This window comes from Mercenaria mercenaria, chromosome 1 (genome assembly GCF_021730395.1).
Source record: "Mercenaria mercenaria strain notata chromosome 1, MADL_Memer_1, whole genome shotgun sequence".
Classification (NCBI taxonomy): Eukaryota; Metazoa; Mollusca; class Bivalvia; order Venerida; family Veneridae; genus Mercenaria; species Mercenaria mercenaria.
The window spans coordinates 71,026,427-71,170,605 of record NC_069361.1 but is presented as its reverse complement, the minus strand read 5'-3'; the positions used below and the strand labels follow the sequence as shown (position 1 = coordinate 71,170,605).

General features: G+C 34.5%; 1 protein-coding gene and 1 long non-coding RNA gene across 5 annotated transcripts; both read left to right on the top strand.

Moving 5' to 3' along the window:
• Nucleotides 1-4,376: 4,376 nt before the first annotated feature.
• On the top strand, nucleotides 4,377-5,284 carry LOC128555265 (uncharacterized). Its single transcript, XR_008369929.1, has 2 exons — nucleotides 4,377-4,672; nucleotides 5,075-5,284. It is a non-coding gene; the product is annotated as an uncharacterized LOC128555265 (long non-coding RNA).
• A 56,886-nt stretch (nucleotides 5,285-62,170) lies between these two features.
• LOC128559231 (ephrin type-A receptor 2-like) lies at nucleotides 62,171-138,723 on the top strand. 4 transcript variants are annotated; one of them, XM_053550468.1, is made up of 19 exons: nucleotides 62,171-62,285; nucleotides 64,744-65,166; nucleotides 72,356-72,412; nucleotides 81,113-81,187; nucleotides 83,403-83,457; nucleotides 85,219-85,439; nucleotides 97,125-97,266; nucleotides 98,660-98,928; nucleotides 100,642-100,885; nucleotides 102,280-102,339; nucleotides 102,719-102,948; nucleotides 104,233-104,356; nucleotides 105,082-105,255; nucleotides 116,407-116,565; nucleotides 118,477-118,645; nucleotides 121,584-121,734; nucleotides 130,738-130,993; nucleotides 131,219-131,315; nucleotides 131,889-138,723. In XM_053550468.1, exons 2-19 carry the CDS (start codon nucleotides 65,023-65,025, stop codon nucleotides 132,217-132,219), a joined length of 2,958 nt encoding a protein of 985 aa, XP_053406443.1. In that variant the 5' UTR covers nucleotides 62,171-62,285; nucleotides 64,744-65,022; the 3' UTR covers nucleotides 132,220-138,723. The 4 variants fall into 4 exon arrangements, with proteins under 4 accessions (XP_053406443.1, XP_053406432.1, XP_053406436.1 ...); XM_053550457.1 differs by having other exon boundaries at nucleotides 62,174-62,384; XM_053550461.1 differs by having other exon boundaries at nucleotides 62,174-62,494.
• Nucleotides 138,724-144,179: the final 5,456 nt, after the last annotated feature.

Sequence of the window (144,179 nt, the reverse complement as noted above, 5' to 3'; positions counted from 1 at the left end):
AGAGATACATGTATGTAATTATATAAAGAGATAAACTAGTTAAAGATTGATTTGAAGCACCGAACACAACCAGAAAAAATAATAGGAGATTGGATTGGTGCAATAACCCACAAGCCCCTAGCACCAGCTAAAACAAAACTGTATGATACAGATGTATGTGGTGATCCCTATGACCTCCACTCCCTCCAAAAGAAAAGAAAACAAAAACAAAAATAAAAAAACAAAACAAGAGAGAAAACAAAATAATACTAAAACCAAATAACAAGAGACAACAAAACATAATGTCATTCTGAAACATAAAACCTAGTCAAGAAAACCATTTACAGACTCTGTTTGACTGAGTTTATTCACTGTAAAAGAAGGAAAGTGTAACTTTTCTCAGGCGCTTACACCGGCATCGACTTCGGCAGATTCATTAAATGGACTTACAAGTAAATAAAAAGCACTGAGTCCAAATATTAAGTAACATTTTACAATTGTCACACTACACTTTAAGACATCTGTAACGTATGTAAGAAGGCCCTTCAAAAGCATAGAACACAACCAAGCAAAGAATAGCCGCCTTGGTTCAGTGAGAAGTGCATTACCTCTCACACCTGGCTTCTGCTTATGCATAACTTCTTCATACAGGCCAGCTGAATGTTTTTTTGACCTCGAAAAGACCAACAACTAGTCCAAGAACGGGAACTGGTTTTATATGGTAGCTACACTGCACTGAAAGACTGCTGTTACGAAAGTTAGTAAAGGAAATTCTTTCGAAGCAAAGAACGCAAACAAGCAAAAAGCACGAAGTGTATACGTAAAAAGCGCTAGACGATTGCGTGATGTTACCATGGACCATCCCGTTCTTTTAGAGCAGAAAATAGCTTGACGATATTGAACGTAAAACGTAGTAACAATAATATTAACATGGGTTTGAATTCCAGGCTCCCAATTATTTCCCCGTTATATGCAAAGAAAGGGTTTTAGAATATCGCCTACTTGCCATAAATAATGACATGCATGCATAATAGAATATGTGAAATCAAGTAATATGTCGCGGCTTTCTCGAGGTGATATTAGTTCGTGAATTTTGACATTTGAACATGACATGAATGGGACTCTTACTGCTTTGTTGGGCTTTAACTTAATTTGATTCGTGAATTCACTTAACCATATGCATGAGATCTATAAGAAGAAGTCCCAATAAACAAAATGATTATTTCACAGTATAGGAAAATAAGAGGAGTATCTCATGAATTGCCGGCGGACAGTTGTTATCTATAATTATGCAAGGTCATTAGTATGGTAATAAGTCAATATTCCCTAAATAACCTATCGTACCAATAAGGTTTATTGTCCTTGTTCTTGGATGGCATCTAACAACTTATCGTTTAACCCTTCCATGACCTCAGTATTACCCAGGAAATCTTTTTTTAACACTTATATGACATTCTAACAGTTAGTCCTGGATTCGTATTTATCAATATTTAAATCTGAATATTAGTTTGCTCTGTCGGTATTAAATAAGTACGGATTGTAAATAAAGTTTGCATGAATGTGCAGCTACAAGTATCTTTGTAAATTTCAGGTGTATAAAGTTTTAACGAATATTTTGACCCTGTTAAGTCTAAGCCTATTAGATTACCATCAACACTGGAACCTTATTTCTATGTTTGCGTTTTGGCACAGTAATACTGCTGAATCAAGGAACAGCATGGGGCAGGACATAAACTGTGTATAGAAGATATGTTCTATAAATATGAGTTTATTACATTTCACGATAAATATGAATTTACTGAGATGGTTGATGTACGTCAATATGTCATCGAGTGTATTTATCTTGTTTTTTTTTTTTTTTTAAGAATTAATATGTTTGTACGGATTATGGTTTAATAAAACTGAGGAAATAAATTGCTGAAATCGAGAAAATATCAGTTTTAAGATAATTTGATTTTACCATGAAATTCTTGGCATTAGAAAGAAACTTGATTATGATATATTTTGATACCTTCTATTATGACATTATTTTGCATCCGGGTAACCTTGGTTATCCATATTAATCATTATATTTTTATTTCAGGAATAGGAAACTAGATAATAATTACAGTCATTAAGGTCGTTTTTGTGATGGCCTATATTTTTGACGAAAATGAATCACCCACTCGCTATATTAAAGAAAAACAAACGAGCCGCACCATGAGAAAACCAACATAGTGCATTTGCGACCAGGATGGATCCAGACCAGCCTTCGCATTCGCGCAGTCTGGTCAGGATCCATGCTGTTCGCTTTCAAAGTCTATTGCAATTACAGAAACGGATGCACAGGCTGGTCCGGATCCATGCTGGTCGCAAATGCACTATGTTGGTTTTCGCATGGTGCGGCTCATTAACGAAGTTTGAATACACATTAAAACATGAACTTTGTTATAAAGTACATCAACAATCAATTATGAATGCGCTAAACAAAACTTGCATCGTGCTATGTGATATGTGATAATGTTAATATAAAGTTGACCCGGGGTCTAGAGGTATCACGTTGGACTGTCAATCCAGAGGTCAGGGGTTCGAATCCCGGTCCAGGCACTGGAAATGTCTGAGATGCTCTTGAGTGTCTCCCACCTAACTAAGAGGGTTCTTCCCAGGAAAGACGGCTTCGCGTGTATACACCGGGCACGTAAAAGAACCAGACTGTCTATTCGCAAAGAGCTAGGATAAGTTAGCCGGACAGGCCTGTATCTTCAAGGATTTCTCTCTCTCTCTGTTGTAGAGGCTTTATCTGGTCAGTACTAGTAGAGAACGAATTTCGCGCCGTGTTGCAGCGTTTGTGCTAAGTATGTAAAGCGTCTTTGAACGTGTTAGTCATGGAAAGGGCGCTATATAAATCTGGTACAATATAATAATACATGTATATATGTTAAAAACGAAGATTTTAAATGGTGTATAAAGTTCGTTGTTTATCCTGTGTTGGGGCACATTTGATTCAATTTTCCATACCAGGCGTGTCCGTAGCGGAGTTGTTAATGTCGCTGACTTCTCACCGATGTGGGTTCAAAACTCAGCTTCAGATATACAATTGCTTCGTATGGGGAAGGCTTCCATATAGCTTACGGAAGACTGGTAGTTCTATCCAGCTGTCCGTTCGTGCCTGCACTAATGCCCAAAGGGCAAAGTATCCTCCACCACCAAAAGCTGGAATATTGCCAAATGATCTGTAGTTGTGTGGTCTTTTAGTTCGAGTGTTTCTGACCATTGACGATTCACCTCAAGTACTTTTATATTCATCATCAATGCACTGTTTGACTTAATGAAATATGTCAGAATGATCTATCATTTTGCTTACGTAAAACAATAATACATTTATTTACTAAAACAACTTTAAACTGAATCTGGATAATTTCTTCTATATATCCTGTAATTGAAGCTTAGTCGAATGACTGGGTGTAGACAGTTTATCACGAATATTTAATAATCTGTCTTGTCAAGGGTTTGTCTGAAGGCAGGTATAATACGGTATCAATCAGTGCATGGGACAGAGGAGCCCGGACTTTCACGCAAAAAAATCTTCAGTTATTTGTTTTTAGATTAATAAATTTTATCTTTTCTTCAGTCTCATATTTTCAGATGGTCGAGCACGAGTTTCATACTAATATTCGCAACAGTTAAATATATTTTCGTAGGAGTGGCGTTACATAAACCTATGTATTCCAGACTAATTACTGAGTAAAATATTTACTGATTTTAGTTAAGCACTAAGTGTAATTTTAAATGCTCGTTGCTCCCATTTTGAAATAGTTTATCGAAGATGAATGAGTACAATTTATCTGTGCAGGAGCTAAAATGATTGATATCATTTGCCTGATCTACTGCAGAATGTTTTATCTGTTTAAATCATGGCTATTAAGCCTGTTGTATCAGCAATAAATGAAAACAAGCTTATCAAGTAGTGGTTACAGAAATAGTTTATTATTCTGTACGTTGAGAATTTTATCCAAAAAAAAACATTTCTTTTTAATAAGAAAACGGTAAATAAAATGGTAATGTTGTTATGGCAAAGATGGGTTTAAATCTCTGTCACTTCACTTAAAAAATCATTTTTTGAATTTCATGACATCTTTATGTGTGATTTTGTAACAGATTTTGTACATACAAACTCAGTTGAGTCAGATGCACATAATAACTGTAATGAAAACGAAAGGAATATCCTTTATATAAGATCAGAGACATTACCTGCAGCGCTATCTAGCGGTCAGTAGATGTTGACGTACAGTATGTTGAGGTTAAAAGTTTCAGAATAATATATATATCAATGGCCCCATGAAAAATCTTCCTTTTCTATGGCTTCCCTCTACTCGGTGGCTTATCTCATCATACAGTTAAAAATAAGTGATTTGTAAAAGTTTTCAGAAAGTGCTATTATAGAAGATTTTAGCGGGGATATTTACTTTTAGATGACTCTAACACACTGAGGTCAGTCTAGAGAAGTTCCGTACCAATGTTTTACGTCATATCATATCATCCTACGTAATATTCCCAGTTCATACAGGAAACAATGATTTCAAACAAAACATACACAGCGTCATTTCATCAGATATCATATCAGGAAGACTTTGAATTTGAGGAAATTGGAATATAATTTTGTGATGCTTTATCGGCTATTACAACAAATATTCATTTACTACAGAACCGAAAGGTAGATATGCCAATCCTTTACATATGTTACAGGGTGTTGTTTGTTTTACTCAGTGATGTTATGTTGGTGTAAATATTTGGAACACTATTTTACAGTATGAAGATATTTATATATGATACGTAATGAAAGGAGTGTTTTCTTCGCTTTTCACTCTAATAATATCAATATTTATAAAGTTGAGCCTGGTTGTTTTATAGCTTTGAAAATATCCGGATAAAAAAGATAAATGATATTTAAATGTGTACTGGCATCCAGATGTTAAGTAAGCTTTGTCACAAGGACACATTGCGATATTCCGACTTGTATGGTTTTCAAAGTTGATCATGACTGTATACAAAAGATATTTGTAAAAACATCTTTTATATTTCATCTTTACTGATATGATTTATATTAATTTTGTAGGATTTACCATCAAACGGACACAGCTCTTGTCATATGGCGCTATTCCAGCGTGGAGGAAGACCCAAGATCTTCCTACGGGTGTTATTTCTGACCCGACCAAACTTCCGTAAGCAAACTGTCTGGAAGGTCAATACTCAACTAGGTATTGTGATACCGTTATCTATGTAAACTTACATGTAATATTGTGATACGGCTTCTACATAAAAATGGCAGGACAAAAATTAAAGCTTTGGCAATAGCGCTGATCACATTGACTTACTGGGTAACAGCGGTGTTGAGTAAATTCGGACACAAAAACCAATTACCAACCCAATGTCACTAACCGTTACTAAAATATTGCTGTGAAATTCGGAAGGAGAGACAGATGGCCGTGCAGACAATGCCAAAACTATAGCCATACGCTTTTCGCGGGGGAAACAAGTTTTAGATCGGCACCGCCATCATAATCTACAACATAGCTCAAAACAGACAGAATCGGGATACAAAATAAAACCTTTAAGCAAGAGACTACTATAGTGTCAGTATTACGATTACAGTGCAACCTCGTAAGCAACCATGGAGATACAATATGCTGTATTAGAGATTGTGTTCTGGAGGGAATTGATAGTAATTTCAGCTAGGAATCTGATGAGTTGTTATAGAGAGGTTTGCTTAAAGAGGGCCGCTCTGAGAGTATGTACTGTATATAGTACTTCTGAAAAAAAAAAATATGTGTTAGACAAAGTAACTGTTTTTGTTCTGTTTTAGTCAATCAATGTCCACAGGGACTGCTTAATATCTTTCCTATTTGCTAGTTTCATATTATTGTATTTATTATACATGTCATCAATCAGAGTAACAGACAACGATAAACAGGCATACACTTCAACTGGTTATTTCACAACTCACCTGTCAGATCAAAGACTGACAAAGGCTGAACCAAAATACCACATGACCGTTCATTTATTTACAAAAGCCTCTAAGCATTGTTCTTCTCATTATCACCTTTCGGAATACTCTTTTCTGGCAGAGCACAAACTGTGACTGTTGTCAGAACGGGGATACAATAGGTGCCGTTCATTTGGACACGGCGGAAACATATAAATGGTTTTCACATCAGGAATATTATCGTGGTTGTAAGGATATGAAAAACACACACAACTACATACTGCGAACAAATGGTCTGCGAATTGTGCATATCCGAATGAAATGAAATAAGGGCAAGATATCATAAAAACGACAAAGTCTTTGAGTATAAAGGAATGTACACGCCAAATATAACTCTAAACTCTAAGCACTGCAAAAATTAAAAAAAAAAAACAAGATAAAGATAAAGTACGTTAGATACTGTCTACAATATCCGCACTGTTAACATTTGATTTGATTTCTTTATATTACATGAAACAAATGGTTGTTTAATTCTTCGTCGTTTATATCTAGGTGATGACACAAAGAATATTCCGTATAATGCAAAACTTTTTAAGACTGATTAGCAAAATTAAGAAATAAAATCAACAAAGACGCACTTACTTTCTTTTTTCCGGGTTGATGGTTAAATATAGTAAACATGATCATTGTTCATTCCAATTTTGTCCGTCATTTCCGAAATAAATAGAGCTGCGCCATGAGACAACCAACATAGTGCGTTTGCGACAAGATCCATGTTCTTCGCTAATGATTTCTCTAATTGCAATAGGCTTTGAAAGCGAACAGCATGGATCCTGATGAGCAGGCTGGTCTGGATCTATGCTGGTCGCAAATGCACTATGTTGATTTTCTCATAGAGCGGCTTATTAATTTAATACACTTTTCCCCTTTATGAACAGGCGTTTGACTTCAAATATTTATCTAAGAGACTTTAAAGTTACCCTTTGTATTATTTTTGCTGAATTGTTTCACATAGGACTACCAGGAAATATATATTTCATTAAAAAAACTACATAATGAAACATTTAGTAATTCGGAGTTAGTCTTTTAACCAAGAAAAAAAAAGAAAGCTGAAAAATCTTTATACCTATATATAATAATTCAATTGTTTGATAAATGTGTTGGCTTTTACTTCCTAAGTTTTACATTGCCTCTATGATTTGTGGAGACAAAAATAATACTTTGAACTATCATAAGAACAACAAAATTACAAAGTTAAAATATAAATGATCATTATGAGGAAACCACATTATGAAAACGACCAAAACATCTTTACGCCAACACGAATGTCATACATTAACGATTTGTCTGGCATTATTGCCATTGATACACTATACGAGCCGCACCATGAGAAAAGCAACATAGTGCGTTTGCGCGCAGTCTGGTCAGGATCCATGCTGTTCGCTTTCAAAGCCTATTGCAATTAGAGAAACTGTTAGCGAACAGCATGGATCCTGACCATACTGCGCGGATGCGCAGGCTTGTCTGGATCTATGCTGATCGCATATGCACTATGTTGGTTTTCTCATGGTGCGACTCGTATTATTTTACATAAAGCAAAGTTGGTACTTCTTGTTAAAATATGCATAGCAGTTGTAAGATAAATAGCAAAGAATATTAAAAAGAAAGAAACCTTTTTGTTCGTACAGTTGGGCAAAAAGAAGATGGAGGAAATTCAATCGTTAATCAAAATGAAAGCGGGTAGCACTATGGATCCGTTGTACGGCGCGTGTTTGAAATCACGTTGAAAGCTTGTATCGCATGACGACTTTCTAGATGAATGAAATGAACCGTTAAACGAACTGCTGGGTAACACAAAAACTGTGAAACCCAGTCAAGGGTAAGGAAAGAGTAATGAATTCATTCCTTGTAATCTGCTTGCATTATGAAACCCGTGTCAATGCATTTTTTTTCGGGATGGAGGGGGGAGTTGATGATGTTTTATTGATTTTTAATAACGTTTTCATGTGGTTTAGTTCAACGCTTCGAGGAATACGTATTTCATTTTTAATTAGACAATTTCTAGACAAAATAGATTTCGTATCACAAACATGATGCCATTTTTGTACGAACAAAGTATAATTGTAACGGATTTAAAAATCTCATTATATTTTATCATATTCTTTCCAGATTTCAAGCAACAATTTCACACAAGATTAAGTGTATCATATTACGAACGAGAAAAGTTTAATTTTCTATGCTACTGTTCTTCGTTGATCTGTTTCGTTAACCTATATTTTTCACTTGAAATAACAGCTAGTCCACAAAGTTTTTTTGTAAACATGCCTATACTTTGACATAATGTTTATCGTTATGAAGAGATGCAAAACTGTTAAAAATAGTAACAATAAAAATATAAGATTCGCATAAGTTATGTCCAAAAGCATTGCTCCAATTGCAAATAGACTTTGTATTATTCAAACAAGTTCTAACTGACAAATCTGTGGTCTTTTGATGTTCTGTTCCATATACTGTACTGAGCCACTTTTATATGCTTTCGGACCTACTTCTAGAATTTCAAGTATGTTCATCTAAAGTCACGATGCTTAACCTCACTCATCTTCTAGAAAAGTAAATTAATCAGAATCATCTCATTTATGTAATTTAATATTAATGTAGGCAAATGAATACTCATCGAATGCAAAGTGTGCAGAAAATGATTCTCAAATACACACTATAAAAGACGTGTACTAAATTTTGTTTCATTGTTAACGTTTCTAGGAATTTCTAATCTTTCATAATAATGCATTATCTTGCTCTTGTATTATCTTTTTGGATCATTTGGCTGACTCAGTATCAAGAAATAATACAAATTCGCACAGAAAAAAATTATTAGTAATTATATTTGTTCAGTTGTTATCATACTTTTTTCTGTTCTGTCTAAACAGTATCGTTGACTTTACACGAGCATGTTATTCGACTTGAATAACATGCGCAGTATTACTCCTTCAAAGAAAGAATCTCGATTCAAATTGATTTCAACGTGAGCATTTCTTCAAGTACTCCTGATTAAGATTTTTAAACATTTGGACGTTAATAAACATACATGCAATGTAAAACTTACTCGTCAATATTTACCATTATTGGCGTTTAAGGTGGAATGCGCCTAATTTGAAGTTCTTGGATTCCGTTTCGAAATTTTGTTTAATGTAAAATTCAGCATATTCCTCATATAATGCGTATTTTACATTTTTGATATTTCTGTAACTTTTTTCTCTACAAACCTTCAAGCACGACCATTGACGTCCATTTTTGACGAATCATGATTTCACGTCCGTCAGACTGTTTTCTTAAATCGTTCTGTTCAGTCAACAACTGCATTAGGCTTTGATTTTATCTGGGGTAGGAGTAGAGTAATGTAATTCAGCGCAAAGGGTAACGGGGTGATGATTTTGTCGCATTCTCATATATCAAATATAATCTAAACATTAAAATCTGAGTTCTACACAGAAATTATTTGGCTGATGTAACAGAGTTTTAAAGGCTATTTTGATTTATTTTTACTAGGAAAAATGAAATAGTAGAGTTTATCCTAAAAGGAGGAGATACATGAAAAAATACTCAATTGCGCTATATTGTGATTTGGGGGTAGGGTTAGCGTTACGTAATTTTACGCGAAAACGAATTGAGTGACCCCATAATTTGTTTCCTTCAATCGACAGAAAATAAAGTTTTCATGATCAAGTTAGTTTTTCATCCAAGTCTATCGTTTGGGTTTTACATGAGACAAGATTAACGCAAACTTTTTATTCAAAACTAAACGTCATATTTGTCGCTCTGACGTCACTTTAACGTAAATATCGGCTTCAACGTTAAAATGTTCTCCACAAATTATACACAATTTCAAAGACATTTTTAAATGAAAATATGATGAGAAACAAGCAAATCGATACCTGTTGACTGAACCGAACGATTTAAGAAAACAGTCTGACGGACGTGAAATAATGGTTCATCAAAAATGGACGTCAGTAGTCGTGTTTGAAGGTTTTGTAGAGAAAAAAGTTACAGAAATATCAAAAAAGTAAAATCGCATTCTATGAGGAATTTGCTGAATTTTATATTAAACAAAATTTCGAAACGGAACCCAACAACTTCAAATTAGGCGCATTCCACCTTAATGTTACAATGTTTCATAACGGATATTTAATTTGAATTTTCCTAAAAAATAGAATTTTTCAGAACGATACAGCCGCAATATAATATAACAACTGACTTTATTATCTATCTTATTGTTTCTGTTCAAGAAAAGGATATAAGCGATATGCGGAAGGCGTTTATAGAAGTTGAAATACATTTTTCTAAAAAAGAAATAACTTTTGGGCGTTAGACTTTATTATTTTGTATGAAATATAAATTACAAGATTTACTACGTTTGCATAACTAAAGTACCGATATATTAAACTTAGGGATACAAGCATGTAAAAGAGTTTTATGCTCTTTACATTTTACCGTTTATTATTCAGATTTAATGTATATGAGCCGTACCATGTGAAAATCAACATAGTGGCTTTGCGACCAGCATGGATCCAGACCAGCCTGCGCATCCGCGCAGTCTGGTCAGGATCCATGCTGTTCGATTTCAAAGCCTATTGCAATTAGAGAAACTGTTAGCGAACAGCATGGATCCTGACCATACTGCGTGGATGCGCAGGCTGGTCAGGATCCATACTGGTCGCAAAGCCACTATGTTGGTTTTCTAATGGCACGGCTCATATATAAAATGATTATCCAACAGTACAAAGGAAGCGGACCAGACTACTCGAAGACTTTAATATTCTATATTTCCTTTTTTATTTCAGACAGAATGTGTACAAAAACAATACCAATGATCTTAATATTCTAGTGATGTCTAGAACTCTTGTAATTGTCACTGATGAATTTCACACCCTGCAACTATCTTGTGCTAGATCTTAGAATAAGTCCACCGCCTAAATTTCACTTAACTTAATTTTATTTATTATTTTCATTTGTTACGAGGGTCATGCAAAAAGTTCTGTCATTGGGTTCGGATTTCTTAAGTGCTACGTTTTATCAAAATTATTTTTATTATAAACCTTCAAAGTATCCCCCCGCCTTCTTCCCCTTACCGAAACACATTTTTGTAACCTTTTTACCCAATCGCGAAAAGCAGATAAATAGTCTTTTTGGTATCTGTTTGAGATACTGATAAATGGCGCTGCAAGAGAACTTCTAGACTTATATTTCTTTCCAGAAAGCATTTGCTTAAGCCTTGGAAATAAAAAAAGTCACAGAGACTCAGGTCAGGTGAATAAGGCTGATGGTTTACAACTTCCACCTTTTCAGTAGCCAAAAAAAGACTTAACAACCTCGCACTTCTGAGAAGAGGCGTTGTCATGTGTAAGATGGACTCCTGACCATCCTTTGCTTAGACGTTTCTTACTGTAAAACTTTGTCACTTTCTTCAGTACATAGTTCTTGTAGAATCGTCTAGTGACTGTATGACCAGATTGACATGGCACTTGAACGACTGGCCCACTAGAATTTAAGAAAATTGCGTACAACATCTTTTTCGAACTTCTTGTTCTCTTGGCAATACAGGGGCGTTTTTTATTCTTTTCGCTTCCATTGCTTATTATCAGTCCCCCTTGTCTGTGGCTCAAACATGTGCACCCAGGTTTCGCCACCTGTTAGCAAGTTAGAAATAACCCGTCTATCACAGCATTTGTATGTTTTCAAAAGTTCCCGGGCACATTTAAGGCGTTCTTTCGTTTGCTCCTCAGTGAACAAATGAAGTACCTGCCTAGCGCAAACCTTTTTCAGTTCCAAACACTTTTTCAGAATTGTTTTCACACGGCCTTCTGATATGACAGTACAACAGGCTATATCGCGCATCCGGTTCGACCACAGCTTTAACAGCAGCGATGTTTGCCTTGGTAACAGAGGTTTTAGGCCTACCAGAACGCGTATCATCTTCGACAGATAAAGTTTAAACCGCCTACAAACTGTGCGCATTGAAATGGCCTGAGGTCCATATACACCACACAATTCACCAAATATCCGCTACGACTCTATATCAAACCTAATGAGGCATTTCATATAGCTATGGATTTCAGTATTTTCGTCCATTTTACAATGTGACAAATAGATTGGTCAGTGTATATGACTGCGTGTATTTCTATTTGAAATAACTCGGTCATTTGAAAAGCAATTTGCACGAAATAAACGGATATCGTTAGCTATTGGACACACCATTCAAGTGCAATAAAGCATTTTAAAAAATACCTGTGATAAAACTACGGAAGCCCATTAGTGACAACTTTTTGCTGGACCCTCGTAGCAAAATGTATTTCCTTTTAAATTGAACAGTGTTAACAATATCAATTCATTCAACCAAATCAGATACAAAACGAAAATTGTAAAAGAGCTCTTTCGATGCATATATGCTTTTGTGATCCATTTCTAAACTAGGCGTGTTATAACACTTAAAACGTTTTTGTAATTTGTTCTGCAAGAGTATTTTGTATTAGTATTATGCTTGTACATAAGATGTCTCTTATCAAATTATATAAATGTGACATTTTGTCTTCGTAATGTTTCCCCTTTGTAGCTACACTATTCCGAAATATTATTGAGTGTATAACGTAATGCAATTCTTGCAGAAAAGATGTAATTCTTGACTTTATCGTGACATGATATTGCACTGTTAATGTTTCCATTGGTATATGTGTAGGAGCTTATGTCAGTTTAACGAAGCAAAATAAATCTACAAAAACATTTTTCATCAAACGTTTCAGGGGATTGCTTTCCATTTTACAGCTTAATTTGAAATCACATATCTATTGAGATTTCTATGATAAAATCGTTGATGTTACTACATTTAAGAGCAATTTCTGTAACTAGATGAATCCCGATAATTGGTACAGAAACTAAGACATGTTTTGAGTAACAGGAAAACTTAATTATATTCTGTCAAATTAACCTTTGTACCTGTCCAAAAAAAAGGCAGCAGGCATATTAAGCAAATTAGTAGTATGAGGTGAAAAAAAAAACGTTCTGAAGCAAGTACAGCTTAATTCTCTTGTAGCCTTAGGATTGTTTTTAATTGCTTGAATCAGGGAAAAGATATTAAGGCGGTGACTAATTTTATTAAGTGTGAAGTAGAGATTTTATATTGAATCTGAAACGTAACTGACAAACATTCCTGTACTAACATAACCTTAAGTTTTTATCCTACTCTGATCTGTTTTGGTATTTAAAATTTAAATCACTAGTATTATTAAACGGCATCTGCCTTCAAAAATCATGAAAAGGCACACTGCACAGATTTCAACCAATGGTTTCCAGACCTTCCTCGCAGATCCTTCGTACTAGTACCTCAAAACTCAAATGTTATTATTGTGAAGCTAGCAGTCTAGCAGCCTAGCAGCGTGAAGTAAGCAGTCTAGCGGCCTAGCAGCGTGAAGTTAGCAGTCTAGCGTCCTAGCAGCGTGAAGTTAGCAGTCTAGCGTCCTAGCAGCGTGAAGTTAGCAGTCTAGCGTCCTAGCAGCGTGAAGTTAGCAGTCTAGCGTCCTAGCTGCGTGAAGATAGCAGTCTAGCGGCCTAGCAGCGTGAAGTTAGCAGTCTAGCGTCCTAGCAGCGTGAAGTTAGCAGTCTAGCGGCCTAGCAGCGTGAAGCTAGCAGTCTAGCGGCCTAGCAGCGTGAAGTTAGCAGTCTAGCGTCCTAGCAGCGTGAAGTTAGCAGTCTAGCGGCCTAGCAGCGTGAAGTTAGCAGTCTAGCGGCCTAGCAGCGTGAAGTTAGCAGTCTAGCGTCCTAGCAGCGTGAAGTTAGCAGTCTAGCGGCCTAGCAGCGTGAAGTTAGCAGTCTAGCGTCCTAGCAGCGTGAAGTTAGCAGCATAGCGACATAGAAGCCTATACATTTTCTTGTCCACTTATGAAGTATAAGATAACTTGCCAGTTGAGTGAAGCAATAAATGATCATTTTATCTACTGACACATCATTTTCTGTACGGGTGCCATGTTTATCCGATCCATAGCAAATATCAAATAATAACCGTGCTATTTTGACCTGATCAACTGGCAAGTTATCCTAAATTATTGCTATTATTTTTACGGTGTATTGGCTAGGTTAACCCGTACCCTGCTAAATTTCTATAATGAACTTATCCATCGTCCACTTTGGACAGTACCATTAACTTTAAAAAGGGGTGCATACCAAAAAGATACTTACTGAATGGCGAACAGTGCAGGTCATGATCGGCTGCACGGATGTGTAGGCTGATCATGATCTGCACTGGTCGCAAAGGCAGAATCAATCGTGTCCAGCATGATAAGGATTAGGCATGACTTTATACTGCATATTGAAGTTTTTATTAGGGGCATAAAACTACCTTTGGAAGTTTGCAGTAAGGTTGATGAGGTTTGTGTTGTCGACATGATGTGTTCTGAAACAGTACGGAAATTTCTGGGGCAGTTTAGGTATCAGTCTGTATAACATGAGTGGTTTCTGTAAATATATTTTGCCGCCCAGCGAATCGTAATGGTAACTTTTTCTGTTATCAAGGTTTAGCAGTGTTGTAAAAGACCCAACACAGAATTTTTGTATTCTATTGTGTTTCAAAGACGGCAATTATACATGATTTGTATAAAACTTTGAGACGTCAAGTGTCTAGTTACAAACTGACAATGGCATATATCAGATCAAGACAATGTGTTTAATGTCTTAAACTTTTGTTGGTATGATGTAGCGGTATGCACAGTACTTGTTGTATTTAGTTACGATAATACCACACATTGTTTCTGCAATGTAAGACAGTTATTTATCTATCATGTTTCTAAAACTATAATGAAAAGGGATTGACTGAATAAGTTTGCAGAAGAAGTTATGGAAACACATTTATTCAGATAAAGCCCTAATTTTCCGTCATTTTGTAGCAAACCTATATTATAATTGCATTAGTTTATGTGCGAGGAAGAATTGTGGTGGATCTTTAAGTCATGTGTTGTCAACCATGTTCGTTGATATCTTTTTGTAGAACGCTTTATTCCAGATGATAATACAACATCTTACATTTTATATTACAAAATTACAAAAGAGCTGAAACTAATTGTTTGCTATTACTTACTAATAGTGATCACCCAATACTTTGAGACCTACCATTATCACATTTCATTTACTCGCTAAAGAGCTAGGGAGGAAACGATTCATATCAAATAGTACAGTCCATGTTTAGAAAAATTACAATGCACAATTAATTAAACATAAATACACAGTGTATACTTTGGCTATACGCTCCGTAACTTTACGGGGGGTTGGAGGGGTGTGTGTGTGGGGGGGGGGGGGGGGTAGGGGGGGGGGGTAGGGGGGGTGTAATATTCCTGATGAGAAAAACACTTCCAGTTTCCCGCAGTGCGCTACAGAAAGGCAACGACCACACCTTAATTGGTGTTGACAACATAATACAGGTGCTCACTCTGCCTGCACAAAGTATACGGAACGGTGATAATGATAAGAACAATACATAAAAAGCTTTTGCTAGTTAAGTAGTGAACAGCCTTAACTTGAAAGTCACTTGTGTGTATATAATTACTTCTTTCAAGGTATGTACTACACTTAGAAACAGGCTTTCTTCAAGAACTAATAGATTAACTTAAATAGAATCAAAATTTTTGCTCACATTGGTAATGGGCGAAGGATTGCAAACTTTATTGATCAGCTGATGCATTTGTTGATACAAATGAAAGATTTTCAAAATTTTGATCAATCAACTAATGCCAAAAAGAAAAAAGTAAGCCGAACTCTTAGTTCACTGCCTTTATAAGTAAACGAAACACTGTATTTGATATTTCTCGTATATTGTTGATGGTTTTAATGTGATTTAAGTCCACTAACAGATGTCAATATGTCACGAAGTTGCAGTGGATGCTGTTTAACCACATTGTTCTTTAAAATTATTCTTAGAATATCAGAGTAACAATGTTCCAGAAATGACGTTTAGTGTTCATTTTACTAACCACTGTCGACAACGTTTGCTTTTAGGAAAGTCTTTAAACTTTTTGATAAATGCATGGCATACCTCTAGTACTGTAAATTCATCTTCAATGCACCCATTGACTACAATGAAATCACGTCATTCTGCCTACACTTAACTAATAGAACTTTGAACTTGTTTAGATTAATTCCTTTTCTTTTCTGTATAATTAAGGCTTAGACGAGTCGCTGTATATTTGGATTTTACTATTAAGACGAGACAATTTATAAACTCAGGGTAAGCCTCAATTAAGATGTTATCAGATCATCTTAGTGCATAGCAAGCTTGCAAAATTGATTGATTGGAAAGTGCTTGAAAAGGGGTGTAATGGTATATATTTGAAATCCTTCTTGTATATCGAAATTGTGTTTATACGCAATGGTACGTATATTTTTTATCTGACACAAGACATTTCATATACCGTTTTGCTGTTACTTTTGTATATATTTTTTTTGATAAAATGTCAAAATACAGCTTGAATCAAATTTTTTTCCTGTGGGGAAAAAAACATTACATTTTATTTATAAGATTTCTAAAAGTTTCTACTCGAGACCTTCATTTTTTTTCAGTTTCAGCGAAAGATATCAAATGTCAAGGTACACTTTAATTGAACCAACTGCGTTAAGACTTATGAAATCATATCAACCTATTTGCAGAAAAGAATAGATTTGAATTTCTCTGCTAAAATATGGCCTTTTCACTGTATCTTGTTCGTAATGTCTAGCTGAAATACGTATGTCCTTACGGTTACTAATTCTGTGACATTGAATTTTATTCTCTCGATCAATTTGTTCTGTAATTATTACAATATTATTGTCGATATAACACTTTCCAGACACATTCATTTGTTAATTTACTACTTTTAAATTCTTAATCACCACAGGTAATTGAATAGTTTGTACACCAATATTTTTAATAAGATGAGAAAGAAGATGAATGGATTTAGGAAAAAAATGACAGACATGATTTACAAATTGTCTGTGCAGTAGCCAACTAACAGCAATAAAACCTGATTGATTCGTTGGCCTGGTGTAATGTAGTAGTTCTGTTCATTGTAAGACACATTGCTTTGAAAGTTGGTTAATCAGATTTTGATTAAGTAATGGATTTGATCAAAAGATTTTAAAAAAAGATCTCTTACGCATATCTGTGTTCACTGAATACTTAATACATGTTCTATTTTCACTGGAAGTATTTTTTAAAATTTGATTTTCCTATCCTAGTTACGGATCTAACTCTATGTAATGGGTATTTTTGTTCATTAAGAAAATTTCTTAACAAACTACACTAAAATTGTTATAAACTGTTGCTTAAATGTGATTGACTGCATTTAAATACAATAGACGATGATAAAGCAAGACTTATATCAAAATTACTAGTATACTTTTTGGTCAGATATTTTACGCATATCTGTGTTCACTGAATACTTAATACATGTTCTATTTTCACTGGAAGTATTTTAAAATTTGATTTTCCAATCCTAGTTACGGATCTAACTCTGTGTAATGGGTAATGACTATTTTTGTTCATTAAGAACATCTTTCAACAAAATACACTAAAAATTAAAAATGTTATAATCTGTTGCTTAAGTGTGATTGACAACCTTTAAATACAACAGACGGCATGACATAGCAAGACTTATATCAAAATTGTACCTTTTGGTCAGATTTTTACTTAATGCACCAAACGTAAAATTTGTAGAATCTGTTAACTTGTGTGTTATATAAAATCCCCTACTCTCCTACTCTATGACCTGTACATCGATGTAAATCAAAGAGCACAGGACTCTATTGTTTTTATTCTGTTTTGTCAACAACATCTTTATTGGCAAGGACTATACTAGTAATCAAGGTTTACACCATGCAACAGGAAAAAAGTATGTGTATCATAAATCTGTTTTTTACTTCACTATTTTGGAACTTTTTACTATATAGTTTTATAACAAGTGTATTGCAGATGCTGTTATGACAAAATTCTCTTTGATGAATAGTACCTTAATTTCTGCTGTTTAGAGTAACATCGACACGATTAAGGTCATATGGCAACTATTCCAGCTTTTGATAATGGAGGAATACCCCAGGTGCCACTCTGGATGGCTTCCTCACATGAAGAATTCTAATAAACCAAAAACGAGGTTTCGAACCCACAGTGGTGAGTGGCAAGTGACTGGAATTCGGTTGCCTTATCCATTCGGCAACAGAAGCCTCTTTCAATTTGTGCCATACGATAGAAATTTAACGAAGTTTGCTATGTATTTCTAATTAATTTTTAGCAAGGATATCCTACTCTTATTTTTACTTGTCACACTGGACTGCAAAATAGGACAATAAACACCATTTCTACGTAATTTAATAGACACTGACAAAACTCATTCAATTATTTTGTTTCCTTCCTAGAATTCACCTTCGTAATTTTGAAACGATGACACATATAGAAAGGCGTAACCCTTGTACAGTTTCTTTCCTTACACAAAATAGTGTTTTTAGAATACAGCATACATCCTCGTGTATGTAAACACTCCGAAAAAATATAAAGCTATTTCCTCACGCAACGCCGCCAACAGCGTTAATATGTTTGGTACATTGAATAGGTCATGATATAGAACCATGCCTTACACTCCAATAGTGGCCCTTAATTGTAGGAAATGATAAATTCATTTTGATTTGTTATTGTCATGAAAACTAGCAGTAAAACCTAAGATTTGTCGAAACAAATCATTACCCTGTAAACTCAGAAACACACCTCTTCATAATCAAGAAGATTCAAAACTATTCAGATGATAAAATACCACTTTATTCAAAGAATGATTTTGTTGAAAATGCGTAGAATTCTTTGGCAAATATAAATTACTTTAAAATCGACACTTTATCAGTCAAAGTAATTTATTTTCTGTCTGCCAGCTGCTAATTGTTTAAAACATTTTCTATCCTGACAATATTCATGATATTTGTAAAACGTACGTGATAAAAACACAATTTTACATTTTCACGTATATCAGCCATTATTCCAGGAATTGTAGACTTTGAATTCGTTCTTATGAAACGCAGTAACACATGATTATTGAATAAACACCTTTATAATAGTTGAGTCTTGTCCCATACTGGTCCTTGATAGCGATATCAATGTGCCAGTCATCTTTGCTAACTTAAAGACAATACCGTGATGTGTAATTTTCTTTCTTGTTTTTGTTACAATAGCTTTTGGTCACAGGTCAGAGGAGTTATTTCTTATTTGGGATAGTTGAATGGACAGGGGACTACATATACTATATGACACAACAACATGTCTAGAATTCTTCATATGTTTAAAAAAATTAAAACTGCTTGCGAAATGGTAGTGGTTCTGCTGCGTCTTAAATCTTGCCAGAAGAAGCATTTTATGTCTTGCATTAATGTCAGAAAAGGAAATCGCCAATTGACCTAAATTGTATATACGGACAAAACAAAACAAAAGACAAAACGCTGGGTAGTATTAAGTTATTAGAATTTTTGTTTTCAAAGTTTCATTTGGAAAAACAAAGGTTTGTCTGACTGAATTTTCCTGGCTTCCGATATATCTTAATTTATGTAATCGATCACCTTTCACATTTTGCACACAGCACAATTGATAGTTTCTGTTAAAAATTAATGATAATCAAATAAGAGTACCTGTGATAAAACTACGGAAGCCCATTAGTGATAGAACTTTTTGCAGGACCCTCGTAGCAAAATTTATTTCCTTTTAAATTGAACAGTGTTAACAATATCAATTCTTTCAACCAAACAATTTTTGAGACCAGATACAAAACGAAAATTGTAAAAGAGCTCCTTCAATGCATATATGCTTTTGTGATCCATTTCTAAACTAGGCGTGTTATAACACTTAAAACATTTATGTAATTTGTTCTGCAAGAGTATTTTGTGTTAGTATTATGCTTGTACATAAGATGTCTCTTATCAAATTATATAAATGTGACATTTTATCTTCGTAATGTTTCCCCTTTGTAGCTACACTATCCCGAAATATTATTGAGTGTATAACGTAATGCAATTCTTACAGAAAAGATGTAATTCTTGACTTTATACTGTTAATGTTCCCATTGGTATAGATTCTATGCTATTTGTACGAGCTATTGTCAGTTTAATGAAGCAAAAACACCTACAAAAAACAATTTTTCATCAAACGTTTCAGAGGATTGCTTTCCGTTTTACAGCTTAATTTGAAATCACATATCTATTGGGATCGTTGATGTTACTACATTTAAGAGCAATTTCTGTAACTAGATGAATCCCGGTAATTGGTACAGAAACTAAGACATGTTTTGAGTAACGGGAAAACTTAATTATGTTCTGTCAAATTAACCTTTGTACCTTTCTGAAAAACAAAGTGTCAGCAGGCAAATTAAGCAAATTATCAATATGAGGTGAAAGAAACTTTCGGAAGCAAGTACAGCTTAATTCTATTGTAGCCTTAGGATTTTTTAATTGCTTGGATCAGGGAAAAGATATTTAGGCGATGACTAATTTTATCGATCTGATCAACTGGCAAGTTATCCTAAATTATTGCTATTATTTTTACGGTGTACTGGCTAGGTTAACCCTTACCCTGCTAAATTTCTATAATGAACTTGTCCATCTTCCACTTTGGACAGTACCATTAACTGTTAAAAGGAGCGCATACCAAAAAGATACTTACTGAATAGCGAACAGTGCAGGCACGGATGTGCAGGTTGATCATGATCTGCACTTGTCGCAAAGGCAGAATCAATCGGGGCCAGCATGATAATGGTTAGGCATGATTTTATACTGCATATTGGAAGTTTTGATTAGGGGCATAAATCTACCTTTGAAAGTTTGCAGTAAGGTTGATGAACAGGTCGTCGTTTCTCATAACACAACCGCCAACAATATGTTACTGAATAACTAGGTAATAAGTAGACTTACAAAGTCTGCTGAGATCAAGTTATCTGTAACAAAGTTAAAGTTTATTCTTTCTTCATACTGACACTGATATTTTCTAATTTCAGAAAGTGCTATCAAAGAGGATTGAGTTTATGGCCAACTGCTTTACGTTTAATTACTCTAACAACTGATGCCAGTCTAGATAATAAGACGAAGTAAACGTTGTGTAATAGTTACCCTTTCAGACTCAAATCAATAGAAATGTTTATAATGTTTGGGTTTCCACATCCAGGTTGTCGATGGGAACACCGGAAGTATTTGCGTAACGCCATCTGTCCGGAAAACCAAAAATAACGCCTGGAACACATTACGTTAACTGTTAAACGTTGCCAGTTATCTAAGTTATCTCTTACGAACATGGTTTAATAGTCAAAGTTAATGTCCTTATTAAGATTTCTTTTGACAATAAGCATCAATGTAAGGAGTCCGATTGATATTTAGTGAAACTGTGAAAAGACCAGTACAATTTGTTTGGCTATTTTATCGGCTGAATTTACTTTGGATACCATGACACTTTGAAAAAATGGTTTGATAGAATTCTACATTGTAGAGCAATTTTTGTTTCAAACGTGCAGAACTACCATCAAAACACAGGAAAACACACATTCCAAACACAAATCTTTTTATTCATGTATTATATATGGGATTAATATTTGATACAATGTACCTTCATTGGATTATTTGTAAAACATTCATTTCGTGCAACATATTACAGACATAAATAAGACACATACAATGTAAACAAATTAGGCATGGAACGTATTTGTATTGTCGACATGATGTGTTCTGAAACAGTACGAAAATTTCTGGGTCAGTTTAGGTATCTGTATAACATAAGTGGTTTCTGTAAATATATTTTGCCGCCCAGCGAAACGTAACGGCAACTTTTTCTGTTATCAAGGTTTGTTAATGTTGTAAAAGACCCAACACAGAATTGTTGTATTCTATTGTGTTTCAAAGACGGCAATTATACATGATTTATTCAGGAAAAGCCTTAATTGTCCGTCATTTTGTAGCAAACCTATATTATAATTGCATTAGTTTATGTGCGAGGAAGAATTGTGGTGGATCTTTAAGTCAAGTGTTGTCAACATGTTCCTTGATATCTTATTGCAGAACGCTTTATTCCAGATGATAATACATCTTACATTTTATATTACAAAAGAGCTGAAACTAATTGCTTGCTATCACTTACAAAAAATGATCACCCAATACTTTGAGACCGACAATTATCACATTTCATTTACTCGCTAAAGAGCTAGGGAAGAAACGATTCATATCAAATAGTACAGTTCATGTTTAAAAAATAACACAATTAATTAAACATTAATACATAGTGTATACTTTGGCTATACGCTCCGTATCTTTACAGGGAAGGTAATATTCCTGATGTTAATAACACTTCCAGATTCCCGCAGTGCGCTACAGAAAGGCAACGACCACACCTTGATGCTGACAACATAATACAGGTGCTCACTCTGCCTGCACAAAGTATACGGAATGGTGATAATGAGAAGAACAATACATAAAAAGCTTTTGCTAGTTAAGTAGTGAACAGCCTTAACTTGAAAGTCACTTGTGTGTATATAATTACTTCTTTCAAGGTATGTACTACACTTAGAAATAGGCTTTCTTCAAGAACTCATAGATTATCTTATAAACAGAATCAAAATTTTTGGTCACATTGGTAATGGGCGAAGGATTGCAAACTTTATCGATCAGATGATGCATTTGTTGATACAAATGAAAGATTTTCAAAATTTTGATCAATCAACTAATGCCAAAAAGAAAAAAGTAAGCCGAACTCTTAGTTCACTGCCTTTATAAGTAAATGAAACACTGTACTTGATATTTCTCGTATACTGTTGTTGGTTTAATGTGATTTAAGTCCACTAACAGATGTCAATATGTCACGAAGTTGCAGTGGGTGCTGCTTAACCACTTTGTTCTTTAAAATTATTCTTAGAATATCAGAGTAACAATGTTCTAGAAATAACGTTAAGTGTTCATTTTACTAACCACTGTCGACAACGTTTGCTTTTAGAAAAGTCTTTTAACTTTTTGATAAATGCATGGCATACCTCTAGTACTGTAGATTCATCTTCAATGCACCCTTTGACTACAATGAAATTACGTCATTCTGCCTACACTTAACTCATAGAACTTTGAACTTGTTTAGATTAATTCCTTCTCTTTTCTGTATAATTAAGGCTTAGACGAGTGGCTGTATATTTGGATTTTACCATGAAGACAAGACAATTTATAAACTCAGGGTAAGCCTCAATTAAGATGTTATCAGATCATCTTGGTGCATAGCAAGCTTGCAAAATTGATTGATTGCAAACTGCTTGAAAAGGGGTGTAATGGTATGTTTGAAATACTTCTTGTATATCGAAATTGTGTTTATACGCAATGGTACGTATATTTTTTATCTGACACAACACATTTCATTTACCGTTTTGCTGTTGCTTTTGTATATATTTTTTATGATAAAATGTCAAAATACAGCTTGTTTCTCGAACATATAACGAACATTATACAAATCAGTTATAACATATTTGTTCCAGTTTTATGGTAATATCAATCAAATTATTTTTCTATTTGAAAAAAATTACATTTTATTTATAAGATTTCCAAAAGTTTCTACTCGAGACCTTCATTCTTTCAGTTTCAGGCGAAAAATATCAAATGTGAAGGTACACTTTAATTGAAACAATTGATTTACGATTTATAAAATCTTATCAACCTATTTGCAGAAATGAATTTCTCTGCCAAAAAAATGGCCTTTTCAATGTATCTAGTTTGTGATGTCTAGCTGAAATACATATTCCTTACGGTTACTAATTCTGTGACAATGAATTTTATTCTCACGATCAATTTATTCTGTAATTATTACAATATTACTGTCGATATAACACTTTCCAGACATATTCATTTGTTCATTTACTACTTTTAAATTCTTAAACACCAATATTTTTAATAAGATGAGAAAGAAGATGAATGGATTTAGGAAAAAAATGACAGACATGATTTACAAATTGTCTGTGCAGTAGCCAACTAACAGCAATAAAACCTGATTGATTCGTTGGCCTGGTGTAATGTAGTAGTTCTGTTCATTGTAAGACACATTGCTTTCAAGTTGGTTAATCAGATTTTGATTAAGTAATGGATTTGATCAAAAGATTTAAGAAAAAAGATCTTTTACGCATATCCGTGTTCACTGAATACTTAATACATGTTCTATTTTCACTGGAAGTATTTTTTAAAATTTGATTTTCCTATCCTAGTTACGGATCTAACTCTATGTAATGGGTATTTTTGTTCATTAAGAAAATTTCTTAACAAACTACACTAAAATTGTTATAAACTGTTGCTTAAATGTGATTGACTGCATTTAAATACAATAGACGATGATAAAGCAAGATTAATATCAAAATTACTAGTATACTTTTGGTCAGATATTTTACGCATATCTGTGTTCACTGAATACTTAATACATGTTCTATTTTCACTGGAAGTATTTTAAAATTTGATTTTCCTATCCTAGTTACGGATCTAACTCTGTGTAATGGGTAATAACTATTTTTGTTCATTAAGAACATCTTTCAACAAAATACACTAAAAATGAAAAATGTTATAATCTGTTGCATAAGTGTGATTGATTTGGTCAGATTTTTACTTAATGCACCAAACGTAAAATTTGTAGAATCTGTTAACTTGTTTGTTATATAAAATCCCCTACTCTCCTACTCTATGACCTGTACATCGATGTAAATCAAAGAGCACAGGACCCTATTGTTTTGATTCTGTTTTGTCAACAACATCTTTATTGGCAAGGACTATACTAGTAATCAAGGTTTACACCATGCAACAGGAAAAAAGTATGTGTATCATAAATCTGCTTTTTACTTCACTATTTTGGAACTTTTCACTATATAGTTTTATAACAAGTGTATTGCAGATGCTGTTATGACAAAATTCCCTTTGATGAGTAATACCTTATTTCCTGCTTTTTGTTGTTCTTGAGTTTAGAGTAACATCGACACGATTTAAGTCATATTCCAGCTTTTGACAATGGAGGAATATCCCAGGTGCCCCTCTGGATGGCTTCCTCACATGAAGAATTCTAATACACCAAAAACGAGGTTTCGAACCCACAGTGGTGAGGGGCAATTGACTTGAATTCGGTAGCCTTAACCATTCGGCCACAGAGGCCTCTTTCAATTTGTGCCATGCGATAGAAATTTAACAGTTTGCTATATACATTTGTATTTCTAATTTTTTAGCCAGGGTACTCTACACTGTTTTTTTTTACTTGTCATGTATAGCACACTGGACTGCAAAAGCGCAGTTAACACCATTTCTACGTATTTTAACAGACACTGACTAAACTCATTCAATTGTTTTGTTTCCTGAATAGACTTCACCTTTGTAATTTTGAAACGATGACACAAATAGAAAGGCGTATCCTTTGTACAGTTTCTTTACTTACAAAAAAAAAATAGTGTTTTTAGAATACAGCATACATTTACATCCTCATGTATGTAAACATTCAGAACAATATAAAGCTATTTCCTCACGCAACGTCGCCTACAGCGTTTATATGTTTGGTACATTGAATAGGTCATGATATAGGACCATGCCTTACACTCCAATAGTGGCCCTTAATTGTAGGAAATGATAAGTTCATTTTGACTTGTTATAGTCAATACCAATGCATACATTTGTAAGAAATGATTAGATGGTCATATGAGAAGGTAATAGACGTTGAGTCGTACGAACTATGTCAAGGATAAATCAGATTTAAAGCTTGAAGACTGTGAAAATGTAAGATGACTCGTTCTTGTTTCGTTATTATTCAGACTTATTCTGCTATAATCATTGAGAATTAATCTTCATTATTAAAAGTGTGAACATTCAATTCTTGCTGAAAAAGGGGTCATTATCGCAACACTTAACATGCATAAGCTGCTATTTTGTCCATGTCAATTCTGATATTTTTTAAACATGAAAACTAGCAGTAAAACCTAGGACATGTCAAAACAAATCATTACCCTGTAAACTCAGAAACAAACGACCTTGCAAAAGCGTCTTCATAATCAAAAGATTCAAAACTATTCAAATGATAAAATACCATTTCATTCAAAGAATGATTTTGTTGAAAATGCGTAGAATTTTTTGGCAAATATAAATTACTTTAAAATCGATACTGTGTCAGGCAAAGTAATATGTTTTCTGTCTGCTAGCTGCTGATTGTTTTAAACGTTTTCCATCCTGACAATACTTGTAAAATGTACGTGATAAATACACAATGTGACATTTTCACGTATATCAGCCATTATTCCAGGAATTCGTTCTTATCATGAAACGCAGTAACACAGTCATGATTATTGAATAAATTCCTATCTTTATTATAGTTCGAGTCTTGACTCATACTGGTCCTTGATAGCGGTATCAATGTGCCAGCCATCTTATCTGAGAAAATATCGTGATGTGTGACTTTCATTCCTTGTTACAGTAGTGTTTGGTCAAAGGGGTCATTTTTTATTTTGGATAGGTGGATGGATAGGGGACTACACATACTATATGACCCAACAACATGTTTAGAATTCTTCATATATTTAAAAATTAAGACTGCTATCGAAATGGTAGGGGTCCTACCTGGGGACCCGTCCTGCGGCTGAAATCTTGCCAGAAGAAGAATTTAATGCCATAAATGTCAGAACAGGAATTCACCACTTGCCCTAAATTGTATATACGGACAAAGCAAAACAAAAGTAAACGTTGGGTAGTATTAAGTTATTCTTGTTTTCAAAGTTTTATTTGGGAAAAAAAAGGTTTGACTGACGGAATTTTCCTGGCTTTCGATATATTCGATCACCTTTAACATTTTGCATACAGCACAATTGATAGTTTCTTTTAATGACAATCAATTAGGGGTACCGTTTGATTACTAATTGTTTTCTGTAGAAAAAAGGTACTTGCAGATAATCTATACAACGTTTGTATATATATATCAAGAACAAATAAAAGAAGAAATAAAAACCGTTTGAATTTTCATGAAATATTTTAAGTACATAATCAAAAATCCCTGTAACGCTCGAGTCAAAACCTGGGTCAAACGTAATAAAACCAAAGTTGTTTAACAGTCTCAAATTAAAAGCATCTGGTTGGTTGATACTCGATTTTGAAATAGACCAATAGCAAGGCTGCAATCTTAGAATGGTTTCCATACTTAGTTTAAAACCAAACTTCATATTATTCATATATAGACATTTAGCATTTGCCAGGAAACAACATAACAAGATATGAGTTTTAAAATATATACTGTTACAAAGTACACAAAATTAGATCTATAGCGATAAACTGTCTGTTGCGATTTAACAATCAATGGTTTGATTATTCATTGGAATAAAACACTTTCCATTTGAAAATAAATGTCCTGTAGTGTGACCTATACTCGTAATGCAAATTTCAAAACATTATTTCGAATAAAATACAGTGCGTATGTTTATATATCAACTACCCAGAGTGAAGCTGAAATAACAGATTTGGCACTTCCCGCATAATCTTGCTGAAAACTGTAGCTAATACCGTTTCAGTTATGACAAGAAAACCCATTCACCCCGTGAATTTATCTAGTTTATCAACTTTGGAAAGCGCCCATTTCTTGATACAAATGCTGCATTTGTTTCGGAATCGCATCGAAGCCGATCGCATGAAGTAATCTGTTTTAACTTCACTATGTACTTAATTTGTGTTCTTTTTCTGCATAGTACGTATAGATTTTTGTCAAAGCTGTATGTCACCATTAAACGTCATAAACTTCGCAATACGTCAAAATGCCGCAAAACGTTCTAAAAATTGCCGTTATATGTCAAAAGACATAGATTTACCAGCTGATATCGTGAATACTAACTGCTGCTTTACCGCTGCTTTCTTTTTGTTAACCAAGGACTACTTTCTTCATGCGCATTTGGCGGTTCAAATCTAAAGGCTTTCATCGAGTGTCTTCGGATTTAGCCTGACTAAAGTAAGTGGCTCTGACGAGCCCCTTGCTAAAAATACCTACATATGTAACAACAAAAGGAACAGTTTTAGCAAAAAAATGTATATAACTATGTACTTAGTTCCTAACGCTTAGCGGAAATTTAATAGTGTTTTGCAAAACACTATGGCAATTAGCGGTTTCTAAAATAATAAATGAATTTACCACGTTTAGTGGGGCCACTGGTGTGCTCTCAGCGAAGTCAGCCAACTTCGGTAAGTTGCCTAAAATATTTGGAAGACCCTGACAAAATTAAGACAACCCATCCACTCAAGCTAAAATAAAATGTGAGATAATAAGATAATTTTGAATCTGATCTTACGATTTTGCACTCTATGTACATGTACCATTGCGATGTGTTCAATAGTTACACTCACTGCTATTGTGTATCAAGTTGGGTAAGCAAGGGAGATAAATTGATTTTGTATTTTAAGGGCTCACCTACACATTTGTGGTAGCCGCTTTTCAACTTTTAATGGCGAATGAAAGGCCCAGGTGCCACAAAGACATTCAGTTACCCAGCTGGCTGGCTATCTCAAATGAAAGAATTCACTATTCAAACGAGGTTCCGAACGCACGGCGACTAGGGGCAATTGATTTCAAATCAGCAGCTGAAAAAACATTTGGCCACAGATGCATATTCAATGTAGACAGGGGAGAAATGGAGCATCTTTCAGTTTAGGGATATGGTTCTTACATTATGTATTTCCACCTATGACAGTCCACTTAATCATAATTGTAGCATTCTTAAAATTCCCTTTAATACTTGTTCGTCTTGTAACAAGAGTTCAAAATTAAGCACGAAAAAGAAAAAAACTAAAACAAAAGAACGATTCAATACAGAGTTATATATCTTGCGTTTTGCACTTTCTCACGTTCTAATGCATCAGCTTAACTTTTCCAAGTTAAATTGAATTACAATATTTAGTTTTTAGTGCTATAGGGTAAGTGATTCTGCATATCTCATTTCCTCTATTAAAAGATTCAGTAAAAGTGAGTCTGCTATAAGTTTACCTGACTGCGTGATATATTACCAAAAGATCCGTTTGAAGAGTTTGATTAATTAACAATAAAATTTATAAGTAGATCCTTTGGAAGCATAGAATGCAACCAAGAATGATAATACCAGAATTGGTTTCACTTAGTCTGTTCATGAGAGGTATTGGCAGTGCAACATCCTTCGAGACACACACCTAGCACCGGTTTAAGTGGAATTCCATTACACAGATACTAAATTGACTACATGATCCCAAAGGACCAGAACATTTATAAATAAAATTTGTAAAAGGATCGTTTGGAAGCATGAATGACAACCAAACAAAACAGTACATGTAGCAGACTAGAGGAAACGAAATGTGTAACACCCGTCACGCCCTCTAGCACCGGCTTTAGCGGAATTCTGTTAGAAGATTTTGAGTTTTCTCCATGATACCAAAGGATACACTGCGTCCAAGTACGGGGGGAATTTTTACAGCCGCCACATGACACTTAAAGACTGCTGTTGTGGTAGTTTAAAAACGTGTAAAAAATCCCTTGGAAGCATAGAACGCAACCAAGCAAAAAATAGGAGGATCCTTTGGAAGCAGCCGAACTCTGTTTGATTGAGTCTGCTATTGAAAGGTAATGAAATGTGCAACACCCCTGACGCCCCGGCTTAAGCGGAATTCTATTTTAAGACACTGAGTGCTCTCAATGATCGCCAAAAACACAGAAAATATTGCACTGATTAAATTAAAGCCACCACACGGCACTTAAAGACTGCTGTTGTGAAAGATGATTCAATTTGAAAGCATCACTTGGAAGCATATAAACTGAGTTTTCTCCATGATCCCGAAGGATTAGAAAATATAACAACACAGAATCCACGTACGGGAAGACACTTAACGGCGTTACATAGGAAAGGTACTGGTGTCAGTTCTTCACATTTTACCTTAGTCAGAATGACTATGATATTACACAGAATGTATACAAAAAATTAAAAGGTAATGGTAGATTTCACCGATGCACATATCACAGCAAACAAACCTAGACCAAACATCGCAAAGTAGGTCCGCCACAAATTAGATACTGCAGTGGAAAGATAGAGTAGACGGGTTGCCTCAAAAATCTAACAATCGCGCGCACACATGCATACGCACACAGACAAAGCAAAACAATAAAAAAAAAATAGGGCAAAACGAACAAAGGAGCACAGTTTTGGCACCATATCGGTGGCAAAATCATCACATGGGAGCTCCAGCCGGTATATGGTGGGTGCCGAACTGCACTCAAAGTAAACATAGAGCTTACATTCAACCAAACTATGACGAAAATTACATTTCTATTCCTGGATATCGGTTAAGATTCTGTTTTTGTTAAATACATTTGATCAAGCCTAGGGATGGGAAAATCTTAGCTAGAAATGAACACTCATGATAGTAATTTGGTTACTCTTGATGGAAGGGACGACGTATGATGGGCTTGTCTAGATATAGCATTTACAGGATTGAAAGGTATTTTAGATATATATGACAGAAGACATTTATTCTAACTATACCTTTCAAGAAAAAGTGTCTGTATGTGTGGGAATTTTTAATCACGCTTATGACTTGTTTAAGAACAGAGCTGAGATTCATAGGCGTTATGGTATTATTACGTCACTATTGCAACAAATGTATGTTTTATAGGAGCGCGTTGTCTGTGGGACAATTTTTCACTCTAACCTATTGCGACCGAGATTTTGAAACATTTGATAAAAGAGAACTAGACAACCTAGAACCCAAGCGAGAGCTATACAAAAGTTTTAGTTTTGTTTAATGGCCTGCTGTGTATAAACACCATGCACGGGACACTTAACAGAAATACTGTAGGGGGCCTCCGTGGCCGAATTGTTAAGCTCGCTGATTTCACATCACTTGCCCTTCATTGGCAATGGTTCGAGTCTCGCTTGGGATGTAGAAATCTTCATGTGAGAAAACAATCCAGCTGGCTCCCAGAAGGTCCGTGGTTCTAGCCAGGTGCCCGACCGTGATGGAATATTGCCAGGAACGGCACCAGTGGTCTTCACCGGCCATGAAAAGTTGCCATGTGAACTATATTTATGTCGATGTGACGTTAAACCCAACAAAAAAGAAACAATATTACAATTTTTAGTAGCCTAATATTCGCCAGGTGAGCTGGTGACTGAACTAGCGATCCCCATTCTCGCAAACCAGATGTCTACCATGGTACCCTGTCGAACATCTGATGAATGAGAATGGAGATCCCTTGATTCGTAGAACTTGGGCATCTTATCGCTTAACCATTTCGTCTGTTACTATTAATTTACATTATCCGTTACAAGGTTTTCATGACTTGCGGCGTCATCTTGCAAGACCCGGATATAAACTATACATCAGTCTAATGGGTCGTAGAAGGTACATTTGGAATTTTCACAATAGCTTTAATAATGGCAAATTTTTGGCTCAAAAATGTATTTTCCCATTGTAAAAAATTGATACATTCTTACTGAAAAAGATCCATATTTATCTCCCTTGATCGTCGTCATGACATCTCCAAACAAATATTGCTAAGAATATCTAGTATAGAAAATTCATTAGGAAGAAATTTTCAGATAATTCGATAACTTTACGTTATTTTTTTCTTATTTATTGCACATAATCCTTCTCGAAGCGATTTTGTTAAAAACATCATTGAATGGTCATATAACAAAATGCATGCTGACAACAATATCAAATAACTCCATCACTATAGCGATGGGATCTGGCTGAGTAATATGTTTTTGTGATATAAGTTCTTTGAGTAGATATATTTTGCCACCCAGTGAATCTAAACAGTAACTTTTACTTTGAGCAAGGTATGTTTTTGCCATCAAATCATACATTTTCTACCTGTTCTTTGATATTTTATTGTACAATGCTTTTATTGCAGATGATTTTACAAGATTTTACATCAGAAACTAATTACATGTTATTACTTACAAAATGATAACATAAGTCTTTGATTCCGCCAACTGTATCATATTTTATTTGCTAGTAAACGGGCCAGAACCTTTTTGTATCAACCTGTACGTGATATGTTTCAGAAACGCACAATTAATTGACCATTAGCACGAAGCCACAATGTATCACGGTGACGGTAGTGCTCCTGGTATAATGAGAAAAGCACGTTTAGTTTCCCGCCGTGTCTCAATGGATGGCATCGACCATATCTTGACGCTGACAGAAGAGTACGGTTTGCACTCTTTCAAGCTCCAGCACGGTGGTAATTAGAAGAACAATACATAGCGGCGTGTAATCACGGGATGTATTGTTTAAGTCTTTGATCTTACAGGTGAGTTGGAAAAGTCACTGCTCGCAATGTGTATCTTTTTTATCATTATACGGTAAATGACATGCTTAGAAAAAATACATTTAATTGAAAATATACGATCTTAAATATTATTTACTTATTTATGCATTTGGTGATAAAATTGATATTTACATTTACCAGTAGCGTGGTTGTCATGAAAACTGACCGATCAGCTGACGCTGCTGATACGCCGCGCTTATATCCATTACTTTCTCTGAAAACTTAAGCCGGTGCCAGGGGGCATGAGGGGTGTTGCACTTTCAATTACCTCTCGTGAACAGACTCGATCAAACCGAGTCTGCTGTTATTTTGCTTGGCTGCATTCTATGCTTCCAAAGGATCTTTTTACAGATACTGTTATTATGAAGAAACAAATATCATAAGTCATAAAGATGTTCTTGCCTGTCTTTAGCACATACATCATACAAAGAATCCTATTATTGTACCTCATGTAATTGCTTCATGCAAATACCCCAACTTGTTTAACTCTTAATATTATATCATATTTCTTCAGATATAATTTCGTCTGTGCATGTGATATTATTTTTCATATCTCCTACTAGTGTCACACTGAGACTTCAACGATCAACGTTGACTAGGTGCTTATTGATACTTGCTTCTATTGACAAAATCTCTCCTCATATATGTCCATGTTTTTGTTGCATATTAGGCCTAATTATAGTAAAGGAACCAGCTTGGGAACCATCTGGTCTAGTCGCGTTGACATTTTGGTAGAAAAACTGGGAGAGGAGGTTGTATTTGGTGAAGTGAAACTCAATTTTAGTATGTGTAGTACTTCCAGGTCACAGTAGTGTGTTTTTTGTTGTGATTTAACAATAAGCAAATGTGACAAGAGAAATCTCTCTAAGAAGATACATGACCCCTACTTTTCTCTTTGTTTTATATCAGTTTTATCATAACTCTTTAAAATGAGGTAACGATTTGTTTGGTAGCTCTTTAAAAAATGTCAGTATTATATAGAATATATAGGGAATACTATTTAGTGTAGTGTGACCTATTAAGTTTATTTACAATTATTTTGACAATAAAATAAGTTTTAGTGGTTCTGTCGATACATTTTAATAAAGATTTCCTTGTCAAAATGATAATTTCTTGAACTGACTATATTTACATTCGAAATATGTGTTCTGTGGTAACGCTGTAGGCCAGAGGCCACCAATTATTCAAAAATGTACAGGGGACTTACTGGACCTGGGAATAAGATAACGTCTGTGCGTTCTGATTGGTCAGTAATGTAAACAAACCCAAGAAGTGATTTTTTTTTCAAAATTGAGATTTTTTACTGCATTTACAGTATTTTATTATACATTTTGACAAAATTTTCTACATTTTATGTGTATTGCAAAAAAATTTTATCCAACGAATTTCGTTCGCCATGCAAACGATGTAAACAAGGGTGTCATCTCATTCACATGAAAATTACTTAAATAAAGTATCACTATTCATATGTTTTTCGTCCGATATTTTCGGAGAACTAAGATAGTTCTTGAAAAACATGTAATTAGATATACATGTTTCGATTTATGGAAGGCCGTACACGCCATAATGTTATAGTGTAAATGTACAGGAAAAGAATTGGTGATACAGCCGATACATACAAATCGACCCCATATGTAGTCAAAATGTTTGACAATAGTAAATGTATGAACAACACATGCAGAATGTCGGACTAGACACTTAACTATATTGAATGTAAAGATCCAGGGTAGACGAAACATTACCTAGTTTATTCAGTTTTCGGGTATCATAGGTAAATGATGAAAATAGATTTGCATTATCAAGACAGGCATACTCACGCTGGACCTGGAGATTCTTTGAGCCTCAGGAGAAGATTATCCTTGATAATGTATCTGAGCATTTATGATACTTATTTACAAATCAAAACGAACTTCAAATCATTTTGCCCCTCACTTATGTGGATTCGAAACCTCCCTAGGGTGTAGAATTCTTTATGTGAGAAAGCCATTCGATTTGCTTGTGGAAGGTCGGTGGTGCTTCCTTTGTACCCATCCATACATGCAAAATGTACGGAGGGGCTCCTTGGGTTTTCCTCTGCCAGAAAAGTGGCAATAAATTGTCTCGGTATGACTATAAACCTAGCAACAAAAGAATCGAACTGATTTATTCATCTACCTCTGACTGAATACACCTTTGAACTCCACATCAATGCTTTAATGTATTAGTTGCATAACACTAACTGAACACATGTACATATCAATATATTTATCGAAAATGGAGACAATAGCCGTAGACTTATGAAGACATCCGTGTTGAATAGGTAATATTTCATACTAAAACAAAATTATTTTCGGTTGAGTTCGTATACCCTGTGGCTTCAATCAGAAAATTTTAAAATGTACCTTAGGCTTCTTTATTTTACACTATAACTTTCTTTGAGAATATCTTTAGAAACAATCAACCATCCCTGTATTTGCTTGCAGACAGTTTCCCTGTAACGCAGAAGGCATTGTACTACTTTCTTTACCAGTTACCGAGATTTAACAGTTATAATTGCCAACCACAGAACGTAAGTATTAAAACGCTTATAATTATATGTTTTGATAGCCTTTGACCTCGTTAAACTGGCATTAGCAGATATAGATGTACCTAACAAAGAATAACCAGGACAATGCCCTGTCATAATCATGACACTATAACTCATTGCTGAATACCTAAAAATTCTGAAGTGTTTTTCCCTCACATTTTTTTTTGTATACAAAACAAATTTAAACGAACGATTAGGTGCGCCTGACAAACTAACTGTTAAACTGTTTAGACCTTGTACGTATTTTATACTTTGTATATTTACAAATTAAAATTTGCAAAATTTTTTCCCCATTTCTCATATTTTTGTAACAGTAAATGTTATTATTTCACCAGTATTTATGAAAAAATCGCGTAAAATGAATGATTATACATTTTTATCTTATTTTTTCATCAACGTAGCATAATTATGTTATTATTGTTGTGTTATTTCCCGGTTTTTGATTTTATCTGATATTGCAATGACGTCAGTGATAAACTGAAGGAAAAATTGATAAACGAAATCTAATCTAAAGTTGTTAGCTTACAACACATCAATGCATGGACGTATCATTCTTAAGATGATTGTATTTTGTAGCACACTGTACTTTAAGTAATAAAGTCCCGTCTACACACTACAAAAAAATCTTGTAGGGCCCATAAATCACTAGATGATTTATATCTTGTACAAGCAATTAGTGCTTTGCAGTATTTCTTGAACTTGGAAGACACATTAATTTTAAATGGAGGGAAATCATGACAGGTAAATAAAAAAGTTGGCCGAAATGATACCGGTAGTGTTTATAAAAATCAAATATTTGGACATTTAAAAAACGAATCATTGGTGAAAACATTGATTGGGAAAAACTCTAGTTGAAGTGATACATATCCAGTTGAAGAACAAAGCTACTTGAAAGATATTTTTCCAGGAAATATGATAAAACAGTCATATTTTTTTAATATGCAACCTTGTGAGAAACATCATTTATAATGTAAAAATACTTTTTGAGAACACCGAACTTGCTGATGTTATTCCTCCACTGGAGTACTAGATATAATTTTATTATTGTATTATATAAACTTGACTTTTGAGCATGGCATTCAATTAAAACATCATTTTTTCTGCTGTCCACACTGCCATGTTTATTTGTTAAATAATCAAAGCCAAACATTTAATAATGGTTTTATTAGATCTCAATACACATTTAATAATGAAAAAATGTAAACAAAATAACATACCTGGCAGGTGCTCCTCATCAAAAACCCTTTATCAGAGCATTTGACAGCACTTCCATCCAAGAAAAATAGGACGAGTTCTAAACGCTACAAGATCTTGTAGCCGAAAATTATCTGGAAACTGCCACTCAAAAAGACACTAATGGGGGACACAATGTACTGTCTACATTATACAAGTTGCGGTGATTTGTATCTTGTGCAAGTTTTCTTGAATAGTGAAGACGAGCCAATGACAGAATACAATTTTGAGTAATACAGATTATACTGTTTTAACATATTTCAAAATACATTTAAGTCTATGGGGAAAATGTTTCGAGACATGAAAATATACATCTACCTTTCCATAAACAGATACTTCACGATTGTGCATATAATGTGTTCATCGAAATTGTATCGTGTATCATCAAATACAAAAGTATGTTCAGTTTATTTAGTATAATATTCCAAATATTCACTATCACCCCCATTCTTGAACTTAGCTTACAAAACAAGTTTAGCACTTACCATGCTGGACACGATCGATTCTGCCTTTGCGACCAGTGTAGATCATGATCAGCCTGCACATCCTTGCAGTCTGATCATGATCTGCACTGTTCGCCATTCAGTCAGTTTTTTTTTTTTTTGGTAAACACCCCTTTAAACAGTTAATGGTACTGTCCAAATTGAAAGATGGACAAGTTCATTATAGAAATTTAGCAGGGTAAGGGTTAATGATCCAAATATTCTCATATGACTTGTCAAAAGAGACTTGAAGTAAGAAAAAACATGCTAGTGTAATAAATAATATGAAACTGGCTGCTGCCAGTCTGAGTCTTTGTGATAGTTTCGTCGAACATGTTTCTATCGTAGAAGTACTGTGGATGCCGCGAATATTGGTATGGTTGCATAACTGTTACAGTTTACATGTACTTTATTCTCCGCCGCATTTAACACTGTATAAATACTAGTACACAAACTTAAAATGTAGAAGGTATCCTCGATCTGGTCCGCTACAAAGCTACTTTTTTGCCGATTGTATTTCAGAATGCGCGAGCGCCTTGCGTGACAATCGCTGGTTAAAGCATTGAAACATAATATTAGCTTGCTGGCTACTTAAAATTTCTAGGAAAATTGTTATACGATATGACATTACTTTAAGAGCCACAAAACATGAGCAATCCCTGTGAAATTGTTATTGCAATGCATATCAAATTCTTGGGTTTTGTGTTGATCTAGGTTTTACGGCGCACCAAAACAACACAATGAAGGTTATATGGCGCCAATCAGGACAAAAGTTTTGGTTTCGTCTCTTATTCACATCAAACTAAAATAAATATGAGGTATGGAATCAAAATTATTACACTTGCTGGATCACGGCAAGATGTTTATTAATGTTAACTACAGATAATAGACACAGTTAACCTTCATACATCAGTACGAGACTACAAACATGCGTGCCACAGCAGACGACAGTTAGTTCCAATTTTAATAAGTTTGTTCAGGATACGCACTCACTTATAAAAAGATTCCTTCACATACCTGCTTCACACATGAATATATTCCTTCACGCACCTGCCTCACACATAAATATGAGCCGCAGCATGAGAAAACCAACATAGTGGGTTTACGACCAGCATGTCGAAACAAACCACCTTGTATCCCGCTAATTTTTGTCAGGATCATAGCTTTCACATTTTAAAGCCAATTGAAATGTAGAATTAAATATTAGTGTACAGCTTTGAGTCCGACAGATGTCTATTGGGATTCAGGACAACGTGTCGAAAACACATTTATATTTTCTTGATCCAGAAACGGCATAATATATATTGGCTATGATTCTGTTCATTCCACATTAAATAGATTTTGCTTTTTTAACTTATCACATACAGTATTAGGGCAGTACAACAATGCCAGCAAATCTTCTTAACATTATTAAAAGAATTGTTCTTGTTTATACTAAATGTTAATATTTTCTACAATGAAAACATAGCCATTAGCATACAAGCACCAAAAACTGCATTGGCCGTGTATCTTGTATTATCTTACATTTACCTCGTTTTTGGCATATACTCAATGAGTAGTTATTTAGTGTAATGATTTACAGGGATCAAACTAAAAAGCTTCTCTGATTGGATAAATCAAATGTTTTTATAATGTTTTGAATGTATAGGCCGCAAATATACCTGACAAACTTGTCGGAATGTCGCCCGCCAAAACGTCGCTAACGGAGAAAAACGCAGTGACGTTTCGCGTTGTTCAAAACCTTTTTGTCTTTGTGTGTTTTGCGACATACCTTGAAATATCGAATTCGCACACAAAATCTGCAGATCAAGCATTTTTAGTAATTTATGGGATCTTTCCATCTTGAAACAGATTTAAAAGAAATTGATTTTTATAATAAAATACCAGTCCTACAGACTAATATTTATACCTAACACGGTGTACAATAGAAATTTAATGATGTAGCTCAAGGCGATATATTTGCCGTTAAATAAATCTAAACAGCATCTTTTGGTTTGAGCAGAGTATGGTATTGTAATAAAACCTCATACTTTCTATCTGCTTATATTTTATTGTACAATGCTTTTATAATATACGACTTTACAACATTTTACATTACCCATATTGACAAAAGTAGAAATTAAATATTAGTTACTAGGCTTTGAGTCCGACAATTATCATATTGTATTCCCAAGGAAACGTGTCAGAAAATACAACAATTTATATCCACTTTAACATGTGATCCAGAAACAGGCAAATAATTGATAATGTAATTGGGCTATGATTGGCATGTGTTTCATGTCCACTTTATTGTGGAAGTGCTCTTGATGAGATGTGTTTGTTTGCTTTGGGTTTAACGCCGTTTTTCAACAGTATTTCAGTTATGTAACGGCGGGCAGTTAACCTAACAAGTGTTCCAGCAAATACTTCTCAAACTGAAATTGACTTCACCAAATGCAACCTTCCCTGTTCTTTTTGGTTTATACCTAAATGTTAGAATTTCATCCACAATGAAAACAACTAGCTCTTATGCATACATCAGTTCCCATCTCAAGTTCAAAACTGTCCACCGTTGCCGTTACCAGATGGTCTCTGTGCTTGTATCTTAATTTACCTCCTTTTTAGGCAGTAACTGCATGCTCAGTAGTTAAATTTAGTGTACACCTGATTTACCAGGCGAGTTTCAAAGTCATTCTTAAAAATGTGTATCTCTTTGATGTTGGATCGTACAAATCATAATGTTTCTTATAATGTCCTTTTTGTGCATATTGTTAATAAGGTGCATAATAACCTGTTGTCTGATTGTCGGAGAGCTGTCGCCAGTCCGAAACCATTGTTACCAAATATAGTCTTAACACAGAGATGATATAATACAGTGATATTTCTCGTTTTAATATATTAACCATTATCAAAAATATGTCTTTTAGTGTGTTATTCCACACAATAACTCTTTTAACATTGTCGCGTATTTTCAGCAACATTCAAAATCTGCAGATCAAGCAGTTTTATAGTAATTTAGAGCCATGCGATTTACTCTTCTTTAAACAGAAACTTTAAAAGTACAATTTCCGATTTTTTATAATGTAAAATGTATTTTCAGAAAGCCAGTCCTACAGACAGTAATATATTATAGCTATAACGGTTGCACAAAAGAAATCTCTTTAAAACTGAAGTGTATCTTCGGCTGAACTTATGTTCCCCGCGGTTTTAATTAGAAGCTTGTACAAAGTGCATTTGGTTTCTGGAGAATTAGATATCAGTTTAAAACTCTGTTCTACTAAATTTGTCTTTCCCTGAAACAATTAACTATTCCTTCTTGGGCTTAAAAGGCACAAGGGTTAATTGAACTGAACCGAATTCGTTCTCTCATTTCCCGAAACAGGTACAGTTCTCTACAACCGAAATTAAACAATTATCATGAAAAGTCGATTTAGTAAATCAAGTCTATAAAGTTGTTATCAGATTGTAAGCAAACTAGTAAATATTTAGGACTATATGTTTTTTGTTTTTTTTTTCGACCTCGTTAAATTGACATTATCTTATTCTAATGTACCAAAGGGTGGAGCTCGGGTAACTAGTGCAATGACCCTTCGTGATGATCAGATCAGGGTTATATCAAATATTATGTCTGCAGTTTCACTCCTTGACATCTGTATATAGGTAGGACAAATATACATAAATAAACATCTGTTGCACTATACTAGATGATTCTCTAATTCTGCTTAATCTAGGCTTAAGGGTCGTGAGTCATTGCACGGCCCATCAGGGCCGGGCATATAGAGGTGGTTTAAGAATGTGCCATGGGTTCGGATTTGACATTTCTTTCCCTTCGAGTCATATTTTCTGTTAAATTTTCGTTTGACACTCGGAAAGCGAATATTCTAACGTGTAATCGCAACAATAGTGGAATTGATATTTTTTGATACTGTTCCTTCTGGTTAATATTTTGCAATATTTGCAGAATTTGCATTATATTGAATCGGATTTTACCATTTTCAGCCTTTCAAGTTATACGCGCAGGACCATTCGCGCATGCGCAGTGAAAATTATGTCATTCTTGCTCTTCATTTAGTGTAGTCAGTGTAACGTCTTCTTTTATTAAAATATTTTGAAGTGGATTTTGTCAAGAACAAGGTAAGTTGTTACCAACAATTTTGTTTTAGGTAACATAACATTTTGAGTGCCAGTTCACATGCGTTGATCTAAATTTTAGAATAAACAAAACTCATAGCGAGTCATCCTATGTGATGACCTACTTACACTATCAATAGGAAACATAAATGAATAGCATGCTTTAGAAGACTTTTTGCTTAGTTACGCATATTAATAGGTTTATAGAGGTGAGTTGCAGTCAAAGTAACATTTTTAATGCATATAAATGTGAAGATTTTGAAGACGGAATAGTATAAACAATAGACCACGTGACTTTTGGCGCGAATTTACTACACATACATGTACATATGCTACACTTGGCAGGTGGTGCTGTGTAAGTAAATGAAGCTATTTATAAACATATCCCATGTCTTGCAGTTACTGAAACATTGGGCATTTAAATTTATTAATTTGAGACCGCGTCAGAACTTTTGACTCGGTGTCTTGGAGAGAATTTTCTCTTGTACATGCTTCCTAATAATAAGAGACACGAGGCAGTTTGAGAATAAAGAGATAGATAGTCGAACTAATCCGACGTATACAGTTTGTTTTAGGACTCAAACGATTATTCGGATAATCGAATCCGATTCGATTACTAGGTGAAACCGGTTTCAGTTTTGCAAAACCACTAATCGCTCTCAAAAAATAAACACCCAACACTCCAAATAAAAAGTAAATTACTTATGTATGTATGTATGTATACATTTTTCCTCTAAAACTTATCAACACAATCAGTTATATAGTGATATATTTAAAATGATATACATCAAAATATTACTTCTTGATATAACTCTGCTTGATATAACAATTTAGTTAGTTAGTTCCTTTTGAAGTCAGCTGCCAGAAGTACCTTGATACGGTCGTCTTGAAAGAAAACAGCATCTTCAATATGGCGACCGATTAACCGGTTCGATTCGATTTCATGCAAACAATTAACCAGTTTCAAAATTATGAAATCGTCCCAGCCTTAGTTTGTTTTATATTGTGACGGTCAAACTGTGGCTGTAAAGGTCAGAAATTAAAAAGCAGCCACTCAGCGACAATAAGCTTGTCTAAAGAAATAGGATTTTCATATGTTCTGTAAAATTATAGATTGAAAAATCTTTGAATTCATGGATTGTCCATGTATGTACTCTATATAATTTAAAATGAAGAAATGCTAGACCCGTTTCGCAGACATTCTGCCAATATGGATCACTTAGAATTTTCGGAAAATATGAAAAAATTAGTGATCGATCTGTTTGAAATTGTCTTATCTGTTTTTTCTATGCATGTTATAACTGGAAGATTTCTTTTAACCTGTGGTTTTTGATTTCATCAAGTCATTCCGGTAAAGCCAAAGAGGTAAAGAGGTAACTTAAGGCTAGTCCAATGAACTGTGTTAAAACTCCTTGGACATAATTATGAGTGATAATTTGTTAGATATGTGATGCATTTTTAGTGCCAGTTGAATATTCATGTGTGGACCTAAATTGCAGAATAAACCAAAGTCCTAGCAAGTCACCCAAAGTGGACCTAGTTTAATATTCGAAAACTAAATGAATGGATTTTGTATAGGTTTATAGAGGTGAGTTGCAGTCTGAGTAACATTTTGATGTATGTTTTTTTTTTAAATTTTTATGAGTATAAATTTGAAGTTTTCTGAAGACGGAAAAGGCTACTGGGCCCCTGGCCCCCCTGCTAATTTGTCCCTGAGTAAGTTGATTTCTAACACTGACCATGTTTAAAGCATAAGAAGTGCAGTTTTTCAACTTTTGTTAAAACCTTTGAAAAAAAAATTCTCCGAGGCAATAAAAAAGAATTAGGGTCCGGCCAGAAGTTTAGGGTAGGTCGGGATACCGGAAACAAACTTTTTTTCTGCCCTAATTTGTATTTATTTGTGAAAATGCTTGTTTTAAATATTATAAGAGGATTTAAATTAATATTTTTCAGAGAATTTCAGCAGGCTGCCAGGCTCAATAGAAAAAGGTGGTAGAGCAGCTTATATGCAGAGCTGACTTGATAGAAAACTTAAATGATTACTAACACCTCCATTACCATTTTTTTCACATTTTCATGCTCCCTTTCAGCTTTAAAAACCAGATACCGAAAATTTATCCTAAGTGATATTGCTAGGATATTGCAGTTCCACTGGTCAGATAGCTCAACTGGCAGAGCAACCCGAAATTGAGGAAATTACATATGGTAATTTGTGTTTTGGGGAGGTTCCAGGTTCGAACCCTGGTCTGGCTGTGCTAACTGTCGTGTTGTGAAGTTAACTTTTTTCCAGTTTTTATAGAAGATCTACAGATGAATATGAAAATTTATTCCCCACTATTTTGTTTACTCTTGGGGGCATATTTGTACTCTTTGATTTTTTAGCTCTTGTGATCACTCGATGTCCAGCGTCTGTCGTCTGTCTGTCAACATTTAGCTTGTGTATGCGATAGAGGCTGTATCTTTCAACTGATCTTCATGAAATTTTGTCAGAATGATTACCTTGATGAAATCTAGGCCAAGTTTTAAAATGGGTCATCTGGGGTCAAAGAGTAGGTCATATGTCAAATCAAGAAAAACCTCGTGTATGCGATAGAGACTATATTTTTCAATTGATCGTCATGAAATTATGTCATAATGATTGCATTGATGAAATCTAGGTCGAGTTAGAATATGGGTTATTTGGGGTCAAAGAGTAGGTCATAAGTCAAATCAAAGAAAAACCTTTGTATATGTGTATGCGATAGAGACTGAATTTTTTAATTGATCTTCATGAAATTGGTCAGAATAATTCCCTTGATAAAATCTAGGTCAAGTTTGAATATGGGTCATCTGGGGTCAAAAACTAGGTCACTAGGTCATATCTAAGAAAATACTTGTTTAAACTCAAGAAACCACATTTTCGGTCCAATCTTAATTTTCTCAGGTGACAAGTTTTTAAATTTGGGAAGAGTAGCAGTGTGCCACATTTACAGATCTAGCTTCAACAGCGGCAATTTTTGGTTGTTCTGTTTTATTCTCTATCATTCCACTTTCACTATCATCTTTGGTGAAATATACCTTCACTAATACAGAAGACTTTGCTTTTTGGGCCGTGCGACCATCTATTTGCTGCATCTTGCAGCAGTTTTTTACTTGTTACTTTGATGATATACTCAGTCAAACCTAGCCTATGCTTCCAAGTGATCTTTTTACAGATTTTATTCATAGTTTGATTGTTTTGTTTTAATCACTACGGCTTTTCGTAAGCCAGCTGGACAGATCAAGAGCACGCTACAATCCGTAGAGGTGAAGGGCAAGTAATTCGAAATCAACGGCCTAAGGCACTCAAACTCGCAGGTCCGTTGATTATTGCTACAAAATCTGGCTCACTGACTAAATGGTTATTTTCAACAAATACTACAAGCATTCTGTAAAATAAATCTTCAGCCTCTAAAAACCACATCATGTTTGGATCAAAGGGCAATGAAATGTCAAAAAGATGCAATCTGTTGGTGTTACTTCTACTTCCACTGTTAATGACAAAATTATTTACGAGTAATATGACAGAACGCACATATGGGCGGGAGACAGTCTAATTTCTACACAGGATCATTTTAAAATTTTATTGTAATACCGTAAATAAAAGTTTCTAAAAACGACACAAGGTCGAAAGATTATAAAACCTATCAAATACTTTTGCCATGATTGCATGATTCCTACGCAACTTTATGCGTCTGTTTTCAGAATATAATATGAGCCGCACCGTGAGGAAACCAACATAGTGCGTTTGGGACCAGCATCCGCGCAGTCTGGTCAGGATCCATGCTGTTCGCTAACGGTTTCTCTAATTGTAATAGGCTTTGAAAGCGAACAGCATGGATCCTGACCAGATGCGCGGATGCACAGGCTGGTCTGGATCCATGCTGGTCTCAAACGCACTATGTTGGTTTTCTCATGGTGCGGTTCAAATGTAGTGATGTATTTTGTTGGGTTTAACGTCCCACTGACATAACTATAGGTCATATGGTGACTTTCCAGCTTTGATGGTGGAAGAAGACCCCAGGTGCTCCTCCTTGCATTTTTCAGTCACAGACAGACAACTGGGTAGAACCATCGAGCTACTGTAAATCAGCTGGATGAAGAATTCAACGCCCCAAATGAGGCTCGAACCCATATCGGTGAGGGGCAAGTGATTTAGATTTACAGCCAACGACCTTAACCAGCCGACCATGGATGCCCCTAGAATATGACTGAACCGTGCCATGAGAAAACCAACATAGTGGCTTTGCGACCAGCATGGATCCAGACCAGCCTGCGCATCCGCGCAGTCTGGTCAAGATACATGCTGTTCGCTAACAGTTTCTCTAATTGCAATAGACTTTGAAAGCGAACAACATGGATCCTGACCAGACTGCGCGGATGCGCAGGCTGATCTGGATCTATGCTGGTCGCAAAGCCACTATGTTGGTTTTCTCATGGCATGGCTCATATTCATTCATACCCATGAAATAATTCATACTAAAAGTTGATTCACAAGGTTCCGTGATATTGACAATCTGATGTTAACAAGTTTGTCGCCTTGCACCATTTGGCTTTCTGTTATTGTTCTGTAAAATATGGCGATATATTTTGACATGTTCCCATTCAAATAAAAAGCTCACCTAGTTTAGATAAATCCCATATAGTACAAAGCAATATGATGTACTCCTGTTATTCTATTCTCATGTTTCTGTGTAAAGAAGGGAAACAATACAGACTGGAATAAAACGCATACAGAAAGAGTGCGTAAAGAGTTTATTCATTTTGGGTATCATGTGGATATGGCTTTTATTGGAATATCGGACACGTGGTACAAAAAAGTAAATGGCTGATTTCATTAGAAAATACGTAATGATTACTTACTTCGTCATCGTTCATGTTTCCAGTTGAAAATCAACACTAGGTTGTTCTACTACATTTTAGTACGTGTATATTATATATATAATATATATATTTATGTTCTATGTTGAAGTCAAGTATCAAACAGACATTTACAACTGAATATTTAGATGTTTCTATTATAATTTCTCTGCTTTCAAACATCATTTATGTTCTTAGATGAGCCATTTAAACGATAGCATCAAGAAGTTGGTACTGATATGATTGAAGAAAGAAAATTGAATTTAAATTTCGGCCTTGCTTTGAACTTCGAGCCCGCTCAAAGATAGATCGAAATTGAACTTTTCAATAAAACGAATTAGATCTCGGGGTTAAGGTTAATTACGAGCTAGATCGAAAATCGAAATTCAATTTTCCAAATTTTCAAGGAAATGAAGTTCGAACTGATGTGAATTTCAAGTTAACTCGAAGATGTAAATGTTGCGGTGCTTTACGAGCCAGCTTGAAGATCGAAATTCAAATATCAAAAAACTCGACATTTCCATTCATTACCTCCCATTATTCGAGCCTGCTATTGTTTGTACGCTTTCTTTAGTAAAAAACCACACACGTGTGACAGCTTATCCAAATAATATATCAAGGTGAGAACGAGAGAAGAACATACTCGTAGAAATATATACTTGTAGTTTATGTATAAAAGACTAATTGAGAGAGTCCCTAAAGATGGAAATTCATGACTAGGTATTTCCCAGTTTTCTGACTTGTTTCTTCGAGCCCAGTCATTGAGAACATATTAAGTTTGTGGTTTATTGGTCTGATTTATATTCAATAGCAAAAACGCTTTTGTTTTTACATATCATGTCTGTTGTTACCAGTGAGTGTGTTTGTGATTCAACTTGTGGCGTTTAGTTTTAAATGGTATTTACACTTTCCTTGGAACTTGGTGCGGACAGTGTGAGGTATGTAAACAAGTACGTTAACCGGTGTTTAAACTGCCAGAGTGGTATTTTTGCCGTTGTCTGTTAAAGGCAGTTTCCAGTGTGGATCTTTTCTTGTCCGTTTTATTCTCATTTTCTATTCTTTTGCATATGACAATAAAGTGCTCATCCGGGTATAGTACATACACTGCTATAAGGTTACGTTTACGGGAGAACAAGCTTCTTTGTTGGCAGTGGCCATAACTTTTGGTTCTATAAAAGAAGAAGAAATCTTTATTACATACATTTGTGATTTACTGAAGCGTATATAAAATCTTGTCTTTATGTACTCCAGCATTTGATTCTCAATGAGGGAGGAAACTGTGCTCTCAGGTTTTCAAAATTAAACTCGCGTCCTTCCTTACTAACTGTGACAAATGTCGAAGACAAAGACATTCAGACATCGTCACCTTGGTGCAATAAGTGAATAAATCCTTCTTTAAGTCAATGCAGTTATCCACTTCTTGCGCTGAGGTGACGACATGTTCAATTTACTACTGAATCAAAATCTGAATTCACAATGTATTTTGTACTGACAGATTACTCGTGCAAAACTCTGATGCAAGAAGTTTTATCTTTTTAAGTATATAAAATAGTGAATACTTTTAAAGTGTTGAATACCTATTATCATACTGCGTAATTAACAAATGAATTAGTCTCAGCCGAACACTGCCTTTTATTCTTAGAATCAGCTCATGAATTGTGTAAATTAAATATCAGCTTACTTTCCAGACATATTAATGAATTTATTAACTGATTTAAATTACTGAATTAATCACCTGGTGTAACTGAATAATCGATATACCTCTATTTGAAACTGAAAAGATAAGGATGTGGTTTCAGAAGATGAATGGATTTACAGTAGATACGTTTTCCAACAGCCAAATTTCAGCAATAAAATGTGATTGATATTTTGGCCTGGCATTATGCCGTACACTTCATCTTCATTGAACATGTTGTATCAGTACATACAGTCTGTACTAAAATGTTGATTTCTAGAGCTATTAAATAGCTGTTAAAATTATTTCCCTTTGTTCAGTTAACTGATTCGTCTACAATTTTTCTAGTTTGCTTCTCGATACACTTAAAGAAACTTCTGATGCCCCATCGTTAGTCTGGCTACCGACTAGATCATCTTTAAAAAAAATCTCTTAATTATTCTCATTTCACCAGTTTTGGCTCTGAGTTACCTCTGTTTTGAGAAGAAAAGGGACATAATTATACAAAGATTGGATACCATCAGGAGTTATCTCCTGCGAACAAATCATAGGGTCTATACAAAGACTACCCTCTCGCCAAAATTAAACATAAATGTCTACAATTTACAAACGAACAAACTAAATGATTTTATTATAAGGCACGGAAATGATGACAAAAACAAAACAACTTCTTTAAACTGTTATATATGGGGTTGGTTTTATATTTGACCATAACTTTATCAGTGAAAAGTCAATCCTTACGCCTGTGTATTCTTATAAAAAAGCCACCATTTCTAATTTGCCATGAACAATTTTTGGCAAAAATGCCTAGTACTTCTGGAAAGCGTTCAAACTTAAATAAGTTTTCATATGAAAGACCGTTGCTACCGTATAACAACCAAGTATTTTCAGTGTCCTATCGCTATTATTTTTGGAGATATTATCTTTCAAACCCGAGCTTTCCCTTGGGAATATGATTTTTGCTCATTTTATAAAAAGAACACTTTTTATGTAATTTTGTGAGTTTTCAAAAAGGCTTAGATAAACTAGCGCGCCAATACGACAAATGCCTTATCATGCTTATGCTCTAATTTGCCTTTTTGGCGTGTTTGGGCTTCCATATTCTATTTTTGTTTAGAATGCATGATTGTGCAACGATCGACAGACGACTGCTTCGTCGGCCTATACTTAGGTAGCAGGGTACACTTAGATTCGAAAATTGTGGGCACGGACAGTCTTACATGTACGGAGTCGCAATATTGCACTTCTCTTGTGAGAAGAATCAGGGTGGCCATTTTATAAATTGCGTGCATGTTTCGTGCTTTTAATTAATGGCAAGATTAGGATTCTCCTACAGGAATAAAGAAAGTGATCAAAACAAAAGTTTTACACCATCCATGAAAAATAGCATGCCAAAATCATCAATTTTGCACTTTTTGAACAGCCTGCAATGATCCCGCTGCAAGAACAATGCCCAATTTTATTTCATTTCTCAATTTAATAATCCTTACTGAACTTCAGGATATAAACGGAATGGGGGCACATCCAGCTCGTTTTTTTCACAAAATAGCGAAAATGTTTCTGAGTATCAATCAACAAGCACGGAACCCTTCCGTGATTTGAATTTTTCCGCGAAAAGGTGTCTCATTATTCATACAAAGCTACCAGCAGTTAGTTTTACAACTGACATCAGAATTTTACATGTGTTGGCTGTATAAATTTTCTAAAGAATTAACAATCATTATCTCTCACCTAAATTTACAGACATCCAAAATCACGAAGTTCTAATTATAATAAATATTGACGGGGGCCAAAATTCGAAGTGTACCCTGCTACCTTAGCTAATTGGAGTATAATAACAACAGAAATGTCGACCTTAGGCTAGTGTTAACAAGCTGTGGTTTTTCAAGATCAGCTAATTTGTCCCTTGCGAAAATAACGTAACTCTGAACTCTGAATCGGCTTTATTCCCGACAAAAATGCTGTTCCACAATTGAACTTTCCTTCTAAAAAGACATTATCATTGTGACTTCCTTTGGTTTTAATTAAAACTTTTAAAAAGTGCCTTTGGCTTCTGGGAAAATTAGTTCTATCTATTTCATAGTCGGCGCCTTTCACTAAACATAATTAACTGCCCTAGTATTTGCCGGAAGAATGCTTGCTTAAATTAGAATTAAACATATACGCGAAAAAAGGGGGTGGGGATGGGGTGCGGGGGACAAACCACTGGCTGTCCTTAGAAAAATGTGTTTAAAGAATTAGTGTTGAAATATGGTAGAACGCTTACTTGTTTAAATTTTCATAGCCGTCTGGGTCCAGTTGTTCGAAACTTTAACAGGCGATTAAGCTAACGGTCGACTAACATTTGGGGTCATATTTCGACTGTTTAGAAAACTTAGAAAAACAAATGTATGAGTTAATCATCATGAACAAAAAAAAAACGTCTCTGCAGTAAAATTAAAACATCGTACTAGTGTTTTCCACTAAGACTAGTATTTCGAATCAAAATTTAACAGGCGGTTAGTTTAAGTGTCTCTTAAAGATTCGAAAAACTGGGCTCTGACCTCATAAAAGAAACAATATTAAGGCAGACTTACCAGTACACTCAAAGCTATCTTAGTTATATCTAAATTTCGGCAAACATAGGCTTTCCTTCGATAGCAGTCTAAGTCCCGATAGGATAAATATAAATAAAAGCTTTGTGGAAAACAAACCAGATGAATATCTCAAGGATCGTGTTGAACTTTTCAGTAGTATGTTTTTAGCACCAATCATTTTCAAATTATTTACAATAAGTGCGGAACATGAATGTTGTTAAGATAACTTCACACATTATTTTAATGAAATACGCCGTTCACGCTGACTAAAAAAATACGTTTTGCGAGCTTTTATCAATAGCTGGCAAAGACTTTCGCAATATCTCCAATAATAATTTGAGCCGTGCCATGAGAAAACCAACGTAGTGCATTTGCGACCACCATGGATCCAGACCAGCCTGCTCATCCGTGCAGTCTGGTCAGGATCCATGCTGTCCGCTAACAGTTTCTCTAATTCCAATAGGCTTTGAAAGCGAACAACATGGATCCTGACCAGACTGCGCAGATGCGCAGGCTGGTCTGGATCCATGCTGGTCGCAAAGCCACTATGTTGGTTTTCCCATGGCGCAGCTCATTTGCACATTTATTTCTATTCATTTGTATTTTGATTGCGTAATTATATACTTTTAAATACGCATGATGCACATATCCTTTTAATTGACTTGGCACAGACATCGAAAATCGAAATTCGTTTTCTAGGTAGTTAAGAATATCGAGCCAAATCAACCCAGTTTCATGATATGTCGATTTCATGCTTGCATTATACATCGAGTCAGCTTAACGATCAAATATCCGAATTTTGAGCTAGGATTGAATTACAAGACGGAAAGCGAATCTAACGTTGATACCGTCCACAATACTTTTCTTCTTCAATTATTAGTAAGTCGTTGCTATGCTCGAGAAAAGACACTATGAGAACGATGGCAAAATAGTTCGGAATGAAAGACAAGCTGTTGTTGCATGCCAGGCAGGATTTGCACGTGCTTTTGCCGGTGTAAGAAAAACTCATCTTACACCCTGGAGAATATGACTTGCGTGCTGTGATTTATGAATGAATCGACGGTAAATTCATAAGCTGCTACAATAAAATTGTGCTTTAAAGAAAAGCATTCGCTTGATTTCGATATCTTCTATCATTTGAAGAATACGGTACGCAAGAAAAAGAATTTGTAGGTACGGATGAAAAAAATCTGGCTCTCAGGTAACTGTTTTGTGAGGCTCGAGCCTCGTTACCGCCTAAATAGTTACCCGAGAGCCAGATAATTCGATAAGCACCTTCAACCAGTGAAATATTCTTAATATATTCATTACATTTTTCTCATGTTCATCAATGTATACACTTATCAGAATCAAATTGCAATCAGTTAATTATATATGTGTGATACTTTCAAATGTGTTATTTAGTAGTCATGTCGGACAACGATTTAGACTGTAACGACTTTATAAATCTGCAAAAGGCAATCGAATAGAAAATGTAGGACATAAGACGTCACTAGAGTAGAAGTTCAGACCCTATTTTTTTTGTTCACGAGAGGTAACTCTTGTGGCTATTCAAATGTTGTATAATTGTGCATACATAGATAATCAGAGCTATGAGAATGTAAAAGTGTAATATTTGAAAGTTAGAAAACTATTTTTCAAGAACTAAAAAAGGTTTATCTAGTCGGTTGCAAGACTAGTTTTGCTGAAGTCCCAGTTAAGTCTAGTCAGCTGAACTCGCTCAATGTTTATTCTAACGGTAATTTCATAGACTGTGTTATGTCAACATTTTTCTCCAAACATTGTAATTAGTTGAATGACATCGCCAATAATTACATAATTGATATAACCCTATTCTAAAACTAAGAAGATGCGGATGTGGTTTATAGAAGATTAATATATTAACATACGCCTATATATTAACGTAAGCCTCTGCTACTGGTATGTTTTAAAACTTATCTGTGCAAAAACCAGACTGCAGCAATGAAATATTATTTATGTATTGATATGTTGGCATTGTCTTATCAATACGGAACATGTTGTTATACACATACGCGTTTGTACTTAGACCCTGTGTGAATAAACTCAAGTACGTTAAGACAATAACCTAGTATTTTCTATCTTATAGACAAAAATTACTACGACCACAGTACGCACGGTTTTTTCAAACGGTATGTGTACGCGTATGCGGCATTTTCTAAGTGTAAAAAGGGGACATTACTCTAACCGCCCCACTCTCTCAAAGGTAGACTCAAAGACTATAATTATAATTATATTTTGTTATTTTTGTTTTCATCTTAAAATTTGTGACTGCATACAGTCCGAATCTTATGCAGAATGTTAAGATCATCCTCTGCACTAAGATGGCTTTTGCCGTTCTGCCAGACAGTATAAACATTGTATTAATGAATGTTTGTGACAAGTTCTTTATTATCTGTCTCTTGCCTAGTTTGTCTCAAAGTAGACGCTAGAAAGTACATCTAAAGTATCGGAAAGTGTTGATTTTACGCATCTTTATTACGTTAAGAGCATTACTGGTGTTGATATGGTTATGTTTTTTTTTCATTTACAGTCACAGCTGTGTTTTGCAGATAGTCAAGGGAGAGACACAATCCGGATGTCTAAGGCAGGCGGGTGATAAGACAATGTGAAATAAGGACAGTAAGTCTGTCTGACTGTTTAAGGCAAGTGCCTGCTGAATACAGGCGGACACTGAGAAAGGTTCATTTGTTTTGGGGAAACGACATTGGCCTAGTTTGATCACCTGCTATTGTAACTATAGTTTAACTCTGCCTCTAGTTTACGGATATACTATAATTGTTTTAAACTATAGTTCAATCATGCTTCCTCTGGTTTCAAAACGGAAAATGTTGACGGTGCTGTTGAAGTACAGCAGTTTCAGTGTTTTATGTTCGAAATTGCTATTAAAAGATAGCTGGAACACACAGAGTCTGGATTAATTGAGTGAAGTATTAAAAAAAAGGAATTTCAACGACGTCCGGCGGCGCGACGTTCGAGCGGGTCGACAGTTTGGCGGGAAGACATTCGGTGGGGCGACGTTCGACGGGGGCGACGTTTGTCGGTGCGCCATAACGACGTTCGTCGGGGCAACGTGCGGCGGGACGACATTCGGCTGGGCGACGGTTCTGCGGGGCGCCATAACGACGTTTGTCGTTGTGTCGCTGCGCCAGAACGAAATAATGAAAAAAAACAAAAAACGTTTGTATCCTCTATTTATCTAGCAGGTAGCCGGAACACAGTTTATTACCAAAAATACCAGCCGCTGCAAATTTTTGCATTATATAACACTTCAGTTGTCGAAATTACAACAAGCATTGTCTTCTATATAGGCTAAGTCTTCTTCTTCTTCTCCTCCTTCTTCTTCTTCTTCTTCTTTCTTCTTCTTCTTCTTCTTCTTCTTGACATTCGATTCAGTATTTATCGTTCGGGAAAAAGTGATAACAATCCCGAGCTAAGTCTCTGGTCAATGTCACTTTTTTCTAGGATGGTAAATTCTCATATGACCTCACAAAAGAGGTTTTAATTAGACTAGCTCTTAGACTATGATACATTTTTTACATTTTTATGATTGTGTGTAGTGAACTGAGCCCGTCTATATCCTATGTACAATAGATAATAGTCTGATAAGTGTAACATCATCCCTCTGTGAAAATCTCTAAAATAAACTGGCTTTTGTCTCTGTGAAATGCAATTAGACAAAAAAGTGGGGAAATGCAGAACTATATTTATTATCAGTCTAATGGCTAGTCTAGATTATAATATAAGCATGTAATGATGATAGCAATATGTTTTATTCCGGATACACTCTAACCAGCTAATATTTAGGCAAATATGGACGGGTTAAAATATGGTTACTGTAACAATAAAAGTAACATTTCCATTATGGTTTTGCCCAAAGCATATCATAGCCTCTTAAGCCAAATATATAGCTTTTGGTAAATGCCTTTGGTTGAGGTGCAGGGTCAGGGATGGGAGTTAACACCACCGACCTTCCATATTCATGCCAGCTCGACGGCGGGGTCCTGTCTGTCAAAGTTGTCTTCTTTAACGGGTGAAGCAACTCCAGCAGGTTGTTTTCCATTGCAAGGTAGTTAAGAATAGCGAGCCATATCAACTCAGTTTCATCGAACCCGCGGCAATGAGTAGCACTTCAACACTTCAACAATCCTTTATATAATTCAAAATTTGTTGAATGGGTCCATTTAGCATTGAAGATGGAACATTATATAGCCATTTCCTCAACATAAATAATTCCCCGCGACGCTCCCTGTGGCTTCTACAGCGGTCAAAGGAAGTTCCGAGCGGATGAATTAGATCGTGTTATATCACTCATTTGCAATCCCAGATTCAAACAGGAAAAAATAAATCCCTAACAAAACATACAACGCGTCAATTTGTCAGATATCAGATAGCAGAATGGCCTTGGAGAGGAAATGAGCCAATCAGTATGATTTGTTTTAGTCCATTGCAACAAATTTTCAGATGGCTAAGGAAACAATTTAAAAAGAAATAGGTCAAGGTGAGTAAGGGGCGCCTATTATGGCTTTAGAAATAGCTCTGTGGGTTTTTACCTATACATGTAATTTGATATCAAATTAAGTAAATGTTAAGTGAAAGAGGTCATTTAATGACTAGCAGGCGGTATTTATTGATGAATTAATAGCACTCCTGTAGCTACATATGATCACCTGAAAGCCCTCCATTTAAAAAAGAAAAAAAACCCTAAGGAATCTATCTGCATTGTACAAGTTTCATTATGCTCTTAAAGTATCAACTTTATATAAAATGTTATGTTTCGATAACACAGTGTATATAAAATTCTCTATAATTGATTTTTAATTAATTTAATTTTATCTATTTCTTATTTATTTATTTATTTTTGTAAAATCAGTGAAAAGTTCTTCTGCAGGCATTTGCCCCATTATTTCGGCCTCAAGCAACTGACTGTGATTCTTTTTATAAATCAAATATGTGACGTCATGTTAGCAAGGACCACGTAACGTGTTAATGACATTTCAGTTTGCAAATTTATTCATTTCAAGTCGTTCTATACGATTTTTGAATCTTTAATTGGTTAGTGCCCTATAATAATATTGACTGTATTCTTACACTGAGAACTACTTCTACCAATCTGAAAAAATATTTTATCTAAAATATACAAATTTATAACCGGGAAAATTGTAATGCGACAATTTAAAAGTATGTGAACGCTGAGTGCATCTAAGCGTTCAAAAGTATTTACAGTTTATTTTAGATTTCACGTAACAAGGGATTTTATATGAATTTCTGTCTGTTTAAATAGCCTACTCTATCCTGGTGAAAAAAGTATTATTTATCACTTTTAAGAACTCAATGTTGGATACAGAAATTGCTTCAATTTTGAAAATAACTCGAACAGTTTTGTAATCATTTTGAGCAGGTATCTTTTAGTACTGCAATTTTCAGCCATTTGGAGTAACAAAGTTGTTTACATAAATGCACTTTTGACTCAATTTCCTATTAGACCTATAAAATGTATAAATGAAATTATCGGAACAGCTCAGTAAGCAATAGACTATATGCAACTGTATGTAAAGTTGCTTTATAAAATGTTGAAAAAAATATTTGGCCAGAATTTTCACATTGAATTTCCTATTTAATTCCCATTTCATATTTTGCCCATAACGATTAAGCAAACTAAGATATCTTCAAAATTCCCACTATCGTCCCTGGATTAGAAGCATGCTTAATTTAACGGAGAAAGAGAGAATGCCTATAACTAGACTAGCTCTTAGACTATGATATATATTTTTACATCTTTATGATTAAATGTAGTGAACTGAGCCAGTCTATATCCTATGTCCAATATCATTATGATAATTTCAACATCATTCCTCCGTGAATATCCCTAAATTAGACTGGATTTTGTCTCTATGAAATTGAATTCGTCAAAAAAGGGAAAAATGTTGAAATATATTTATTATCAGTCTAGTGGCTAGTCTAGCCTATTACAGAACATGCGAATAAAACTTTAGATAGTATCACGCGCAGTTCTATCTTTGGAGTAACCTATTTGTGCTAACTTTTAACATCAAATTACAAACAGTACAAAATTAATATAGAAAATAAACTTGATATTATTCTTGTTTGTAACAATGATGTGTTTGATCATGTGTAAAATTGTCGTCATAAAAATCTGAAAGAAGGATTATAAAATATATTCAGTTCCCCTAATTGGTTAATCTCGTAAACGACTTACTTGTTCTGAAAATCTTTGTAATCGCTTATTGAATATACAAAAAAAAACCTTTTTTTCTGAAGAATTCTAATTAAACCGCTATGTAATAACAAGACCACGGAGACCGATTGTACTACATATTTGGAAATATACAGACAAGAATATATAATAACAGTTCCTTAATACTGCAATGTTATTTTAGTGCGCCATAGTCAACTTTAGGTAAAAACTGTGATGTTTCTTTGTCATTTCTTGATATAGTATACTAGTATTTTTGTAGACACAGCCTAGCACCAGTCGTTAGATTCTTTGTTTGTCAGCTTTAAATCTGGTCATATGCCGACCTTCTATGTTTGATGGTGAAGGGAGACTTCATGTACCGCTCCAAACATTATATCAGGCGGGCGGCGGGGCGTGGGTGGATGAACCTGGCTATAACTCACTACCTCCTTCAAGCAGGCTGTATGGCTTCCTTACGTAACGACCCGAGAAGGACAAACTTCGACTGCGTTGAGGGACAATGTCAGCGACCGTAACCAGTCGAATATGACAGGGCAACAATTAGTTTGCCAGCTGGAAGTACTTGAAGCCATCCTCCGTGGTTTCGAAACCACTTGCTAGTGATTCGCTTTCATTTAAATGCATAATAGTAGCACTGAAATGTATAATATAAACAAGCTTGTAAAGGCCCTGCGATTTTACATTTTTCATTGTTTATAGATTCATGGACAAGCACGTTTCAAAAGAAAACAATGTTCATTTTTCTGCAAATGAGGTCAGATCGCAGGTGCGATCTCAAGGGACAGGACACCCTTAAGATTTTTGCACGCAAATAAACGTTTATTTTTCTTTGTATAGAACATGTATATAATGAATGTAAATATTACTAAAGTGAAAATGACCATGACGATGTCCAGGGTGATATTATGTGTACCTGTGGTGGACGGGGCGACGGGTGGGGTTGGGGTGGGGATGAGAGGGATTTGATGCTTTGTTCGTTGGTCAAAACCGAACAGCTGATTCATTGTATTGATGCGATGCCAGGACAAAAACACGAAAATAAAGCAACTAGAAGGCGCCAAGACATTTTCGACTGCGCGGATGCTTCAAGATAATATAAGCGTGACCTTGACCTTTGAACTTCAGGTTTCTGTCTTATGACATGTCGTGATGGGTAACATTCAAGTAATATTATAATCTTCTGAGGAATGTCAGAGTTATAGTCTTGAGGAATGTCAGAGTTATAGTCCTGGGGAATGTCAGATTTATATAGAGCGGGTGCGAAATAACCCGTTTAGGCCCTTTTAATCTTTTACACTTCCAACTCTGACCTTGACCTATTGGGTAAGGGCCTCGGTCTTGTGCATTACACCTCGGTTTGGAATAGGGAACATTTTTAAATCAGAGTTTAGCAACTAAATATGTAAAAATTTGACTTCTAATTGTGAACTTAACCTTTAAATTTATTGAAGGGTGGTTAGGTTATGGAAAGGGCTTGAAACAAATCCTATCAATTGACCATGGAATTTCCTTCAAACCAGTCACACTTGACGTTTTTATTTAAAGCAAATGAGCCGTACCATGAGAAAACCAATATAGTGCATTTGCGACCAGCATGGATCCAGACCAGCCTGCGCATCCGCTTTCAAAGCTTATTACAATTTGAGAAACCGTTAGCGAACAGCATGGATCCTGACCAGACTGCGCCGATGCGCAGGCTGGTCTGGATCCATGCTGGTCGCAAATGCACTATGTTGGTTTTCTCATGATGCGGCTTATCCATTCTGAAAATCACAATTATATTTGTAACTGGACTTGATACCCTTTTATATCTAGACACTCCCTTGATGAAATTGTCTGGAATCGCAGTTTTACTTTTTCGGGTAATTATTACTAATTCAATATTGTTTATATTAAGCAGTGGGCGAATACCAGTACCAGTGTCGATCAAGCAAGCTGATGCGTTCTGCACGTCATAATTTGAATATCTTTAGATTTAAAAAAAAAAAACAACAACAACAACAACAAAAAACCTGAAATATGAGATACCTTGTCGGTAACTGTACATGTGGAGAGATTTAGATACGGATTTGCGATATTTTAAGATAACGTTATCGGTCTCAATCTACGCAGATGTACAGGAACGAAAAAGTGCATGCTTATACACAATCTTGTTGGAAACTCTGCAACAGACAAAGAAATTAACCTCTTGATATATACATTCACTAGATCTACAATGTACATGTTTTATTCGCTTCTGATATGTGTGTACATGTATATGGCAAACTTAAATGCCCATTATGCCTTTTTCCCGCTAAACTTCATAAAAATGTAAAGTAATTCATGCGTATATGCAAATTGTATTTTTCCTTCTTTAAGGCATACTTTTAAATCATTACTAACAATAATGGCACCAAGTGTTTGAAACAAACAGAACTCAGGTATAAATGTAACTTCCATTTATTTCTAGGATTAAATTCGGGGATTAATTATTCGGCAGGATTTAAACATAAACAGCCGAAGAAAATAATTGAGCCGTGCCATGGAAAAAACAACGGCGTAGGTTTGCGACCAGCATGGATCCAGACCAGCCTGCGCATCTGCGCAGTCTGGTCAGGATCCATGCTGTTCGCTATTAGTTTCTCTAATTCCATAAGGTTTGAAAGCGAACAGCATGGATCCTGACCAGACTGCGCGGATGCGCAGGTTGGTCTGGATCCATGCTGGTCGCAAAGCCACTATGTTGGTTTTCTCATGGCGAAGCTCAATTTAATCATTATAATTCCAAGTAAACCTGTTTTTGCACAGATTTTTCATTTTTAACTGATTTTGCTCTCCTCGTCGAAACATTCGAAAACAGTTTTTTAGTGGAAATGCTCTAACTTAGAAAATGATTGCTCACAATTACATGTTTCCTGTTATCGGTTTAAACTGAAATACGCGTGTTGCACCTCAAAATGGTAGCAACGCATTTTGGTAGTCACTACCAAAATTCGGCCGAGTTTTGGTAGTCACTACCAAAATGCGTTGCACTCAACGCAGTTTGGTAATTTACAAAAATGCAGTACCAAAATGCGTTGGATATGTAGACATCCAACGCGAAACGGTATTAATAATAATCTCATGATTAACAAAAAGAGTACATTGTGACGAATAGACGATATTATTTCAAACAAAGTTATGATGGAACTTAGTCGCTCATACGACTTTGAACTTTTGACCTTGAAAATATATCGGCCCTAGATTCAGTCAAACAGGACAATTGGAACACACGTGAGAGAGGTCAATGCAACTCTAACTTGGACATACATCGAGAGATATTAAAGGAACTTGGCACAACTGTTCACCACAATTATTTGATGCGTCGCTCGCATGACCCTGGGACAAGTTTCACAAACGCCTATAAGTTAAGTATAGACTGTTTGAGATTAAAATTCAGGAGATTCACGAGATAAGGTCACGTAAGACGGGTTGTATAATACCTTTAAAAGTATATAAGACCCCTAAAATACGCACAGAAGTCACCATTTATGTCCATGTGGGATGTTTTAATAAATATCTAGGTTGAGGACACATGTGCCATCCTCACATTCATACTTCGTTTTGCAGAATTCAACATTTTCGTGCTTTAAAAAATCTCGTTGGACTATCCCTCCAACAATTTGAGAGCCCTTTCACACGCTCAGGAATCTGCATTTTAGTTGTTTTTATACGAAAACTATATCTTGGGAGGTGTACTCCGAGCCCCCTCCCACGCCATTTTTATAAGAGACATTCCCTCTTTTTACCTCTCTCTTTTGTGCGTAATGTAAAATGAGCACAGCCCCTAATGTAGAAAAAACTACCAAAATGCGTTCCATTCCATGATCCTTAACACATCATATGTACCCTTGCAACGCACTTTGTCGCTACCAAAACTCGGCCGAATTTTGGTTGTGACTACCAAAATGCGTTTCTACCATTTTGAGGTGTAACATACGCGTATCAATACAAAATGATAAAAAGGGATTCATTGTTATGTGAACGTCTCGGCTAAACTAATCAAAGTGTTTGAATTGACAGATATTACTTTTTATATATGCATTTAAACATATACAAAAAATAAGAACGTTGCTAACAAAATCTGTCGGTATAAAAGTTTTTTATGTCATTTAACGGGAAATTTCATTACGTTTAGTAAGACGTATAGCGGAAGTATTTTTTTTTTAACGAAAAGGTGGCATTATGACGTTTAAAAACATTTACGTTTAGAGGTGTCACAACTATATCGGCATACTTCGCGCAGTGATTACCTCCACTGGAGCTCCGCCACAAATACCACGTGACCGTTGAAAATAAAGTCAAATATCATTTTCTTATCTTCAACATTTTTTCACTTTGTTACCCGAACATTAGCCGTAAATCTCTGACATATACCAAAAACAATCTCAATATCTACAATTTAATATCAGATAATGAAAAAAAAAAGATTTATCTGAATCATAAAAATGTTCGTGACGATAGAGGTGTGTAGAGGTCGCCTTAATGTAAGGGGAGACTACTGCGTAAGAGACTGCTAAACCGTTTCACTGTTAGTCAAAATTTCAGGATTCAAAATTGAAATGCACTTTAAGTTGTCAAATTGCTACAGCATGAGACAACATTATATAGATCCAGATTCTAAAACTGCAATTTGATCATCCGTGGTGCAAGAGACATTTAAATGGGCTTGTCGTATTATGTCGTAACTGATTCAAATTTATAGAACTGGTGTCTCCTTTCTGAAATATTAAACGTTTCACCAGGCAGTCATTTATTCCATTTAAGCCTTATGGAGATAGGATGTCTATAATTTGAAGGGGAGGTAAAATATTACTCTGCAACTCTCTAATAAAGGTATGGTATTGATAAGCGACTTCGGCGCTTTGTAAAACTGTGAATTAAAAACATCTAAATATTGTTTTATCTATTTAATATATTATTATGTCCATATTTTGATTGTAATTTCTTGGACTTTGTACGACAGGACTTTGCTCTAGGCATTTTGGTATTTCATCAAGAGATAGTTGCACTTTAAAATTCATCATATGCAACTCTTATGAAGTGTAGACACAAAACTTTATACATATTTAAATAAGTGTAATTTCGAGGTCTGCGAAACATGGCAACTTAACAGATCGACGTGGTTCGAATTCGCGATATTCACTTTGAGGGGCCGACACAATGAACTCGGTGTATTATTGATATTCTGGTTTGTTTTTGTGAAAACAAAAATGATATGCTGCTGCTGCTGCAACTTTTAAATTGACAAGAAAGGTAATCTAACCGCTGTCAACAATTACAAAGTAGCCCAAAATTGTTTTATTTACATATGTTCTCTGGTTATTTGCCTGTGGTATACAGCACAGTTTAGAAAACATTGCAACGATACTCCGGCGTATTTATCAACAGTTTTATGGGTATTTATTATAGTTGATAATTAAATGCACGTGCCCGAATCAACTATTTCATAGACACGCGCTCGGAATCTTGGCTGCATGCCATCCGAATATCATTGTTTTAATTTTTTTTATTTTTCCGTAAGCTTGATACCACAGTGCAATTAAATCACCCTTTTCATTATCAAATATATGTGAAGGAAACTATTACATAAAAGCCGTTAGTAAAAATAGTTAGGAATTAAAGAAAATAAAAACCAAGGAACATTTTTCAACGTATCGTATTGCGGTTTCTTATCGGTTTAAATTCATTGCAAATTTCCGACTTAAATTAGTATTAAAATCCCATTAGTATTAATAAAACATTTTAAACATAATGAAAAATATGTTTCTGATCAAATTTTATAGCCATCAGAAAGCAACATTTATGCACAGGTAGGCAAAGTACGAATATATATGTCAAGCGTTATGTATTTTCCGGCATCTATCTGTCTGAGAAATAAACACATGTAATCAAAAGTTCATTGATTGCTATCGAAGACTTTACACTCTAGAAACAATCAGCCAGGGCACAATAAATCAAAGAAGATGAACTCCCGCAGAAAAATCCGGATGTTTTACGACATCCACTTGACGAACCGAGGTAACGTATACCGGTTATCTGCCTTGCGCATGCGCAATAGAGTTTGGCACATCAATGCTTGTGAGGCACTCACTGATAGATAGCATAGAAGTTTCAAATTTCAACAAACAGTGGCAGAAGTCAGTTGTTGATGAGCGCTTGTAAAACACTTGTGTACAGTCATAGAATACAGACGGATTATGAGTGAGTGGATTAACGTTCAGGTGCAATTTTTAATTCTGTGGAATAACTTCTGTTTCTGCATTGGAGAATTATAACAGGCATCATTACTGATTCGGACAGATGACTGACAACTTTCATCGGTTAGACGTTATATAAAATATCAAAACGAAAATAATTAATGTTGAATTGTTTTGAAATTTCGTTATACAGTTACGTGCCGTTAGAGGTCTTTTCTCTGTGTTAAGTCGTTGTAAGTAATGAGTAATTAATAGTTAAACATCTTACTAAACCCGGCGCATTATATAGTACTGAATTACGACAGAATAATGAATGCAAAGTAATGTCAAATATATTCCATACATATATATTTGCATTCGCGTCTCAGCATTTACAAACATGCATTATAATTAGTGAGAAATGCGCAAGCTATTAAGCATGTTGTGCCGTTCATTATTTCCTTCCGAAGAGGCTAATTGAATTCATGATGAAAGCAAAATTCTGATATTAAACAAGAATTTAAAGACGGTTTAAGCATAATGAAATTTTTACACACGCTAGGTTTAAAACGGTTATATTGTAATACAAAGCAATGAAATAGAGAGAGAAAAAAAAACGTTTAATGAAAAAAGGAGCTTTTCCCTGATTATAAATGTACTAATTAATCCGATATGTGTAGGCTTTTTGTTGAAATAACCTAGTCTTTATATAGAGTAATTGTTAAACCTGTATTCAATTTAAAATCAATGGTAAACTTATACTAAATAGGGCTGCAACCCGTACCCAAACACCCACAGATAGCTCATTGTATCGATATTCTATTTTTCTCTTTCTAAATTACATACATTCCCAAGGGATTGTGAAACGTTATACCATTTAAAATGTATCTTAAATATAAAACTACCTGCTTCTCATTTTTGAAGAAACGTTGATGTAAAGTAAGAGAAACTGAATGCGCAGGTGTTAGTTATAAAACAAAAATCGAGATGTATTTTGATAGAATTAAACGTATTGATGAGTTTACAATAGATACTGCAGCTGTTTGAGAAACTTGAAATAGTTTTCTTTCATTTAAGGAAGTAGGCAACCCTTCTTGAATAACATACGTATATCTGCTGAAAAATATTCAAAATACTTACAGAAGAATGAAATAAGTTTTTGACTCAAAGATGGAGACAGCTATGTGCCTTTTCTCGCTTTCGAATCTGGTTCTAGACGTTCAGATTAACCTCCGTTTCACGTTATACAAACGTAGGGGCCAATATGTGCAACGTCTTCTATATTTCATCGCCGCTCTCCAATATGATTGTAATACGGTACTAACACTTTCACGGAAAACCCGTGCAATACATTTTTTTGTTTAGATTTTTATTAAATCTAAGTAAGTTGTTCTGCTCGTAGGTTCTAAATGTATACAAACATAAAATCTCTTGTAATTTGGTTGAACGAAAAAGTAAATTTTAAACAAGGCTGAACCGTTATCCGAAAATATAAGTATATTGTTCATGTATTGACTAACTTCTTTATTTTACTATCTTAAATTTTGAGCCACGTTTAAGAAATTAAAGCTTTAAGCAGCATATGGAACTGATTAAGACTGTATTAATATTGAAATAATTTTACTTGTTTTATGCTGCAAATGCTTTCGAAATAATTCACACATGTTATGGAAATAAAGTTTTTTTAATAGAAGAGACACGCGCGCTCTTTTATGACTTGTATGCCCCATTTTTATTAAAACCTCTAATAGATTAACCGCGATGATCTAATCGAGATATTCATAAAATTTACGACCAGTAACCACTACCTTAAAGAAGTACAAGTCAAATGTATTTTCAAATGACTTACGAAGTCAAGACGCTTTTTTACAAACATTTCAGTGAAGAAGTTAAATTCTACAAAGCCTTAATGCACCCGCTCGCGATAGTTTAATGTATAAGGTGGAGTTAACACACAAGTTACACGTGCAATAATTTCACGCATTGCTGGAAAAACATCTATCTTTTTGTTTCCCTATTTTCAAAAGTTTTTACTTATATTACAGATGATTTTACCAGATCTATGTACTATTTTCATCGTCAATAAACTTTGAAAGTTTACTTTGCGGCTTAAGATTAACTCCGCATCTCTCTCTGGATTTCAGATTAGCGTTGCTTGTAACATGTAAAGCAAATCAGGTTCAGGAAAAACAGATGTGAACAAAGTATATTACCCCGAACGGATTAATCTGATTTTGATACTTTTAATTTCTGCAGGTAACCTAGCCGTATAATTTTGGAGCCATTTTTGAATTTAATGATCCGGGTTTTGAGAGGGAAAACAAGTTGATTTTTCTTCATCACTGAAAGTTTTTGTTTAGTTAACAGTAAAAAAAAACTTCGGGAGTAACCTGCTTTGTTGTATTTATTGACTCTCTCGCTTCTTCCAATCAAGTGTATTTTATTTTGCAAATGGTTATTTACAACGCAAATTTATTCGTATTATTTTTGTTGTTTCTCTCAGATTATTGCCATATATATTGGAGTACTCTCTGAAGTGACTTATATCGGAAAACCATTATGTATCAAGTGGTATTGCTAATTCTTTAAAAGTTACTAAGATGTTCACAGTGCTTGTAGGATATTGCAACTTTATCGATATAAACATTTGCATCGTAAGAAGACAACAACTGAGAATCAAACTATGCTGACTCTGTGATAAAAAAGTTAAATTGTGATTTTACGACATACGTGTGGAAGTTTGTTTTAACTTTGGAATTTAAGACAAGGATGTGATACAAAAATGGCAAGAAAAAACATATCAACAAACGTTGCATTCTTACTAGATTGCATCATTTTCATCATTCTGAATTTAACGACTTCGATAAATTCCAGTAAAACAGGTGTCATTCCGGTCGCCAGATGTCGCTCAAGATGCCTGGCTAAGGTAAGCTATGATAATTAGGAATTTTAGAAAATATTTTCCCATCCAGTGTGGAAGTAGCACGTGTCTTTTAGAAAAAAAAGCTGAATGGAATTATCATCTTTCCTTGTAAAATTTCTTTTTTTGTCGTAAACTGGTTTCATTTATGCTAACAGGCATTTATACAACCTCAAATGCAGGCTGTACGCATTTATCCAAAAGAATATTCCTAATTGCCATTAAGATACAACAAATAAAACATGCTTCCACCGAAGAAGGGCCATATATTATTCTCTATACCGTATATACTTAGAATGGCGTTATAAATGGTTATTTTTATAGGATTTTTTTCTTAGATTAGCAGAAGTTATGCCTGTTAAATGTTCATTAATTTGTTACTAAATACAGCGCTTATAGAATATTCAAATAAAAGTCTTACAAGAACAAATATAAAAATCTTAATCTATGTTTTCTACAAATATTTCGGCCCCGCTTACGTCCGTTAAAGTATTCGGCTATTCAAAGTCAAGAAAAAATAAGTTTAACATCCATTCATAATATCACAAATAAAACCTTTATTAGTATTACTATTATTATCGTTATTATTTTTTATCATTATTATGCGGTTTTAGATGTGACTCTGAATGTATTCTTAATGGAAGCACAAACCCACGAAGTCATATAAATTATTTCCGCTAATATCGTCGCTTTTCATTTTTGCATTCGTTATTGCGAAAGCGTGAACTTAACGTATTTGGTGCTGTTACTTTTAATATCATGAGTATTCATGTATGACATTAAACACGTACGAACAACATTATAAGCATTGTTTCAAAGAAATATTTTCTGCAAATGCCACCTTCTTATTTCTATATAGAGTAATCTGCTGTATTCTTGTATAACTTCATTGAACGTTTATTTATTTGGACACGACATCGTGACACATTTCGAAACATATTTTTTTTCTGCGTACAACTTGTTATTTCATTTGTGACTATGCAGATATTAACATCTGATGATTATAAAAATATAGACTCAAAAATAATCACTGCATATCCGGCGAATTTTCATTCAAGGTGTATATAAACATTTCGCTCCTATGGAATAAAGTGCTGGTCTTCTTGTAAAGTAACTGTTTATTTCTTTATTCACAGGTGGTTTTGGGAGTATTTTCTTGCATTGACGTTAATTAAATCCCCGTTGAAATACACACATCATTTTGCTACAAATCTATCAAGGGATTTCAATCATTAAGAATAATTCTAACTATTCTAAAATGCTGAAACAGTTCCACGCATCTATTATAATTATTGAGTAAAATAAAAAATTTGTGAAGATGATCTTTAAAGTTTTCTATAAAACTGTTTGGCTTCCAAAACGTGAATTTTACATATGCATATATCAGCAAAAATACATTTGAAATACATTTCGTAAACGTTAATAATCGTGTATGCTAAAATTCATTGTGATAATTTGTGCATGTATACTTTCTGTAGTGGCAATACATAAACAGTTTTTCAAACTGATATTTTCTGGAAACCTTTCAAAAGGAAAAATGGCATTGTTATTTATACGAGCACACAATTTTAATTGTATGTCTTTGACTGCGCATGCGTAAGTGTTTTTTTTTCATTGGAATTGGTGATATCATTTATACGTAAATGATAATCTATAATTATGTGTATATATATCTGCGCAACTATTATAAGTCAGATGGATAGGGATGTTTTCTCCTATATAATGAAATCAAATGTGCAGCGCAACCCGGAAAACAAAACACATCACGATAACAACATCAACAACAATAATAACAGTACTTATAACTAGATCGGCGATACCAGGATCATGTTGACATAATTATTCCACTAATGATGCACAATGACTTCATTAATTAGTATAAAGCACGTCAGCCTTATTATCTATGTCACGTGAGGCACGTGTAATGGGTGATTATACATTTGGCACAGCGGGTGAAGATCTGCTGATACAAGCTACCGCATAAATTACTGTAATATAATAGTAGATTAATTGAAGACCGTATTATGTTAATGAATGGTTGCATAAGGAACAGTAAGCGTTACGGTTCGGATTATTTCGTTACGGTCCGTATTATTTCAAGAAATGTAACCGAAAGACTATTTTACGCTTATTGTGGTCTGTGGTTTGGCGTATTATGTAATATAATTGCACGTAATTTATGGCTAATGACCATCTGGCATATCATATCCGGTCAGTTTATCCTCGGCAAAAAAAATGGCTATCACGTGTTTCCTTCTGTAATTGACACAAGTTACGTTTCCGTTTATACCGTATTTCCGCCGTACAAACGAAATGTCAGCGGCAGTGCAAGGAGGTATTTGGTCCGAAAATTCCGGTAAGAAACTTCGGTCCAGGCGCCGAGTGCATAAAGTGCCACGTACGTCCGTTGTGAAAATTGAGAATAACGCAAAATCGCTGTGAAGGCAGCGGCTTATTCTTTATTGTGCTATTTTTTGACTGTTATTTCATGTTAGATGTGGGTGAACTCTCACATTCGCTTTAATGAAAGCAGTGCAAAATTTCTTCCTCGTAAAACCGTAATATTCCATGCAAGTTTGCACGTACATTTACTGGTATATTACACGGTTCTGTACTGTATATTAATATCATACATGAACCCAAGAACGCGTGTATGTATGCAGAATGGTGTATATATCTAACAAGGAAATCAGTTTTGACATGTTACATATGCAACACGCACACACGCACACATTCGTACGACATTCTACATATAATCGATAGCCTTTCAGTGCATACTGGACGAGATTTTCTGATGTTTTCACTGGTGCTGCAAAACTCCATATAACAACCATGATGTGAAATGCCCGGAATGTATGATGATTCTGTCTCTGTCTGTAGACATAGACCCTCGTTACTGCTTAAAGAGTTGCCAGGGCCCGACACCCCGAGAGCAACCGTTCTTAACCACCCCAGAAATCATTCCCGCTATCTCGGGACAGTTATTGTAACTTTTCGTCATACATACACTCATGAAACAATATTATACTTACAAACCGCTTTCTCCCGACCTTGCTCGAAATAGAATATATTCAGCGTTTAGAATGTATATATCTCTGTGAACTGTTCAAACGAGGGCAACTTCACCTTTGCACAGCTCTGGAATTTCTATCACTTGTTGCAAGAAATATTATCTTGAAGTTAAGAATTTGTAGAAGCATCATGTCAAAACAAGACCATTGACTGATTCGCAGATTGAGAGAGAGAGAGCAATTATTTCTAAGTGGTACTTATGTAAAATGCAAATGTTCATCAATTTGTTATTTAGGTTAATTTGGAAATAAATGACGGTAAATATATTGAAATATTATTTCATTGCTCTCGGCTACCTTAAAGGATGTTGTCTGCCGTCTGTTAACACTTTGGATTTTATTGTTCGTCTGCTGAGTCTTTTGACACTGTCGTCCTTAATGAGTCTGGAATGGGATGAGAGAAAGGAATATAAACCTTGTAATTCGGTCAAATGTGTGCCGATTGTGGGTTATAAAGGGTCGTTGATTCTGGTGTCTGTGCTGATAGCATTTAAAAAAAAATACTCTTAAAGTACCATTTTACTATTTATTTTTTACATTTATCTTTACATGTGTACGTGTGTTTGTAAAAGTGCATACGACTGATATGTAGGCTATATCGCATTCTTTGACACACTGGGTACTTAAAAACCAAAACGTTACCTCGGCAACATCTATTTGTATGTGTCTTCATTTTAATGTATAGACAAACTCCTGGACTCTATATCATATGATATTTCCTTTACATTTTAAGTGCAGCTAAAGGACCCTTTCTACATCACATTCTTTTATCAATATCTTTTTTCTAATCATCAACTAGTTATCTACTTTTAAGATGGCTAACCAACGTGACTTTTGGATACCGTGCACATGGAGAAAACCTCCCAATTCAGGTAATATTTTGCCTTTATTTTCCTTATTACTTGACGGATTTTCATAAATTAAGTTGTGTCGAAGACAGCAAAATGAGTGCTTTCCACCGCACAAAGCGTCTGCCATCAGATCTCAGTACTTTTCTCAAACACTTCGCCCAACTGCGAAAGTCTGTACGTTATCTAAACAGTTTTTATGCGAACTGCATTTGGGCGGAGTGTTTGAGAAAAATACTGAGGAAAACACTCATTTTGCTGTTATTGGAGCACTTTATCTTATAGAAATCCGTCAAGTAATAAGGATGATATAGGCAAAATGTTACCCACGTTTCTCCGAGTTTACGGTATCCAGAAGTCACGTGGGTTGGCCAACCATTAGTGATTAGTAAGGAGACCCGAAAGAGACATCCTGTACATATATTTTAGATATGCTTTCTGTTTTATTTCGTAAAAACGAAATGCAGTTCGAATATTCCGTGTTTTTTTGTTGTTTTTTTTTGCGAAATACTATTTGGTACTTTCGGAAGAATATTTCGTTTTTATGCAAAAAATGTTACATTTAATTAAAAACGTGTCGTTTTCTTTCTAACAATTACAAAAAAAAAACAGAGGTGAGGACTAAACGTAGATTATTTAGCAATCCCTCACAGTAAAGGCCACTTTCACTGGTTAAAGGTGCGGGTGGAGATATCTGGCTCGAGGGTTACTGTTGTTTTTTGTTTTTTTGTAACGGGGCTCTGTCGAGTTACCGCCAAACAGTTGCCCGAGAGCCAGATATTAATTTTCCAGCCGCAGCTTTAACATGTGATCATGGTGATTAATTATTTTTCTAGTATAGTGTATTTTTCAATAAATTGAAGAAATAAAGTAAAGCAAATGCACTATTTTATTATAGTAACGTATAGATTTACACATTCATTCATGAATTACACCACGTGTGTCAACTTACACCCCGCGGTGTATGATTAGTTTTTCAAGCACCGGCAAAAAGCACGGGAAAATCCTGTCTAACATGCAAGAGCTTATATTACATCCCTTTTACAGATATTAAAATAAAAGCTTTCGATAACAAATAAGACATTACTTCAATATCTGTATACGGTTAAATGACTTGTTGCATTTATATTTGAAGAAAAACTTTTTACTTTCACTTCACTTGCACAAGGGCATATTTTGTCCTTCAAAAGACGGGATGTGTTGTTCTGTATATGTGACTTTTGTAGGACAAATATAATGTAAACAACGAAACATGATGCCGTAAAACCATAGAACGTGACAAAATTATGAAGCTCTATAATTGTATAAAATTATACTTTGTGTCGTTAAAGAGCTTTTGAAAAGAAATCCGATGAGCGATTTCATAGCAGTGGTTATAACAAAATTCAACTAGATTACAGATAAAAACTTCAGATGTCCTTAACACTGCAAAGGAGCAATTAGATGAGCCGCACCATGAGAAACCCAGCATAGTGCGTTTGCGACCAGCATGGATCCAGACCAGCCTTCGCGGATGCGCAGGCTGGTCTGGATCCATGCTGGTTGCAAATGCACTATGTTGGTTTTCTCATGGTGCGGCTCAAATGTAAAAGCGTACGATGTTTTCTTTACAATTACAGGATCCATGCTGTTCGCTTTCAAAGTCTATTGTAATTAGAGAAACTGATAAGCGAACAGCATGGATCCTGACCAGACTGCGCGGATGCGCAGGCTGGTCTGGATCCATGCTGGTTGCAAATGCACTATGTTGGTTTTCTCATGGCGCGGCTCAAATGTAAAAGTGTACGATGTTTTCTTTACAGTTACAGAAACAATTTTTTTCTGCAAAATAACATCATATCTTTACTGCGTGTCTTGTACTTCAAAGAGCTTTTTACATCATTAACAAGACGTCTGCCTTGTAAGAGAAAAAATGAACTACGTTTTGATTTTGGACAGCGAAAATTGTAGAAACTATCTTATTTCAAGGCCATCTTCAGTAAAAAAAAAAAAAAAAAAAAAAGCTCCCAGATCAACAGAATACTCTCGTAGATAAGCGTTCTATGACGTGTCGATAATCCTTTTATCCTTTTATAACAGATGACCGTGGATTGCAATATGGCCGTAGTTAATTGTAGTTTCTGTGAAACCGGTGTCTGGGATTTGTCAAGTCAATGGATTGATCACTTGAAACAATTATCACTTCATTTAATAAAACCACAGTTCCTGTTTTCAAACAAGACTTGTGATTCTGGAAGGCGTGATTTGTATCTTTTAAGTGTATGTGGAAAATCAAGTTGTTTTCAACGCGGTGGTAAATTGCGACCGTTTTCTGCCAGGCGGTCGACGTTTTACGATGCAGTTACTATGATATAATTAATTGAAACGGATTTTATGACTTTTAATTGAACTTTATTCACAGTTAAGAAACATCACAGAACACTGGTATGGCATTCATGCCTTCCATAGATAAGAATCTAATGTTATACATTCAATTAGACGACTTCGTGGTAAAAGTATAATATTGTTTGCACACAAATTCAGCCGCGACTGAAAAATAAATTCAGGTGTGATCCATAATTATTCTAAATCACATAATTCAAGATACACATATGAAATTTCATTCGCATATTTATTTACGTAATATACATTATAAAACGAAATTTTAATATAGAATAGTCTGACCCAGTTCACTACATTCAATCATATAAATGTAATACTAGGAGCTAGTCTAAATAATTATAGGTCGGGGAAATATGTACGAGTTCTGACGCGGAAATATTGCGCGACTTCAGGACTTCCGCTGAAGAACGAGTCCATATTTCCCGATGCAAAGCTAATCAGATGGTAACCATAGGACACAATGCGATGCCATTTTTTGTTTCTTATTTTATATGTGCTCATATTGTATGTGTTCATATTGTACGTGTTAATATGTGCTCATATTGTATGGACGAGGGTTTGTCAGTATTTTATAATACAAAAGTGTACATTTAAATCCTTCAATATTCTGTAACTAGAAAAACGTTTTGCCATAAGAAGACATCCCAGTTAAAATTTTAACAGTCAAAAGAATTTCAAACAATCCCATAATATGACTGATACTCTGTTGTCAGAAAGTATACCCAAGTGTACGATTGCGAGACGAAAAGAAAATTATACGGAATGACAATCGGACATTTCATACGGAAAACTGTACCGATAGCAAATCCTAAATAGAACTTACGGGCCTTAATCTATTATTCATTTTTGAATGCATTTGTACTCTCTAGATATTTTTCTTCTTCTCTCTTTCAGTTTTTAAAAGACACCGTGGACGATGAAGAATGTCAGATGTCTGACGCGTGTTTCTCGGTGAGACTTTTCTTCCTTTAATCTTTAGTCTGCTTGGGGCAAGTGATTTTGCCGTGTTGCGACCAGTGCAGACCAAGATCAGACTGCAAGTCCGTGCAGGGTGATCATGGTCTGCACTGTTCGCTAGTCAGTCAGTAAATGTTCAGTGAACGCCCCTTTGCATAATAAGTGGCACTGCACAAACTGCATGATGGACCAGCCAATTTTAGAAATATAGCAGGGTAGAGGTTTAAATTCTAATTAGAGAGATATTTTGACAGTCTAGACGCTTTTATTGAATAAAGTAATTCATATTACCTCCCTACAAGAGGCTTTTAAAACTTTGAAAAAGAATGGGGTTTTTTTTGTAGCGTCTTTAGATTAGAATTTCTCTTTAGTTGGCAGCTTCATCTGTTTCACAGGAAGCAGTATTGGACTTTTACACGTTTTGTTCAAGTTATGTTGCGAAGATACATGTAATTCATCTCTCAGGGTTCGAGCTCTTTTCGGCCCGACATGTGAAGAAGCCCCCAACCAGTGGGCTTGCGGAAAGTCTTTAGTTCCCGCCCATGCCTGAAATAATCACTAATCTCGGAGGGAGCTCGGCAGGGGTACCAGGGATTTTCCTCAAATATTTAAGTTTGGAAGTTGTCATATGACAAAAATAGTCCGATGTAACTTAAAAAATACAGCCACCACTATTTGGGAATTTCGTATTGTTTATCTTACACGCTGATTGTAGAAGTATCCCCAGCTGATAAAACTATTACAGTTCAGGTAAAGTATTTGTAATCTTTAATAAAAATGTACAATTTAACATTCATATTCTTTTTTTGAATGATTGAAATAAAATTCTGTATGCTGAAAACAATCAAATCTTAAAATTCATCTCGAAGACAGATTTATCTTAGGGAAAACTGCTTATTTCTTCCAAAAACTGAATTTTAAACATCAGCTTTCACAGTTCCAGCTGTAATTGATAATTGTTTTGAGGAAACTTCACTGCTTATTATTCCACGTGGAAATTAAATATACCTTAGGCGCTACATTTAATTTGTTTAGCTGAGAAATGCTATCAAAAAGGCAAATGTAATGAGCATTCTATTTCTGATTTATTTATTTAAAATATCGTTTTTATATAATTCTTAATTTCAAACAGCAATTAACCTTAAGTCTTCAGAAAGCAATAATCGGTGCGTTCAAATCACAATATTGCTTTAAAAATACCGAGTTGATCGTGCTGTGTTACGTCTAAAAATAGTAACAGTTCAACTTGCTTCAATTTTGATAATGTAGAGTTTTCTCAGTGTCAGCACATTCTAAACAGTGTTATGAAAATATGCCCCCGACTGGTCTTAAATCGTTCTGAATTTTACAATCTCTAGAGACTTGAAAGCATTTATTCTTTTGAATATTTTATATGAACGTCTAGGATAATTTTATTTACTGCTCAAAAACCCAATTATTGAAAACACTTTTGAAAGGTTGAAGATACAGGAACGTCAGAATGAGTTATGTCCTAGTTGCGCTCCCATCGTTTCATTTAAGCCGGTAAAATCAATTTCCTTTACAGAACATATAGTTGAAACCATTTGTCAGTTATGGCATAGCTGCATTTACGTAATATTGAGTATGGAATACTTAAAAGAATCTTTGCCTAGTAATTATGTCGTTCGTCACATATACCTCACGCCCACGGCAGTTAGCTCGACCATTGATACATGTATACAGTTTTAATAATGAATTCATCCTACTGTCAAAAGTAGTTACAAAAGTTCGGTACTGTTACAAAGATACTTTCCTTTGCCTCATATATTGCCTGAAGTAAATTTTAGGTATTTCTTCATCGGTACAAGAAAAAAAAAGCAGCAATTTAACCTAAACGTACTTAAACTAAAAACAAAGTGGAGAGAGGAAGATTTTATACTCGCACCGTCTCGTCGCCATTTTGGAGTCAAACGACTATCCCGGAATTCACAAAGTGCATAGCCTGGAATCCTCACCTGGCAATAACAACAAGTTGCATTGTTGTAATAATTACGTAACAGTTAATCATAATGATTTAAGTGCCGCCATCAACAAAGCAATTTTTTTATATGATAAATGCATTTTTCTGAAGGTTTTCACGAGCAAACTTTATGTTAAGAATGGTATTGCTGATGCAATTCAGATGCTGTTAAGATTTGAACAATCTTTTTCCGAACCTGTTCAAGCTTTCTTTTGAATGATAGAGTTCAAATAGATCGCGGTAAGCACCGTACGAATATATACCAGAAAACCACAACTATTCCATTTACTTACGTTAGGAGAAAATGTTAAAGGTACTCTTTCAAAGACAGAGTAAAAATCTCCGATATTAACGTGTACACATAGCCAGATACTATAACTACGGAAAGAAAAAACTTGCAGGAGGATCGATGTAGATTCCGTATTAACAGTCGGATATTTCCGTTCGCTTACGTAATCCCCGTGTATGCGATTTCGGCATTCTCCGCCATCTAATCGCAACGGCGGAAAAGTACGAGAATACGTGATTGCATGGAAAATTAGAATGTTTCTCATTGCAGAGTTGGTGCAGCCGTTCTGCGCCTGCGCGGAATTATTATCCGTTGGAGCGCACGGCAAAATTACTCATTTTTTTTGCATGTCCACACACATTTAGAGTATCAAATGCATAATATACTGACTAGAGGTTGTTAGGGTTAGTATCACCATGGTTACAAAATATATACATTTAAGATATTTTCTTTCAAATTTAGTTAATCCGGTAAATACCGGAGTCTGTAATATATCATAGGTGCACCAACTCTGTATTTAGTCACAGCCGGAAAATTACCGTCTGTGGTTTTGAATCGTTTCGTTTCCGTGCCTTTCCGTACAAGAATTCCTACAAAACAAGTAAAAGTTGAAACAAACTGTAATCAGTTAATTCATACAAATGGAAAGCCAAAGTTAAGAAACTTATATACAAATTTCTATTTGATATCACATTTCTTTTGCGCGTTTTATTCTTTAGAGAGCTTTTTTTTTAATATTAAACAGGCTGCACGAGTGTTTTATAGATACTGCTAAGAACTTACCGATTCATTTTATATTAATATCTTGTTTAAAAATTTCTGCCTAATGGAAGCAGTTTCAAAATTTCGAAAACATTGACATAATTCTAGAGACATTCCATTTACACAATATGCAGTTTCTACTAGAAAATAACAATTCCAGTTTTACAAGAAAAAACAAACAGCGCTGTGACCCAGTCGCTTTAAGTCTTCAGTACGTTCAATATATCATTTCTGTTGAATAACACTCACCTTCCATTTAGTTTTGCTATGCTTCGAACTTACTGGCACAGACTGCGCACCCATTGACCATTAAATACTTTACCTCCAACTTTTATTTATAGCTAACAGTGTCTTTGCTGGTCTGTGAACTTTTTGCTGTTACATGTACAAAACATGTACTTAACTGGTACAAAATTATTGATAAAGCAGAAAAACATACTTTCACGTATATTTTGATAATCTATCTATTCGAGGTTTCAGGGCCATTTTAAAGCTTTCATAAACAGGACAGGGAAAATGAAAAAGAAAAGTATGAAACTGTACAACAGAGGATTGTAGACATAGGTGAATCATAGAAAAATAGGTCTTTATAGCAAAATGCTTATTCCCGGTAAACCCACAACAATACAACAATTAGACATGTTTTATGAGCTGCAATAGCTTTTGTTCTGGTGGTGACCGCAACGCGCTGATAATTATTTTCGAATGAGTTTTGTGCTGACGTAACCGTAAGAATGTAATAATAACATCCCTTGAACTATTCATACTTTTACAAAGTACTGAAAGACTTTGTTAGTTTCTAGTTTCTAGCGATTGTATTCTGTGTCTCCTGTACAGACCATGATGAACTACTATCATATGCATGACAAGGCGTGGCATTTTTTTTTTGCGTGCGAGAAGTCGAAAACGGTCACCGTGCATTATTCAGTTACATTCACAGGAACTGTGTTTCTATCGGAAGGTGATTACGTGGCCTAGTCTTTTTGGCTGTAATCGATCTAGAGGAGTCTAACATTTATTGTATTTTTTTCTGATACTCTTGAAGAAAATCCTACCTAGTTTTTGTTGCAAGCTACTGTAAAAATGTCAATATTAGGACTGAACATTATTTTTGCGCATTAAGACAGGTATAAACCGCATTGAGACATCTGGCAAATCATGCAAAAATAATACCCAGTCCTTAATAGGGTCGCTGTACCACTAATGAATGATATGATAAATGACACTATCTGTTGGGTATGGCCAAAGAGTCTGCCTACCTTGCATGACCGCGTTATCCCCCTTTGTGCCGTAAAGCATTGCTGTTTGAGAAATCATACCAGGTTCGGTCTACTCTACGATTTGCTTAGGATGAAAAATAGAAAATAATCTCTTTTACAGTGTAGTTTACTTAGCATTAGGCAAAAAGCCTACCGCGCTTATGTCAGTGACAATTTTACCTGAAGTGTGACTAGACACCATATGTTGTTAAAACTACTTTCTCTTGTTATATATGCTTGACCTAAAAGCAATCATTTGTAAGCTAATTACATTAAACTGACAGCTCCAATATAACAAGTTGGACCGTATATTGTTTACAACAGTCTTACGTCAAACGCATACTAAACAATGTGTTTCAGAAACTTGTTTACTGGGCGCTTTTACGTCAGGTGTATTACTCGATACACAACGTACAATCCTTACTCATTCCTGGCACACTTTTCAAAAGACTGTTTCACGGTGTTTGAATTCCAATATCGAAGCTTTAGCAAGCGCCAGGAGGAATATGAAAAATGATATTGGCCAATAAAATGTGTTGGCAAAATTTCCTCTCAGCTATTTTCTTTAGATCCTGCCGGATATATTTTACTTTTGATGTAGGTAGCGATACCATAGAAAATAAATCCTCAAAAACGCTATTTCTACGTGTTAGGTTATATCGTCATATTTCAAATCATTATGCATTTAGCGCTGGGGGTAAACGTGGAATGAACTATCAAAGCTTTTGCTGAAAGAGTGTGTTCCCATTATCGCTTTGCAAAACTGCTTTCCTTTGATGTTCCAACTTTGAAATTCTTTTAAACGATAAGACTCTATGTAAACCATTTCATCAAAATTTTAAAAGACCATCATGAAGCCTAGTTAACAAACAACAGTTTTCTCTCTGGTCTCAACATGATTCTTTAATCGTTACATCTTTAACGAGTTTCAGTTCAGTCATATCTTTTATTATAGAGAAAGTTCTTGCAATTTATGTTGAAATAACTTGATGGCTGTTACGTCAGTTTATACAGTTATGTGTTTTTGCTCTTGTACGAGATTGTGTCCAGGCAGCGGCTAAATTCTGCGACCTGTGGGACAGAGGCCGAATTGTCTACCTAACAAGAAGTTAGAATTTTTTACGCCAGCTGCCTTGACCTACGAAACCAACCCTCCCGTACCTCTGTCATTAAAAGAGGCGCATATTCAAAGCTGAAAAACAGACTGCAATAAAAAAAACATCAGTTTACTTGTTTGCTGAATTAATAACCATAATTGAACCGCGCCATGAGAAAACCAACATAGTGGCTTTGCGACCAGCATGGATCCAGACCAGCCTGCGCATCCGCGCAGTCTGGTCAGGATCCATGCTGTTCGCTAACAGTTTCTCTAATTGCAATATACTTTGAAAGCGAACAGCATGGATCCTGGGTCTTGATCCATGCTGGTCGCAAACCCACTATGTTGGTTTTATTTATTTGATAATTTTATAAGTGAAAATACATTTACTTTTAAGATGAAAAAATATTTCATATTTTTTCAAAGGTACCAATTTATTTAAAACTATTGAAAAGACAACAACTACAAAATGTGTTTGTTTTTCATGTACTTTCGAAATATCATTCACTCTTGTCTTCTCAACATGCGCACTTTTAGCTACTATTGTTTACTCAGTAAAATATATTCAGACCTCAAATAACTTCTGTTTATAATCATCAAGCCAATATGTAATTATTGCGTTGTATCTTCAAATTAGTATTAATGTTGCTAGATTATACCTTCAAATTAGTATTAATGTTGCTAGATTGTACCTTAAAATTAGTATTAGTTCAGTGGCATTCTATCTTAAAGTTATATCAATATTACTAGATTGTACTTTAAAATAAGTTATTAGTATAGTGAAATTGTGAATAGATTGTACCTTAAAATCAGTTATAAATTTAAAAACATTGTACGTTAGATTGACCTTAAAATTAGTTATAATGTTAGTGACATTGCACGTTAAAGTAAGAAATAATGTAACTTGACTGTATCTTGAAATTAGTTATTAGGTTAGTGACATTGCACGTTAAAGTAAGTATTAATATAACTAGCTGTACCTTAAAATTAGTTATAAGGTTAGTGACATTGCACGTTAAAGTAAGTATTAATGTAAGTAGACTTATCTTGAAATAAGTTATAAGGTTAGTGACATTGTACGTCAAAGTTAGTATTAATGTAAGTAGACTTATCTTGAAATAAGTTATAAGGTTAGTGACATTGTACGTCAAAGTTAGTATGAATGTAAGTAGACTTATCTTGAAATAAGTTATAAGGTTAGTGACATTGTACGTCAAAGTTAGTATTAATGTAAGTAGACTTATCTAATATAACTAGACTGTACCTTAAAATAAGTTAATAGGTTAGGGACATTACATGTTAAAGTTAGTATTATTGTAAGTAAACTGTATCGTGAAATAAGTTATTAGGTTAATGACATTGTACGTTAAAGTTAGTAGATCTGTCAATGTAGATAGAATGTACCTTAAAAAAGTTAATAGGTTAGGGACATACATTACATGTTAATGCCAGTATTAATGTAACTAGACTTTACCTTAAAATGAGATATTATATTAGTTACATGGCACAGTAAATTAAAGTTAGTATTAATGTTACTAGACTGTATCTTATTGTATGTTATTGCCTTAGTGACATTACGCCTTTAAGTTATTTTAATGAAGCCGGATCGACCTTAAAGCTAGTTACTAGTTTAGTAACAAAGTAACTTAGAGTAAGTATTAATCTAGCTAGACTGTACCTAAAAATCAGTAAGAAAGTTACTATTATTGTAGGTACATTTCACTTCAAAAGTGATATTAATATGGCTACAATAGGCACAATCTTACAGTTAAATCAAGACAAAAATACTCTATAAATTTTAACAAAACATTAGCCGAACTCTGTATCTCATGTAAGATTCTTATCTATTAATATTATTTTGGCTATTAAATCAATAAACTTCATGTGTTCATGAATCACGTTCCGTAGAAACATTTAATATTTCCTCGTACATCTCACACACGTGAATCAACACATATAGAACTGTTCGTGACTGAAATACAGTAAATATCGTGCTGTAAAGTCTGTTAGATGCCAATTTCTCATCTATGTTATTAATTAATAGCAGAAAAGCGTAAAATCTTTACTACAAGACTTCATTTTCAAAGCGATTTTTTAATCACATTTTTGTGTAAAAAGTGCACACGTCTGGTTATCGTTTCTAAATATATTTTAGGTCACGGCGGTCTACAAAGTTTGTTTTTTCGAAGGGATTTGTTTTGCACATGACGGTCTGTCGGTCGGTAGACACTTTGCTTCCGATCAAAAACACAAGATCACCCAAGCCTATTAATACACACACTTCATAAAACGATTGCCTGTGGTCAATAGATGACTTCTGTAGAAGTTGGTGTCAGTCGGTTAAAGGTCAAGGTCACAGTGTTCTTTTGACTGAAATTGGTTTCTGTTCCGTAATTGAAGAAGACTTAGACATGCAGTATTTAATTGTCTATGGTCGGTGAATGATCTGTAGTCTTTAAGGGGTTAGTAGGTCAAAGGTCACAGTTACCTTCAGACTGAAATTGGTTTCAGCTCAGGAACTGGAGAAGGGTTGGACCTTCAGTGGTCAAACTTCATAGAATTATTGCTTATGATCAATAGATCACACGTTATTGTGTTTGAAATCAGTTTGGCAAAGGTCAAGGTTACAGTGAACTTTATACTGAAAACGGTGTCCGCTCAATAACTCGAAACGGCTTCGACCTATAGTAGTCAAACTTCGTACGATGATTACATATGGTCAGTAGGTCATCTCTCATTTTGTTTTGGAGTTCAGTAAGTTCCGGTCTTAGTAGCCTTCAGACTGAAAACAGGTTTTACTCCATCAATGGAGAAGAAAACCCCCAAGAAAGAATAAATACAGATGTGATTTTTTAAGACGATCGAAGAATGTTCGCAGTTAACAATCGTAGAAAAGAAAGCATATTTCAAATAAACACACCGAATTCTTCCAAATTATAACGTAAACAATATGTTTATCCTATACATAACACGTTGAAAAGTAACTCAAATAAAGAACCGATTAATTTTGGTATAGAAAATAACGTATCGTTTTTATGTTGTTTTTTGAAATACTTGAAAATTATAAACAGGATATAACTTGTATATGCAGCGGTTATTTGCTATCAAATATTTAGTGAAAGAAAAAATCATCATCCGTTATCAGAAAAGATATGTATGCCATTATATGTACAACATTAGTATCCGCAGTGTAGCGTAACCATTCTCAGGAAAATGTAGAAAAATAGTTTCAAAAATTGCCAAAATTTATAAACTTAAAGGAAAACAATTAAATTTATTATTTATAATTTCTGCTCTGTTGTAGTGTTGGGGTGTTTGTGAAGAAATCTTCAGCATGCCCGATGTTTGGAGGGAGCCCTGCAGGAGACGAAAGATATGTGTAAGTGTTAAAAATTCATTAATTCAATTTCTGCCGCCCATTTAAATGAATTTAGGCCAAGTTGATTGACTATTTTAACGAAAAAATGCTTCACCCTTTTTGGAAATTGTAGATGTCGTACAACGCCCAACAAGTAGTCGTCTTTCAAATCTCTGGCTCAGTTTTAATAGAACTTTAATATTAGGTGTGTTTGTGTCATCAGCTTTAATGATCTGATATCTTAGCTTCGAGATCCAGCAGTTTTTGTTTTCACATCATTTATATGTTTTTAGACATAGTAATGTGATCATGATGACGGATTTTTTTTCTGTTTCGTGACTTGAACTCATATAAATGACAATGGCCTGTCATCATTCACCTTTACCAGAAAATAAGTTAGGCATTGCCATTTGTATGACTTATATGAGACCATTTCAGACAAATTTTAATTGGGCAATTGTCCTTGTTGTCCTTGAGTTGTTTGCGCAGAGATTGTAATCTGGCAATTGTCCTTGTGTTGTGTGCGCAGTAATTGCCTGATCAGGTGTACAGTCAGGTTCAAGATGGAATTTGGGGGAGATATTGTTGACAGTAGATTTAAAGTCCATTGACGTCTCTACACTTAAAGTATATAAGACATATAGGCAACAAACACATGTTCATGCCATGGTCATTCTGTAAAAGACTTACAAGAGACGGTAGTAAAACTTGAAACCTGTACGCTGACAAGTCTTCACACATGTATATAGCACATTGATCATAACAAAATTATACAACCAAAGAAGCAGTTACACAAAGGGGGAGGGAGTGGTGAGGAGAGGTGCGGCAAGTTTGGATCGGCAAGATGTGACAAATTACAATGTACCATATCAGAGTTTTAGTAAAGTAAACAAGTGCCATTGAGCTACACACACGTGCAATAATTACACCTTTAAAATATGAAAATCATTCGCTAATCATATCAAAAAGATACTCTTTAGGCCCTACCCAAAGACCCTATGGTTAGACACGTTCTTTATAAGATGTAAAATGGATGCAAGAATCCTAGGCAAATTCTGCTCAAAATGAAAAGGTTTACACAATAAATCATTTAGATGCAGACAAGATTTTTTTTCAGATATGACGGCCATTTTGACAACATTTGCGAAAATTCAACTTTAAATTTGACTATGGAATGTTGAATAATCATGTACACCATATATTAGGTTTTTCATCCATACGCAACTGACACTAAACCACTTTTCCCAAACCGGGCACAATGGGCATTATATGATTAAGATTTTTGCAGTGACGGTAAAAAGTAAAATTAAATTTTGCTTTTTATATGACTTCAAACAAATACCAAATATTAACGGTGACCATAAAAGTCCCTAGGTAGTCTCTTGTAGTATCATATTTTTAACATTATTTCTCCTTTAAAACCTGAACTGAACTAGAATAGCTAATGCTCTTGTTACACCCATACGAAGGACTTGTTTCCAAATAAGCAAAGGCAAAGTACATGTAACAAAAATAAATACAATTATAGGAATTTGGTAAATCATGATGGTCAAATAGACAAATGGAAAAAAAACAGTACATTACATTTGGAAGAGAATGCAGGTTTTTTTTTGCAACAAAGAGATTGCATTCATTTCGCATGCCGTAAACCATGCGCTCTGATCTCCTAACATACAGGTGTACCTTGTTTACCTCCATTTTAATTATGTGCTTCGATGCTTGTCTTTCATGCACTTACTGTTCCTGCATGATACGGTGGTTTGCAAGTCGTGCATTCTGCTATACAATTCCTGTCAGTAGATTTCACATTCCGCATAATGTTGCCATCATCTGTGAGTTAATGGCCATTTGTTAGCATATTTACGAGTGTATCAGAATACACTGTTCTACAGCACCTGAAGAAATGTAAAAGAAATGTTTTAATGGAACAGTTTTACCTTTTCCTCCGCTGTTTGTTCGTAACATGCAAACTAACATAATAGGACCTCCCAGATAAGAACTAATGTCTCACTAACCATAGGACCAAAGACATACTGTTTTGTTCAGGAAGTACCTCAGAATCGTACGGGCAAACTTTCAGTTACTTGCAGAGAACTACAACTTCTTGTATGAAATCAAGAAATCATGAAAGCCGTTGTAGTAGCGATATATATTAGGCAAACAGATCTAAAGGCAATAAAATTATATATTTTTTCTACCAGTTGTTGTATATTGTGATTTTTTTTTCTTTTTATAGAAAGTTGGATGTCAAACGGCGTGTCAGTTCCGAAAATACGTATCTCGGAGTAAGTGTAAGTAACCCAGTTATGGTTTTTCATTCATAATAAATATTTTGTATAAATTGTAATATATACTTTGATAAACGGCTGTTCTACTGAAAACATGCTTCATAAATACATTTATAACTGTTTCTAACACGACTTGATTGATTTTCTAATTAAACAAAAAAGACTGAGACTGTAGTACCATGCAACAGATGACTGTGGGAACGTCCTAATTATTACGTCATACGTCATACGTCATAGCGACGCGCTGGAAAAGAAAACCATACAAAGCGGACAATGTTTGCTGAATTTTGTCAGAGACGTAGATTGTTATTCTTGATATCCCGTTAGAATCGAAATAATATATCTCAAACAATGACTTCTCTTGGAGAAAATCATTGTCGTTCAGATGCGTATTATTTTGTCACTTGGGCTGCGCCCTTGTGATATAATTCCTTCGCATATGAACTCCAAACAATGATATCATTTAACGGCAAATCATTGTTAGGGATATATGTATTTGCCTGAATTGAACTACATTATGTTAGTAAAGAACATAAATCTACCACCAGGACATACAGGAATTTGTTAAAATCTATTAATGAATAGTTTGTCCATGGTTTATAAGTCCTGCTTTTATTCAATACACAAAAAAACCAATACCTATAGTTAAATACAGTAGCATTAATTGTTTCATACCAGTTGTCAATAATTTAAAACTACTATGCATCAGCCCGTTTTAGTTTATCTTGTTCAAACAACGTGTGTTTTAATTAAAGTGTCAGTACCAATTTTACCAAAGTAGTAGCAAAAACAGCAAAAACCAAAATTCAAAATCAGAAGATGCTACAAACAAGACAGTTATTTCAAAACTAACCTATATCCTCCTCTCTGTATGAATCAGTTCAATTTGTTTTACATTGACCTCGCAATCTCAGACAAATACCAGATCTTTGTTTTGTCCGTTATCTCGTGCACATCTGCCTGCCGAGTACTATCGGTCGTTTTAGAGTACATCTTGTGTTTTACTCCCGTTCCAGGCAATCAAATATGACAGTTTCAACACTAACATCATGCATCATGTCAGTTGGAATACACGTTGTACCTTCTGTATCTATGCCTGAATTAATTGCATGATAAGCCGCTCCGTTAAGTAGACACGACCGTTAAACGGATCCTCCTGGATTAAGACTGATAAGCCGGGCTTCTGTAAATCTCTAATCAGGCGCTCTGCCGTCAGATTCTGTTTTCTTTGCTGTATATTTAATGATTATTGTTTCTGTGCTGTTCGTTTTGGCTGCACTGTTTTAAAACCGTATTAATCGAATTTTAGCGTATGCAAATTAATTTAAGCTCGATTTGAAGAACGGTTGAATATTTTGAAACCACTACCGTTCCCCCTTTCTAACAAAGCTTATTATAATGTATCAGCGTAACGAATCAAACTTAAATGAACAAACGAAGTTGTGAACCCCAGTATTTACGTTGATGTCAATTTCATTTCTTTTTCAAAGTTTGCAGCGACGCCGTCACTGACATCATTCTTATTATCTTGTCCATGTAGAAGTTTCTTTCATAATGACAAAGATATTTTTCGAGTGACATGTTTTATTCCACATTCCAGTATTTTATTTTTTTCCGTTTATTTCACAATGTCCCATGTCTTTTTTACAACAGCATGCCTCTTTTTTCTGCAGTTTACTTTATTTCACATTGAAAAAATAATAACCACAGCGCACGTTATAAATTCGAAATCAAAATTTTACCACGTCACATTTCTGTTTACAGCGGAAGTATCCGACTCGTCATTGTCAAGGTCATTTACTGAGATTCCTGCTGTAAGCATTGAGAAAAAGATGATGCGTGAGGCTATTGTTGCTTGGAGTACACCAATCGTGAACAACATCGTCCCGGGTACCAAACAAGGCTCGAACCTTAACTTTGTCTACGTTCTTTTTGCCAGGGACAAAAACAAAAAAGCTGGAAGCGCCTGGAAACAAATTGTGCAGGTATGATTTCTATTACGCTGCACACAAAATTGAGCTTGCAGGCCTGTCTCAGACACGACAGTTTCAATATTGGGGTCAGAAATATTAAGTTCTACTTTGTCTCCAAAATCAATTTTATTGCTTAGGATTTAGCATGAACACTCGCCGTCATTTTAATTCATTTATTTATTTGGGTTTTACGGGGCACCAACACAGTATAAGTTATATGGCGCCAAACAGGACTACAAATTTTGGTTTCACATCCCATTTACATCGAAATAAAAACATGAGGTATGGAATCAAAATTTGCATACCTGCTGGAATCACAGAGTTACAGCAAAACCAAGTGCTAAGACCCTGTTAGTCGCCTCTTACAATCATGCAAGGGTAAGGCAGTGGTTCCAATTCTTTTCATACATAGATCGTCCCAGAATCACATGACCCATGTTTAATATAATTTTCTTATATGTGTGGTACTAAAACGTTGAAATGCTTTTGCCGTTTATAGTTATATGTCTCTTATCTATTTAAATGTCGCTGTTGAGTGAGACGTTTCTGTAGAATCTGAATATATTGTCATCTCAGACGTAGAGCAGTGAGAAGAAAAAAATGTACTCGAAGTAAATGTCGAATTTACTAATTATCGGATATAGAATGTTACATAACATCGCCCATTATCATATAAAGCTACTTGATGCATCGTTTGGGTAAGACAGAATGCCTAATATAATGTTTTACGCTACTCGATACATAGTTCGGGTAAGAAAAAGTCAATATTTTAAGCTACTTTATACATCGTTCGGGTAAGGCAAAATATGCATTACCCTAGTCCTAAGTCACTCGATACATCGTTTGTGTAAGATAAAATGCCTATGATCATAAGCTACACCTTGCCCATAATCCCATATTATCAAGGTAAACTTTGGGAAACACTCGTGAAGAAGCTTTCAAGTTGCTCCCTTCTTTCACTGGTTCTCAGTAAATGCTCTCAAAACGTCCTTTTGATACTTATAATAGGAATATCTTTTAATAACAGACTAAGAGTATTGAATTTGTTCATGAGAGGTATTGAATTATGTAACACCTCACGCTCCTAACACCGGCTTCAATGAAAGTATGTTGCACTGATACTTTCAAAGGACTTCATGTTTAAAAATATAAGAAAATTAAACAACACCGAATTCAAGTACGGGGAGATTACATTGATGTAGGAGACAGAGACACAAATGGTTGCAGCTTATCATGAAGGCTCATAACCCATTTGACTTTTCTCCTTCAAGACGATTTTTACGATCTTCTACATCGTATCGTTCTTGTACAGATTCCTATCTTGATGGGGTTTGCTATAAAGATAAAATATTAGGGTGTTGATAACACATATAGATAAATGTACAGTATTTAGGTGATAACATATGCCTGAACAAAAGAAAATTTCAGTGATTTAGCAAACTCGTTAAGATACTAGAAGACAATATTTTGTCTGTCCGTCAGTCACTCACGTAAACTGGGATCCTGCGATAACTTTTTAACAGTACAAAATAGTTTTTCTCTATGAAAACTGTTACATGGATGGGTGACAACATGGGTCTATTGCTGTGGTAAAATATGTCAGAGTTTTAGTTTGTTCGAAAGTTTTTTTCATGAAACTCGACGTATAGGTGGTAGGTTAGTTGGAGAATATGCAGGATCTTCAATACAAAAATGTGGTCCCTAAAGCAGCAAAAATGACAAATGCCTCTTCGGGTAGGGAACTTGTATTGCTGGTCAATATCATGATTTACTCTGTTCCAATTAATTATTTAAACTATCTTTAATTTTTTTATTCTGGTCTAAATATTTTGCCAGTCAATCTATACCTTCGATTCAGAACGACGTCCATGACCGCGCAATGATTTTACATCTCGATCACTAAATGGACCGCGTCATGAGAAAACCAGCATAGTGCGTTTGCGACCAGCATGGATCCAGACCAGCCTGCGCATCCGCACAGTTTGGTCAGGATCCATGCTGTTCGCTAATGGTTTCTCTAATTGCAATAGGCTGTGAAAGCGAACAGCATGGATCCAGACCAGACTGCGCGGATGCGCAGGCCGGTCTGGATCCATGCTGGTCGCAAACGCACTATGTTGGTTTTCTCATGGCGCGGCTCAAATATTCACTCATCAGCCTTTTATACAGCAGGTGTTTCATTTTCACAATTTATTTCAAAGAGATAAAGTGTTAGGTGTTGAAAATAGGAAGACGAGGTCTTATCTACTTCAGAAAATTATATAGGAACCATACCGCGGTCGCTTCTCAGGGAACGTAATAACGAAGCAAATTTAGAATTAGAAGTTCGCACCGTTATCATAAGCGGTAGAATTTTAATATAGTGGAAGCTAATGAAAACTAAGCAAATTGCTTCTTTGATAAGCGTGGGGATTAACCTTGGTTCACAAGTGCAGTTGGTAATTGTATGTCTTACATGAAGATTTTAGAAGTCTTTATGAACAAAGAGCCAATGCTGATTTTGCTTTAGAAGGAGCGCAAGGTCTGATTTTATAGAATTTCTTTGAGTGAAAGATATTGCGGTTAAGGTAACACTTAGGCCTTATAACGTGCGTTCTTGTCTGGGGTTTTATGCTGTATTTTTTTTTACTGAGTATGCGAGTAATATTTTTTATATTGCATGACTTTTATATCTTAAGACAAAGTCAGAACTTCTTACTGAAGTTACTTGATACAGGTCCTTCTGAATAAACGTTTCTACAGGGTTTTTGTGTATGTGTTAGGACAGGATTGTGTAATACTTAAAGCCTGAAAAAAATTGCATTTAAAATCATTATTTTTCTGATGCGTTTTATTTATCTTGGTTTTTTGGCAAAACGGGAAAAAAATCTGTCGGTCAATTTCAAAGGGAACTTCACAAACGTGCAATGATTTTACATTTTGATAACTAAATATTAACTCATTTGCTAATTCATTTCTTGTCAGGATTTTTATTTTCAGATGGTTTTTTTTGTCCGAAGACATAAGTTGTAAATTGATCAAAATAAGAACACAAGGTCTTTACTACTTCAGAAAATATTTTAGGAACAATACATTAGCTGCTATATATAGAACATGATTGTGAAGCTAATTTAAATTTGAATAAGGATTTCGTACCGTTATCAGAGCGATAGAATTTTGATTCAGTTGAAAAGTAGAAAATTGTTTCTTTGATTAGAACTCTACTTTGTAAGTGAACTTGGTAACTGTACTGTCATATATGGAGATTGCAGATGCCAAATCAGAACAGTTTTTAGATAGTTAAATGGTTAGGTTAGAATTCCATTGGCTGTTGTAAAATGGGTTGCAAAAGTTTTCTGTCAATAAACATGAACCGACGATTTCGAAAAATATTGCCCGTAGTTCTTTCGGTTTTGTTTTGCTGATAATGGAAGATATATTTTTGACATTTTTCTTCATGGTTTCCCACTTTGTTTACATCAAGTACAGAAAGTTTTTTTTTTTTTTTTTTGGTAATTTATATTCAATAGAAATGTTTCTTCTCTGAATACGTGCACTGGAAATGTTTGAAACACAAACATACTACGCATCCGCGCAGTCTGGTCAGGATCTATGCTGTTCGCTAACAGTTTCTCTAATTGCAATAGGCTTTGAAAGCAGGCTGGTCTGGATCCATGCTGGTCGCAAACGCACTTTGTTGGTTTTCTCATGGTGCGGCTCAATTATCTTACCTGAAAAGTTTCGAAACAATACCTATTCATGCATTCTGATAAAGTATTGAAAAAACAAAAATGGTCTGGAAAAGCATTTAGATAGAAAGTCTACGTTTTTGACATCTGTACATGACTTATTTCTATATTAAGATCTCGTTACGAGATTTATTGTCAAATACATCCAACAAACATTCAGACTTTCACTTGAAGTTTTGCTTAGCACCTACTTCTTCCAAATGTCGGTCGGTTTATTATTGCCAAACAACCGCTGTTTCTTTCAAGTTCAAACTCTACATATTCTTATTCTTCAACACGATCTTCTTAGTAATTAAAATTTCATTTATTAAAACACATGGGGAGCTTTGTAAATAACACCTTAAAGGAAAACCTAAATTTCTCTTTCAGTTTTATACACAGTGTTTGGCTTTACGCCTTAATGAAATGTAAAGAACCCCGAATGTCTCTGTAATCCCGAAGATCATAAAATTCTTATGTAATTTTGGCACGTATTACAAATTGCTGTTAAATATCAGTGAAAGGGCCATTAAAAACCTATTTGAAAACATTACACTCTCGGAGTTCGCATTGTGTGCGTACAAGAAACCTGTGATTTTCTGAAATTTCTTGCCATCGGCCCAGAAGTAAAATTATAATACTGGAAAATTGATTTGGCATACATCTCCAAGGTTTTTATTTTGAAAAATTATACCATTATTATCATAGATTAGGTAATATCTGAAATGAGGTTATTATTCTCTGTAAAATATTCAGATGAGATGTGATCAGCTTCACAAATGCCATTCTAAGTATGAACATTTTTATTACTTAAAATACAGATAGCCAGCAGTTCCAGGTAGGATTGCAGTCGCTTTTAATCTAAAGTTTGCAGTATCTCACTTGATGTTTGACTTATATTGTTTAAAAAAGGGAACCCATGTTTTACTTGTAAAATATTTAAATAGGAATTTTTTTTTAACTTTTTATGTTACTATTATTGTAAGTTAAATATAAATGTTGAGTACTAATATCATATAAGAGGTGAATTGATATTGAGGAGAGAGAGGGAGGGTCATCCGATACAGTGATAGACGAAAGTTTCAAATAACATGAATTATGACACCACATGGTACTTTAGCAGGATGTTGTGGCTTGCTTGGTTAGAATTATGTGCGTCACAAACAAGAAAATTATATTTAAACATAAAATATGTCATGTCCAAATTTCAGATTTGAAAATGTGAACAGTTACTACACAGTATCTACTTAAGCACGAAAAATACATGTATGAGTAAATACAAGATGAATATAAAATGCCACTAATACAAATTGAATCTTTTTAACAATGGCTGTTACTAGATAACGGTAGCAGCTCTACATACACAGTTAATGTATATACATTTAACCAAGTTACATACATATGAACAGGATATACTTTAGATATAAATCAATATTTTAGTGAAAGATGAGCACGGTACATCTTTAATAAATAGTGGCCAATTATACGGACACATAACCCAGTATTACTTATTTCCCCCATCTAATAGACAGACGTTTTTTATATGTAGATTATTCGTAGATTGGGGCCTCTCCTTTTAGCTTTATTGGGCACAGTGACAAAACACAAACCTAGAACTGAGGAAGATTTGATTGGAAATCGACACAAAATCACTTGTTGGTAGTCTTCGTTACAGACAACAGGAAATAAGTCTGTGATAACTGAACTCCATAATAAGTATGAAAATGATAAGAGTTGGCACGGGTCTTCTGTTTTCCGTGCAATTTGTTGGTGTTTTAATCTGATGTTTCTCTGTGTCAGATAGCCATACATCAAAGTCGTTTTTTTTCTTCTAGTTGTGAAGCTGAAACGATTTCTCTTTATTAGTGAAATTGAAATGCAAGTTTGTTCGAGATACTTCTCTCCGGTGCATCTGTAGTTAGTTGGATCAGATTTTTTTTTGTGTACGTGTTAAGAAAAAAAAACGAGTTTTCTTTCTCATTAGCTATTTTTTTGAAACTAATGAGATATAAATCTAGGCTTCGATGTTTCAAGGAGGAATTGTATCAATTACGAACATTTATCTTAATTTCAATACGAGCCGCACCATGAGAAAACCAACATAGTGGATTTGCGACCAGCATGGATCCAGACCAGCCTGCGCATCCGCGCAGTCTGGTTAGGATCCATGCTGTTCGCTAACAGTTTCTCTAATTGCAATAGGCTTTGAAAGCGAACAGCATGGATCCTGACCAGACTGCGTGGCTGCGCAGGCTGGTCTGGATCCATGCTGGTCGCAAGGCCACTATGTTGGTTTTCTCATGACGCGGCTCATATATGATTACTTGCTTAAACTAGATCTTTCAAGAGATGTTTAAGTAAAATGTTATGTTCGGCAGTGGCTTGTAATTACATAGCACATTCATTTCTGCCAATATTTCAGTTTTTTAATTGGTATTCATTTTAAAACCAATTCGCACCTAATCAACGTGCATAGTATATTTTGACTTGGGCTTAAGAACACCTTCTATTCAATGCCATTTCAGTGTTTATGATAACATTTCATTTACTTTAGCTCTAATCTAGTAATGAAAAAATCTACAGATACTTGATTTTTTAAGTTTTTGTATTCGGACAAGTTCCTGTCATAGAACAGAAAATTTAGAGCTACTTACAACAGACGCATAACCATTTCTAATTTTCAGCAAGAGTAAAACTTGCAAGGAAAATTAACGGATGTCAGTAGTAAGTGTGAGGCAATCAACAGCACCATGACTAAAGGTGTGATCTCGTCATGATCCTAGTACGAAGTCGGCTTCACAATCTTTTACGATATTACTCATGTTTTCCCATTTCTATAATTAAGTGTAAAATCCGCGTGCCAAATTGAAAAACAAAGATTTTCATTGGGTAACAACAGGTGACTAAATTTTCTTACCTAGAAACATTCTTTTTAACGTGCAGGAGAGAATTTGGGTTGCGAATTTTCACAACTTGCATGTTTTTGCACGAGAACAGGTGTAAAAAGTAGGTCAGATACATTCCGCTGTAAAATGTCATCAAGCACATATTGGGTGTTGAAATGTGATAGGAACTCAGTTTTCTTTTTTCTGTTAAAATGCTTTTTATTGTCAAACACATTATTTAACACACCTGAAATAATCAGTATATGATGAGATTTTGTTTTTATCAACGCGTCTATCCTAAAACTAGTCGATTTGGCGCCATTACTAGAAGGTATAATATATTTTAAGAATCTTAGGCGTCCGATTTTGTGAATGTTAGATAGTGGTGTTTCATTATTTTCAAAGAGAAAGGCCCTTCACAGTGATCTAACTTTTAGTACTTATACTGCTATCCGTCTTTCATGTCCTTAATTCCTCTTCCGTAAAGTCGTCTTTGATAGCCGATCTTAGTTTTTCATATTATCTCTTATCTCTGCCACTCAAAGATGAGGTGAGATTAAACATAGATTTTTTTTCAAAGGAACTTTCAATATAAGTATGAAGATAAACATGATTACATCTTTGTTGATTCTGACACACTTTGCAAGTCTACATTGAGCACAAGTAATGGACTAGATTAACTAATGTTGCTGAAGTTAGCGGCCTATCGGCCTGAAGTCAGCGATTAACTGTGACTCTCTTAGCTTGCACTAGCCTGATTATATACTACCAACCTGGTAACCAGTCGTAGCTCGAACATAAATAGTCTACCAAATTTAAAGTTCAATTTCAAAGATATTTCAATTTTCAAAAGTATTTCATTTGTTTATTAACAGTTCATTATCAAGCTTAGAAGTATCATCTGGTATTCTGTTTTTTGTCTTTTTTTTTTACACTTAACACTCAGTTTTGATGCTTCTCCCAAAAGACCCACATTTCCAGTATATTGTAACACCTCGCATTGAATTGTTTTGACAATGTGCTACCGACTCTTACAAATGACACACGTTACGAGCAATTACAGAGTTTATTGTATATAAACATCTAGGAACATATCACACAGAACATTAAACACTCTGTTGCTTACTGTACAGATAAACCATATGTTTCGTCTGTGTCAGCCGTTGCCCCAAGTGATAATGTATATCTCACACACGTTCTTGTATCAAAGAAGATTTATGAATTTTCGCGGAGTTGCTGTCTATTTTTCTTCATGACGAATGTCAGAACGGCATGGTCTTGAAAAATGACTGTATGAAAATACTGCTTTAATCTTTTCCTTCCGAGATTATCTTGGCTTAACGTGTCTCGTGTCAGTTTGTTTAGATATCACGTGTCACATTGCTTTGATTTGACAAAATTTGATAAATGCATAACACCCTTCTACTCACGTGGTCTATTTTTGATTTTTGCATTGGGGTCAGCCCAATTTCGGAACTTATAATTGGTGCCAAGTCACTTTATTTTGAATACGCGTGTATTTTAAACTTTTTGTGTTTTTTTTTTATTCAAACTTCAATTGACTGGTCTCAAATAAAGAGTGGAAAGTCTTTCCCACTTACTAGTATTACGTTTACCTCGATTCAGAAAAAAAAAAACAACACATTTCCATACGTTATCTCTAGACTTGAGTCATTTTGAAGAAATAATGTAGTTTTTCTTCTGTAATGATGATGTCACATTAATATTCGGCAACTTTCCAATATGGCGACGCCCATTGCGCAACTAAGATTAAACTTTAGTCATTTTAAAATCGTTCAATCAAAGGCAGTTCTAGCTAACGAGGTCAAAGGTTTATGCAAAACAGGTATAGTCACATTGTAAGTAAATCGAAACCCTAAATAAGTGTATTCATAAGCATAACTGGTAAGAACAAAGTAAAAAAAAATAAAGTAAATAATAAAAATAATAAATAAAGGGGATCTCCCCATATTTCAAATTTACAAGCCATTTTTCTTAAACCATTTCCCCTTCGCGTTTATTCATAAACCATTTATATATCAAACTGTTAGGATTTGGAACTGTCAGGGACTTTGAAACCTAGACGCATATCTACATTTTAAAATTGAAAGTGATTTTGTTACAAAATAATCTCTTACCAATGAAATATTTAGAGATGGGAAATGTGTATAAATGTCAACAAACGAAAATAGTAGTTCGCTTGTTGGATTTTGCCCAAAATTACATCACCCATTTGACAGTACTATGAATAATTTATTTCGAACGATAGTATTAATGCAAGAGTTGCATTTCTCTATGGCTCGGAATCAATTTATACATCCTTGTCAATATTATTTTATTTATAAGCGTCTACTGACCCGGTTGGAAGTCACTATTATTTGATTTATAAGCGCCTACTGACCCAGTTGGAAGTCATTGCTTAGATAATGAGTAGGATTAATTAGCAGGTTATTCAGTTTGTTTTTAATGTGTTTTTCTGAAGCCCGTCATGGCAGCCTATCAAACAACATTGTTGGCAGAGAGAAACACTGTGTCAGAAGTCGTCAAAAGGTGGCACGAAATACTCGTCTATGTGTACTGTACCGTGTTATTACTCCACTTTGGAGGCTGAAACATTAATTTCAGAAAAATATTGTTAACGCTTCTGAATAACACGTGTAACGCCATAACGTTAATCCACGATTATTACTAATCCAGACGCCAGAACCAAGTGACTCATGAGAATTTGTATAGAACAAACTTGATAGTCTGACAGTTGTCTACGTTACAAACAACATAGCGGTTAGAAGTAACTAAATCTGAATGTCTTGACTAGTTGTCAGACATATATCAAATTATTTAGTTAAACACATTAAAACGAAATGACTTATTTTAACAATTAAACGTCGTTATTATTTCAGCTCAACATTTACTTCATTAAGTATATTTTTAAACACAGCTTAGAGTTTTGATTTCTTACTCTATGATTTTTTTAATTTTCTATACATTTTTTTCCGAAACAATTTTGACTGTAATGTTATTTCGCGGGATATCACAGAAAAATTAGGTGTTTTGATACTACAAGGTTACACTATAGTTTCTGCTGGTTGTATTTTAATCTATATATAAATGCACGCAAAAGCCGCTTTTTTCGATTTCACAATAGTCTTACAAAGGTATAGGACATTATTAAATCCGCCCTCATACAGGTAGTAACGAGTAAATGATGTAATAATCGCATAAGCTGTACCACTTGATAACATTTAGCAGTCAGATTATCGTTTGCTATCTGTATTCTGACTGACAAAACAGCCAGAAAGAACTTGTTTCTAAACAAAGTGTTCGCTTATGTTTTTTGTGAGCCTCTGTTGGTAATTGATGGCAATTTTAACCTAGTAAAATACAAATTAACTCCTAACATGTTACACTGTTAGACAAAGCTAATGTAATAACGAAGAAAATTGATTTTCCAGCGTTTTTAAAGACAAACGTTAAAACTGGGATGGGTAACATGCTCTTTTTCTGTAATTCGTTTCTTCAGATGCTGATTGAAAGATCAAAGAACCTGACCTTGCATGTTCTTTTGTTTCTAGTTTGATTTTTAAAACAGATGGATAAAAGGTAGCGCCCTACACCAGATTGTTTTGCTTTATACTAACTGCCAAAATTCAAAAAACACAGTTATTGTTTTGAACTTTTTTGTGCATCCATATACTTTTTAAGATTCAAGAAATTTAGTTTTAGGAGATTTAGAAGGAAAAACAAAGACGCCTGGTTCCAAACTTTAATCGTTTAATCCCGGCGTATATCCCTCTCATCTTCCATAAACATTAAATCTGTTAATACGCATACACTTATAAATGTTTAGTATGAAATGCAATAAATTGTGTGAAATTGAAAATGTTTGCATTTTTGGTATTTAGAAATTGGCTATAAAACACTTATTCATGATTTACTTTATTGCTTTCAAATTCCATCAATCTTCAGTATTATTGTTCGACGGAAAACTTCCTTGTAAAAGTAATCTCTGCTAAATTCTACCATGGAACTGTATATATATCTATAGCTATTTTCTTAACTGAATGCGTATACAGCTATTTTTTTCTGGAATTACTTAACAAAAAATACGTTAAATTAAATAGATAGAAATGTATTCCTCTCTGGGAACGTGCTAAAACGTCAGGGCAGTGTTCACATAAATGGACAAACCTTTCGTACAAGACAGGAATTATATATACTTCTTTCCTTTACCAACACTATTTAGATAGATACATGACGTATAAAATGACATCTTTATGTCATCACTAAATAAAGACACACGAGAAGATTTCCAAGAAAGTTTCTTTAGGTTACAGACCTCTAAATAGATTTACAGACGTTTTGCGTCACTGTGACTAACCTAATGTCATGCACTCTCGCAATGCACTCAATTTTGCAGGAAAACCTTACATGCAAATTCACCAATATTTTTATAACGCGTCTTTGGGTTTCTGTATCTTTTTGGTAGTTGAATGACCTCACTGTCTACTCAGTATGACTTTTTTTTTTACCAAAACGGGCAAAAGTTTTAAATACCCGTTATTTCGAGAAATGCGTTAAGCGGAGTTTTATAGTTCTCTGAAATTTTATTTATTTATGATACAAAATGATTATACCCTTGTAGTCATTTTAACTAATAGATCAAACATACATAAATGCCTAACAAGTTCCCAGGACAAAATTGACTTTAACCGAACCTGTGTATGGCCTGGTTCATAAAAGTTCTTAATTAAGTTAAATCCTAAGTTCTGTTCGAAGAATGGTCTCTGGTTTAAAACACATTCCTTTCATACGGTATTATCCGTATCATTTCAAAAAGACGTCCTTAAGTCAACTTTTAGACAGAACTATCTTACTTTAGAATATTCGAATTTTTTTATATCAATCTACTTAAAATGATGTTCATAAAACACTTGACTCCTAAGTGCTAACTTAAGTAGGCTTTGCTTAACGAATCCCTGTATCCAAAAACAGGATTATCATAATTGAACTCAAAGACATGTAGAAATTATTATGCTTAACTTTTTTTGCGATCTGTGAAACATTCGAATGCTTATTGAATTTTATTTTTATTTTTTGTCTTTTAGACGAGTTCCACATACGCCATCATGGATCTAACGTCTCTACCGTACTATCCTGAGTTCTGGCTAATGGCCGTCGGAGAGAACGGGACGCAGGCTGCGATACGCTTCAATGCTTCTATCTCGGATGAGGTCCCGTACACAGAAGGTACTTAAGTCTCATCTTGTTGACACAGAAAATTACTAAAAATAATAACTCACGTCATATGGGTTATTACAATGGTCATGAACTACTTTGCACAAATACAGTTTCTTTATTTTTAGTGCCAATTACATATCAACTAGTCAAAATATTAGGCTTGTGGAAGATGTACATGTCAATTATCAATTATTTTTCACAAATAAAAACAATAATAAAGTATGAAATGTATGCATATATCAGACAAATATTGTCTTTGAAAAACATCGTATCAATTAAGTTTCTGTTCGCAAAAGACCCAGATTCAGAAAAAAATGCACGTGAATTACGTGTGAAATTAGCAAGTTAACAAAATCAAATGATGGATGAGTAAGAGCAAAAGAGGTCTAAGCTCTTCCTGATCAATAAATCAGTTACATCCGTTTTCTCTTTCACAAATCGGTATATAAATGTTTGGAGACGTGGAAGGGCATAAAATCAGACTGAGTTTTGCTTAAGCAACTTGACTGTGAGAGAATAAGATGGGGTCAATAACCTTAATGGAAGGTACGATAATATCTGATGTTTTCATCTTTACCTTGATAATATACCGACATGTGTCTGATATACCTGTCTGATACTTTAAGTACTTCATTAGAGAACTAAGTAGTAATATATTTTTTATTTATACAATTACATACATTTTGTATATTCTTTATCTTGTCAAAGTTTTCTAAGTACAAAAGCAAAGAGACTTAAAGGCGTTGAACTGTGGATTATATTACGAGAATGTTTACTGGTTTCTTTTAGTGAGAATAGGAAAAAAATATATTATTTTTCAAATAAACCTAGAGCAAATTATGAAAATATTTTCTCTTTACAGTGCATTTTCATTCATTCTTTACATGCATAATGCAGAAAATTTGTGAAAACTAATCTTTTTGTTTTATTCTAATTTTAGTTCTGAAAGCATGTGAAGTTGATCGCAAAAAGAAACATATTTTTTAGGAAATATAAAAATGGCATTAAATTACTGTATAAAGTAAACTTAGAAATTTTACGTAAATTTATTTAGCGATGTGAAGGACAAGACATATTCGCGTTTTTTTATGAATTCTCGCTTTGAAGATGGGTATGCTGTTAGATATCGTGCCAAATTTTTATTCACGATTAATTTTGCATGCCGGTCTGTTTGCGAATTTTAGCAAAAAATAAGACTGTCGCGAATGTAATCCTATCTGCAGTAAAATACAGACGATTGGTAAAAATTATGTAAATGATATAGCCAAGTAAAGCAGCACATGTCGGAGTGCGTGTGTACGATAACAAATATATTGCATGAAATAATATAACAGGAAATTAAATGTTTCCAAAAAAAAAATTAATTGAAAGTCAAGCACTAATGAAATATAATTATTTACAGATGTCATAATAGTTCCCGACCGATCTCCACACCGTATAAATGAAGGAGCAACTATAGAGTACAACAAGGATTCTACGTTAAAGTTGAACATGACCATGACGATTGTAGATGGCGTTTTGTATCCGACTGTTTCCTGGCTTAATCCCAGTATAGTACCAAAGAAAGGGAACCAGCTTGCATATGCCATCAACTATTTCTTACAGTACTGTGACTGCCCGTGGCCCCCAGATCACTATTCCAAGATGCTATACGTACAGACATACGAACAGGTAGAATTGGATATCTAGTATTGTTCTGAATAGAAAATAATTTAGTGTGCAGATAGAGTAAAATATGTAATTATGATTATGACATTCGGCGATTTCCGTGTTATTACGTATCCTATATATGCGATTTCGGAATAATTCGGCCATGTCAGAAAATTGTTTTTCAGGGTATACGTAAAAGAACGAAAATTGCCGATTGGCAGTAAGGGTCCATTATATTAATTAATTGATTTGTTTGCCATGTTTTTTTTTTGATATTCAAAAGCTATATTAATCTATATAGTTATACTCTTTTTAAAGAAAGATAGTTGGACACTTCGCTTTTGTCCTGGCATCGGTAATAACTTTATGTAGTAAGTAATAAAAATATCAATTTAATAAATTCTTAGTAAATGCTGCTCGTGATCAAATAAGATCAGATAAAAAAAAAGCACATCGAAACGTATAGTTGAACTTGTACATCATTTGCGTCTGTTCGTAATTGATAAAAGAGCGACAGTATTTGACTATTTTTACTACAAAAATTGCCTTGGTGGCCATGACATGAACATTAACTTTGCAAGCATAAATTTATGTACGTTAAGCTTTGAACGTGTCACTCCTTTTTATTTCCATGCCTTTGCAATTGTCAACAGGTTCTGCACAAAAGAATTTAGTTTTGTGCATTTCTTCAGTTGTGAATCTGAAAAAAATCCATCAGTTTTCAAGAACATTCTCTAGTTTAAGAACAGAAAAGATACAAGATATCCTTAATGAAATTTCTTCTAGAATTAACAGATTTTATATAGCTTTCTCACTCAAAATTACCCGCTTAGAGGAAAGATGTGTTTTAAAATCACTGTTTTACATTATGAATAAGTATCCAAATTGTTTGATATTATACGAACTAGATAAAATCAGCTGGGGTTCTAATCAAAGACGTACGAATGTATTTTGTAACATAATGTTTGTACTTAAAAAAAAAAACTGAGCACCTTTATAAAATGTGATTTTACGATGGTTAAAAATAGAACCTTCAGAACATTAGTCTGAGATCAATGTTTAATGTATTACCAAGAGTACATATAATACATACTTTAAGGATGAGAAATCTCGTAAAACGTTTTAAACCGTTCTAGTATTCAAATATTTTATGGTAGAATTTACTTTACAGAGATTGTCGTTTAAGGTATACATCCATTACTGACCTTCCCCATTGTGAAACAGAGACATGTTCATTACTTTTGTTGACCCATTCCTTCAATGTCTTTAGAAAAAAAACATAAGGGATATTTTGAATAATAGAAACCTTCCACATTACTATTTGCGTTCAGGGGTCCGAAAACTAGTTTTCAGTAAATTCAGGTTAAAAAGGTTGAAGCTGCATAACATATCCCAATTACTATTCTTCAGAGCATTATCAAACAATTAACATGAAACTTACGTGCATTGATAATGTACACTTATTGAATTACTTGCTGATAAATAACCAAAACTTTTGCCTGAGATCGGAAGGACCGAATGTATGTTGTTTTGTCCGGCGAGCCACTCAATAAGTCTTTGATTTTACGACATCAGAAATTATTTTTTACCTTTTTCTTGAAGTTTTGGCTTTAGCGCAGCAAAATTTAGTGTTGCGTTTTATTACGGTCAATAGCCCAATCTATGAACCAGCGATTTATTTGAGGAGTCATGTAATATAAAACTTAATATTTAACTATGAGCATTTTCTTTCAGCCAAAATTGCATTTGGAAAACATCGCCTTTAATGCTGAGTACTTGGTAGAAATTGAATTAAAATCGGACAAGAATTGGAGTGGGCAGGTAACTTTCTTCACACCAGAGTGTCTACAGCCAGACCGTCCGGATCATGCGAAATGTCTGTCAGAAGTTTCTGGATCACATGATGTGGTTTACAAGACGACAACACCTTTCCCCAAAACAACTCTAGAGACACTTATCAATGACACTGTGGCTTTGGGTATGCACTTTTGATGTATTTTCAATGCATGATCCAGTTTTGCAAAGCTCTAATTCACCATAAGCATGCCGTATATTCCATGGGGACATCTTTTTCTCATAGCAGATTTTCACATTCGGATGGGAAATAGTCGTGTATTGCGTTGAAAACTTGCCATTTTCTTCCTTTTTTACGTTTTAACAGGAGACAAAATAAGTAGATAACAAATATTGAATTAATGTAAAAGCATTTTACTTTCTAAAGCAATTATAAGAAATATGTTTCTTATACAATGCCATGTACTTCTTCATACGGCAGAGCATTAGTGCCCGGCGTATTAATTTCTGCAAAGCGACTCTTTTACCAGTGACTTTTCATTCCGGTTTTTAGTTTTGTGTTCTAGACTGAAATGACCGTCAGGTACTACTTTCTTAACTTTAGGAATAGTACTTCTTGGTACTGCTAGGGTACTATTTCCTCTGTACTTTGGTACCATAGAGCAAGTAACAGTATTTCAGATTTTACGTTCAATCTTTATTCTGATAATTCCTAATTCAAGTACATTTATAACATTGATATTTGAATGATTGTGTTATATCAAATATGCATTAACCGCTAGATGTCAAGAGTATAGATGTTTTGTTTCTCATTAACTATACACGAATATTTCTTTGATTACCAGCTAAAATCCCAAATGATTTTTATGCCCCGAAGGAGGCATTAAGTTTTGAACCGTTAGTCTGTCTGCGTCTGTCGCATTCGTGTCCGTCATATCTTTGTCATCGATGGATGGATTTTCAAATAACTTGGCATGAATGTGTACCACAGTAAGACGACGTGCAGTGCGCAAGACCCAGGTCCGTAGCTCAAAGGTCAAGGTCACACTTAGACGTTAAAGGATAGTGCATTGATGGGCGTGTCCGGTCCATATCTTTGTCATCGATGGATGGATTTTCAAATAACTTGGCATGAATGTGTACCACAGTAAGACGACGTGTCACACGCAAGACCCAGGTCCGTAGCTCAAAGGTCAAGGTCTCACTTAGACGTTAAAGATCATTTTTCATGATAGTGCATTGATGGGCATGTCTGGTCCATATCTTTGTCATTCATGCATGGATTTTAAAATAACTATGCATGAATGTGTGACACAGTAAGACGATGTGTCGCGCGCAAGTCCCAGCTCCGTAGGTCAAAGGTCCTAAACTCTAACATCGGCCATAACTATTCATTCAAAGTGCCATCGGGGGCATGTGTCATCCTACGGAGACACTTCTTGTTCTTCTTATTTCGAAGTTATATAAGCAGCCACCCGACTTCAGCAGCCAGATGTGTCGCTCCGTTGAGTGTCTGTTTTATATAAGTTTGACTGTACTATAATTGACACAAATTAATTGTATGTAAATTTCTTTCAGATACAGGTCACTTGAAGCAGCATGGTTCCCCTTTTGGAGCATTTTCTTCATATGGGCTAGGTCAGTTTTTTTTACATTGATATGTATTTAGCTTATTTTTTTCTAAATAAAAATTGTCTCTTAAAATATCTCCAAAAGTATGTAGGTGTTATCCAATATAAATCACACCCATTTCAGTTCCATAAAAGTCTATTAGACTGTCGAACGGAATACCTAGATAGATTTTGTGTGTGTGTGTTTGTGTTATTAACACAGTTCATGTCACATGGCGACACTCCAGGTCAAAATGTTGTTGAAAACCCAAAGGTGTCAGTCATGACGTCATTACCGATACCGTCGGAAATCTTGGTAGGATAATAAAGTTAAACGGATACACAATTTACTTAATTATTCTCTTGTTAGGCCTACATAATTCTAATTATGTATTGTGTTGTTACAGACTGGAATATTACAAATGCTGGTATAGAATATGACGTCACAAATGAGAAAATACTTCTTCATTTGAAATGGTCTCTACCATTTAATCACACGAAGGTGTCACAGGAGATTGTCTGGAACAATATCAGGCACGTGGATCACGTGGATGCTGGCAGATTAAAACACGTGTCAAAAACAGAAGCTAACTCGAAAACACTACAGTTACGTCCATTTAGTCAATACAAAATTTATGTAAGTATTAAATGCCTTTTTGTACTCTACTTTTGCAAGTAGAGTCTTTTTACAAAATAACAAATTACTTCTATTAAGCAAAACAATCTGGTTTTTATACTTTATGACTTCTAGACATTTCTTAAAGAAAAGATAAATTCTCGGTCCAGATCATTTAGTTACAAGTTCTGGTTGCCAGTACCGTCTATACTTTTGAAAGTAGAGCAAACTATTTCTCGAGGTGTCCGAACCTGTTTTTCTTGGTTCCAGTATTTATCCATTCGTAAAGAACTGATATGCCCCTTGTTTGCATTTACGAAATGTATGCTTACCTTTATGTGTAACTCATTTATTTATGTGCATTATCTGCTGATTGCAATCAAGGACTGTGTTTGGTTTTTTTCCGGTATTGCACGGATTTTTCCGGTATTGCATGGAAACCAATTTCTTACAGTGAAACCAAGTTATAGAGTCAGTATGTTGTATGTCATGGACAACGATCTGTTACTTTTTCATTGTGTTTATTTCACACACGTAATTATGGTTGGCATGAAATTCATAATTATCGTCATAATCAGCAAAATTTGTTTTCCCATCGCAATTTTCTCAGAAATTTAACCATCTGCTAGTGAATTACTTGTCACTGAAACATTTGACATTGCACTTACTGGTTATCAACATTTCAGAGTTTCGTTTGAATTTCGGATGCGTGCTATCTTTACGTATGATAATTTGATAAACAAGATATTGCTGGTACTACTGCATGTAGTATACACAAACTTTTGCATTGAGCTATACCAGATACCAGCTATCTATACGGGTATTGTATACATTTTAGAATTGCAGACACAAGCTACCTACATGGACTGAAAAATTTACATTTAACCATTGTCGGTTCAAACACGAATGTTTGTATACATTTTGACATTGACGATACACGCTATCTACACGGACGATACTGTAAATTGTCTACACGGACGATAATGTAACATTTTTGACAATGCAAGTACACGCTATCTACACGGACGATAATATAATTTTTTTTGACAATGCAAGTACACGCTATCTACACGGACGATAATGTAAACATTTTTGACAATGCAAGTACACGCTATCTACACGGACGATAATGTAAACATTTTTGACAATACAAGTACACGCTATCTGCACGGACGATAATGTAAACATTTTTGACAATGCAAGTACACGCTATCTACACGGATGATAACGTAAACATTTTGATATTGCAGGTACAAGCTATCTACACGGATGATGGATGCTAATGTATACATTTTGACATTGCAGGTACAAGCTCTTTACACGGACGATAATGGTAACCAGAATGAGCTTAGAAGCAGGGTGCTAGAAGTAAACACGAACATAACTGATCAAACGCCACAAGTGTCTCTAGCTAGAATATCAGCTATTGGTACGAATAATAATAGTAATTTGTAGAGAAATGACAATGATATTGATTATAATAATAACAAAAATGATAATAATGTTATTTGTAATTAAAACATTTATCATAATTATTTTTGTTAATGCCTTCTTATGAATATTCCTATTAGCATTATCTGTTTTTTTTCTCATCATAACGTTCGCTATATCAGCATACCATGTAAAATAACAGATCAGCTTTTAATAGAAAACAATCGGTATAATTATGCTTAATAACTATTTTTCGCCCCTTACATCTTAAGAAGATGCAGCCACTCTTAGGCAAGTAAAGTACGACGTCAGATACCCATTGTGAAAATAAGAAATTTTATGAAAAAGCGATGTTGTAGACCTTTTGGTGTATATGTTTACATCGGATCTTCTTTTCGAATATAGAACCGAGCTGCGCTGGTCTAATGGAAAAGGCATCTGCTATTTTATATGATTGAAGGTTCAAACCCTTTCAGTGACGGGGCTTGTTACTGAACAGAGACCTGTTGGTAAGTCCGCAGCTAGATAAATAATGGTTACCGATTGCCTATCTGCCTGCCGTGCCTGGTGCCTGGCATTAAAAAGGTATCGGGAAGAAATGCTGTTCAATTAATTTAGTTGTCGCATAAGCCAACATTGATGCCCATTTCAATAGGGGTGACGCTATAATTAAGAAACATTTTACTTAACTTTTTATACATTGTCTTACTGTATTCTTTACAGACCAAGAAAAGGACATCCTGAATGGTATCATCCTTGGTGTGACCGTCGTCTCTAGTGTCATCATATTCGGTATCATCATTCTCTTCATCTATAAAAAGCGGCAAAGCTTCCGAGATATCATTATCACCAAGACAACCGTTGCTAAGAGCAACAGTTACAAGTCAAATGTTGGCTGTAAGTATCGTTTTTATTTTGTTTAGTTTTGTTTAATGGTGTTTTCATCCATATTTGAATCATCTACCTTTGCTACCAGTTTACTCCTATGCAAGTAGTTTGGCAAAAGAGACAGATAGGTACAGAATGGTTATATGTCAGCCGATAGGCGAGTCCAGACGCATGTAAGTCCAGAGATATCCCGTAATGTACAAGGCAGTGTAAAAATTCTGCGCTTATTTGTTTCCGTAAACGAGGGAAAACCTTTTTGGACAAAGTGTTTTTGATTCAGTTGTTTTTTTCTGCTGGTTCTTCGGAATCATGACGTCCACTCAATATACATGCGACAAAATTCCGTTCAAGCCAGTGCTAAGGGGCCTGAGAGGTGTTGTACTTTCCATTACTTGTCAGGAACAGACTCAAATCGAACCGAGTTTGCTATTATTTTGCTTCGTTACATTCTATGATTCCAAAGGGTCTAATTATAGATTTTATAAGCTCTCGTGTACACAGGCGTTATCTACAATGAGGTTATATAAATGATATTCCTCGTACATGTACTACACATATTCTGATGGGTGTCTGTGAAGAGTTCATAATATCTAAGTCGTGTTTGTAACGAGCTTGCATCATTTACAAAAAAATAATGTCAATTAAATCTATGTCGTTTACTGGAAAGTGCTGGCAACTTAAAGTACATCCTTTACTGAAAAGTAATGGCAAATATTTTCGTAATTGACCGAAGAGTAATGCCGACTAGATTCGCTAAAAGGCCTACTCTAATACCCTTACATTATTGAAAAAGCGCATGAAAATCACCTTGTTGAAGATAATGACTTTCTTGAAGCTGCTAGTGAAGCCTTCCGACGTAGAAAACTCATCACGAGGGTGATTACATAATATTTTACGGCATTAACCAATTTGTTAGACATGCTGCTAAATACTCCTGATTATGTTTTGAATCAAGAACTATCAGGCACCTTAGATACAAATGATATTTTGCGGGGAAAAAAAATACAGTTATAATATCAAGAGATGTATGAAATTTGTATTTTTGTGTCGATAGAAGTTCAAGAACAAACATTCTTTTAGTCTAAAAGTAAATAGAAACAGCATAAATAGATAAGGATGAAAAGTGTTTATGTTTAAAAACAACAACAACAACAACAACCCCCTCAATTCATAATGGCTGAAATGAATCAGGTACAATGAGAAGACATTGCATGATATCCTGATGTATGTTGTGTTTGTCATTAAATATTTTCTTATGAAATGGCTGGTTGTCATTACATATTTTCCTTATGTTTGTTCTTGCCATTACATAATTACATAGTGTATGTATTTATCATTACATATTTTATATATTTTTCTTATGTATGTAGTCATTACATATTTTCCTTATAAATGTTCTGGTTGCAACAACATACCTTTTCTTGCGAAACTACGTGTGTGTGTTCCAGTTTTCATTACATATTTTCCTTATAAACGTTCTTGTGGCAAGCTGAAGGAAAAGGAAATATGTTCTGTTCTTTAAAAAAACTCAACAAAAATACTATAACCTTTCTAATTATCCCCCGCCAAAGGTGAAGGGGATATTAGAAATGCTCTCCGTCCGTGCGTGCGCGCGTGCGTCCGTCCGTCCGTCCGCAACGATCTTTGTCCGGAGCATAACTTCAAAGTACTGGAGGGATTTTCTTCAAACTTCATACACTGATAGAACACATTGGGAGGAAGTGCAATGTGCAGAACAAATAACTCTACCTTGCCTATTTTTTTGAGTTATTCCCCTTTATCTTATTTTCTTTAAAAAAATTTGTCCGGAGCATAACTCCAAAAGTGCTGGAGGGATTTTCTTCAAACTTCATACACTGATAGAACACATTTGGAGGAAGTGCAGTGTGCAAGAACAATAACTCTACCGCGCCTATTTTTTTTAATTATTCCCCTTTATCATATTTTCTTAAAAAAATTTGTCCGGAGCATATCTTCTTCATGTATGGAGGGATTTTGATATATCTTGGCACAAATGTTCACCACCACGAGGCAGAGTGTCATGTGCAAGAACCAGGTCCTTAGGTCTAAGGTCAAGGTCACACTTAGAGGTCAAAGGATACAAGAATGAAAACCTTGTCCGGAGCATTTCTTCTTCATGCATAGAGGGATTCTGATATATCTTGGCACAAATGTTCACCACCACGAGGCGGAGTGTCATGCGCAAGATCCAGGTCCCTAGGTCTAAGGTCAAAGTCACACTTAGAGGCCAAAGGTCAGATACAAGAATGACTTTGTCCGAAGCATTTCTTCTTCATGCATGGAGGGATTTTGATGTAACTTGGCACAATTATACACCATCATGAGACGAAGTGTCATGCGCAGTTCCTTCTTTAGAATAACTTCCCTTTGTTGTTACTTTAATAGCTTTTATTGTAACTTTTTCATTACTAGTTGTAGAGAAAAATCGAGACCACTTTTCTGGTAGTACAACATGCATGCTACATCCAATTTTGAGGTGTATTTTGACCAATCTCTACCTGGTAAAGATTTTTGTATGGACTTACAATTCTTTTTTTTTTTTAAAAAGATTAACTTCCCTTAGTTGTTACTATAAATAACTTATATTGTAACATTTTTATAATTGACCGTAGGGAAAAAACAAGACCACTTTTCTGTGGTACAACATAGATGTTACTTTCCAATTTTAGGTGTATTTTAAGGTATCTCTACCTGGTAAGGAGTTTTTTTGTGGACTTAGAAAAACAAAAGACTTACAATGATTACTAAACAACCACAAAATTAAAATTCCATTTGCAAATACAGCTGCTAGAGTAAAGAAATTTGCCGTGACGGGCGTATATTGTGACATTCTGGCACTCTTGTTCCCTGTTAGCTTTCCATTCCTTCTTTTTACAGTAGCCATATAGATAAACATCATAGCTATACTGTTCATGAAAATTAATAAAATTTAGCAGTAAACCACCTCACCACTGACTTATTCTTTCTTCCACATCTTTAAAACCCCTGTTGCGGACCACAACTAAACGGTTCTTCAAATCTGTCCCCAAAATTAATACTTTCAGACACTAACTTGCCAGGAACTTTAGCCTTCAATTATAATATGCCCGGCGGGGGGATAAGCCATGTCTAACATGGCTCTTGTTTCATATGAACTTATCGTACGTAAAAGCAAAAGAAGTTTATCTGCTTCTTTATTTATAAGTACTTAGACCTCTTTTGCCCTCATCTTATGTAAGAAAAACCTATCTCACTTTTATCATCTACTTTATCACTCGACATAACGTCGAGGCCTTATCATCCACTTTATTTAATATATCATTAAACCCTTTTTCATAGTGCAGTGCACACTTCATATTCAATTCCTTATCAAAAAAGATAATCAGTAGTTTAATTTCTTGGAAGATTTAACAAAGAAGACGTGGATTGAGACTCCTGACCTAGTGACGCACTTCTGAGGTGCAAATAATAATCTCACTGAAAGGCAAAACGCTGGCGAACTATAAAGCATATTTTTGGTAGAATTGCAAAACATTACAATTAAATCATGCATACCAGAATCACAACGTTTTAGAGCGTGCATTACTTTGCACCAAAGGATAACATCTTATAGGGCGGAAATTCACATTTTGCTTGAGAAATTAATATACATTATATGGAATTATGGAATAAAGTCCCGATCATAAGAAGGCACATTAATCAAAGAAAGAAAAAACGTCTCCTCTACAAGCTGTTGTCTGAGGGAGATTCGCCAATTTTCCTTGAAATAGACCCATGCTGTAACTCGGAAAATTTAAATCTCACACACCCAATGCAAATCGTTTTTTTTTATCCGACAAGAATGTGCTAAAAAGGTCAAGGGCAAACAGCAAATAAATAATACTGCAAACACATGTTACAAATAGGTCAGTTAAAAACCTGGGTATTAAATTCAGCTATCTTTCCAATGAGGGGAATTTAGTAATAAAGGTTGCACTTAATATTCTAACCCTGACCGAAAAAAGAGTCAAGGTACATTAATTAGTAAGATGTTGTGTCATGTAACATTTGTCGCATGATAACCCCTTCCCAATGCTCATTGCCACCAGAATTAAGTTTCCTTAGATTCCATTGTTATACTAGCCTGTAACACACTAAGTCTTGTATTTTATGCATATAATTTAAATGACGAAAATGTTTCCTTCGTGCTCGGAATAAAATTAACCATTTATTTTTGTCATAAAATTCACACGTATTTAATTATGACTTGTGGGGTCTGGCACTGAGAGGAACAAATATAAATTATTCCAAAACAATGTGTGCTTGCATTAAAAAAAAAGTTCATAGCATTGAAGAAAATTTAGCGCTTTTTTCAGTTCAATAATTCTGCTGACATATTAACATCGTTAAATGCAGAATACAAATGACGCAATTTTGTTCAATTACAGCAGGCTTTTCTTGATTGGCCGAAGCAGCTTCATAAGTAGAGAGCTTACTGAGAAGCTCATTCTGTTTGCCAGAATGTCTAAGACTTGTAAAATTTGATATTTTATGAATTAATGTACAGCAATTTTTGCTTTTTGATTTTAAGTTGTTTTTTTGTTGTTGTTTTTTTTTTCGAAAATGTTGAAAAATAGCGCTCATCCGCTAGCTTCAGGTCGCCAGGCCGCTTAATGTTCAACAGTACGTTCAGTTGTGAAAAAAATAATAAAATTGTGTCCGATGTTTGAAGAGACACATCTTTATGGATATGCTTAACTCGCAAATACTGCGAAAATAAAATCCTCGCGAAAAGTACAGATTCAGCGCTACTGTTGCCATGCAGTAAGCCAGTAGAATGATAGAGGATGTCTCTAAGTAACTTATAATGACACAAACTAACGATATAATTACTTACTGCAATTAAATGATTTAGATGTACAGACTAGACATATAATTAGTTTCATTTCAAAAAAAATGCACCGTGGTAATGTTTTGCACAAAACAAAGAACCGCCAAAGCATATTTTGCCAATTAAGCGTCTTTTTGACCTGAAAGACAACCGGATTATTTTGAATATTTAGTGTTAAAAGCATTCTTTATCACCGCACTTCTTAAAGTCTTTTATACTCGCCCTTGACTTTGTTAATTTTGCTAATTTATATTTACAAAATAAACATCATGTGTTTTTTTATCTTTTACATATATCTTTGTCTAGTTTGTACTTGCAAAGATTAATCTAAACCATCTTTCCGCTGCGGTTATTAATCTGTTTAAGCATCAAACTGCTATGAAATAAGGCATAGCACGTCTGACATTAATCAGGTTATCATATAAATGCCTGGTTTAAAATGAGCCGTGCCATGGGAAAACCAACATAGTGGGTATGCGACCAGCATGGATCCAGACCAGCCTGCGCATCTGCGCAGTCTGGTCAGGATCCATGCTGTTCGCTAATAGTTTTTCCAATTCCAATAGGCTTTAAAAGCGAACAGCATGGAGCCTGACCAGACTGCGCAGATGCGCAGGCTGGTCTGGATCCATGCTGGTCGCATACCCACTATGTTGGTTTTCTCATGGCGCGGCTCAAATCTATTTTCTTATCTACGAAGTATCTCTTATGTTGCTATGCTCCCTGACGTCTTGGCTAGAAAATTTAACTGAACTTTATTTTCAAAAGTGGGAGGAAAAAACGGCTTTTAGATAGAAAGCAACATTGATTGTTAGCGATAAGCAATAATCTTAATGGCATCCGTGATTGTTTTGGGTATGTCACCCGTGATTGCATCTAAATCGATCGAATCAGGACTTTATTAGACAGACATATTTCGTATGTAAATAAACATGTGATTAATACTATAAAAATACTTCCAAACAAAACAGTACAAATAATAATTCGTTCATTTGCATTCGTTATCAAAGATTTTGCTTGAAGAATACCATTATCTTGATGAGACTAAGATGGTTTTTATTATATCATTTAAAAAAAAACTTTCATGACTGTTTTGCATTGTTTTTGTAGGGTCAAAATGTTCATTGATGACGCTTTCCAGCTGGCACACATCTTGTCAGTGGTTCTACCCAGATGCCCGCCTTTCCTTGTAATGCCTAGGGAGAACAGTAGTGTCTTCCTCCAACATTGAAAGCTGGAATAGTACCAGTTGTCTCATTTTGATTAAAACGTGATAGAATGAACAAGCACAAAATTTAATTATATCACTCTGTCATTTACGATGTCTTACTACCTGAGTGATTCCTAAATATTTTTGTCATGATTCTCAGCAGTGTGTAGTTAAAATCAGTTCAAAGGTGTTTTTTCTCTTCATGGTATGGTCTTAATATACGTATACATAGTTGACTGTACTTGGGTAATTATTTACATTTATCTCCGTAAAATGCAGCAACTGTGTGTAATCAAAAACGTCTCTGACTTAATTTTTACGCTTCTGTGAACATTACGCTACATGCATTTCGTTGCATGTCTGGAATTCAGGCTTTTGATTCACTGCATTTTGTCTATAGTAAAGTCTAAGTCAGGTTTTTTACTTGAAGTTATCTACTAGTTATTTGTCTTACCGTTTCAGTACGATAACAGCTATACGTACACTTATAAAAACAAATAAGGTATCTTTAAAAAGGAGGCATTATGTGTATAAACCAGTCTGAGATCGCACTCGTATGAAGGTATTAATTCGTGCATCCTATTTCATAGATAAGTATTGCTGCATTTCCGTTGGAATAACACGAGGTGTGACATTTATTTATCTGCAGTAGACCTAAAGTCGCAATGGATAAGTAATCATTCTCTCTGATCGACTATGTCATTATCATATGCATCTTCTACTTTGATGTTTTAGATTTTGTCTTTACTACTAGATTCCTCTTCCTTGTTTTTCGAGAATTACGTCTAGACTTTGTAAAACATTGCATATTGAAATGCGGTATAGTTTCTTTACAGGTTATATAGAACTTTTTAATCGAACAAGGTAGACTACTCTTGCCAGATCATTGAAATGCTAACTAGATGACATTGTTTTCAAACCGACAAGTGGAATAAAACACTCGCTAGGATAGTGATATAGATATCGTTATAAAGCATGCAAGACAGATGCTTAACCTATAACCTGCTGGCGGCAAGTGATTCTGCCTTTGCGACCAGTGCAGACCAAGATCAGCCTGCACATCCGTGCAGATTGAACATGGTCTGCACTGTTCGCTATTCAGTCAGTATCTTTTTTTTTTGTAAGCACCTCTCTTAACAGTTAATGGTACTGTCCAAATTGAAAGATGGACAAGTTCATTATAGAAATTTAGCAGGGTAAGGGTTATTGAACAGATTACTCACATTAGACCCTGAATTTTTGTACTTTTTATGGTATTTTGATAGATCAACCCCGACTCGAGGGAAAACACCAACAATGTTCTAATAGATTTTGCTACCGTTTGACCGAATTTTTTTTGTATGAACTGTGGCTTTATTTTGCAAGGTATATATGTGTCATTTTCATTCTAGAGGTCTTTTAGAGTTGTAGTAGGATCTTTGGATTTTAAGATATCTTTGATTATGTAAATTCTATAGTAAAAAAAATATTTTTCCCTTCGCACGTTCTGGCCCATGAAACATTTTGAAAAGAAAATACAGTTATTTTCACATTAAATGTCGCTTTGATGTCATCTAAGGCACCCTGAAAGTTTTGTAACAATCAATAAACATATCAACATACGAGCCGTGCCATGAGAAAACCAACATAGTGCAATTGCGACCAGCATGGATCCAGACCAGCCTGCGCATCCGCGCTGTCTGGTCAGGATCCATTCTGTTCGCTGATGGTTTCTCTAATTGCAATAGGTTTTGAAAGCGAACCATTAGCGAACAACATGCATATGGGAAAATTAGACCCATCGTGAGAATCACCACAAAAGCCGATAATACGTTTGGCCAGGTAAATCGGCTGTCGAGACTGTTCGCTAGTTTTCGGCCTACTCCGTATTTCAGGCCGATGTCTAACCTTCTTCGCCAATGTACCGTTACATTAATACTTTTGATCATATAGATTTTGGGATATTGTTAAGTCTAATTTACAGTTATTACAAAGAGATTAAAAAATAGAAACCTAACTGGCTGTTGGTGGTTTAATCAGAATACCATTTATAACGGTATTCTCAACAAACACATTATTATAAAAACCAAACAATGACTTTCCAAAAGTAATTTCTGCTTTCTTACAATCAGGTGGAAACTCGTTTTTATAATACTTTCTTTGATGTTCATGACTATGAAATAAAGATTTTTAGTAGTTTTTATGTAATCAAATAACTGCACTTTTATTATTATGCCGTGAGCGGTGTCCAACTAGCTTAGAATTCTATGCCAGCTTGAAGATCGAAATTCAACTTCAGAACTTATCGATCCTAAGCTACACCTGAAGATCGGAAAACGTCAAAATGCAAAATAACTTTTAATTTCGGGCCAGCTCAATGATCGAAATTTATAATATTCTAAAAGACAAATTTCGATCTCGTATTAAATGAACAGCCTGTTCCAAGATTGATATTAAATGAAAAAGTCAAATACCGAGCAAGCAATTAGTGTCGAGCCATCTCGAAAATCGTACTTCAAATTTTGAAAAGCTGAATTTCAGTATAATGCTGAAACTGCGATCTGCTTAAGTTTCAAATATTAAAAATCGCGCAAGATCGGATATATCAAAATTCAAGTTTTTATGCCCCGGCATCTACTGATGCGGGAGGCATATAGTGATTGTCTTGTCCGTTCGTTCGTGCGGACATTCCCACAGATGGACCTTTACTGGGTATTTCTTTTGTTAAAAAGTACCCAATATACGACAAAAAGTACCCAATAAACACTAGGGAATGAATAGAATTTTCCGTTACCTATTGTTCTCTGTACCCATGTTCATTCGTGGGCTCGGACGTCCGTCCGTACGAGGTTAACCAAATAGGACCGTTTCGTCTAGCATCAATACCCCTTACTAGAATGATCTGATACTAATGCAGATGTAACCTGTGACCATTCCTCATCTTCAGACATCACCTGACCTCAGTTTGACCTTGATCTTGAACTTGACCTCGTTTTAGACTTAGGTTGCTTTGTATTGACAAGGATGCCACCGGGGTCATCAAGCGTTTATTGAACACAGCTCCTTGTTAAAAATCTAAATAGATTATTCTCGGTATTATATTTCAAGCATGCTCGAATTTTCAAAGCAATCGAATTTAAAATATATGTATTGAATGTGAAACTATCTTTTAAACAGCCAGCTTCCAGGAAAACCCACTACTGGTGTCATATGAGAAGTCATGGTCGTGACCCCTTTCACGGATACTCGAACCCACGACCCCTGGGTTGAGCGACCGACACATTATTCACTGGGCGACCACTCCCCTCAAAATATTTGAATTTCGGTCATCCTGCTGGATCTAATTTCAATTCTGCCTCGAAATTCGATGAATTCTTTTTATTTTAATTTCGATTTCCGGGTATGTGCAAAATTCAATGTAAGTGAAATTCAGCATCATCCTTTCAAAATTTGAATTTTGATTTTCTACTTCTAACTTGCCCAAAATATGCCGCCTAAAATTTCAACGTTTCTTTTTTAGATTTTGAACTTCGATCCTCAAGCTGTTTAAAATTGACTATTGGCTGTAAAGAAATCATATTATGGAGCGTCCACTAATTTATAAATCCGTACATGTGTGCTGTTTAGCGGGTGAGAAGATATCAGTCTTTACCGTTAAGGAGCTTAAATTCCGTAAGAATTGACGGAAACATACGAGAATGTTCGAGTCTTTCCGATAAGGAAAAAAAAACCTATACTCATCTGCAAAATGCTTAAAAAAGACCATTTTCTTCTTCACCTAGAAAACTGAAATTAGTATGAAACAATAGCTAAATGAATATAGATTACTAAGTCGTTTGCAAAGGTCTTTAAGCACACATAAGAGTCTATTTATTTTTTGTTAAACAGAAGAAATTTCAGCAAATTATCCATATTTTACTATATTTCTAATTGTAGATAGACAGACATAAAGTATACGCAAAAAAGACCATTTTCTTTTAAATTCATTTTTGAAATAAAATATTCATAAGAAAGACAATGCATTGAATATTATCACATCGTTTGCAAAGTTAAAATAGCTAAAATACTTTTTCCATGAATTTAAATAAAGTAAAGGGCTCCTTCTTTGCGCTATATAAAATATTTTCACTCGTGCGAAAAATCGATGGGTCTAATTTTCCCATATTGATCTTGATGCGCAGGCTGGTCTGGGTCCATGCTGGTCGCAAACGCACTATGTTGGTTTTCTCATGGTGCGGCTCATATGATGATGTATAGTTTGTATTTTAGGTGCCTTGTTATGTAAAACGTAGCTAAAACAGTAATTCTTAATGCAGACAGTAATTTCTAATACATTCAGATCCTAAAAAGTTTATTACACAACCCTTGTATTATTGCAGGTCCTAAAATTGTGTAATCAGGTTAGATCATGTAGCCTACTCTAACCATTTATCCTACAATATATTATATAATTGTTTTATTGTATTTCAGGCAAGGTAGACTACTCTAACCATTTATCCTAAAATATATTCTATAATTATTATATTGTGTTTCAGGCAAGGTAGACTACTCTAACCATTTATCCTAAAATATATTCTGTAATTATTATATTGTGTTTCAGGCAAGGTAGACTACTCTAACCATTTATCCTAAAATATATTCTATAATTATTATATTGTGTTTCAGGCAAGGTAGACTACTCTAACCATTTATCCTAAAATATATTATATAATTACTTTATTGTATTTTAACCATTTATCCTAAAATATATTCTATAATTATTTTATTGTATTTCAGGCAAGGTAGACTACTCTAACCATTTATCCTAAAATATATTCTATAATTATTTTATTGTGTTTCAGGCAAGGTAGACTACTCTAACCATTTATCCGAAAATATATTCTATAATTATTTTATTGTGTTTCAGGCAAGGTAGACTACTCTAACCATTTATCTTAAAATATATCCTATAATTATTTTATTGTATTTCAGGCAAGGTAGACTACTCTAACCATTTATCCTAAAATATATCCTATAATTATTTTATTGCATTTCAGGCAAGGTAGACTACTCTAACCATTTATCCTTAAATATATTATATAATTATTTTATTATGTTTCAGGCAAGGTAGACTACTCTAACCAGATTCTTATTACCAGCGATGATTGGGAGGTGGATTGTCGTCAACTGAAATTTGCGAGTCATATTGGACAGGGGGCGTTCGGGAAGGTTGTCACCGGATACTACCAAGACCAGAGAGTGGCTATAAAGCTTGTAAGAGGTACGAAAGACGGATGGTCAAAATGTTACATACTGTTTTCAGCTGTTTTACATAGTCTTTGTAATAGTCTTCCGTGTAGGATTTTACAGAAAGTATAAAACATATTATATTACTAACCGGTGCCTTGTTAAAGATATTTTCTTTAAAGACAGAAAATTTAACAAGAAGTCAGATACCCAATGTGTGAATTAATCATTTTGTATGTTTTGAATACACGAAGTTTGGCGACGAGTTGTAGAAAAAGAACTGATACTTTCAATAGATTTGTCAGAATTGTATTGTTTTGGGTATACGCTTATATATGTCATTCACAGGGGTTTTTTTTAACCTAAGTACAGGGGATACAAATTTAGAATTCGTGATTTTTGATAACAGACTGTAGAAGGTAAAAAGAACTCGGCATACAGACAGGATTAAGTTTATTCCCATTATACGCCCTTACTTCAAAGTAACAATGTTGTTTTATTGTTAAAAATCAAACAATATTCGAAGTCTGATAAAATACCATAAGAATTTTAAACACCATTACTTAAGGTAACAAACGTGTATGAAATCGCTTCTACAAACAAAACGCTAAATCCAAAAGTATTCAGATAATTTCCCCTTTGGCTGTTTTATGTGATCAAATTTGTTTAGCAAAATGAGCCGGGCAATGGGAAAACCAACATAGTGCAATTGCGACCAGCATTGATCCAGACCAGCCTGCGCATCCGCGCAGTCTGGCCAGGATCCATGATGTTCGCTTTCAAAGCCTATAACAATTAGAGAAACCGTTAGCGAACAGCAAGTATCCTGACCAGACTGCGCGGATGCGCAGGCTGGTCTGGATCCATGCTGGTCGCAAAGCCAATATGTTGGTTTTCTCATGGTGCGGCTCAAATGTTTTCATAATCCTTATCTGTGGCATCGTAAGGCAATAATCGTGTTGGGAACAGGAAATTAGAGATAGAATTATAACCCGATAATTCGCTTATCTGATTCACGGTTAGTGGGGATGACGCCTTTGAACTCTCCAGAGGGAAACCAACTAACTACCTGTTGAAGTTTATCTTTCAGCACTTATTGAAATCAAGTACAAATTATTACATAGACCTTGAGATTTGCAAAGGTCATGTTTATTTCAGAGAAACGTAATATTTATCTCTTTGAAAATTGCACTTGTTGCTTCTTTTCTTAGCGTTTGACTAGTTTTGAAACCTGTCTCTGATTGCCAATGAGATTTTTTATGGAATCTTATCCAGTGACTTGTTGTTAGATTAAATTTAATTGTGAATATAGATCTAGCGCTGATACTTAATATAAGGGCATTTGATAGTAATAATAGTTATATACATAATGATATATCTATTGCTCATTTCAATATCTTGAAAATGTTTGCCATCGCAGTGCATATCAGTTGAAGCGTGTATCTTTAATGTTTCGGTCCGTGTTTCAGTTTTCTGCAATTATTCTTGTTGGCGTAGGTTACAGAGTATTAGATTTCTCAGAATTTTTGCACATGTTTTACGGATTTTATCATGTATCATTTATTAATTTATTTTGCTAACATATTCACCCACGACGTACTTTATATCGTCACATGAACATTTAAACCCAACATTTGTAACATGGTATCAATATTAATAATTGAAAAACATCGTTGTCCGATAAGATACAGTCAACAACCGTTTTAATACCAACTGATGTCTGACTGTAGAAATCTACGGAAACGACACAGAGGATGAGGAAGGGGACTTTCCTTCCACCATCAGAAATTGTAGAGATAGTCCTTCACGACAGCATTTTCATTGATTTCAGCATTCTATTTAATATGATCTGACATCGTCATACATTTTTTTTTTGCATTGAAAATAGGAAATTCCCATTAATTCCTGTTCACATATAATGATAATGTTCACACTGTTTTTTCAGACTGCGCTCCGATTTCATACAAAGAGGATCTTCTAGCAGAAATCGCACTGATGAAGAGGCTTGGTTCCCATCCTAATATCGTTTCCATGGTGGGCGCGTGCACACTTGTGGAACCAATATGTTTGGTGATGGAATATGTTCCATATGGAAATCTGCAAAATTTTCTCAAGTATGTTCTGGCTTCATTAAAACTTAATTCATCTACATACAATTTTTGTAATTGTATGTTAACGACATCTTCAAAATTGTACCTGTAGTCAGAAAATATATTTTGGAGCGTAGGCAAGGTAGCTACATTTTAAAGTATTATTAGAAAAAGATGCGGATTATCAGAATGACCGTGAACATCATTAATTATAACAAAACAGCATGATGTTTTTCCTTGTTCTAATATTTAGTCGACCTAATATTTTGTTGAAAGTCAGTTAAGAACTCCTTGAAAAATGAAAAATTGGTTTTAAAGACGAAGATATTAGGTAATACTATTTTTGAACTCGAAAACGAAGAAAGGGGTTAAATCAGGCCATTTACTAGTAGTTGCCAACGGAGAACATAAACAACACATCTTGCCAAGAAGATTTAAAAAAAGAGCTATTTACTCATCCAATATATATATAATTAACTATTTATTTGAATGTCTGGCCACCTCTGGCCTTCTGTTGCCCTTTATCCGCATTATTTTTCCAACGTAAATAAACAGAACTAGGCTAATTAAGTAAATTAATACTATACCATACGAAATACCGGAAAATGTAATAAATTCTGTATAAATAAACACAGTAGGTGATGCCTCTTTAGCATTGTCAAGCTGTTCGCGCTCCACAGCAGCTGTTGTTGCAATATGATGTGAAAAAAACATCACTTTGAAATTTTAAAATTATCAAATTGTAGAAAAAGTTATTTATATAATTTTATAGTGATTTATTGTTAAGACATATGGTTACAAAAGGAGTAATAGCAGCAACAGGTACAAATGGATTGGGCCGCAACTTATTTCAACACGAGGGAAGGGCCAGCCCCGTGAGCTGTCATATACATAGTAAATAGAGTCACAAAATATATGTCTATAAGTAACAGTTTGATTATGAAATCAGTGAAAATTATTGAAAGCCAAAAAGTAAAAAAAATGTGCATAAGTAAGACTTTATAAACATTAAAATGCTAAAAAGAAAAATGAGAACCCGAGATCGTTACGAAAGAAATGGTAAAATACATATAGCACGTTGCTGCCATACATGATTTTGCCTTTAAGTTTATTTGATAAAGTATAGTTTAATATATGTTTAGTTTATTGATTACCTAAAATAATCAAACTTGCAGCGTGGCAAACAATTCGTAATAAAAAGATTATTTTATGTAGGTTTACTTATTGCCAAACATTCTTTTTGTCACACTTAAAGAGCGCATGCGCATTAAAATCAAAACATCTGGTAAAACATCATTGCAACCAATAGCGTTGTTCATCCGTCTATAGAAATAAGTCGTAAGAATATAGTCAATAACAAACTAGTCACTAGACCGATATTAATGATATTTCTACATTTTTACAATGTTTGGTCTAATTTCAATTCATAGAGACAATAGCCAGTCTATTCAGATGGTTTTGTTTTGAGTAACGGTGTTTGTGTTTCCATGAAATTTGCAATATAGATTGGCTACAATTACTACAATATAAATCTTAGTCTAGGAGCTAGTTGATTAAACAAAGGCAAGTTTTTCAATTAAAGTTGGCTTCGTACGAACATATTAATACTACCCGAAATGATAAACCACTGCATTTTGCCTGCAGGGTGCCAGTAGATTAATGAAAATCCAGAAAATGATATTCTTGTCTTGTATTCAGACCAACTAATAGGCAATTCAGCTGTTTTAGCGCTGCAAGATAGTTTTATTAGTTCAATTATTAAAATGGAAAACAATTTCACTCTGGAAAAGCTTACCAATTTACCTATTTTCTTTGGCAGGTTTAGTGAAATTGGTAAAAAATGATTTTATTGCAAAATCAATAGGAAATTACTTCGAAGTCTGCCAGCACTGATAAGCAATCAGTGCTGTTATATGGGCGTGATATGTTAAGACTTCGTAATGTAGTATTTTATCTATGAAATATGAACATTATCTCGCTACTATGATAAGATATGTTAACAAACAAGAAGCAGCCCTCAGTCGTCCCAGACTTCATGTCTCTTGTTTAGAAAGTGTGTAGGAAAAAAGGGGGGCTTTTGAAAATGAAGATAAAAATAAAATTGTTAGAATTGAAACGCGTTAAATGATAGAGAATCGAAATATTTTGCGATAAACTTGTCTGTGTTTATCATAAAAATGAATAATAAAACGCGATTCAGTCATTCCAATATACTTTTTCTGTCAGAATTCCTGTGAAGAGCAAAATATTTATAAAACAATGAGACATAAAAGACATAAAATTTTACGATAAACATTTAGATCAAACAGACCCTCTTCTAACAAGTGGCAAACTGAAAACTGCAAACGAACATGCTTTTGAAAATGAGTTATTTAGAAAAGTGAAGATGAAAACATATGTGCCTGGTTAATACTTAAGTATTTTATATGATGAACTTTATTGCACTTATATGAAGTAATTTCGACTGAACCTGAGTCGGAAGAGGTTTTATTTTGTTTTTTTTGTTTGGTCGGGGACCAATGGCCCAAATGCAACATTTGTTTAGTCAGCAGGGTCTGTGGGTTTACACATGTTAGGTAGCAGCATGTTCTTTGAAGAGAACCATTTATATAGATCATACAATAAACATGGGAATTTCTTTACAAATACTTCGCTTTGTCACACTTGAACCCTGTCTTAACTCTTACCCTGCTGAATTGCTATAATGAACTTGTCCATCTTTCAATTTGGACTGTACTATTAACTGTTAAAATGGCTGCTTACCAAAAAAAATGATACTGGCTGAATGGCGAACAGTGCAAATCATGATCAGACGGCACTGATGTGCAGGCTGATCATGATCTACACTGGTCGCAAAGGCAGAATAAGTCGTGTCCAGCATGATAAGGGTTAAACAAGTAAACTATATGTACCAGTCTGCCGCAGATCTGAATCAAAATTTATGTCTTTTCTACCGTTGTAGGAAGTGTCGTTTGGAAGGAGAACTTACGGTAGAAGCGGGAAGGAGTCCAGAATTGAACTATTCTCTCATGGATGAGCACGGAGGAATCAATGAAGGGGTGATCAAACCGGCTGACCTACTGTCTTTTGCTAGACAAGTCGCTATGGCCATGGTAAGTTATAACGTCTCTAACGGAAATGTGTGTATAATGAGATACAGACGAACGGACACAATTATAGGCCATATGGCGACCTTCCAGCTTTGATGGTGGAGGAATAGCCCAGGTGCCCCTCAGTTCATTAATTCATCACGGGTGGGCACCTGGTTAGAACCACCGGCCTTCCGTAAGCCAGCTGGATGGCTTCCTCGTATTTATGAAGAATCCATCACCCCAAGTGAGGTTCGAACCCACGTCGGTGAGGGGCAAGAGACTCGAAGTCAGCGACCTGAAATTCAATTTGATTGTGGTTATGTTTGAATTTTAAACTCAATTTGATTATGGAGATGGAAACCTCAGAGGTAAGACATGCTCGCGAACTTGTTTCTCGAACAAATTAGTACGGTATGTTTCTGTAACATTTGATATATATCTATTGGTGTCTTCAATATGTTTTACAATATTAACAACAAAACATTCTATAGGTGGAGTCAGAAACTGTCTTCCTGGATTAAAACTTCTAACTGACAAGGAGAAGATTGAAGAACTGTATTTTGAAAAATGTGATTACTGTAAACCAAGGTGGAAATATACTGGATGGGAAAAGGCTTTTAAAATGGGAGATAGTATTACAAAAACATGAAATCCTAGGAAATACTTTTGCATTTGCAGGTGTATAATGATTAAGAAGATATATCCCTGTCTATCTGGGTAGTTTAATATCGTATTAGCAAGCGTTTCATTTTAATATTCAAGAAACTATTTTTTTCTGACATAATTAAACAAAAATGAGATGAAAACCCGGTTATTCACGATTGACTGGAATGCTAGATCTATTTCATTTTTAGCTCACCTGTCACAAAGTGACAAGGTGAGCTTTTGTGATCGTGCGGTGTCCGTCGTCTGTCGTCCGTGCGTGCGTCCGTGCGTGCGTGCGTCCGTCCGTAAACTTTTGCTTGTGACCACTCTAGAGGTCACATTTTTCATGGGATCTTTATGAAAGTTGGTCAGAATGTTCATCTTGATGATATCTAGGTCAAGTTCGAAACTGGGTCACGTGCCATCAAAAACTAGGTCAGTAGGTCTAAAAATAGAAAAACCTTGTGACCTCTCTAGAGGCCATATATTTCATGAGATCTTCATGAAAATTGGTCAGAATGTTCACCTTGATGATATCTAGATCAAATTCGAAACTGGGTCACGTGCCTTCGAAATCTAGGTCAGTAGGTCAAATAATAGAAAAACCTTGTGACCTCTCTAAAGGCCATATTTTTCATGGGATCTGTATGAAAGTTGGTCTGAATGTTCATCTTGTTGATATCTAGGCCAAGTTTGAAACTGGGTCATGTGCGGTCAAAAACTAGGTCAGTAGGTCTAAAAATAGAAAAACCTTGTGACCTCTCTAGAGGCCATATATTTCATGAGATCTTCATGAAAATTGATCTGAATGTTCAACTTGATGATATCTAGGTCAGGTTTGAAAGTGGGTCACATGCCATCAAAAACTAGGTCAGTAGGTCAAATAATAGAAAAACCTTGTGACCTCTCTAGAGGCCATATTTTTCATGGGATCTGTATGAAAATTGGTCTGAATGTTCACCTTGATGGTATCTAGGTCAAGTTTGAAAGTGGGTCACGTGCCTTCAAAAACTAGGTCAGTAGGTCAAATAATAGAAAAACCTTGTGACCTCTCTAAAGGCCATATTTTTCATCGGATCTGTATGAAAATTGGTCTGAATGTTCATCTTGATGATATCTAGGTCAAGTTTGAAACAGGGTCATGTGCGGTCAAAAACTAGGTCAGTAGGTCTAAAAATAGAAAAACCTTGTGACCTCTAGAGGCCATACTTTTGAACGGATCTCTATAGAAATTGGTCAGAATGTTCACCTTGATGATATCTAGGTCAAGTTTGAACCTGGGTCACGTGCCATAAAAAACTAGGTCAGTAGGTCAAATAATAAAAAAAACATTGTGACCTCTCTAGAGGCCATACTTTTCATGTGATCTGTATGAAAGTTGGTCTGAATGTTCATCTTGATGATATCTAGGTCAGATTTGAAACTGGGTCAACTGCGATCAAAAACTAGGTCAGTAGGTCTAAAATTATTAAAATCTTTTGACCTCTCTAGAGGTCATATTTTTCAATGGATGTTCATGAAAATTGATCTGAATGTTCACCTTGATGATATCTAGATCAGTTTCAAAACTGGGTCACGTGCGGTCAAAAACTAGGCCAGTAGATATAAAAATAGAAAAACCTTGTGACCTCTCTAGAGGCCATATTTTTCATGAGATCTTCATGAAAATTAGTGAGAATATTCATGATATCTAGGTAAAGTTCAAAACAGGGTCACGTACCTTCGAAAACTAGGTCAACAGGTCAAATAATAGAAAAACCTTGTGACCTCTCTAGAGACCATATTTTTCAATGGATCTTCATGAAAATTGGTCAGAATTTTTATCTTGATAATATCTAGGTCAAGTTCAAAACTGGGTCACATGAGCTCAAAAACTAGGTCACTATGTCAAATAATAGAATAAACGACGTCATACTCAAAACTGGGTCATGTGGGAAGAGGTGAGCGATTCAGGACCATCATGGTCCTCTTGTTATTCGTTTCATAGGAGTAGACAGAAAAATCATAGCTTGTTTTTGTACGTTTCTCAGTCTAATTTGCATTCTAATTGGACTCGAAACGGGAAATATATTTTTATTATTTCATGGTATATATAAACATTTTCATATCGTTTAATAACACATACCTTTTTTGCAGGACATTTCCTAATTTCTGGCTTTTAACTGCCAGAATTCCCCTATATAGATAATTATAACTGTACTGGAGAAAGAGATTTTATGCTTTGAAGTGTTGATTTTCAGGCATTTAGTTTTTTTTACAGTTTTATGATGTAATTTAGTGAACTGATCCAGTCTATATCCTATATTCAATGTCATCATTCCTCAAAAAAATCTCTAGAATAGACTGGCCTTTGTCATTATGAAATGGAATTAGACAAAAAGGTAGAAACAATGTAGAAATAGCTTTATTATCAGTCTAGTGGCTAGTCTGTGATACAGAACAGAACAGAACATACATTTATTTGTCTTAAGATATAACAGCGCATCGGTATATACGTGAACAATACGTAATACATAGACAACTCATACATAGGTGCACAGCTGACACGTCCTTTTGTGACAACTTACAAGGCTCATTTTGAAATAATTTAAGACATTCAGGCATAATTTTAGGTCTTTAATTATAAATATTGTAACATCATTTGAACAAACATTAACATAATTAATCTATGTCATTTTAGTTTTGATTGTTACATTGTTATGACTTAGTAAGGTAAATATTGATGAACTTAAGATATTCGATCTAAAAAAATAATATTACATACTTTCGTACATTCTTGGGTTACTTTTGTTACAAATTCAAAATACTAGTATATAAATGTTGATTATAAATAATAGTTCGTAACAACACTATGATTTTCTTTTACATTTTTCAAGACACATTTCGTATCATTTCGTTAAAAAACAAAATTGAACAAAACTAGCCAGTGCGTGCCAATGTTCTCGCGTGACGAGACCACCCTATGGTAGTCCGAAAATAAGTGTATTAAAAATGTGAACTAGTGCATTTTGCAGACAAGAATTGAAGAAAGGTATGTGTTAAAAACGCAATTAAAAAGTTTTCTCCCTACTTTTAACGATTTCAAAATATTTACCGATCAAACGTGTCAGGGCGTTATACGTTAATGGGGAACAAGCAGGCTTGAGTGCAAAAACAGACATAACAAGATCTCTGCATTATCTGGGAGATTAAGCTGTTTCCTCTAATCCGATAATCTTTGGCTGATGCAAAATTTCTTTGAGAAGATATGCATCTAACTTAGCAAGATCCGTATTGTTTTTGCGTTAAATTCCACATTCCTTGTGATATAAATCAAAGCAAAATGAATTTTATATGTTCCACATATGCTGCAGAAAACTCGCATACCAAACAATTGTTTCTTGTTAACTTATTTTCCTAACACATCATATGATAAATGCATGTACTATGCAATTTATTCTATAAGAACTATCTAAACTCTTACTTTCTGAATACTTTATTAAGAGGCAGACACCATATAAAATGCTTAATACATAAAAATGTTTCTTGAATAAAAGAGACAGATTAGCATTAGAGTGTTAATTTACGTCACAAAAAAAGGGGCAATTACTCGTCCTTAAGTAGGTCTTTAATACATTCTGCATAATAATGTTGCAGTAAGTGATATAAGTTGAATACTTTGGCAAGCCCTGCCATTGTTTATTTTTTTCTTTTTCACGTGTTATTGAAGTGTGTTTTTGTTTTTTTTGTTTTTTGTTTTGTTTTTTGCTTTAAGTAATGCTCATATTTTACTTGAAACAAGGTTTCTGATATACTCAATTTCTCTTCACTCTGCGTAGCACATAGCTCTCAAGGTATTAAGTAATAGACTATGTAAGTAAATAAATACAATCTATCTTTGATGATGTACATCTAGATTTTCATACGTTGGCACTTATATCATAGTTCGTTCCATATGTTTTGATTCAATATGTTTAGATAAAAATGAATAAACAGACATGAAAACATATAAACAGTATAAAAATAGAGAGAAAAAAGATGTTTAACAGGTACGCATTTATGATCAATATTCACTGTCTGGAAGCTGAAGACGAATTTTAGAGTCTTTATGTAACGCTATTTTAAGGAATCAAAAACTTTATCTCTACATCTATTTATTCATTTGCAAGTTTTATTTAAGGTGGTCAATCACATTTGAGCAACATTTTATGACATTTTTCAGTTTAAACATATTCTGTTAGAGATTTATCAAAATAACAAAACACCCTATTGGAAAAAATATAGTTTATTACTTTTTATGAATTTTTGTAATTACCTCCCTTTTATATAAAAACATTTAAAAGGTGGACTATTTCTTTTGATTTCAGTATAACATAGTTTTACATTTGGATTTGATAAATATTGAAATATTTCAACTACCCGAAACAAAAGGCAAGTTTTCAAACAGCGTGTAGCTTCGGAATTTATCCATTTTAAATCTGTCTTGGTTGCACAACCGAAAGTTAATAATGATTTTATGAACATGCATTTCTAATATTTTTTTTTTGCAATATATGTTCTTGTCAATGCAAATCTTTGACAGCTTTAATATAGTAGTGCTTATATTATTATGTTTCATTAGGCATAATATGTATATTTGAGCCGTGCCATGGGAAAACCAACATAGTGGGTATGCGACCAGCATGGATCCAGACCAGCCTGCGCATCCGCGCAGTCTGGTCAGGCTCCATGCTGTTCGCTAACAGTTTCTCCAATTCCAATAGGCTTTAAAAGCGAACAGCATGGAGCCTGACCAGACTGCGCGGATGCGCAGGCTGGTCTGGATCCATGCTGGTCGCATACCCACTATGTTGGTTTTCTCATGGCACGGCTCATTTAATTTATACTTATGCTAAAATATCGCTGTCTTGGTTGGGAAAACAGGATAAGAATATCAATTTTTAAAAATATTTCCAGTGAAAATCTGGCGTGTATTAAGAACTCGGTGAACACAAATAAAATGTTAATGATGTTTTGGCCAAGTTTTGAATAAAATAGGGTTATTATAACACTAGCTCGATCTGGGTTGCTGTATTCGGCTCCAGTGGATTTTGCCAGGTCGGATCTCACGAGGCGCACATAGGCCGAGTGTGATCCGTCGTTGCAAAATCCACGAGAGCCGAATACAAAATCCCAGATCTAGCTACTGTTGTAATGACCCTTTTATTATATACCTCCATCTTTTTGTTTGCTTATTTTTATTTGTAATCGAACAAAATCTTAAATGTTTATTGATGTTAAAATGAAATGAGTGCGCTATTTATATAAGTGTGTCAGCTCATGCATATTAATGAAAGTAGTCCGGCAACATACAATACGGAAACTACAATACGGGATTTTGGAAGGTACAATACGGGATGTTTTCAGCCTGTTCGTATATCCTTGTGAAATGCAAGGTGTATTTTTGACAGAATTTATATAGGTATATAATAAATCCATAAGTTGCCAAAAATCTGATTAACCATCTTTGAGGAAACAACTAAAACAAAAAATAGCTATATTTTATTTGACGAAACATAAATATATAAAGCGTTCATATTAGCGTTCATATTATTATTAGTATGGCAGCCATCGTTCAGATGGTCTTTTTAGTTTTACGTGTTTTTTTTTTTTTTGTATACTTTCTTATATCTTAGCAAAAGTCCTGCCTGGTTCTATTTTGGGAAACAAAATAACACAGTCTGAAAGACATTTGAATATCCTAAAATGATATTATCTAGCGGCTACCAAATATAAGGTCTGTAAACAGGGTAATTGCGAATTCCATAGGTTAATGCAAACAACGATACTAGTACTAGTAGCTGTCTGTTAGTTTTATCTCCCGATGGGTACACCCCGTACATACCGGTCACGTTACTTGTTTTATTGTTTAATAACAGGATTTTAAATAAATAAAATGGCTTAGTTTTCTCGTATTTTTTAGAAAAAGTTAAGACATTATCAAGTGCTTACATACAATAAATTCATTTTACTGTTATATTGTAACTAATAAACATAATATTCTTAATCCCAAAATATTCGTCTGTGAGCAAGTTACGCTTTATCAATGATTTTTTATCTCTCCTGTTTTTCATTTTTGTGTTTGTATATGCTAACCATCATTAAAATGCGTGTGGCAGTGATAAATCCTTCTATCAAATATCTATCGCTGCCGATAGACTGTAAGCGTATTTTCACTTTTATCTCAAATTTAATTATTTTCTTAAACAGAGATAAGAATTTATGTTATTTTGATATCCATCAAAGTGATGATGTATTTTCCCATGAGCCAAAACAAATTGGTTACATACCTCGATGACGTAGACAGAACTTATGTTTATTGTCTAAGGCAAAGCTTCATTGTTTTAACTTCATGCCACTGACACGTTTCATTTTGCAACAGGTTATTGTCAGGTTAATCGAGCACATTGTATTTCTGACATATAAGGCAATAAAAACTGTTCTGTTCTGTTCTGGCACAAAGGCACTGGTCAGCCAGTTTAGCTAATATTTCTGAAAAAAACATTTTGTTCCAGCATTGAGTATAAGCCGACTTATAGTAGAAGTAAAATGTTTTTGCAAAGGTCGAAAAATTATGTTGGCAAAAACACCTCTAACTTCGTTAAGTTTCTGCCTGATCGGTAACACTAAAAACTCGTCTTCTCCACAGATAGTTTCTTTTTCCTCATCAGCATCAATGTTAATGACCTGAACGCTGTGTTTCAACAAAACCTAAGCGAAATCAATCTGTTACTATTTATAGATTTACCCAGATACCCACATTTTGTTTTGTAGTTTTATTTACGACAAAAATAATCAGTTTTTAGCTAAAGCTAGATTACATGTCTGCTAATCACTCATGCCAGACTTGTCAAAGTCAAATGTGTTCTTGAATTTTCTCGTACTGTTTTTCATAAAATGCTAGCGATATTCTTTCGTTAGATAATTTCTTCGAAGATGCTGAAGAGGCTTCTAGATCACACAGGTGTTTAATTGCTAAATCAGAGATAGAAACTTATCGTATAAAAAATCGCCTCCATCACGCGGATCATCCGACTAGTTTGAAAGATTAACTGCATTCCGAAGCATTTTGCATCAAATACTTTCTCCATTTGAACTATCTTAACATAATCAAACAGGCTACAAGAACAGTTAAAGATCTTTTTTGTCTGTTTCTATCACACACTAGTTAGAAGGAAATTTATAGGGTGCCAGGTATATAAATTTACTTTTCGTTTAAAGATAAACGCATTCTTTCCGTTTAGAATATTTAACACTTTCTTCAGAACAATTGCACCTTTAGTGTTCGGGTACAGACTTGCACAATAATACAGACACCATATGTTTCATGTAAGTGTATTTTTTACGGCTGCCTAAGAATAACTGCAAAGTGATATGGTTTCGGTGCTAGATCACCTAGTACAAATGTAAGTGGTGAAAGAAACCGGTATTAAAATGCTTCCTAGATCAAGACTTTTTAACCTTTAGCCTGCTGGCGCCAAGTAATTCTGCCTTTATGACCACGGATGTGCAGACTGATCATGGTCTGCACTGTTCGTTATACAGTCAGTAAACCTTCAGTGAACACCCCTTTGAATAATAAGTGGTATGGCCCAAATTGAATGATGGACCAGTCCACTTTAGAAATTTAGCAGGGTAAGCACTACCCACGATAATGTTTTTTTTTGTATTAGGAAATACATCACACTGTTAACATATAAGAAATAGGTAGCGACATCTGCAGAATATAAAACAAATATTTATTTAAGATTTTCATTTAAGTTAATATCTATAAACATGCTAAATTCAGTCTAATTCACGTCAAACTTACAGTGCGTTATTAACGCAGTAGACATACTTTCAACATATTGTGCAGACAATATAAAGCTTTTAATTAAAAAAAAAATTGCAATAATAAATGAAAGTACTTTTGAACAATTTACATAAATCTGGGTAAAAAAAGAAAACCGCTTGAATGCTGAGACAAAGTCTGAAATCATATCATAATTAGTACGGTCATTGGAGTATTCTCACAGTCATTTTCGGCCTTTAATGTCTAATTTCAATCAAACATACTCCTCAAAACATCGTAAATATCACGTGGACGACCGTTCAAATGCAATATTATTATTACAGGTAAATTAACAGTCACAGCAGTTACAAAATACAATACCGGTACAAGAATTTATTTTGACTGAACAAGTCTGTGTGTGCCAAATGTCATTATGTCGAAATTAAAAAAAAAAAACTGTCCTTAAAAATAAATATTTGCAGCAAAGCAGTAAACTCAAATAGAAGATAAAGAGTCAACGAAAAATGTTATTTCGTAAAAGTCAGGGCTTGTACATGTATTAGAGAACTTACCTTTGCAATTTATTGTAGGAATACTTGGGAGACAAGAAGTACGTTCATCGTGACCTGGCTGCAAGAAATGTCCTACTCGGATTTGACAAGATCATCAAAGTGTGTGACTTTGGCCTATCACGTGACATATTTAATGATAATCAGTACAAGAAACTGACCAATGGGAAGCTCCCTCTCAAGTGGATGGCTGTAGAATCTTTACGAGACCGTGTCTTCACTACACAGAGTGACGTCTGGTCTTTTGGAATTCTGTTATGGGAAATCGTCACTATGGGTAAGAAATGATTCAGTATTTGCGGGTTCAGTTAAAATTAAATGTCCGTGGACTTTTGTTTGAAGGGTAAAAAGTTGCAGTAATATGAAACGCTCCATCATGAAAGCTCGAATATCACGTGACCAGACTGAATTCTTGAACTTTTAACGATTTCGTCAGGACAACGAATGAGTGAAAATTGTATGTGTCTTTTGTTGACGTCATTTCCTGTTATTATATTTGCAGGAGCATCTCCATATCCGAACATAGCCTTAGCAGATTTATATTATTTGTTGTCAAATAATTATCGAATGGAAAAACCAAGCAACTGTTCAGACGAAATGTGAGTATTATTCTTAACTGTTTGAACCTGTACAAAATAAAAACAAACAACATTTTCTGACTTCCAGCCCCGATGCTGTCTTATTGCATTTTACTCATCTTATTGCACCTTATACATCGATACTTTCCTGGGTTCTGTCATATACAGGTCTAGGATTTTCTAGGACTCAACCTGATTTCAGGCTTTTGCTGGATGGAATTGCCCATTATTACTATATTGGAAAAGGATTTTTCAGGAATTGAAATGTAGAATCTTTAACTGAATCATATGCCTGCGTATATATTCTATTCTTACATAATACGACTCGGAAGAAATGTTCCCTTGTGCCTCATTTGAAGAAGTAATATGTTAAGATTTCTGTCAAAGGTAGATAACTTTCATTAATTCTGCCTAAAGGTATTATTTTGTTCTATAACAGTTAGAACGCCTGATGCCTGAGTTTTAGGTTTGTAGAATAACTTACATTTTCACGTTAGTTCAATGAATTGATAGAGTTTTGTAGATTAACCTTCAAAAGATCTTAAAGACTTACCTACCTACTAGTAATTCAGTGCTATACATTTATTGTTCCAGATACATAATCATGAGGCAATGTTGGTTGGAAAATCCAGCAGACAGACCAAATTTTACCGACCTGCGTGTTCAGTTGGAACTTTTATTAACACGAGACCGAAATTACTTGGACTTGGACAATATAAACGTCCCCCTGTCCACCCCGGAGAGTAGCAGCGGAAGTCCTGCGTCAGATGATACAAAATCGTTGTTAGCTGCGCAAGCACTTCAACCACAGCGGAAGTCATCGAAAGATGAATTGACAGTAAACGTTAGTATACATGACAAATCAGTGGAAAGACTTTTAAAACGGAAGGGTGATTTTGACACTCACAATATAACAATTTTATGAAGTATGGAGAGCACTGATGTTTACAATATGAGTTTTACTTACATATCTTTCACCAAACTGGCAGAAAAGTATCTATACTTCCTTCACAGAGACCTAATCAATTTGCAGTATCTGCAATGGTGTCAAGACGTTTAATGGCTGTATAAAATCCAGTATACGGTCAGTAAATATAAGGTGAAGCGTGAAATCTTTAAAATGTAACAATTACCTCTGTGGGGATATAGTACGGTAGATATTTCCCGCGGGTAGTGGATGTGGGAAATGGTGCTGAAGTTGTTGTCATGGCACATTGGTTACGGGTATGACGTTTACATTGAGAGAAAGCTGTACATATAGACCATGATGAAGTATTGTATAAAATTGACCATTGTGAAGAATCGGAGATGAACTTGATTTGTTTGTTATGCTGCACGTGAAATTAATGGCTGAAAATATTAGATGGAAGCTACAACTTTTAGATTATTTGATAGATTAATGTTGGATATGAAACCCATAAAACACTGTTCTGTTTTCTAGCAAGTTCATTGTAAGTCCATGTGCTTTTTCGTCCAGCTCTAAAATTTAGAAATGCTTCAAACTTCCCCCCTTTAGCAAATTTTGTACATTTTGTTTCAACAGACTTTAGAAATATTGCATATGAGAAGAATGATCATTGTTATGTGGAGAAAGGGCACATGGGCTTGTCAGGCATTTGTTTCAACTAAATGCATTGTTTTGATAGGACCAAAGTATCTGTTGAGGCACAAACTGGTTTTGCTTTTACGTTTTATGCTGAATTATACGAGTAAAATGATTTATAACTTTCACTTTTTATTTTGTTGTTGGAATTGTTATAGAAATGTTTGTACTATTCCAAAGAACAAAATAATAATCATGATCTATGTCTTTGAACTTCATTTGTAGTATCATATAATTTTATATTTGTTATTCCTTTTTATCCTTTCATTGGAACTTTCCAAACTCAAGTGCAGGGCGAAAAGTTTCATTTGTACATAAATCAGTTTTGTTGCCGCAAATGATAATGTGGCCATTATCCCATTTTTACCAGTTTAACAGTGAAGCAATAGATGTAAGCAATACTAAATCCTGTAAGTTTTTAAAGAGTCATAAACACATTGCATCTGTTTAAAATAAAACTTATGCTTTACGTTGGCCTCTAAATTTCTAAATGATTAATTTGAAATAAGGAAACATAACTTTTGTGTATTAGTATGATTGTTTTTTTTTTAGATGGGAAACAATGCTGTTGGAACTTGTATTTGAAATGGGTGGTAAAAAAGTTCCAACTCTGTCGTCATTATCTTTTTACTATATTCAGTATACATAAAATGTTATTTACAACACACAAGATCTGCAAATATTTGGTTATAGCATATTTTCATAATTTGCGTGTACCATCGATGTTTGTTTTACAAACAAATAGTAAGCTTTTTATTCTACATTTCAAGTTTTGAATACCCGGTTTAAATGTCAATTTTTGCAACAATGCATTATTTTAGAAGCTGTGTATTCAAATTACGAGGTTGTGACGTCATGATCCTTGTGACACAGAGATTATCAATGCAAGCCATAGAAAGCTATAACATGCGTTCGAATTTATGTTAATTTGACCATAATTTTCAGACTTTTCTTCTTTCAGATTAATTTATATTACAAAATGTATCGACACTTTTTAACTCGTCTTTTGTAGGTAATGGAAGAGTTACGTTTGTTCTGCTCGGACCTTTTCCCCTGTACATTGATTTTGTTGTTATTGTGTCACAATACTGTGAAATATATTAACTTGACTAGTATTTTTAAGTGCTCCAGCGACCACTGACCAGGCTTTAACGCAATTGTTCTGAAAATATTGTTATATACCTGTTTTGAATCCAACTTAAGTAATTATACCTCTTCTTCATACTTGTAGTAGTAGAATGTACAATGTCCTGTGCACGTGAATTTCAAGGCTAAACAACATTTTGTAGTTTATAGAAATAATGTTGAAAAACCTTTGTTTTTTGTGTTATTCTAATTACAAAAACTTCACTAATGACATCAGTCATTTACCTGGCGTATTTGTGGTTACATTTAAAGTTTTTTCCGCTGACAATACCGTAAGAGCAATTGAAATAATGCATTACAGAATACCATCGTTAACTTCCATGCTCAGCAGATATGGGTAAAATAACAGGTCGTGGTCAAGATACTACTTCTTTTCATTTTTCTTTTCGTCATCAATATACAAGACCATTTTTCACAAGTTTGTATACATTTATTGATAAGCTTTTCTTTTATTTATTGTGTCTTGATATTTTTGACATTTACTAAACAGATTTTTGATTTATTTTTCAATAATGTTGATGCATTGTCTGGAAAATTAGCATTCTTCGATTTGTCACAGGACATCATTTTGACTGTATGCTTAGCCTACTTCAATTAAATAAAATGATATGCTAGTTAAATTTGTTACAGAGCGGAGTTTTGACGTTTAGCTTACTTCAAATAACTGTATTGAAATAGTGGTTTAATTTGATATAGAACGTCATTCTGACTATGTATAGCTTACTTTAAATAAATAGAACGATATACTAGTTCTATTTGATATAGAACGAAATTTTGACAATATGCTTCGCTAATACCTCAAATAAATAAAATAATAAACTAGTTCAATTTGATATAGACCGTCGTTTTGACTATCTGATTAGCTTACTTCAAATAAATATAGTGATAAAAAAGTTCGATTTGATACAGTATATATATATCATTTTTTCCATAGCCATGCAGATTGTTCTTTAAAAGTGCATGAAGTACATTTGTCTTAAAGATTAAATACTTTACTGGAAACATCTGATAGTTCAAGTTTCTTTTTGATTTGATAAATCTTGACAGAATGTCTGCAATAGATAAAATATGGCTGGATTATGAAATAATTAAATCAAAACTAGACGAATACAACCATCTTTACGTTACATTTTAATTATCGTTTATGACTTTTTATTGCATCATTATTTTGTTATATTGAAGCACAGCATTTTAAGTTGAATGCTATTTTAAATACTAATCTATTACACAGCAAATGAACTGTTTTTGTCATTTTTCTGTTCTAATGACGTAGTTAATATACAGAAGCCGGCATTTGTTTGTTTTAGTGTAAGATTGAATTATCACAATAATTTGAAAATGTAATGTATGGTTGTTATGTTCATCCGACATGTTAAACAAACGAATTGTATTTTTATATCATGTATATTGTTTAGCTATTTCATCCGCGCAGCGTCACGGACGTCACAATTTATATTATGTTGGAAAAAGTAATATTGTTCTGTGAAGTTTAACATTATGTTAGGAAGAGGTGTATTTTTTATCTTCTTGTAAGTAACTGTATACATATATGTTCTTACTGAAGTATACATTTTATTTATTCACGAATAATTTGATAACTGTACAGACAATCATGGGGGAAATGACAATCAAAAATGTTGCTCAGTGTGAATATTTTTATTTGAAATTTAAGATTTTACTTATTTTCATTCGTAACAATAGCCAAGTGGTTGCACTTTTAAATGAAATTCAAGATTTTGCTTATTTTTGTTCGTAACAATAGCCAGGTGGCGGCACTTTTGAATGAAATTCAAGATTTTACTTATTTTTATTCGTAACAATAGCCATGAGGTTGCACTTTTAAATGAAATTCAAGATTTTACTTGTATCTTATTCATCAGTGTAAAAATAGCCAAGTGATTGCCTTTTTTAATGAAAATTATCTTTATTTGTCACAATTGTCAAGTGGTTGCGGGAGCGCTCAGGTACTCGTACAGGTATATATATGTGTATTTTTCATTCTTTTTGGAATTATGTTGTATAGGCCCGTTTCAAAGCAACGAAACAGATGTGAAAGCCCTTCTTTGGCAATTTTGCTGTATTAAGTTGTTATTTTTGTATAGCTGAATACATCGTTTGTATATGACGGACACAAGTACGATAGATAGTAATGCCCCCAGATATGCGTCAACTTTTACAAAATTTGTTAGTAGTTGGGGAAAAGTAAAGTGGTTCAGTTAGTAACGAAACACTCAATACATATAGTGTATGCAGTATAAATAGCTAGTCAAGCACTGAGAGATGAAATGGAGCGAATTTAGATGTTCCCTTATCAATTTAATAATGTTGATCTATGATTGATATTTTCAATATACGTTGCTGTCTGTTTTAATGATTTTGAAACTTTGATGTTTATCCTGGGGCATGTCTCTAGGCTATGAGTTATCGCATCAAAATAGGCCACCAGTTGAGAACAGAAGTTTACAAAAACAAGCTGGAAAATAGTTTTCATTCACTAGCCTTTGTACATCTAATGCAGTTATATTTCATAATTTGTATAAGTGAAGGCAGGACATCGTTTTTCAAATTAGCCGACAAGACTTGTCCAAAATGGTCATGTGGTCATAATTTGATTTGATAACTGGATAATTCTGGATAGTTTTAGTACAGTATTGATAACTTGATAATTTTAGTACTATGTTTGTCCTTCGTACTTTCATTTGTCAGTGTTACGAAGGAGAGACGATACGTTCGGTTACAGTTGCTTGTAGTTACCAGAGAACAAGATTCAATATAGTTCATAACCTTAAGGTAGATTACCCGTAATGGCAATCGGCAATTTCCGTGTGAAAACGTATCCTTCGTATTTGATTTAGGAATCCTTCGGCCATACAGAAAATGAGCCGCGCCATGAGAAAACCAACATAGTGCGTTTGCGACCAGCATGGATCCACACCAGCATGCGCATCCGCGCAGTCTGGTCAGGATCCATACTGTTCGCTAACAGTTTCTCTTATTGCGATAAGCTTTGAAAGCGAACAGCATGGATCCTGATCAGACTGCGCGGATGCGCAGGCTGGTCTGGATCCATGCTGGTCGCAAAGCCACTATGTTGGTTTTCTCATGGCGCGGCTCAAATTATTTTCCATATCAACCGGAAAATACCGGATTCGCAAACGGAGAAAACATAAACCGGAAACGTGTCCATTACCTTAAGATAGATACAATAATCCTGTATTGTCAAATATAAAACATTAATTGAAATACGTAAAAATATTTCCATTTAAGGTATTAGGTCCCTAATAGTAATGTTTAAAAAATGGCATTTGCTTGGTATATTCTTACAGTTGACCGTGCTTCGCACTTATATGCAAATTTTTAAAAACTTTTACCGTGCCGTTTTTTTATAAATTTTGTGTAATTTATGGAATTTCCTAAAGATCAAGTAGAGACAAATTTCAAAGCGGTGGCCTTTATCCAAAATGTATTCAGAGAATTTATTATTCCATTATTTTTTATGAAAGAAACATCAAACTATTGGTAAACAATCATAAAACTTAAAATAAAAACTGTCAATATCATTTTTTCTAGGGTGCCTCGAGTAAACGGATTTAATCAGACAGAATTCCAACTCCAGTATTGAAAAATTATGGTCGAATCCTGCGGGTCTGTTATGAATGTTGCTCACGTCATTCAAAAATAACCTTGGGGCAGAAGTAAAACCTACCTACATTTCTTCCACAATATGTAATCTAAAGAATGAAGGCAAAATAGAGAACTTTTACCGCATGTAACTCAGTATTTTTAAAGATGTGTATCTCTACCCATTCTGTTTTAGAGGTAAATTCACCTTTAGCAGCAAGAAATCGCATATCAAATGATTTTTTTCCATTTTTGTACAATAAATCAATAACAAGTCTTGAAAGAAGTAAAAACTTACTAGAAAAAAAAAGAAAACAAGGGAAAAAGAATTTAGTCCCAGTGGGGCTTGAACCTACACCCCCCCCCCCCCCCCCCCCCTTGAAAATTGCTGTCAAAGTAGGTTTATGGTAGGAATTGAATACTCTTCAAATAGGAGGTACTCTATTATGGACCTAATACCTGTCTGATGAAATGCGAATAATTGCAGACATTCGTTAGCGTAGTAAGATCATTTGCAACAGTCACAAAAAAACTATAGCGTACAGTTTTTTTTTTTTTTTTTTTTTTTTTTTAATTTTTGCAACAGTCACAAAAAAACTACAGCGTACAGTTTTTTTTAATAACATGTATTTTGAATTACGTAATCTCGTAATGTATTTATTCCACAAATATTCAGTTTTTAACAAGTAAACAGAAACAGAACTTAAACAGAGGTTTTCAAGATTTTTAAACACATTTTAAACATCACGATCCATTTTATCTACAAATAAGTAAGACATATACCAAGGTTATGTCGTTCTTTCGGTTCATTAAAGAGACTGGTTTGTGCAGTACATTTTTTTTCCATATATGTATATTTGTACTTGAATACTTTGTATATACTTCGAAGTGTTAAATCTTTGTTTATTGTTATACGATGGATGCCATATAGATGTAAATATTTGAAAGGTTTAAAATATGAAATGATTTGTTATAATGTAGTCCCGCACTGTGAAATTGTCATCTTGTTATGTGCATATTGCTCATTTCTTACAAAAGTAAATAAAGAAAATAAAATCACATCTTGTTTTATTTTGCTTTATTATCCTGTAGCCTGCTGGTGGCAGGTGATTTTGCCTTTGCGACCAGTGCAGATCCAGATCAGACTGTACATCCGTTCAGGAAGTCTGGCTACCGACTAGATAATCTTTTTTTTAGAAAAAATAATTCTGTTATATATTCGGACTTCATCAGTCTTGGCTCTGATTATCTATATGTATGTTTTGAGAAGAAAGGGACATAATTATACAAAATTTGAATAGCTTCAGGAGTTATCTCCTGTGAACAAAACATACGGTCTGAACACAGACTACCGTTCAGGCTTATCATGATCTGCACTGTTCTCTTTTCAGTCAGTAAATTTTCAGTTAACACCCCTTCAAACATTAAATGGTACTGCCCAAACTGAATGAGGGACAGTCCATTTTAGAAATTTAGCAGGGTAAAAGTTAAACTGCTTCATTAGCGAAAGGATTATACATTCCAAAAGTGATATTCCAAATTATGAAAAAATATCTATAAATGTGGTGAAACGTTGTCATTTGGTATTGATACTGAGGAGGTTTGTAAATAATAATATATATCACTATAATTGCAAACATCTATGCTATCTTTCTCATTGCTTCCGCGAAACAGTATTTAAAAATTGTCTTTAGAATAATTAGTCACGTAGGCAGATATTTCCGAAATAAAGATTCTGATTGTATCAGGTCGGTCTTTCTGAACATACAATTCCTCTGACTTACACAGGCTGTTGAGATTAAATATTCCACAATTAACTGGTACGACCATGTTCTAAATAATTTCATGTATCCATTTTAAACATTAATGTAATACATAACCTACGTTGCCTATTGAATTAATTATATACATGTATATATCATTATCACAATACTTCGCTGACATGTAACAGTATAAATGTATATGTAGAATATGGTGTATCTCTTACTAGATAATTAGAAATGACCACAGTCTGTTGAAATTATACATTTCCCATTCCATTAAAAAAATATGTTATTTGGCTGATTAGAAATTCTCTTTTTCCCTTTCTTTTACTCACCCCACCCCTTTACAGTTGCTTATCTCAACAGAGTCATAGAAAAGAAAAAAAATCTTTTTTTCAGGAAGTGATTTTATGGCCAAGTGGTTTATATTTAAGAACTGTAATGACTGATATGCAGGTCTAATGATTCCATTAATTCTGAAATGGAGAAAAATGTCGCAATATATCTGTATTTGTTCATATAATAGTTTCAAATATGTCAGATTTTAGTTAGATTTTACAGTTTTGAGAACAAAACATAATTTTTTAAATAAATACATGAATTTATAAAAGCTTTTAGGGGAATCTGTTTAGATTGTTAGTTGGATTTTAAGTCGAACCGACACAAAGACCCTAGATGTACATCCGGTTGGAAACATTTCAGATACAGACGAGCACGTGGGTAGAACAACGACTTCCTGAAAGTCTGCTAGATGGCGGTGACAAGTGATTCGAAGTGCTCAGTCACGGATACTCTAAACGGATTTGGTGATATGGGCGGATTTATTATGATACGCCGCTGTTGCAATGTCGACGTGTGCTCCATTCTTTTATCAGACTGAATTATTTATTTTTAACACTTTGCATTTCTTACCTTTAATTAAGAAATAATAAATCTGTTCCTACATTTTATCAGTAACTGTTAATAAAATATGGGCAGGAGTTTGGATGCGTAATGATTAAATCACAATTGCGCAGCACGAGTGGGTTAATTATTCGCATCCGAACGACTGCTCATATTTTATTAACTGATAAAATTTTTGGCACATATTTATTATTTCGATTCTAACAACGCAAATCATTCGCATTTTACAGTACTGGACAACATTTTCAACGTTATGACTTTTTATCATAATTATGTTTTTGAAATGCTGTTTTCAACCGTCTGGCCCTGAAATAATTCGTATGTAATGGCACAGAAGTAGAATCTCTTATGTCATAATCTTAGATGCGTCATTCTATATTTTCGTCACATTTTCTGTCCTGGGAAAATTTCTCAAAGCAGTTTAAATATATGACATTAGAATCTGCTTTGGGTGAATATATGCGACTAATTTAGTATATTGATGCACTTTTTTGTACCTTTTTTATGCTATTAATATAATTTTTTGTACGTTTAAGTATGTAAAATTGACATTTTCCACTGTCCCCAGGTAAGATTTTAGATGTTTGAATTAAAATTTTAAAAAAAAACTGCAAAGTTCTATAGCTAAAAAATATACCATCAATATTTATTTGACACTTGGTCAGAATGCTTGTGTACATACAGTTGGAAATTCGGGAAAAGATCATCACTTAATTTGATTTCAAAGTTTGTACCCAACTTTTATGCCCCTCAAGTAACAGAAAGCTGTTCAGTCAGAATAACAGCTGATCCCTCTATTATATTATCTATGCATCGCCGCCATTTGGAAGAGTATCATTTTTCAAGATAACATTTGAGGTGCCACGGCGGAAATTCGTTTTTCTTTGTCGAGAAAATACCATTTGAAAGTTGGCAAGTAGATGCGTAATTTTATTTTCTGTCCCCCATGTAACAGTAATAATTCATTACAATGAAAAACATGCGATGCTTCATTAGTATAAGGTAAGTGTTTCAAAAGCGACAATTCCAAAAATGGCAAGTCGGGCATCCCTAAGGGATCCATTATTATTTTAAATATACAAATACACAAAATAATTCACCCCTGTAACGGCCATTTTTATAACAGTAAAGATGCAAACTGTTACAGTAATGAAATTATTTGCAAAACAACGAATGAAATAAAACTATATGAAGAGTAGATCTAATTAACTTCAAACATTGCTTCAGTTACTTCATAATCCAAATTAAAAACATACATCAGCAAGCATAGCACTAATATTTTTAATTCTCCTGCTATATATTTAGTTTTGTTGTTACAGGAGAGACATGTTGTGTGACAGCAAAGACAACTGTTTATATTTTAACTGATATGCACCTTAATAACACGTATATAAGTTGTACTTGAATATGTGTTGCCTCCTTATAAGATAACTGTTAAGTTTCATTAAAACAATAGGATGTCTGCTATTTAAATTGTATTTACAGGAAAGTTGTAACAGGAGAGACGTCTAGAGCAGTAACAGGAAAGACGTCCAGTCTGTAAATATGAATAGTATACCACTGAGTGTATCTGAACCAAACTGAATTTACAATATGATAACCAGTGAGTGTCTGAACTATTTTAGAATTTGAATCAGAAAAGTTATATTTATATGCATGGAAACTATCGGTATTTTATGTAATTGTTACAGGAGAGACAACAATATGTTATGTAAATGACAATTTGCATTTATAGTTTGAGTGCATATCTGAATAGATACTCGTATTTTTTGTATTTCGTTTAAAAACGCAACATTGACAACAGTACTGAAGAAATGAGCATGAATATCCCATTAAACTGGGACGTATAATAGACATTTCTAAAGTAAACGTAAATCGGAAACGGATTACTGAATCCGTAAATGTTATTTGCCAATAATGGTCTAAGGGAGGTTACTATTGCATTACTATTAGATGAAATTGTCTCCCATAGACCACAAATTAGCCTAAAATTTTACGGATTCAGTATTCCGTTTCGTAATTACGTTTACGTTAGAAAGGTCTAATACAAGGGACAGACAGGCATATAGATGAATGATTGAAATAAGTGTTCTTTTAAGTTACTTGCAGTCTAAAAATGATCTAATTTGCTAAATTAACGTCAAAAAGCTAACTGATTAATATAGTTTTACAGGATACGGCATGGCAATGTCAAATGCTGAACTATGTAAAAGTTTCTGCCTTTAAATGGATTCGGATTCAGGTCATAGGCGAGCGTAACTGATTATAAACCCATAAAGTTAAATGATGATTCAGAACCAGTTAAGACTAATGATAAAGTAGTACATGAAGATCAAGAACCTAAAAAGACATCATGTACACGAGTGGTGGAGACACATGAACAAGATTTTCCAAGTGAGTCGGCAGATGACTGCGTAGTAACACACGGGTCAGTAGAGCTTGAAGATCAAAAACCCATAGATATTACAGGTCGAACAGTAGTTGCAGAAGTGCAAGAAGATACAGTACGGACAAAACAAAAGCCATGCATAAACAAACAGTGAGAATAACGATCAAAATTAGAAATCTTACAGAAAAATCAGTAAGAGAACACAAAGTAGTTCCTGGAGTAGGTGACAAATAAACAGATTAAAATGCCTGTAGATCACTAACAAACACCGTTGACACTTAAACTTGAAATGCACGAAGAACCTGGACACAGGACTTAAAAGATGTGCAACAAGTAGAGAGATGACAAATATACATTGTACATGCATTTAAAAAGACTGAAAATCAGTTACCAGAGATGACACAACACATGGATAGGCTAGCAGAGAGTGGTGTCAGATACACCAGAAATTCCAGGAAGTATAAAACCAAAACCGTTAACAGATGAACCAGAAATAATAAATGAAACAGTTGCATCTGATGTTATAGAGCCCAAAAAGATAAAAGGTAATTGTAACACATGAAAGCTCAATGTCTGAAGAACTATAGCCTGCAGAATAACATGTTAAGAAACAGAACAACATAACACGGTTTGACGGAAGAAAGCAAAACATTGAAATAGCACATGCATCAAGAGAAAAATAAGACGCTGAATTTGAACATATCCAAAGTAAATAAATCGTCGTTATCCATTAAGGTCATGTGATGGATAAAATATGTTATGGCAAAGTATGATAAACGACCTTATTTACGTGTATTTGAAAAGGCTTGTGAAACATATGAACAAAGATTTGAAAAGAAACAACAACATTTTCACTTAGCTTCAGGGTGTGATGGACTTTGATTTATAAAGAAAACATACTTGAAATAAGTAGCAGAAATTTATTATAAAACAAATGAAAACATCTAAAATAATAATTCATACAACAAACATCATGGAGAGGTAAAAGGTAAATATATAAGCAGTATATGGTGATTGTTAAACGTATTTGAGCTGGTTATTCAATTTTCTTTCTTGTTCGTTAAAAAGAAGATTAATCGTACTTTTAAAACATTCAATGCTATCTCACTGGACACATGATGTTGATTCAGCGTTGATGCAATGTTGAAACTTGATTACCTGTCATCAACGTTGTATCAGTCATGTGTTTCGACCGCCATGAGTACTTGCTCAGAAGTCCAAAGGTATCGCTTTGAATGTCATTTCAAAGCTCAATCGTTCGTATCATGGTCAGAGTGCTTGAACTCTCTGAGATGTTCTTGAGAGTCTCCCACCTACCAAAGAGTTCAGTAAACTGGTTCTTCCCAGGAGAATCCGATTTGTGTGTATCAGTGTTATTAACGGGACATGTTAAAGAAATAGACGGGCCAGGCTATGTTAGCCAGATTTCTCTCTGTCTCTCTCTTTATCCCGCTATGTTT

Excerpts from the sequence above, each read along its gene's own strand:
- LOC128559231 (XM_053550468.1), top strand. The coding sequence starts at position 65,023 with ATGGCAAGAAAAAACATATCAACAAACGTTGCATTCTTACTAGATTGC. Across the intron at positions 83,458-85,218 it reads ATACGTATCTCGGAGTAAGT|CGGAAGTATCCGACTCGTCA; the intron begins GTAAGTAACCCA and ends TTCTGTTTACAG. Across the intron at positions 121,735-130,737 it reads GACAAGTCGCTATGGCCATG|GAATACTTGGGAGACAAGAA; the intron begins GTAAGTTATAAC and ends AATTTATTGTAG.